Source organism: Malania oleifera, chromosome 2 (assembly GCF_029873635.1).
Source record: "Malania oleifera isolate guangnan ecotype guangnan chromosome 2, ASM2987363v1, whole genome shotgun sequence".
Taxonomy (NCBI): domain Eukaryota; kingdom Viridiplantae; phylum Streptophyta; class Magnoliopsida; order Santalales; family Ximeniaceae; genus Malania; species Malania oleifera.
Genome location: NC_080418.1, coordinates 147,894,445 through 148,038,623, shown reverse-complemented (window position 1 = coordinate 148,038,623; position 144,179 = coordinate 147,894,445). Strand labels below are relative to the sequence as shown.

The 144,179-nt window shown below is 36.5% G+C and overlaps 5 protein-coding genes across 5 annotated transcripts; 1 reads left to right on the top strand and 4 right to left on the bottom strand.

The window, feature by feature from the left end:
* Positions 1 to 6,957: 6,957 nt before the first annotated feature.
* LOC131149292 (peroxidase N-like) lies at positions 6,958 to 12,340 on the bottom strand. Its single transcript, XM_058099628.1, has 4 exons — positions 11,909 to 12,340; positions 11,210 to 11,392; positions 10,228 to 10,393; positions 6,958 to 8,153 (listed from the first exon to the last, which is right to left on the bottom strand). The coding sequence occupies exons 1-4, from the start codon at positions 12,125 to 12,127 to the stop codon at positions 7,711 to 7,713; spliced, it is 1,011 nt and encodes a 336-aa protein (XP_057955611.1). The 5' UTR covers positions 12,128 to 12,340; the 3' UTR covers positions 6,958 to 7,710.
* A 26,970-nt stretch (positions 12,341 to 39,310) lies between these two features.
* LOC131149291 (peroxidase 58-like) lies at positions 39,311 to 40,843 on the bottom strand. The gene is made up of 2 exons (XM_058099627.1): positions 40,541 to 40,843; positions 39,311 to 40,180 (listed from the first exon to the last, which is right to left on the bottom strand). The coding sequence occupies exon 2, from the start codon at positions 40,010 to 40,012 to the stop codon at positions 39,524 to 39,526; it is 489 nt and encodes a 162-aa protein (XP_057955610.1). The 5' UTR covers positions 40,013 to 40,180; positions 40,541 to 40,843; the 3' UTR covers positions 39,311 to 39,523.
* A 3,093-nt stretch (positions 40,844 to 43,936) lies between these two features.
* On the bottom strand, positions 43,937 to 45,213 carry LOC131148452 (sulfated surface glycoprotein 185-like). The gene is made up of 2 exons (XM_058098150.1): positions 44,794 to 45,213; positions 43,937 to 44,131 (listed from the first exon to the last, which is right to left on the bottom strand). The coding sequence occupies exons 1-2, from the start codon at positions 45,211 to 45,213 to the stop codon at positions 43,937 to 43,939; spliced, it is 615 nt and encodes a 204-aa protein (XP_057954133.1).
* Positions 45,214 to 68,628: 23,415 nt separating this feature from the next.
* On the top strand, positions 68,629 to 117,941 carry LOC131149290 (probable plastid-lipid-associated protein 12, chloroplastic). The gene is made up of 11 exons (XM_058099626.1): positions 68,629 to 69,058; positions 87,975 to 88,028; positions 90,289 to 90,363; positions 92,275 to 92,394; positions 110,228 to 110,419; positions 110,609 to 110,692; positions 110,884 to 110,976; positions 112,871 to 112,924; positions 113,056 to 113,135; positions 117,499 to 117,606; positions 117,729 to 117,941. Exons 1-11 carry the CDS (start codon positions 68,783 to 68,785, stop codon positions 117,799 to 117,801), a joined length of 1,209 nt encoding a protein of 402 aa, XP_057955609.1. The 5' UTR covers positions 68,629 to 68,782; the 3' UTR covers positions 117,802 to 117,941.
* An 11,158-nt stretch (positions 117,942 to 129,099) lies between these two features.
* Positions 129,100 to 134,970, bottom strand: LOC131149289 (uncharacterized). Its single transcript, XM_058099625.1, has 2 exons — positions 133,190 to 134,970; positions 129,100 to 129,721 (listed from the first exon to the last, which is right to left on the bottom strand). The coding sequence occupies exon 1, from the start codon at positions 134,602 to 134,604 to the stop codon at positions 133,213 to 133,215; it is 1,392 nt and encodes a 463-aa protein (XP_057955608.1). The 5' UTR covers positions 134,605 to 134,970; the 3' UTR covers positions 129,100 to 129,721; positions 133,190 to 133,212.
* Positions 134,971 to 144,179: the final 9,209 nt, after the last annotated feature.

Here is a 144,179-nt window from a genome sequence, read left to right as displayed (position 1 = left end):
TATTTATATATTTTTTTCCTTATCATACTATTCATTTTACTTGTTAATTTAATTAATTTATTTTATTTTATTATTTTATTATTATTATTATTATATTTTTAAAAAAATTTTATTTTTTCCCGGTTACTACATGTATACCAGATATTATATAAGATATGAATTTTTAAAGTATGTGTTGCCTGAGTACATGATATTGATATGAAGTTTTATGTAGTTTTTTAGTATTTCAAGTTATACAGATATAGTTAGATAATTGCAGATTATATACAGACAAAATATGTGTGTGTGTGTGTGTGTGTGTGTATATATAGTTTTATTCAGATGATTACACAGACAAATATATATAATAGTATACATATATTTATTCAGAACAGCATATGCAATGTATATAGAAAGCTATGTTTTCCTAAATGTCATAACACTCATATTATACAGAAAGAAAGTACAGACAGATTATACAGTTATAGCATCAAGATGCTACAGATATTACAATATTTCCAGTACAGAAATATAATGTTATGGTTATTTTGGAAATATAATGAAAACAGTATAAAGAGTATAGTATGTATATATATAGTATCATATCCCTGTGAAAAGATTACAGACAGATATAGTTTACAGAACACAGTACCGTTGCTATATACAGATAGAGTGCAACCACATATCTCAGATAGTGTGTGGGTACCGTCTAACCGTGCTCGAGGAGGATGCAGCTCTCCAGAATGTTGGGTTGAGGGGGCCGGTTAGACGAGATAACAGTCAGTCCCGAGCTTAGGAGTGGATGTAGTTTGACCGGGTTGAGGTAGTGTAGAGCATGATGACTTACCTGGAGGGCCGACTAGGTTAAGTACTACCTACGGGCTGCACAACCCTGTCATGAGGGGTTAAATCATGACATACAGAATCCTAGGGAAAGAGCACAGTTATCTATACGTATACAGTTTTACAGGTTTCGTTGTATATAGTATGATATAGCAGTGATATAGTAGCATGAATGATAGAAAGTTCAAATGATATAAATGTTTTAAACTACTATACATATGTTTTACAGATTTTTCAAATCATGCAGTTTTATATATACTAATGTTATAGTTTTATGACTCGGGCGCCACACACTAGTAATAGCATATTTCCACTTACTGATCGTCATCTTACCTCATTACTTTATCATTTTTCAGATGAGCTAGCTAAGCGAGCAGATCAGACTCGCGGATAGGGAGTTTACTTGATTACCCTGGTTGTAGGGTGAGTTTTTGACAGAGTTTTGTATTTTTTGGGTAGATGATACTAGAGGGATTTATTTTGTATGGCTATGGTCTGTAGGTACTGGATTCTGGTATTGTATAGTATATATATAATGTTATATGATTTGTGTTTCACTGCTTAGGTATAGATATATATATATATATGGAGAAATTTTGAGGATGTTGCGAGGCCGCCTTCGTGCCGATGGGTGTGACGACACTGGGATTGCTGATCATGTGTGCGTGTGCGTGTATGCACTGTTGTGAAATTAGTACTAGAACTGCATTTAACTGCGTGTATGTTGCATCATGATAACACTCAAATGTCATACACCGATATAACCTGTGTTCTTCCTTACTGAGAGGTGTCTCACCCCTACTGTACGTGCATTTTTATAGGTTCTTTGAGTAACTGGAACTAGCGTATTGGGTCGGGAGTGTAGTGGTCGGTGTACTGCGGGTAGCGCTTGGGTAAGTGCTAGGACTTGTGTTTTTGTGGGTTGCCATTTTGAGATGTGTTGGGCACCTAGTTGTACATTGTTTGATGGAACCTTGATTCTGTCCTTATATAGACTCTAGCATGGTACTGTATGTATATAGAATGATCGTATTTCCAATGCATATATTCTGTTATGTTTGGAAGTGTATAGGGTGCCTGGGAACCCCACGAGGTCAAACTCGCATCCATTAACTTGTATCTTTAGATGTTTTGTATGATATAGAGACAGGTTAGATTACATTTTCACCCCTGGGTTCCATTTCCGGGTTCAGGGCGTGACAGTTGACGTGGCAATAATCTAGTCATCTAGGGAAAGCACAAGTCGGATGGTCACAATTGCTCCACGTTGCCCCTCAATTGCATGTCTTTGGTTGAGTCATGTGTCACCATAGTACAGTGGCATGTGTCTCATTAAGCATGTGCAAAGGTTGTTGACATATGAGGATTAGGGAAAAAAGCAAAATATGTGAGCACACACACTTACACGAGCCCTCTACCCGAGATTCATGTTTCAAAATTAGACAGGGGTGTAGTCTCGTTTGCTCTTATGAGACAAGGTTTTTGGGGGCACTTGAACCACTCCAAGTCTATAGGGTGAGGAAATGAGACATACTGGGAACCTTTTGCCAATAATGAATATAACTTGAACTGCACATGTTTAATTATAGCTTCCCCCCCCCCCTCTCTCTCTCTCTCTCTCTCTCTCTCTCTTAAGATAAAGCCTTGGTGAAAATCTTAAGTAATAAATCCACTTATGGTTGGGACAAGAGCCCCATCCTTCTTCACATGGCTTGATTTAATCTTTGTTGTGTCTGGATGAATTCCTTGATATGTTGTCTCACATTTTTTACATTCACTCTAGGCATACATACTATCTTGCCAACATTCCGAAGTAGCCCAAAATTACCATATGGATAGCTCAGTGGCGGTGCATAAGGAGGATGAAGCCACTGTTCAATCATATTTCAAACTCCATAAGAGCCATTAGTGGGATAGTCTAAATAAAGAGGTTAACACAATGTTGCTAGCTCGAGTTAGGGTTGATACCAGATCGAACTCTTTGAAATAATTGAGGAATACCTTGGCCGGTTGGACAATTGAAAGACATCTGAAATTATCCTAGCTATACGGTCACATCGGAGTCTTGTTGCATGTGATAGTGAACTCAGAAGTGGTGAATGTATTGGTGGGGTTCTCGACCAAAACCCCTTTTACTAGTACTGCTTTACTTTTGAATGGGTAGACATGGCTCCCACCATCGAGGCATACTATACATCACTGTTACACTTGCTGAAGACTCGTTCACCTTATGGGAGGTATAGACACAATCCCACAGTAACTTTTACGAGGGAATTATGCAGATTGAACAAGGTCGGTGTTTAGAAGATAAATCGAAAAATCAAAAAAGAAGCTAAGAGCGTCACTTGGGAAAGCTTGAAGACCATAATGGAGGGAGAAGAGCAAGAGGAAACTCATATGAGTATACTAACCCTTGCCATCTATGGGTTGGTAATTTTTCCTAAGGAATTGAGTGTTATTGACCAAGAAATGACCTCATTTATGGCTCAAGTTCGAAATGGGGTTAACCTGATACCCGACATTCAGACAGAAGCATTCTGATCCCTCAACTATTGCAGGATCCTAGGATAAGGCCTAGTAAGATGTTGTATCCCGATGCTCAATGTCTGGTTTTTGAGTCATATGCCATTCAAAGGAAGTCATTTTCATCTCATACTCTCAAGCCTCTGGATTCCTATATCCATCTTTGGAAAGGCCAAATGGGAAGAACACCCGAACAAGCGGGAATGGGGTGAAGGAATGCGTAATTGGGTAACAAAGGGGTTTGTGTGGCAAGCTCCCTAGATGGGATACACCCACATGACATAAAGATGCTTAGAGTTTCCATGGGTCCTATTATTAGGCTCATAGGGCGGAATAGCCTACACTCCTCTCATGTTTAGGAGATAGGTAGGATATTGTCAATTCGTACCCATGACACATGTATTAAGTAATTCAGAGTTTCACTTATGAGTATCAAGGAGTTCAGAAACAGATTGGGAAGTTTGTGGCAACATGGAAGGCCGTCCACTTAATAGACATGGCAGGCGTATTACAAGGATTCAAGAAGACTCTTATAAGTGGAGTACCAGTTGGATTAACCCTCAGAATGCATACTTCCAGAAAAATTGAACTCAGAAAATTCCTACCTCTCCAAAAGAATCCTCGAGGATTGCCTAAACCGCAGATGAAATCAAAAATTGATAGAACCAAATGGCAGAGGAAGCTTTGATTTGCTAATAAGTGAACCATGGAAGCGGAACTGAGTGCTAAAATGGCAAAGCGAAGGGAACACAGAATAATCCTCCAATGCTAGAGAAATATGAAGAAAAAAGAGACACAAATGCATACAAACTGAAGAAAAAATAATGGCCTTGAGGAAAAAGGAAAAAAGGCTCCAAACATAGGTAGAGCTCAATAAAACCCTTTTAAAGAATGTTAAATATGATAATGAAAGAAAATTTAAAGCCTTACGAGAACTCAAATATCGAGTGCAAGAATAGGACAAATAGTTATGGGCCAGATGAAATGCATGACACAAAGGAGCGACATCCTAAACACTGAATTTTCAGACATTTGTTGTAATAGAGGCAATTTGACAATGATATTTTATATTGAAGCTTTGTGTAATAAAATTGGTTGGAATAATAAAAGTGATCTTGTTTCCCATGTTTGCTTTCCTTGGAGTAAGAGGGCTTTTCATGAATTTTGGCAAAGTAGTCATTTAAGTTGCATTGCATAAACATTCATGCATTTTGCACATATTCATGCATGCATAATCATATACTCACAAGAAAGGAGTTGGTTGCAAAAATAAATCCACCTAGCAGGCTCTAGAAGTCAACATTAAGCCTACTTTGCATCCCTACAATACTAGGTGGAAGACCAAAATCATGGGTGAATAGCTAGAAAAGCGCGTGATGGGCCTAATGCAAGGCCATGAAGAAGTGAGCCAAGATGACAAGGAAATCAAGGAACAGATGAACAAATTGGTGGAACTAATGATAGCAAGGGGAAGGCTGCACATGTTCTCAAGGCCATGATAGAGGAAAAACTTTTCTACCCACCCGAGGTTCACGCCCATTCATGGACACCCGTCATCTCAATCTGCTAACATGGTAAGCGGCCTATGTTCGAGTGCCTAGTCGTTCATGCCAACTATGCTAGTGCCAGGGCTCCCATCTCTTAGGACACCCCCAATTGTGATCTTGGATTCTGGAGAGAAGGGATTGGCCAAAGAACCGAATCTTAGCTCAGAAGTTGATCGCAAGTACGAAGTACCGGAAAAGTGCCTATGGGCCGTGGAAGGAACAAATTTGTTTGGGTCAGTGGAAGCTTTTGATTTATGCTTAGTCCCGAATGTGGTCTTATCACCGAATTTTAAGGTCCCTAACTTTGAAAATTTTAATGGGTCTAGATGCCCATTGAATCACCTAAGGATGATGTACTGTCAGAAAATGACAGCATATTCTAATAATGACAAGTTGTTGATTCACTGCTTCCAAGACAACTTAACTGGGGCAGTCGTAAGGTGTTACATTCAGCTAGATAGAACCAAGATCCGTACATGGAAAGACCTAAGTCATGCTTTCATTGCTTAGTATAGACACGTGATTGCAATGGCTCCGGATAGGCTGACCTTGCAAAATATGGAGAAGAAAACAAGCGAGACATTCAATGAATACACCTACTAATGATTGAGGGAGGCTGCAGCCCAGGTGCATCCCCCAATAGAAGATAGAGAAACTATTTCTTTGTTTGTCAACACACTCAGGGATCCAAACTTTGGTAACCTCATCAGAAGCACCCCTCAGAGCTTTGCAAATCTGGTAATTGCAAGTGAAAGAATTGAGAGCGCCTTTAGAATAGGAAGAATGAAGAATGCAGGTATTGAGCAGAACGCTACCAAGAAATGGGTCAGCAAGAAAAAAAAGGGTGTGACCCAAATGATTCATGGTCACCCGTATAAGGACACCCAAACCAAATGGATAGATAATAGTACAACCTTCGAGCTAATGGTCAGCAACATAGCATTGCTAGTTGCACAACCACATATAATTTGGTCGGGCCTTGACTAGCTCAGAGGTAGTAGAAGCTGCAAATCCTTTGTAGTTGGAAATTTAGGCACTAGATATGAATTTGTGTGAATTAAGATAAAATGTAAGATAAAATTATATTAATTGTATGTCTGGGGGCTTAGAATTCTTACTTTAAATTTAAATTTGTCATAATTTAGATATAGTACAACACAAAATGTGCTAATTCTTCCAAATACATAAATCCAGTTCTACTACATGAAATCCCTAATTCCCAAAAGACCCATTTGGATTAAGGATTTTGTTAAACGGAGAAAGGAAAGAAGAAAATAAGAAGCAAGTATATTTTCTATTTAGTTTTCTCAATGCGCCAAATAGTATTAAAAATAAAAGTTATATTAATATGATTAAAAATTAAGAAAAATCAAATGTTAATAAGGTGTAAAAACAATAGGACATCAACATAATAGCATTATCACGACACTATGCTTTAATGTTCACAAATGTTTGTTTCATAAATTAATCAAATAAGATCTTAAAATTAACAAAACTCCGTTGCAAGCTTGGATAAACAAGCATATTCAAACTCAATTTAAACTTGACTCGACCTTTATACTTTTGTTAAACTTTTACCGATAGGTTTGAATGCAATAGTTAGCTTAATTGGCTTGACTCGGCTTGGCTTGATTTGTGTTAATATTTCAATGAATAAACTTAAATAGATATATTGAACAAGTTTGGCATAACTTAACTCAAATTTAATTAAAAATTTAATGAATAAGATTGAATATAATGAAGTTTGACCTAAATTAACTTGTTTGAGTTACTATTCATAAATCTAACCTACATAGATCTTGAATCCTATCTAACTAAATGCTAGGCCAAGACCATGGAGAAACCACGAGGCCCATCCATATATAACATTTTGTCTCTTAGTTTCTTTTCGTATACTCATCATTGGTGAATATATTACATATATTAATCTTGAACCTTTCCAGATCTTGCGTTGTCTGTGAGTTATGAACTTTGACTATTTTTGCGTGGGAGGTGTCGTTGTAATGTGGTGGGAGGGGGCTATTTTGGGAAGTTAATACACAATGTTGAAAAAGTTAAAATATTCGGACAAATTTCTAAAGTTGCTTTATTTAATATACACAAAACAACTAGAACAACCTTAGAGAAGCTTACAAACATCCTTACATATCGATCATACCTACAAGCATATATATGATACACACACACACACACACCATTTATGTTGGAGTACAAAAAGAGATCTCATCATATTTGATAACTCATGTTTCACTTGTTTATTAAATGTGGATGTAGTGGATGAGAGATGGAGTCTAATCAAAATAGTCAAAGTTTTTATTCTTTTTTTTTTTTTTTTTTGTTAATTTTTGAAATTTAGATAAATTTCAAAAATGTTCCAACTTACTACGTCGATTAGACCCAATCGTTACCGAAAGATTCCAAATTCAATCAACAAGTAAAACGTAAGTCAACTTCAAATCTAATATAAAAGATCTCTTTTTAAAACTTACATAAATCTAAAAGATCTCTTTTTAAAACTTACATAAATCTTATGAATACTTATTTATATATAAAGACCTAACTCCACCACCCATATATGTTTTTATATATAAAAACTAAACAATTATTAAGACTTCAAAAACCCATTTCCAAAGTGTGGGACCCACTTGGGTGTGGGCCCATCCTCGTGTCTACTCTCGACACTATCCGAGATGAAATTTTTGAAATGAAAATAATTTTTTAGTTTTGATATATAAAATAATATATGAATGATACAGTAAATTCTTTTTATACGAGTGAAAAATCTATTTATAAGACGTACGACTACTGTGCTCGCATATTAACTACGAGCAACTTGGGAGTTAACACTCCTGCAGCTCTTACGAATCTCTCCAGCAGAGCCAGTGAGGGGATTTGAGTTTCCCATTTTGATCATGGAAGTGACGAAATCCGAAAAGAAGAGACCTGAATTACTGCTGTAGCTTTCTACTAGGGTTTTGGTGAACGCCGAGGAAGCGTCACTGTTGGTGGAGTGGAGAATTTGGTCAGAACTAAGAAGGCCCTTCGCGTTGAGCAAATTCTTGAAGTAATGGTTATCGAATAGATCGGTGGAGTTACGATCAAGCGCGGTGGTAGCATTTCCATCGCTGTTTTGTGGGCACAGTGCTTGTAGATCGGAGGCCATGTCGGTGTCCATGGTGGTGTCTGCAACTCCAGTGCCGGAAAAGTTGAACAACCGATTGCTGAAAGTGGCACACCTTGCTAATCCAATTGTGTGACCTCCTGTAAACGCAAATCATAGTTGATTAAGGCTCCATTTGAAATTCGAAAACACTTTTATGTAAGGAAAATGAAAAAAAGAAAAAATACAAATCTAAGATAATATTTTGACTATTCACTATTCAATAGTATTTCTTTAAGGTCCAAGATACTCCTAGCATGCAGATTTCTTTAAGTATTTCAGTAATTTTAATGGTGAGCTCTTTTCTACAAAGCCATCTGCTAATTGTATGTGGGTTATGGTAGGTTTAGCCCACAGCCCAACCTTATTTTGTACAAGATTTATATATATATATATATATATATATATATATATATATATATATATATAACAAGATGTAATTCAAATAATATGAGCATTTGACCATAGTCAATCAGATTTAAGCAAATGAGTGGATGCACTTTTTTTTTATTATTATTATTATTATCTAGGGACTCCAGTCATCATCGCACAACTTTGTACACTATAATGTAGCACCAAACCTAGGAGGGCAAAAGTCAGCCGCCCATTGATGCACCCTTGATAATTCATCGGGGTGAACTCTCGAGGGGGACACTACATTATCATTATTGTTTTACTGAAATGATTAAGTCACTTATGAAAAATTATTAGGTTAGTCTATTTAATTATGTTATAATTTTTAAAAACTAATCAAATCTCATTCAAAATAGATAATGTTGATATATATCCAAAATCTAAGTAATTATTTGGTTATTTAAAATGTAACATAGTTGGACAACCTAACTTAATAATTTCTTCTTCTTTTTTCCATGAAATTTGTAAAATCTTAATTATCAAGAGTTTATAATGGTCTTAGTAGTGCTACATTGTTTGTGCATTTTTTACTACTAATAAAAGAAGTTGAAAATAGTTGGCAATTTCTTTTTGAGAAATGCTAGCAAGGAAGTACTCTTCCTCATGGGATTTGGAGTGTGCCAATTATAAGATATATTAATTTTTAGACCCATTAAAATGTTAAGCAATCCCCATAATTGCTATCCACATCAAACTATATCTTTCATTCATGTAAGGTCCAAGTAGGGTGGGCAAGAAAAATCTGAAAATTCGAATTAAATAAAATCAAACAAAATCAAATTGAAAAATTGATCAACCATTCTTTCAGTTTGATTTCCATTCAAATTTTTTAGTTTTTTTCAATCATTAGGTTGGTTTCAAATCAAAATTTTTAATTTTTCAAATTATTAATTTTGTTTTGGTTCGGCCCACTCAGTAACTACAATTAACCAAACCAAATCAATATATTATAAATATTTGTATAAATGAAAACTATATACAATATTAATTATATAACATTTTAATGATTTAATTTTTTTAAAAAAAAAATTGTATAGCACTAAGATTGATGCTTAAATGTCAATGATGAATATTTTAAGTTTGCATGTTGATTATTATGAAGGAAAAGAAATATATTATTTATAGTGACTTTAAAATTTTAAATAATATATATTAGTTCGGTCTGGTTAACCATTAGATATTGGTCTGGAAACTAATTAATTGAATTTCGGTTAACTATTTTAAACGATTTGGGTTCAGTTTGCATATGATTTAGTTAACAAAACCATGTCCACCCCTAGATCCAAGTGCTAAAGTGACATAATACAATTGGTGAGTTATAAATCTTTCGTGAAAGAATTATTTCTTACAAGTCTTATTTTTTTCTTTAATATTATTCTTAAAAGACTTTTTGTTTCAAACTCTTCGTCATAACTAGTGGAACTCTAGTCCATAAGAATAAAAAATCATAGGGCATGTATTTTGCACATGACTGATGTTTCTCTGATCAATTTGTATAAATAAGAGAGTTTGTCAGAGAGGAAAAATTATACAAGAGATTTGTCCCTCCACATGTTCATGTACCTGTGTTTTAGATGTTAAACACATGATAAATCGATCTCACAGTCATTAATATTGGACATATAAGAAGAAGGATTCATTTTCAACATATTTAAAATTTATGATATAAGCACACAGTGATAGAATAGATCCCCTATATAATTTCTTACCTGAGACAGATAAATACAAAAAATTTAGCTTTACCATCAGACGACTGCGTACCTGATAAGGACACAACATCTGTGAGATTAAGGCCTACAGCAACAAACTTTGCAGTGATTACATCTAATGCCTCTAATGGGGAGGGAAGCCCTGTATTTGCTCCAGATTGGTTTGCTGCCATACCATCCCTTCTTCCTAATAAAACTTTCCACGTCGGTCCTCCACTCTGCATTTTGTTAAAACATCACTTATAAAAAAAGCAATGGGGAGGGCGAGTTTCAGTTTGATGGTAAGAGTGCTACACTGTAACAAGAAGATCACATGTTCAAATCATGGAAACAACCTCCCCAGTTGTGGAGATCAGACTGCTTTATGCACTGACTGTTCTGTGTGTTTGATTTTTACTACTAATAGGTATAATTATGGTCATTTGTTCACACAACATTTTTTATTCTTTGAAAAACAAGAAAGGCTGATGATCAACCTAATGCAGCAACTCTTGGCTATAAGTGTTTATGAAAATTTAAGTTTGCTATTGTTAAAAATTATCCTGGTGCTTTTGGGAATACAAATTTCAAATTTTTAGTTTGAATTTGGATGGATTTGGATAAATTCTATTACAATTTTGTATTTCATCTTATCCAAATCCAAGATCTCTCCAAACATAAGGTTAGAATACTTGAGCTAATAGCTTGCCCCAAACTTGATCTTACCGATTACCTTGGAAGGGCTTAACATGACTACTTAATTATGATTAATCAACATATGACTGGAGACTCCCATAAGTTTTAAATTATTGTCAACTAGTTTGAACTGATTGAAGCCATATATGTCTTGTCAAAATTTTCTATTAAACGCATATTGTTAATATATAGATTGGAAATGGTTCACTTACTCTCTAAATATCACCTTTTTATTTATTATACATGTATCTTTGTATGCATGCAGCTAGAATAGAAAAAGTATATGTATAATCATCATAAATAGAACAACATATTAGTATTGGATGCGAGGAGGAATACTAAAAAGAAAAAAGACTTACAAGGAGAACCGAATCTCGAGCAGCTATGGCTAATATATCAGCACATGACACTATGCCACTACATGCACTCTCTACAGAACTTTTTATCTGGTCTATCACTTCAAAACCTCTTGCAGAGTTTAGATTTGGGCCTGCAAGTTTCTCACTATCACTTCCATCCAACAGAATTGATGCATCACAACCCTGCAAATGCACATGAAGAATTAATATATACTTTCTATTTGATAAAAAATATATTGATTGACAGTGTGGGCGAGCTAAGATCTACATTTTTTCAGTGGGTGCAACACTTGTACTATTGCTTTTAAGTACAATTTCTAAAATGCTTATACCCTATACCTTTTAAGTATTATAGCTGTTTGTACAATTTATAAAGCACTATATACCCTACATATACCTTTTCTCAGTATTATAGCTCGAGCTTACATGCTCCATTTGAGTGGGTGCAAACTTTAACAATTACTATAAGGCTTCACACATAGCATTAAGTTGGTAGATTTTTAGATTCTAGTGGGTGCACTTTCATTAGGACATACGTAGACCCATCGATATGTTAATCAGTTACTTTGAGACACCTAACACGAGAATATCCACTTACATAAAGGTCTGACCTTATAAAAAAATCAAACCTAATTGATATTTAAATCGATGGCTGATTCCACGTAACTATCTTCCGAGGGAGTTTACATGTACACTCACATTGACAAAGCAGTCATGAAAGTGAAGTCGCAGCAAAGATGCAGCCATTCTCATCTCACTCTTTATAGCATTTTGAACCTGTTTTCTCACAATGCTAAGGAGATTTGGGCATGTGTTGGAGTAGAAATCAGAGGTTAGCTGCGACCTCACAACAGCACAAAACATCAAAAAGGCAAGAAACAAAGAATAACCCTTAAAGCTCTTTGACATCTTCATCATCAAAATATATTTTTTCTCAATTACAACTGCAAGCTAGCTACGGCAAATGGAGACGCATACAAAATCCTTGAGGCTATCTCTATTTATAACCAAGATGATCAATGGGTGAACGACAGACTTCGAAATAACATGGACACTGTATTATTTTTTTAAGCATATTGGTTAATGGTTTGGAGTTAAACTCTTAAAGTGGCACGCATGCTGTACTGAGGCATGGGCGGCTGCAGCTGGAGTTTTTCATATAACATGTTCAAAAAGCTACTTTACTTTGCATAAATTAAGTACACTAGAGAGATCATTGGTTAAATGGTGCCGACAAGGTGCATGATTAAGAGTGATGGTGCCTGGTGGGTGGGTTCATAGTTATCAAAAGATTGCTTATTGCAGAAGCATCCCGAGCAAGTTCATGAATCATGGCAGCACACTCATCGGAGCATTATGGCCAAATGCCAATAAAAAAAGCAAACAACTTAATTAATGCTTTGGCGCACAATAATAATTAAGCGTTGTGGTTAAGCATTGTGCATTTCAAGTTAGATAAATATTTCTCAACTTATGCATTTGGACAATTTAGCTGATGGGTTGATTTCAGTGTGCACGAAGATTGATTTGAATACTTCAAAAATGTATGTGCATGCGAACTGTGGAGGTCTAATGGTTTTGACTTGAATGACAAACTAGACAGTATATAAAAGGGTATGAGCTAATGGGTTGAATATAATCAATGTAATCACCTCTAATCTATTTTGTCCTAAATACCACTAGAAAATCTAATTACTACCAGTTGACTATACTTAGGCCTAAGAAAAACATAGATCATGGTCTAATTAGGCAACAAGATTTGAGTTGGGGAGTATGGTAAGTGAAGGAAAGGTATTTGTATGCACTTAATTTTGTCAAACCTAGTTGTTCTCGGATACACAGCGGAAGCTAGCACACTTTCACACACTCATGAATCAAGCAAACAATCAATGCAATCACTCGGTGAAGAATAATACTAAAGAAGCAAACACTCAGTAATGAGAAGAACAAAAATACAATCAGAAGACACAAAATTTACGTGGTTCGACAATTTGCCTACGTCCACAGGCGCAACAACTCTGATTTTTACTATGAACAATGTCAAACTTACATTAGGATTACAAAACATTGATTATATATGAACCCTAAGCATAGAGGAACCTTAAATCCTATCTAAATCATCTCTGCAGTGATCCCCAGAGGAAAAACCTTCGATTTACCTAATCTATACTGGCTTCTCAATTTGAATTACATGAAGTTCGCCGTCAGAAATCATTGACGGTTTTGGCTAAATCGTTGATGGTTTGAAGCCGAGAAGTAACACTCTGCATTCTGCTTGAAACCGTTGACAGTTGTAGCTCAAACTGTCGATGGTGTGCCTCTTCCTGCAGCCTTCTCTCTTGCTCTTGTATCTTGATTCATGTAGCTTTCCCGATGCATACGTTTCCGCAAAAAAATATGAGTCACATGTCCAACAATCTCCACCTTGGTGAATATTCACCACTTAGAAAATGTAAATGTAATAACCCGAGAAAAAGAATTAAAATAATACATATATATATATATAATTAATTAATTGGTTAAACACTATTAAATTAATGTATTAAATAAACAAATAAAAATAAATAGTATGAAAAAAAATTATTAATTAATTAATGAATTAATTAAATGTTATTAAATTAAATAAATAAATAAATAGTAAAAAAATGGAATAAAGATATATATATATATATATATATATATATATATATATATATAAGTTAAAGTATAAGTGTTATATATATATATGTTAAGTTATGTAAGTGAGTAAGTTTAAAAAAAAAAAAGATGAAACTCAGACGTCTCTCTCAATCTCTCTCTGAACTTTCTCCTTCTTTCTCTGTTTCACCCGTCGCCTCTCTCTCTCCCCTCATTTCTCGACGAATACTCAACCGATCAGGAAACGGAATGTGTTGTTGGGTTTCTAACTCCGCCACCGACATTTCTACTAGAGTAGATTTTTCATAGGAACGACTTAAGCACTGCTCCTGGGGAAAGGTAATTTTTCCCCAATTTCTCAATTTCTGGTTAAATCTGCTGTTGAATCGACGATCAGGCACCAGCATGGGGTCCTAATCATCGTTGTCGTCATTTTGACATAAGTAATTTTTCAATTGGGGTTTTCTAGGCCCTACTCCAAAGCGAAAGTGAGATTTGGGAAATTTGACAATTTGGCTAAATTTAAGGATATATTTATTTATTCAAGAATTATGGCCCTAGGAAATATTTAAATAATATTTTATTCATAAATAATTTATTGGAGTTAGGAATTTTTTATTCAGGGTTCGGGTGAGCGCCGCAGGTATTTTTCGGGATCCCTGTTGGTGTAGTTCAAGAAATCAGGTAAGAGAAAAAATATATATTAAATTAGAATTTTTATGAATTTAATGGAAAATTAAATTGTGTTATATGTACGTGTATATGTTTCAGTATAGGTAAAATGCCAACCATTTAAATTATATTTCCTTCAAGTTTATAACTGTTTATTAGATATGTATGTGTGAAAATGAACTGATAAAAGTGGAAAAATATTTTCAGAATATTTATGTAAGACATGAAAGGTATTTTTAGTATATAAACATTAAATGTTGGTTGACTTATTACAGGCAGTGTATAAATTTTATTACTAAATTGTGTGGCATGAGTAAATAGAATGTTGTATGCAAATATATGTTAAATGTATGAGATGCAGGTTAAGTAAGTAAAATAATGAGAATAAAATATGATATGGACAATGTTGCCTGTGTATGTTAAATGCAACCATATAAATGTAAGACAGCTGAAAGACAGTCATGTTAGCAGATCTAGCACACTTCTGTGTAGACTAACTGATGATAGCTAAAAGGAGCTGTGTTAACAGATCTAGCACGTTTCTACGTAGACTAATTGATGATGGCTAAAGACCAACTGTAGTACGAATTAATGAAATGAAATGTTATGCAATGAAATGACGATGAAATGATAATGAAATGAAATGACAAAGGTAAATTATGTAAATGAGAAAGAGTCACTTAAAGTGAAACGAATGCAAAGTTAAGTTATGAACAGGAATGAATGTGCATGAATGTATAACAACAGAAAAGAATGATGTATTATGATAATAGAAGTATGTATGTACGTAGAACATGTTACGATTGGGCGAGGCATACTCTTCGCCTAAGGGCTTGCTGAGTAAGGCGAGTGCACTAGTAGTTACAGATGTGGCAGTAGCCGCATAACGTACTAGGGCAGAGGGAACCAACTTGTATGGGCGGGTAGATTTCCTTATCCTTAGGGCCTTTGCCAGTAAGCTATTGTTGAACAGCGTGAGTACGAGATTAATTTATCACTTGAGGGCTTACTGAGTAAGGTGAGTGTCCTGGTATACTTTAGCTGCGACCTTTGGGTTGCCTAAATATCAGAGCAGAGGGGTGCTACTTATATGGCGGGTAATCACCTCTATCCTCAGGTAATCTCGTAGGTTAAATATTTGCATGTGTTTGATTAGGTTCAAGGAATGATTTCAGAAATTATGTTAACGATTTTCAAATGTCAAATAATATGTCATATATAAACTCATGTTGGCCACACACTGTTTTAATATATTGTTTCTTCCCTTACTGAGATGTGTCTCACCCGAATATGAATTCATCTTTTTCAGGATTTCTCAAGATCGAGCTTTAAGAGCTCGAGATTTTATAACATTTTTTTGGAAGATATAAGAAAAAAGGTATATTTTTATGTTAATTTTGATATGTATATTTTATGTTTTATAATTTATGTTTTAAGTTTTATAAGATATGGATGGTTGTGAAACATACTGGTATTAGTGGATAATGTTTTGGAAACATGCATATATTTGAATACTGGTGGATGATTAATTTATTATGGTTGGTAGTTAGAATTAGTAAACTCTGGTATTATGTTATATAAAGATTATGGTTATGTTTTCTGCTGCGTATATTATAGATTATGGATTATCAGGGATTTTATCAGGTATAACGCGCTAGACCCGGGTTTAAGGGTTCGAGGCGTTACAGTAAAAGCATAACCATTATTCCACCCGAGATAGTAGATTGGGTTCGTCTCCCATCTAGCACTTGGATACGTTGATCAAGTCCAAGCAATACTTGAACTTGTTAATTGTGACCGGCTTTGTCACCATATCAGCTGCATTATCAGACGTATGAACCTTCTCAAGTAGAAGTTCTTCTGAAGCGATTAGTTCATTGACCCTGTGATATCACACATCAATGTGCTTCGTCCTCGCATAGTACACTTGATTCTTCACCAAGTAGATGGAATTCAGACTATCACACTGCAACCAAACTCCACCTTGTTTGACACTTTGCTTTCTGAAAAATCTTGTAAGCCACAACATTTCCTTGGCAGCCTCAGCCACTGTCGTGTACTTCGACTCAGTAGTAGACAAAACTATTAGTGACTGCACCATAGAACTCCAAAAAAGTAGGTCCCCCCACAAGGGTAAATGTGTACCCTATGGTAGACCTCATGTTATCCTTGTCTCCTGCGTGCATAGTCAGCATCCATGTACCTTACCACCAACAGATCACTCTGTTGTGCATTGAAAATTGTTGAAGAGTAAACTTGACGGTGGGACGGTGGCAGCAAAACATGGTCGACAGCCCACCTCTGTTGAATTTTGGCAAAAGTCGGCCACCAACCTCACCAACCAGCCCACAATTGTTGATTTTAATCTTCACTTGTTCTGCTATAAATAGATGTGGGTGTGTAATGTAATGAGTGGAGTAGGGAGGGTGAATAACCAGTGAGAAGAAGAGAGTTTGTGTATCTTAAATTCATCTCTATTTGTTTCTTTTTCATATTGAAATTAATTTTTTTGTATTTGTGTGCAATCCTAACTGAGTTTCAATTACCACCAATGAAAGAGTGAGTCTCCTCCACCCATCAGTGGTACCAGAGCATCCAGGTTCGCTGAAATTCGCCAAACAGAGGTGAACAGAGCGATATTCGATTTTTTCCCAAATTTGAAGTTGCTCAAAATCCAAAATTGAGCATACCATTGTGAAATTCGCATCAAGACGATTTCAAAGGTGAAAATCATGCTTCAAAAGGAGTTCGGGAGCCCCCGCACGCACTCCCACGCGCCAACAAATGACACAACGTCATCCAGATGCGCTGCACGTGCTGGAGAGAGTGCTAACTGGCAAATTCACGCGCTACACATGCCTTGCACGCCCCTTCTTTGCCCGACTAGTGAGATCTGACCCAGAACCCAATCTGCGACCTGACCCAGCAACCCGGAACCAGCCCCGCAAACACGACTTGACCCGGCTGACTGACCCACGCCCAGTCGCTGATGCGCGACATGCGTAAATGTTAATGTTGTTATCTCCGTTAAGTCAAACCATTTTTTTTCAAACAAAAAACTGATTCAAAATTTTTCGCCGGTTCAGTGATTTTTAGACCAGTTCTTTACAACCCAAAATCAGTTCCTAAGGTTTTTCATCCTTCTGAACCCATTGGTGGCATCAAATTTGCTAAAATTAGTCTCTATCACTCTGTTTTTTTATATATATTAAACCCGATGGCAAACGGTGCTACCCAAGCAGTCAATCCAAAGTTGACACGGGAGAATTATGACAATTGGTCTATTCAAATGAGAGCCCTTCTAGGTGCTCAGGATGTCATGAACATCGTTGAAGATGGGTACAGAGAAAGCCCATCAAAAGAAGTCAAAGCAACTATGTCTGACGCTCAAAGAACGACCTTACGAGCCTATCGAAAGAAGGATTGTAAGGCGAAGTCCATAATCTACCAAGGCCTTGATAAGGCCACGTTCGAAATCATATGCCTCCAAAACTTCCAAAGAAGTTTGGGACTCTCTCCATCTCACACAAAGAGTTGCAGACAAAGTGAAAAACATTCGTCTTCAAACATTGCGAGGTGATTTCGAATCCTTAAGAATGAAATCTACTGAATCTATTGCAGATTACTATACGCAAGTTATGATATTATCAAATCAATTGAGAAGAAATGGAGAGACTCCAATTGATGAGACAATTTATGAGAAAATCTCGCGATCTTTGGATCCAAAATATGATTATATAGTTGTGACCATGGAAGAAACAAAAGATTTGGAAACCATGTCCATAGAAGAACTTGTGGGCTCACTCTAAGCCCATGAGCAGAAAGTCAACAAAAGGAGTGATGACAAAGCATTGGAGCAAGCCCTCTAAACGAAGTTGTTCCTCACTACAGATAGATACGATAAAGGGGGGATATCACAACGAGGAAGAGGACGAGGTCGAGGATCTCGTGGAAGAAATAATGGAAATTTTGACTCCAGAGAAGGTGGTAGAGGTGAAAAAGGTCCCATTAGAGAATAACACAATCAACAGAACTATGTTCCACGAGGCAGAGGACAAGGAAGAAGAGGGGGATACAATAATCGTCCGAACATAGACAAAAGAAACATTCAGTGCTACAACTGCCACAAGTACAGACACTGCAATAATGAATGCAGAGGTAATCCCCAAAATCACGAAGTAAATGAAATTACTAATTTTGCATAAAAGGAGAAAGATGAAGGAGAATCATTGATGCTGATGGCACACAATTCAACCCACCAGGACCAAAATATTTGGTACCTTGACTCTAGAGCCAGCAATCACATGACTGGAAGAAAGAACCTATTTAATGAACTTGATGAGAAATTTTAGGGAGATATATCATTTGATGATCTCTCTAAAGTCCCAGTTCAAGGAAGGGGAAATGTCCTAATCAAGAGGAAGGTTGGAGACCATGCTTTTATCTCCAATGTGTACTATGTGCCAGCCATGAAGATTAATATACTTAGTCTCGGATAGCTTGTGGAGAAAGGCCACTGAATTAGTCTTAAAGATAAGTATATGGTGATAACATACGCTCGAGGTAAGCTCGTTACTCGAGTACAAATGGTAAAGTATCAAATATTTCCATTCGCCATTCAACATGATACGCCAAGGTATTTGAGCGTTATCATCAAAGACAAAGGCTGGCTATGACATCTTAGGTACGAACATCTTAACTTTGAAAGTTTGAAACAATTAGGAAGCAAGAAGATGGTGAAAGGCTAACCCAACATCCACCACCAAAATGTGATATGTGAAAGATGTGTTCTAAGCAAGTAACACAGAAGCAACTTTGGAAAGAAAGCCAACTGGAGATCTACCATGCCGCTCCAACTAGTTCACATAAATGTGTGGGGTCCATTGAGACTGTTTTCAAATGGACAGAATTTATACTTCCTCACCTTCATTAATGATTACAGCAGGAAGACTTGGGTCTACTTCCTAAAAAGGAAGTCAGAGGTGTTTGACAAGTTCAAAGAATTCAAAGCCCTTGTGGAGAAACAGAGTGGCCATCGCATCAAGTCACTCCGATCAGACCAAGGAGGAGAGTACAAGGACGAAGCTTTCCTAAAATTTCTTAGGCAACAAGGAATTCAAAAACAATTCACACTGACCTACACTCCCCAATTGAACGATGTAGCTGAGAGGAAGAACCGCACGATCCTTAACATGGCCAGAAGCATGTTAAAGGATAAGAATGTGCCTAAGAGTTTTTGGGCAAAAGCAGTATCATATACAATCTATCTACTCAAACGGTGTCCTACGAAAATTCTTGATACAAAGACACCACATGAAGCCCAGTGTGAGTCATCTTAGAGTGTTTGGCTCCATAGCCTACGCCAAGATCCCAGAGGCAAAAAGGAAAAAGTTGGAAAATAAAGGAGAGAAATATATCCTTGTTGGATACGGTGATAGCACCTTGGGATATCAACTCTACAATCCCATCAACAAGAAATTCATTCACATCCGGGATGTCATTTTTGAAGAAAATGAATCCTAGAAGTGGGACCAAGCTAAATCTTCCAAAGATCCGGAATTGACGCTTAAAGGAGAAGAACCCACACAAACAAGAGAAGTGGCTATCGAGTCACAAGTTCCCGAGCTGTAAACACCTCCACATGGTTCACCATAGAGGAATGAATCTCCATCACCAATTGAGCGTGAAATCTCAGACACGAGGCCTAAAGGAGCTCAAAATCTAGTTGTCCTATATGAAACTACAAACCAATAGAAGAGTATGTTACTCTATACTTTCTATTGTTGATCGGCGACCCGATTAGCTTTGATGGAACTAATGAAGAAGACAAATGGAGAAAAGTGATGGATGAGGAGATTCAATCCATTGAGAAGAACAAGACTTGGGAGTTTACAAATCTCCCGAAGGGCCGTAAAACTATTGGTGTGAAATGGGTCTACAAGACCAAGAAGAACGCTCAAGGAGAAGTTTATAGATACAAAACAAGACTTGTCACCGAAGGCTACAAACAGAAAGAAGGGATTGATTATTGTAACGACTCGAAAAATAATGGTATTTAAATAATAAGAGAGAGGGAAATGGAAACACATACAGAAGGAGACAGTAGGCTTCATCGATGAACGCAACATTGCACTTTGGAGAAAATAACCCAGAATTCTTACATAGGGCCTCGTCAACAAACACAGGGAATTCATCGACGAGTGCATAAGGGGACCTCGTTGACGAAGCTATGACTCGTCGATGAGAAGATACCGGGAAGGGTTTATGGAACAAACTGAAATTCATCGACGAGAGAGGAAGTTCATCGACGAAATTATTGAAGAACTCGTCGACGAGGTGACGTGTCTTGTCGATGAATCCGGCTCTATAAATAGTGAAAACTTGAATTTTTTATGAAAAATCAGCGTAAGAAATTTCTTTTCTCTCTCTAAAACGTCTTCCACTCCTTCTCTCTTTGATTCCGGACCCGTTTTATGCTGAATCGATGATCTAAAGCCACCACGACGCTTTTGACGAAGTTTTGCAAGTCTGTTGGAGCTGATCATTGGTGGAGTTGGTTTGGATTTCGTCCCAATCTCAGGGTAAGGCATTTTATTCAGTATTTATGTTTCCCTCACTTATAAGAAATACAATACACGAAGAAATAATGATGTCTTTTTTTTGGGGATTTGATTTTCAGGGTGTTGAGTGGAGAACTCTGTGGGTACAGGGCCAAAATTTAGTTGGGGCTTTTCAGAGCTAAGGTAAGGGATATATGCTATGCTAGGAATTTTTATAATGTTATCAAAGATTTTTCACATATGTGCATACTAGTTTATTACCCAGTTTTACAGAATATGAGTTTTAAATACTTGTGTGGCCTGAGTAGATATTTATGTGATGAAGAGCTTATATAGTTTTTACAGTATATCATACTATACCGATTACACAAATATAGACAGTATATTACAGATATTTTATTCAGAGCAGTATATTATAGTTTTACTCAGATCAGTATGTTATAGCTTTATACAGATTAGTATATCATAGATATTTATCCAAGTCAGTATATTACAGCTTTACTCAGATCAGTATATATTACAGTTTTATACAGAACAGCATATATAGTGTTTACAGTATGTCATGTGTCCTATTACTATGACATACTGAGTATACAGACAGAGTATATAGACAAAGTATACAAACAGATATACAGAGATAGCATCATGATGCTACAGATGCAGTGTACAAAGATTACAGTAATTACAGTACAGAAAGATAGCGTTATGGTAATTTTGGAAATATGATGAAAACAGTAAAAGAGTATATATCTATATATATAGTATCAGATCCCTGAGGAAAGAATATAGACAAATACAGATAAAGAATACAGAGCACGGTACCATTGCTATATACAGATAGAGTGCAACCACATATCTCAGATAGTATGTGGGTAGCGTCGACCGTGCTCGGAGAGTATGCAGCTCCCCAGTTCACTGAGTGGAGGGGGCCGATTTGACGAGGTAGCATCCAGTCCCAAGCCTAGGAGTAACATATTTCCACTTACTGAGCGTCCACTCACCCTATGACTTTAACATTTTTCAGGTGAGCCAGCTGGGTGAGCAGATTAGGCTCGCAGATAGAGAGTATATTGATTACCCTGGTTTAGAGGGTAAGTTTGTGTAGGGTTTTGTATTTTGGGACAAGTATTTTGGAGAGAGAGATGTATTATATAGTTATGGTAGAGAAATACGGATTTCTGGTATTGTATGATGTGTATGGATGTATGGATTACATTTTCACTGCATAGGTATGATTTTATATTCAGATTCACCCCGATGCCTTCCGAGGCTCGAGCTCCATAGCAGGGGATATATATATATAAATAATTAAAGAGGTCGTTACAATTTGGTATCAGAGCCTAAGTTGCTAGGTTTTGTAGACTTTAGAGTGTAACAGGAAACAATACCAGAATATAGGAAAAAGATTTGAGGTTTTATTTTGTGATCTGGATACAGGATTTCGTGGTAGTTTCTTTTTTTTTCCTGGGGTGACGATTTCAGGAAAACCATAGTAAACTGTCGACGAGTCATATGTTTGGGTTGCAGGAGTGGATTTTGGGGTTAGGATCAGGAGGGATGATTAATAGAGAATTTGGAGTTTTAGTTGAATAAGGTGGGTCTGTAGGGAAATAGAATTCTGAAACGGTGTTCTATGTGTTTGCAGGATGGACCCAGGAGGCAATCGCGCTTATGCTAGTGGGAATGATAGTGCTGGTCCTTCTGGCATAGTAGGTGGGGATTCAAATGTTATGCTACGTAGTGTGGCTTAGCAAGTTATGGTCGAGATAGCGCGGAGCTCTAGAGAGCAGGGAGTTCCATATTCAACTCATAGATGTACCATAGAGAAACTTATGAAGATGAATCCGCCAGCTTTTTCTGGAGTGACTGATCCTGCAATTGTGGAGAACTGGGTGCAGGAGGTAGAGAAGATTCTGACAGTACTTCATTGCACCGACGAGCAGAGAGTTTTATATGCTACGTATAGGCTGGCGGGGGAGGCCAAGAGATGGTGGGCAGCCACTAGGTTGTTGGAGGAGCTGAGGGCTATACCAGTGCCGATGACCTGAACTCGTTTCAGGGACGTGTTCTTGGATAGATATTACCCTGCCTCAGTCAGAGAGGCTCGAGTACAGGAGTTTCTGAGCCTATCCCAAGGATCAATGACTGTCCAGCAGTATGCGGTGAGATTTATCGAGCTCTCTCATTTCTGCCCATATATTGTCCCCAATGAAGTGAAGAAGGCCAGAATGTTCGAGAGGAACTTGAGGCGAGACATTTACAGATAGGTGGTGGTACTGAGGATTCAGGATTTTGTAGAATTGGTTGACAGGGCCACTATAGCGGAGGAGAGTCTATCTAGAGAGACGGAGATATAGAGTTAGAGGAAGAGGACTGCACCCTCGATTTTTCAAGTGGGTCCCAGCCAAGGCCCTTGGTGAGGAGGTAGATCTGGCGGAGGCTAGAGGCAAATGATAGAGCATAGGGGATTTCAGGGCGGACAGTTTCCTGCCATTTGTCCTAGATGCAGACGGAGACATCCTAATGAGTGCCGACTAGAGGAAAATGTTTGTTATCGATGCGAGAGGCCCGGTCATATGGCTCGATCGTGTCAAATGCCATCGAATTATGCTCAGGCTCCCAAACCGTTTTGAGGTGGATATCAGGCGCCTTGCTGTGGTCAGCAGAGGAACACTACGCCGGCAAGGGTCTACGCATTAACACCGGGAGACGCTGAGACGGCTGGAGACGTGGTCACAGGTACTCTTACTGCTTTACCATATAAAATGATTGTTTTTTTTTATACAAGTGTCACCCACTCTTTTATATCGGCGGGATATGTCAAGATAGCTGGAATAGAGACACAATTATTAGATATAGAATTGTCTGTGGGTACGCCAATGGGATTTGTGGTTAAATGCAGGAGGGTACTTCGGAATTTTCCAAGTATTCAAGAGAGAGTGTTTTTAGCCGATCTTATGGTCCTAAATATGCAGGGATTTGATGTGATACTGGGTATGGATTGGTTAGCTATTTATCACACTAGTATTGATTGCCATCAGAAAGAAGTAATTTTCAGACCCCCGGGTGAGCCAGAATTTAGATTTATAGGTTCACACGTGTGTGCCTCGCCACAGCTAGTGTCAGCTATTCAGGTGAGGAGATTGTTACAGGGTGGTTGCCAGGGGTATGTCGCATACATAAAAGAATTGTCAAAATAAGAATTGGGACAAGCTGACGTACCAGTAGTAAGGGAATTCCCAGATGTATTTCCGGAAGAATTACCTAGTTTTCCATCTGATCATGAGATTGAGTTCACTATAGACTTGTTTCCGGGATCTGCACCAGTATCTAAAGCACCGTACCATATGGCTCCAGTCGAGTTGAAAGAACTGAAAGATCAACTACAGGAATTACTGGATAAGGGTTTTATCAGGCCCAGTGTGTCGCTCTGGGGAGCGCCAGTTCTGTTCATGAAAAAGAAAGATGGAACCATGAGGTTGTGCATCGATTATAGGGAGATAAACAAACTGATAGTCAAGAATAAATATCCTCTCCCTAGGATCGATGATTTATTTGATCATCTCCAGGGGACCTAGGTTCACTCTAAAATTGATCTGCTGTCAGGCTACCATCAGGTGAAAGTTAAAGCATAAGATATTTTGAAGACCGCATTTCGTACTAGGTATGGGCATCACGAGTTTTTAGTGATGTCATTTGGGTTGACTAATGCACCAGCAGTATTCATGGATTTGATGAATCGGGGTTCCACCAGTATTTGGACCAGTTTGTGGTTGTATTTATTGATTATATACTGCTCTATTCGAGGAGTTTTGAGGAGCACGAGCATCATTTGAGGCTGGTGTTGCAGATATTAAGGGAAAGAAAATTGTATACGAAATTCAAGAAATGTGAGTTCTGGTTAAGACAGGTTATTTTTCTCGGCCCTGTGATCTTAGAAGCAGGAGTATCAGTTGGTCCGAGTAAAATAAAGGCAGTGGTAAGTTGGGAAAGACAGAGAAATGTTCAGGAAGTTAGGAGTTTTCTTGGATTAGCAGGTTATTACCAGCGCTTTGTGGATGGTTTTTCTAGGCTATCTGGTCCATTGACATGACTTACGAGGAAAAATGTAAAATTTGAATGGACCGATGACTGTGAGCAGAGTTTTCAAGAGTTAAAACAGTGGTTAGTTTCAGCTCTAGTACTGGCTATTCCTTCGGGGGAGGATAGGTTCATAATATACAGTGATGCATCGTTGAAGGGTCTTGGATGCGTGTTGATGCAATACAGCAGGGTTATTACATATGCGTCCAGACAGCTTAAAGAATATGATAAGAATTATCCTATCCATGATTTAGAGCTTGCTGCAGTGGTGTATGCTCTTAAGATCTGGAGGCATTATTTATATAGTGGAAAGTGTGAGATTTTCACGGATCATAAAAGTTTGAAATATTTCTTTACCCGAAAAGAGTTGAATATGAGGCAAAGAAGGTGGCTAAAGTTTATTAAAGACTATGATTGCACAATTAGTTACCACCCAGGAAAAGCAAATGTAGTGGCACATGCTCTGAGCAGGAAATCAGGGGGACCCGTACTGGCAGCTATGGAGATTCAGCACTCAATTATGATGGATTTGGAGAGACTTGGTATAGAATTGGTAGAGAAGAGTCCCCAGGCAGTTATTGTCAGTCTAGTAGTTCAGCCTACACTATACGAGAGGATTAAAGTAGCTCAGGGCGATGATGCAGAGTTGGCAAAGGTGATGGATAGAGTACGGGATGGTCGGGGAGAGGAGTTTAGCATATCAGATGACGGAACTCTACGATTCCGTACTAGGCTATGTGTTCCTGCAGATACTGAGATCAGGAGAACTATACTGGAAGAGGCTCACAGATCCCTATACACGATCCATCCCGGTAGTACTAAAATGTACAAGGACCTCCGAGAGTATTTCTGGTGGAGTGGAATGAAGAGAGAGATAGCCGAATTCATTCAGCAATGCTTGACGTGTCAGCAGGTTAAAGCTGAGCACCAGAGACAGGCAGGACAGTTGCAACCACTGTTCATTCCAGAATGGAAATGGGACCACGTTTTGATGGACTTCATTACGAGGTTACCATCAGTACGACAGGGACTGAATGAGATTTGGGTGGTTGTTGATCATTGACGAAAACCTCTCATTTCATCCCTATTAAAATCGGCTATTCCATGGATAGATTGGCAAAGATATATGTTTAAGAGATAGTTCACGTCCATGGTGTGCCGCTATCCATAGTCTCCGACCGAGATCCTCGATTTACTTCACGATTCTGGAAAAGATTTCAAGAGGCTATGGGTACCCAGTTAGCTTTTAGAACTGCTTTTCATCCCCAGATAGATGGTCAGACTTAGAGGATGATTCAGACACTAAAGGATATGCTTCGTGCTTGTGTGCTTCATTTTGGAGGCAGTTGGATTCAGCTTATGCCATTAGTTGAATTTTCTTATAATAATAGCTACCAGGCTAGTATCGGCATAGCTCCATATGAGGCATTGTATGGTAGGAGATGTCGTTCTCCTCTCTTTTGGGACGAAGTAGGCGAAAAGCGAATTTTGGGTCCAGAGATAGTACAGTAGGCTTGTGACAAGATTCAACTAATTAAAGAAAGAATTAGTACAGCACAGAGTCGGCAGAAAAGCTACACAGATATTCGCCGCAAAGAGTTTGAATTTGACGTGGGAGATTAATAAAGTGACAATCAAGAACAAATATCCTCTACCCCATATCGACGATTATTTGACCAGCTCCAGGGTACAGGAGTGTATTCGAAGATTGACCTCAGATCCGGCTATCATCAACTGAAGGTGAAAGTAGAAGATATCTCAAAGACGACCTTCAGAACTAGGTATGGGCATTAAGAATTTCTTGTTATGCCATTTGGTTTGACGAATGCTCCTGCAGTATTTATGGACTTGATGAACAGATTCTTCCATTAATACCTAGACTAGTTCATTGTTGTTTTTATTGATGATGTACTGGTCTATTCGAGGAGCTATGGCGAGCATGAGACACACTTGAGGCAGGTTCTACAAACGCTTCGGGAAAAGAAGTTGTACGCCAAGTTCAGTAAATGTGAATTTTGGCTTGAGAAGATCATGTTTTTAGGGCATGTTGTGTTTGGAGATGGTATCTCTATGGATCCTAGTAAGGTTGAGGTCGTAGTGAATTAGGCTAAACCGAGGAATGTTCGGGAGATCAGGAGTTTCTTGGGGCTAGCTGGGTATTACCGTCATTTTGTTGAGGGATTCTTAGCTTTGTCAGGGCCTTTGACACGACTGACTAGGAAGAATGTCATATTTGAATGGGATGACAGCTGTGAGCAGATTTTTCAGGAATTGAAGCAGAGGCTAGTCACAGCGCTAGTACTAATCATCCCATCTAGGGGTGAGGGTTATACTATCTACAGTGATGTGTCCTTGAAGGGACTTGGCTGTGTATTGATGCAGTATGGCAGGGTGGTGACGTATGCATCCAGGCAGTTGAAAGAATATGAAAAGAACTACCCTACCCATGATTTTGAATTGGCTACAGTTGTACACGCATTGAAGATTTAGAGGCATTACTTGTATGGCGACCAGTGTGAGATCTTTTCCGACCATAAGAGTTTGAAGTACTTTTTCACGCAGAATGAATTGAATATAAGACAGAGAAGGTGGTTGGTGTTAATTAAAGATTTCGATTGTACTATCAGTTACCACCCAGGAAAGAAAATGTGATAACTGATGCACTGAGCAAAAAGTCCAGGGAATCAACGTTGGTGACTATGGAGATCCAGTATCCGATCATGATGGATCTAGAGAGACTCAGCATAGAGTTGGTAGAGAGTAATCCTCCAGTGTGTATTGCCAGCCTAGTAGTACAGCCTACTCTGCAAGAACGAATTAAAGTTGCTCAGAAGGAAGACCCAGAATTAGCAGAAGTGATAGATAGAGTGCAGAATGGTCAGGGGGAGGAATTCAGTATTGCAGACGACGAAGCTGTGCGGTTCCATTCCAGATTATGTGTTCCTGCCAATATTGAGATCAGGAAGACTATTCTAGAGGAGGCTCACAGATCTTTGTATACAGTTCATCTCGGAAGTATGAAAATGTACAGGGATCTATGAGAATCGTACTGGTGGAGTGGTATGAAGAGAGAGATCGCCGAGTATGTAGCCCAGTGTCTGACGTGCTAGTAGGTAAAAGCTGAGCACTAAAGGTCGGCAGGGCAGTTGCAGCCGTTATTTATCCCAGAGTGGAAGTGAGATCATATATCTATGGACTTCGTGTTAGGACTGCCGACGATGTTACATGGCCAAAATGCCATATGGGTGATTGTTGACCATTTGACCAAGACCGCCCACTTTTTACCTATCAAGTTCAGCTACTCCCTTAACCATTTAGCGGAGATCTACATCTAGGAGATAGTTCGTTGTCATGGGGTTCCAATATCGATTGTGTCAGATCGAGACCCGCGTTTCACATCACATTTTTGGAAGAGTCTGCAAGAAGCACTAGGGTCTCAATTGTCTTTTAGCACGGCATTCCATCCTCAGTCAAATGGGCATACTGAGAGGATGATACAGACATTATAGGATATGCTCCGAGCATGTGTATTGGATTTTGGGGGTAGTTGGACTCAGTTCATGCCATTGGTAGAATTTACGTATAATAACAATTATCAGACTAGTGTTGGCATGGCACCATTTGAGGCTTTATATGGTAGAAGATATCGTTCTCCTTTATTTTGGGATGAAGTGGGTGAGCGGCGAGTAGTGGGGCCAGAGCTTGTGTAGCAAGCACGTGATAAGGTTCGGATTATCAGATTCAAGATCAGTATAGCTCAGAGCCGACAGAAAAGTTATGCTGATAATCGCCGCAGGAATCTTGAATTTGATGTGGGTAATCGTGTGTTTTTCAAGATAGCTCTGTTGAAAGGGGTTATGCGATTTGGGAAGAAGGGTAAACTTAGTCCTAGGTTTATCGGTCCATTTGAGATTCTAGAGAAAGTGGGACCGGTAGCCTGCAGACTATCTTTGCCACCTGTGTTATCTAGGATCCACGAAGTATTCCATATTACTATGTTAAGAAAATACGTCCTAGATCCTTCTTATATCATCAGTTATGGTGAATTAGAGTTCAGTGATTCACTGGTGTATGAGGAGGTACCATTACAGATTCTAGATAGGAAAGTACAGGAGTTACGTAACAAGGAGATTCCTCAGGTAAAATTTTTGTGGAGGAATCATGCGATAGAAAAGGCTTCTTAGGAATCTGAGGAGCAGATGAAGCAGAAGTATCCGCACCTATTCCAAGAAGTCTAAACGGGTAAATGTTAATAGTTAGACAGTATTTCTTTTACAGGTACGTGTAATGGTTTAATTAGTGTAGCATTTTAGTTTTGGGAGAATTTTTCTTTTGTATATGTAATCTCCCAGGACTCGGAATGTAACCACAGTATTCCTCCGCCATAAGTGAGGGTAAGTAATAAAATAAGTAGACATTTTTCCTGTTAAGGGATGATGAGTTACGTGAACAGTAAATTTCGAGGACGAAATTTTATAAGGAAGGGAGAATATAACGACCTGAAAAATAATGGTATTTAAATAATAAAAGAATGGGAAATGGAAATAGGAACAGAAGGAGGCAGTCAACGACGTTGCATTTTGGATGGGATAATCCTGAGGAATTTTTCAGCTCCTCGTCAATGAACACAGGGGACTCGTCAACGAGGGTATAAGAGGAGCTCGTCGATGAGGACAGGATTCGTTGACGAGAAGATACCAAGAGAGGATTTGTGAAAACCTGAAATTCATTGACGAGCGTTGAAGTTCGTTGACGAACTTCCTACAGGACTCGTCAACGAATCCCACAGTATAAATAGGGTTAAACATGATTTTTTTAGCTCATTTCCTGCGCAGAACGTCCCTCTCTCTCATCCTTTGGTTCTTCCCCCTTCTCTCTTCGATTTTGGGTTGAATTTTCGTTGGTTCGAGGATCTGAAGCCACCACAACTCTCCTGAAAAAGTTATCTGCAAATCTACCGGAGCGGATCATCGGTGGGGCTGAGGTGGAAACCGTCCCAAATCCAGGGTAAGGCTTTCTACTCAATATTTGGCTTTTTGACAGTTGTAGAAAGCGTAGTACGCGTAGAAATATTGAACTTTAGATCTGGGGAATGTTGTTTTCAGGGTGTTGAAAGGGAAACGCTGCGGGTACAGGAGCGTTTGATTTAGGGGCTTTTCAGAACACAGGTAAGGGGATAAACTAAGCTAGTATTTTTATGGAAAGTATGTATAATATTATAGCAATTGATTTTAGGGAAATAAATATATTTATATATGATTTATATTTAGAAAAAAACTGTCGCAAATGATGGTATGTTAAATATATGAAAAACCTGTTTAGTGTGGCATGAGTAGAAATTGTTATGAAATACTATTTTCTGGGAATGTGATTATGATATGGATTTTTATAATAAAAATCAACATACGGGCCGAGATTTTTATATATGTTCACAGGCGTACGGGCCGAGCTATGTGTATGATTTGCCGGCGTACGGGCCGAGCTATGGAAATGATTTGTCAGTGTACGAGCTAAGCTATCTATATGATTTGCTGGCATACAGGCCAAGCTATGGATGTGATTTGCCAGCGTACGGGCTGAGCTATGGATATGATTTGCCAGCATACGGGCTGAGCTATGGTAAAATGTGAAATACTGGCATACGGGCTAATGATTTTCATGATATACGTATATATGCAAAATGATATGATTGATTTGATAATTAATGATATAAGATATCCATGTATCACAGTTTTAGTATATGTTATATGAAATCAGAACCTGGTTGGCTTGGTCTAGGCTAGCACTTGCAAGGTATCGTTGATATGTGTCAATGGTCATTATTATCATGATATTTGTGTTAACGCCGCTGTACGGAGTGGTGTGAGATTGGATTGTCAATGTGGTTTTAAGAAGTGTGTGAGCGCCCCTAGTGTACAGACTAGGTCTGACAGACCCATCAGACTTACAGACTGTACTTTTGACTTGATAGTGGTCGGCCAACCATTGTCAGGTCCCGCCTTCGGGCCACACAACTCAGTCATGTGGGGGTAATACATGACAACAGCCAGCTAACCTACCAAGATTGTTTTCGTATTATTATTTATATGAGATGAATTATGCTATGGAAACTATTTTGTTCTACCATGTTGATTATACATGTTTTCCTAGAAATAATGTATATACAGTTTTACTGGTTATGTTTATGATTATATGTATATCACAAAAATGCTCATGTTGTCACACACTAGTGTTAGTTTATTTCCTTTACTGAGGGGTGTCTCACCCCGAATTTTATAAACATTTTAGGAGCCCCTGATAGGAGAGCGGGTAAAGCCCCGTTGATCTAGTACGGTTGATCTGCCCTTCCAGAAGGGTAAGTGTTTTGATAGGGTCGGATATATTTTGTGGGATGGCCCTAGATATCTGTTGGGTTATGTATTGTGTGTGTGTGTGTATATATATATATATATACAGTGATTGCAGTAACTCTAGTATTATGATGTATGGTGTAATGAGGTGTTTATGATTATTGTTTCCTGTTGCATAGGCTTCCGCAATGTGTTTATGATGTATCCCTGGTACCCACGGGTCCAGGTGGATTATGATCTGCTGAGATTTGTGATATTGATTTTATTATATTATGAAAAAAAATGTGAAAATTAAGCAAGTCGTCACAATGAACTTGATTTCTCAATATGAAACACAATGTAAATTTCCAACACTTCCAAAAACTCAGATTTTAAATAAACTTTCAATTAATAAGTCTTTGGTGTTAACCAATCAACGTACTCCCTTGTGGTTTCCGTAATTTGTATTGATCAACCAACGTACTCCCTTTTTGGTTTTCACAATCCTAAAGTCAAATTAATCTTCAATTTATTTAATATCAAATCCACGTAGTTATTATAAACATAAAATTAAAATCCAACCACGCAGTTTATATAAACGGAAAATTAAATGAGTGTAGGGAAGAGAGTGAGACGTGAGTTTTACGAGATTTGGCTATACCCACCTACATCCTCGCCTTAGGCAAACACACTCAAGGATTCCATTATACCACTCCTTTACGAGTAGGAGCAATCTTACACACTCCTTTGCGGGCAGGAGCAGCCTATACAATCTTTCCTTCAATAGGCTAGAGTTCGCCTCTCCAAATGATACCCCACGTTGGTTCAATAACGATTCAAAGACCTGAACCGTCTACAAAACAAGAAACAAATTTGGTATACAAAAACACTCTCAACAAGAGCTGATTAGTACAACAATTAAGCACTACAATATACTTCAATTCAAAATAACAATTGAAAAAAATTGAAGCCTTAGAAGTATATCACCGTGAGCTTTCTTTCTAGATTGAAAGAATTCATAGTAGGCTTAGAAATTTTGTGAGAGATTCACAACAAAACTTAGTAAGGAATTTTAGAGAGTTTAAAAGCAAGAGAGCTTTGAGAATATTGAGAGCAAGAGAGTTTTGAATGCTGTGTATTTGCTTTGTGTCTTGAATCCTTAGCTTTGAGGAGTATTTATAGATGTTTAAACAACATTTTTTGTGTTCCCCAAGTGACTTGGAGTGTTTCCCACGTTTTCATAACTTTTAGAATTCAAAAAAACAAATTTGGAAACTTTCCGTTATATTTAAAATTTGAAATCTCAATAAGTTAGTCGACTAGAAAGAAAGAGTCTGTAACAACCTGCTAAAATTTTTCTAATAATAATAAATATTATGAAATTCCATTGCTCCGATATATTCTAATTAATATAAAATCATTAACCTAAGCAATGAGAAGCTGAAATCATATAATCATAACCATATATATACACACAATACCAGAGTGCCAGAATACTCCCAAATCAAACATACACAATTGTATCCAAAATATCCTCAACTGAAACTAGGGCTATACAGAAATAATCCTCTCAAAAATACTCACTCTACTGTCAGGGCAGTACTGTAGCCCCTTGACTTGCGAGTCTGATCTGCTTGCCTAGCAGGATCACCTGAAAATTTTGTCAATTAAATGGGGTGAGACGACGCTCAGTAAGACGAAATATGCTATTGCTAGTGTGTGGCAAGTGAGCTACGTGCTAGTAAAATCTAATTTAGAAAACACCATAAATAACAAAGCTGAGTCAAACCTGTATACCTGTTGCAATATAATACATACCTATGTGGCTTAACATAAACTGATTTTCCTGAATATTTATTCATAATACTGCTAATATCTATAGGTATGACTGTTTTTGGTAAATATGATCATACATATATATAATAACTGAAAAGATTCCCTGGATAGATAACTGAAAATCATGATTTAACCCCTTATGACAGGGTTGTGCAACCCGAAAGTGGGACCTAACCTGACTAGCCGACCAGCGTAAGTCAACTGAACTCCGATAGTCAGATTGGCCCCTTCAACCCATATCTAATGGGGAGCATGTCCACAACATAGGCATGATCGACTTCTGAATACCACATATTATCTGAGTAGTGGTTGCACTCTGAACTGAATATAGCTACGGTACCGTGCTTTGCTGGCTGAATATAGTCCATCAAGGTCTGATACTATATATATAAGTAACTAGTATTTCTAAAATACTGTTTTTACCATGATTTTGTAACAACTGAAGTAACCATAACATTATATAAATTGATTTGAATAAACTGTAAATACTGAATATCTGAGATATCTGCCTAACTGAATAACTGAAATATCTGATTAACTGTAGTAACTGAATGTTATGGTTATGAGGTTTGTATATCATAGTATTTTGAAAATACTGTAAAATACAAGTTTCTGTATGTATGTTGTAAATCATGGTATTCTGAAAATTATATAAACCTTATGTTGATCTACTATTAAACTTATGCCACACAACTAAATATCAATATTATCAGGCTCTGAAATCTGTATATATGATATGAATAATAATTTGCTAAAAACATACGATTTGTACTGAATCATAGTAGAACTGCCTAGCATAGCATATTTCCCTTACCTGATTTCGGCTAAAATTCCCTACTGTGACTGGTCCAACACCCGCAAGGTTCCCTACTAAACACCTAGAAAACAACATTTACCAGAACAAAACATCATTATTAGTTCTACTACTACATTTCCTACAACTACTAGAAAGCCAAATATTGCATAAAATACCTTACCCTGAATTTGGGATGAAATTCAATTTCGTCCCACCAACAATCTGCTCTAGCAGATTTGGAGAGAACTTTCCCAGGAGCGTCGTGGTGGCCTCAGATAGTCAATCCGGCGACTAACAAGGCTGAAATCGAAAAGAGAGGAGGGAGGAACTGTAGAGGAGAGAAAGAGAGAGAGAGAGAGAGAAAGAACTTTTGCTTAATTTTTTGCGTAAAAATTCGAGCTTAGGGCTATTTATACTATAGACTTCATCAAAGAGTCAGGTCATTTCGTCGACGAGGTCAAGAAGGAGGTTCGTCGACAAATGCTATCTCCTCATCGACGATATTCAGAACTTGAAAAAACAGTCTCTCGGTATCTTCTCGTCGACGAGACACATCTTCGTCGATGAGATCCTCTTGTACCTTTGTCGACGAATCCCTTGTGTTCATCGACGAGATCCTGATAAATTTTCTTGGTTTATTACAAAGTCAATTGTCTGGATTCTTTAAAATACTGAAAATTTCAAAGACAGCAAGGAGTTAGTCGACTGGGTCATTATGAGTCAATCGCTTAGGTCCTCTCAGGTTCTCTAAAAATCAGTCTATTTTCATGTCAGTAGCCTGGGTAAGCTTTGTCAGTCGCCTAGAAAGACCAAAAGGCTGTTTTTTTTTCTTTTTTTTTTTTTCCAACTTCTTTTTGCTCTTTTACTTTCCCCAAATTAATTTAATACTTTTGAAAAATATTTTTCAAGGTTTTTCAAAATATGGATTTAAGTCAATGAGTTTCCTAATGAGTTTCAAATTCAATCAAATTATCATTTGAATGAAATACTTACATTGAGACTCTCTTAAGATTTAATTCTATTCTAAGCTTGGAGTCTTCATGTTTGTTATTTCTGTAGTCCATCTTGCCTATGAACTTGAATTCTCTAAACTTCCATTGTAACGACCCGAAAAATATTGATATTTAAATATTAAAGAGAGAGGAAAATGGAAACAGGAACAGAAGGAAGCAGTAGATTTCGTCGACGACATCGCATTTTGGAGATAATAATAATAATAATAATTTCAAGGAATTGCTAGGACTCATCGACGAATATAGGGATTCGTCGATGAGTGCATAAGGAAATTCGTCGAAGAATATAGGGTTTCGTCAACGAAGGTCTTCAGGACCTCGTCGACAAAGGCAAGATTTCGTCGACGAGGGAGCAAGGTTCATCGACGAAATTACTGAAAGATTCGTCGACGAGATGACGTGTCTCGTTGATGAAGGCCGCAGTATAAATAGTGGAAAACCTGGATTTTCACTCATTTTCAACGCTCCTCTCTCACTCCTCTCTCTCTCTCTCTCTCTCTCTCTCTCTCTACGTCTCTCTCTCACTTCTCTCTTCGTTTCCGGGTCTGTTTCTCGCTGGATCGAAAATCTGAGGCTACCACGACGCTCCTGGCAAAGTTCTTTACAAGTCTGCCGGAACTGATCGTTGGAAAAGTTGGGTTGGATTTCGTCTCAATCTCAGGGTAAGACATTTTATTCAGTATTTGCCTTTCCCTCAGTTATAAGAAATGTTGTAGGTAAGAAAATACTAATATTTTGTTTTGAGGGATTGTGTTTTCAGGAAGTTAAGTTAGGAACCCTATGGGTATAGAGCCAGAATTTTATAGGGACTTTTCAAAATTGAAGTAAGGGAAATATGTTATGTTAGGAGTTTTCATAATGCTATCAGTGATTTCATAGACATATATTTATACCAGTTTATTATACAGTATTTACAAAATATGAGTTTAAATGCTTGTGTGGCCTGAGTAGATTTTCATGTGATGAAGAATTTATATAGATTTTATAATGTATCATACTATATTGAATACACAGATATAGATAGTATATACAGTTTACATAGTTTTTTCCCAATATATGGAGTTATATAGAATATACAGATATAGATATATATTCACAGAGATTATACAGAGAAATTTACATGCATATACAATTTTTATATGAATAGTTTCATGAAACAGATATATATATATATATATATATATATATATATATATATATACATATACATGTATACAAATTTTATTTAGATCAGTATATATATATCACAGCTTTATACAGAACAGTATATACAGAGTTATAGTATGTCATGTTTCCTATTCCCATAACATACAAAGTATTCTGACAGAGTATATAGACAGAGTATACAGACAGATATACAGAGGTAGCATCAAGATGCTACAGATACAGTATACAGAGATTACAGTATTTACAGTACAGAAAGATAGCGTTATGGTAATTTTGGAAACATGATGAAAATAGTAAAAGAGTATATATGTGTGTGTGTGTGTGTGTGTGTGTGTATATATATATAGTATCAGATCCCTGTGGAAAGATTACAGACAGATACAGTACAGATATAGATCACAGAGCACGGTACCATTGCTATATACAGATAGAGTGCAACCACATATCTCCAAAAGTGTGTGAGTACTGTCAGCCGTGCTCGGAGAGGATGCAGCTCCCCAGTTCACTGGGTGGAGGGGGCTGATTTTGACAAGGTAGTAGCTAGTCCCGAGCCTAGGAGTGGATGCAGTTTGGCCGGGTTGAGGTAGTGTAGAGTATATTGACTTATCTGGAGGACCAACCAGATGAAGTCCCGCCTACGGGCCGCACAACCCTGTCATAAGGGGTTAAATCATGACGTACAGAATCCCAGGGATAAAGCACAGTTATGTATATGTATACAATTTTACAGTATATGATGAGTATAGTATGATATTATTAGTATGAAAAGTAAAAAATATAGACGATACAGTATATTTTAAATTGAGAAAGAAAGATATGTTTTACAGATTATTTGTTGCATTACGGTTCAATTATTATTTAAAAGTATCCTTAACTTAGTTGCCACACACTAGTGATAGCATATTTTCACTTACTGAGCATCGACTCACCCCATTACTTTAACATTTTTCAGGTAAACCAATTAGGCGAGCAGATCAGACTCGCGGATAGAGAATAGTTTGATTACCCTGGTTATAAGGTAAGTTTTGACAGAGTTGTGTATATTTTTTGAGTAGATGATGCTGGAGGGGTATTTTTGTATGGTTATGGTCTGTATATACTGGATTCTGGTATTGTATAGTATATATGTGAATGGTTATATGATATGTGTTCCCGCTGCTTAGGTTTGGATATAGATATACAGATATATATATATATATATATATATATATATATATATATATATAAATGGTAAGAATTTTGAGGACATTACATCCATCAATTCTCTAAGCTTTCATCAATGTGTCTTGAACTTAAACACATGATTCCTGAAGTATCATCCCTTTCAACAAAACATATTAAATTACCTTTTATTTGTTATCATCAAAATAAAATTAGTAAGTCATGTTAAGCCAAAAAGACGAAAAATGCTTAGTGCCATGGGCCTGTGAAGACACAGGCCACCCTGTTGTACCTAGTGATGGCCTGTCATGTAAGCCCATACCACCACGGGCCCGTGACACATAGCATAACTCTTGTTTGGCCATTCAACAAGTCTGGCGCTCGACAAAGGCCTCCATAACTTTCGTCAAATTTCAACTCCTTCCATGACTTTCTAGTTTTGACGAGCTAGGCCTCTCGATTTCAATAAATATATATATATGGCAGACCTAGGTGGATGTTGCTTGATTTAGAGTAAATTCTTCAAGCAAGTAAGTTGACTGAAGGTCTTCAATTTTCTAATCATGACTAGTTTGTTGCAGGCAATTGATTCCAAAGTCAACAAATTAAAGCTCACTATCAAATAGTTCGTTTCGAGATTTTCAATTTTCTAACCATTGATTTGTGATAGGAATTGATAGGAAAGTACTCAATTGATCATGAGTACTTGGATCTCCCTGTTTTATTTTTCGCTAGATGGGATAGGCACGTGGCTTGTGAGATTATTTGCTTGGTTTGTGCTTGGACCTTTGGTTTTTATTTTATTTTTTTCTAAACTATTTTTTAGTTGAAATATTGGTACAATAAAATGTATAATTTATTTTTAAAAATTTTCATGTTATTTTTTCATATAAACTTTTATTTTTATATTTTTAAGATGAAAAATATTAAAATGTCGAGATGCTTACATTTTAATGACTCAAGATTTAATGACGCAGCCAAGGAATCACCTCTAAGAAGTATGTATCTGTTGTACCCTTTTCCTCTGGCAGTAATGGCTAGGAATTCAGACCGATTGTGCTCAAAGAGCTTCAGCTCAACTGACAAATTTCCAATCAGCAGCAATGAAATATTCCCAGCATTCATCGTTCACACCCTTGGATTGGCTGCAACGAAGCAAAGTTTCTCAAGAGTGGAAGTTTTAATAGAGTGGTTCAAGATATCACTGGATATTATGTTATATTAGAGGAATTCTTTATGGTGGAAAACGTGAGGAAAGCTATAAACATTGATGAGCATGTACTGGATACCCTAACAGTTTCTTCTTCTCTTTGCTGCAAGCAATATATGTATATATGGGTTATTCGCCCACAGTTTTAACTCTATTAATTAGGTGTCGGACATGCATGGGATTAAACGCTGCCTAGGACGAAATCACATGCATGAAATATTGTTTCCCTCAATTATTTTTTGGGAGGAGAGATGGAAGGAATTTAATTTCATTTCAAGCTCTACAGAGGCAGTATTATTCTTACAATACCTTGTTCGATTTCTAATTTTGTTTTTCTTTGCTTCCACAATATGTAAGTCTCTAATCTGTGTTATTTATAGACAGTATTTCTCCCTCCTGCACTTGTGTTTTCTCTGCTATTAGCCTTTTCCTGAAAACCTCACCTTCTATCCAATCTTCTCCATCTTCATAATAATTAACCAAGCCTGTTTACCTTTCAAAATTTTAAAAAGAAAACAAAATGAAATGTTTAAGCACAAACAATGTTTGGTCAACTCCAACCAAGGTGGATAAGAACCAAGAACAAAACATGACACCACTCAAAAACAAAGCCAACAGCAACACCCACAGCATCTAAACAAGCTAGAAATTAACCAACACAAACACCAAAACGAACACACACAAATCTCAAACCAAATAACGTATAGAACACGTACAGGAAGGCCACCCGAATCAAAGGAATCTCTTAAACATCTTCTTCGCAATATCCCCACCCCCATCTCTATATATCTCCTGTGACATTATTCTCAAATAACACAAAACTAAAAATTAACCATTAAGTTTCAGCTAGCTAGAAGCCCCTTCTCTCGAATTTCTGCGAGTTAGGCATCCTGCAGTTCTGGCGAACCTGTCCGTCCTTCCCGGTGAGCACACCTATGGTGGACATCTTCACCATGGAAGCCCCGAAGTCTATTTGGAAAATGGTTTTATTCTCACTGTACTTGTCAACCAGAACTTTGGTGGTGGCCACCAAGTCGGCCTCCGTGCTCGAAACCAGCAGCTGGTCCGACGCCAGAAGCCCCGTGTGGTTTAGCAAGCTCTGGTAGTAGGCGTTGTCGAAGTAGCTGGGCGTGGGATCCAGCGGAAACGTGCCTTTCTCGAAGCTGCCGCTGATGATCTGCGTATCGTTGCCATTGAGGAGGCCGCCGCCGCACACGCGCTGCAGTTCTGCCTTGAATTTGGGGTCCATGTTAGGGTCTCCGCCAGTTCCCGACGTTCGGTAGATGAAGGACTTGCAATTGGCGGCGCCCAACGTGTGCGCGCCCGACAGTGCCACCATGTCTGTGATAGTAAGGTTCACCTTTTGAAACTTGGCAGCGATATCGGTGAGGGAGTCGGACGGATTTGGAATTGAATTTTCTACTATAGATTTGGTTGCCGGATCGGTAGCATCCTTTCTTCCCAATGGAACCGCCCATACAGCAGGAGGCCATGGACAAAGTGCACTCTGCATGAAATTGCATCCGTCCTTTGCTTATATATATATTTATGTGTGTGTGTGTGTTTATATATATATGAAAGGTACAGTATGTTATATTATTTATTTACATTTTTCTTCCTTTCCAAATATTTATGTCTCCCAATTTGATATATGGGGAATCTCTCTCTTTTTTTAAAAAAAAAAGACTAAATGCGAAATGGATTTGCTTCGCTCCATCTCTCTCTCTCTCTCTCTATATATATATATATATATATATATATATGAAAAGGTAAAGATTGTATATTAAACAACTTGCAGCTCTAAAAACAGAAACAGAAAATAAAATAAAAGAGAGACAGTCAAAACAACAAACAAGTAAACCATCACCCTTCAGAGCAGGAGGAAACAGCAGGCCATGAAAGCCTGACGAGCCCTCCTTAACGGCATCTGAAATTACAAAAGTCCAGAAAAAAATCACCCGAGCCCTCTTGTACAGCAGCAATCTGGATTGCTGCAACAAACCACAAGAAATCCATCCCAGCCAGAAACACCACGAAACAACAGTCAAGACAGAGCTCCTAAGTAGAAAACAGCAGTGAGACCCCTCAACAGGCCTTCCAAACACAAAAATCTAACTGATGTTGGAAAACAACACACCATGGGCATGGCAGGGCTCACAATGATATATCCAACCAACTCCTACAATGTGAGCCATTATATATAGTCCGAGGTCGTGTTTACCATTTTACTCTTTTGATCTGGGATAGAACCCAGGAACTTAAGGCATGTGCTGCAGGGGGCTTGCCATGGGAGCCACCTTCATTTTTTGTTCTAATACATGCATGCATATATACATATACATGTTCATATAAAATTATATGTAAAAAAAATATAGAATTTGAAAAAATTCAAGAGATTAAGAAAAAAAAAATATAGAATTTGAAAAAATTCAAGAGATTAAGAATGTCAAATATAAAAAATCTAAATTTTTCATATTTGGTCATGAAAGTAAAACAAAAAAAAAAAACAAAATATGTAATAAATCAATTAAACACAATTTTGATTTTGCACATTATTAATATTTACTTTTTATTAATTTTAAATAAATATTTATTTTTCATCATATCTAAATAAAAATGATAAAAATGAATTTTCTACTTTATTTTCTTTCTTATAAATAAAGTTCTAGATCCAAACAAAATGATAATAATATATTAATATTAACATCATCATTAAAGTCTATTTATAATACACAATATATAATATTGTTGGCTCAACCACCATTTCAACCTACCAGTCCGACCGGTTGAACCGACCTGATGGCTTTATTATTCCGATCACTAGCCCAAATTTTAAAACCATGATCATTACCCTTGTTGTTGATGTAATGATTATATTCGTAAAGTTTGATGCAATAATAATATTCTAAGAGTCTGCAAAAATTTCTCCTTTACCATTCTCAGAGTCTATTAAAATTTCTCCTTTATCACAAGAAAAAAATTTTATTAGAGTTTAGAATCCCATGATTGTTGAAATTTCACTTGTTAAAAAAATGACAAAAAGAAAAAGGCTTTTGATAGATTTCTCAAAATTTCTAATTAATTGGCTAATTAGTAATTATAGGTGGTTATTTCAAGACTAACAAATCTTTAAAAGTAATACGTATCTTAAGATTTATATCCTATATCAATCTCCGGAAGACACAAAAGTCGACACTCACAAAAGAGACTCATGAATTCACTCTTATACTTTTACTCGAAATAAGCCCTCTAATTTTATGAAAGGAAGTGTGTGAATAACTATAAATAGTAGAGACATCAAAGTGTCACATGATGGTGTCGAGAAAAGGTGAACTAAATATTGAACTAATACATGCATGCTAAAAAAAAATTGATAAAAAAATAAACAAAAGAGGTTAAATTGCACGCCCTCATACCATTGTAAGCATAACATGTGGATGGTGATGGGCTTAGAATCTAGGTCTTTGGTCAATAAGAAAAACCATGTACAAGATCGTCAATGGCATTTAATTTTTTTAAAAAATAAGTATATTAAGATTTGTATTTTATCATCGCAGATGTGAACCCTACATTTAGAATCATGTGAATATAAGATAAGATTCACTAAATAAAATATGAATCTACGATATCTAAGACTCCTAATTTTCTATGATGGAAAGTGTATGATAATTTTATATTTACGAGAAATTCACTAATTAATTGAAATACCAAACATGTCAGCATGATGGTGTAGGGAAGAATCGAGAACTAAATATTGGGCCAATTTTATTCTCAATGGTAATTGATTAATGAAGGTTAATTAACTAGAGAGCATGCCCTCACAAATTGCATGCAAGCATGTGAGGATAGTGATAGAACTAGGTCCTTTGATTGATGTGAGATATCTTATGCATGTAGTTTGATCATTTTGGAAAATTATATAGTGGAATACCTTCTCGAGATTACGATATTGATTATTTTCATAAGAATTTAAATAGCAAAGAGTTAATTAAGAAGATGAAAATATTTTTCAATATAATACGCTTTCAAAAAGTTTTACAAGTCTATTTAAATTCAAAGATTTTATTTTGAAAAAAGAAAAAAAAATACTTTTAATTCTAACTTCCATCTCATGTTCAATTTTTCATATGAAATTCACATTTTTATATTTAATTGTGCAATACTTCTTCCTAATTCATGGTTTTGATGGGACACTATAGTCATAAAATAAGCATCTTGCGAATGTTTTTGTGAGCTCGTGCATGTATAACATACTTATTTTTTATAGCTTAGGTGGAAGCTATAGCCTATGTTGAATTGTATCAAAATTCATCCATACATGTTCGAAGTGGTAGAAATGGCTGCTAATTTGTTCAATACAGTAGCAATATTACCCCGGTTTTTCCTATAAGGGGTCTCTCTATAATCAAAGATAGTAACCTCCTTTATTTAAAGTTTCAGAAATTTTACAAACCTTTCTTAATTAAATTTTGGCAAGAAGATAATGGACCTCCTCTAAAGTTTCAAAAATTTTATGGACTTTACATTTGATTTCTTAGACACTTATACTTGCCCTTCCTAGGCTTCCTCTTCTTCTTTTTCCCTTTTTTCTAAAAAAAAAATAGTGATATGCTTCTTTTCATTAGAACTCAAGGAAGGTTTATGAAATTTTTGAAATCTTAGGAGATCTCTTCATTTCGCAAAATCTCCAGGGAGATTTATGGAAGGTCAATATATTTATCCCTAATGATAATAATTCCTAGTAGCTCATAGTAAGCCATGTAAATGCATGCCTCAAAATAAATCTTTACAAAATCGAACATTTCTTAAATTTTGGCAAAAAAGATTCAAGCTATTTTTCTAAAGTTTCAAAAATCCTACAAATCTCGTTTGACATTTGATTTTTTAGACGCTTATATTCCCCCTCCATGAGTCATTTTTCCCCTACAAAAGAGAGATCTACTTCTTTTATTTAAATCTTATGGGAGGTCCTTGAGATTTTTGAAGTGTTAGGAGATCTCATCATTTCACAAAATATAAAGGAAGATTAAAGAAATTTTCAAATCTTAGTGTAATTTCACATCTCTTTTGCCAAAATTCAAGGAATAATAAGATCAGTACACCTATCCCTAATGACAATAAATCCTAGTACTTCATGGTAAGTCATGTAAATATGCATGCTAGAAAATATATCTTTACAGATACCATTACGATGTGTTTGGAAGTTTGAATTTTGAGTTTTGAATTTTAGTTTGTATAGATTTAGACAAAGCGCAATCTAAAATTATGGACTTACTAAAGTAGCAGCATAATAGGCGGATAATACTATTATATCAGAACATGAAACAACTCCCGGACATTGAGCCTCCACTGCTTGTTTTATGGTGTCAATAAGTTCATACCCTCTTGTCGAATTCAAATTAGAACCCAATACTTTTTCACTATTTGGTCCATCCAACAAAATCGATGCATCGCAACCCTATTAAGGAAAAAAAATAATGAAAAAAATGTTAATTAACTTATTTTTCACTTAATTATAAAGTAGAACCTTAAGAAACAATAAAAAAGGAGCAGTTATCTTTATAATTTTGCAAGCACATGCAATATAAATATACTCATCCTTGTAAAAATACTACATCCTAAAAGAGTTTCTAGGAGTTATCTTTATATTTATATTTTATTATCAATATAAATATATCCATCCTTTTAAAAATACTAATTGAAAGATTACAAACACACATATATATTTCTTGTACGGCAAGGCGAGGCTCGATAATAAAAATGTTAGATCCAAACCTAAAGGCTACAAGTTCAAATTAGGATGAAATTAATCTCTAAGCATGGAGATAAGATTGTGTGGATCTTGCCCATTAATTAGGGCCCTGACCCCTCATGACATGACATTTTTATTTTATTTTTTCTTCATTAGAAGTCCTCTAGACCTTAGCTAGCCAAAGGAACCCAATCTCCTCACACATTTTGAATTTGAAACTTCTAACATCAAAGTTTTCAAGTTCTAAAAATCAGTATATTCCCCCAAAGATTCTGCACTTATATAAATACTCAAGGCAAATATAAATGATTCACACTACAAAAATTTTCTATATATATGTGCAAGTGATGTGTGATGTTACTACTCACATTGACGAAACAATCCTGAAATTGAAGCCGGACCAAGTAAGCAGCATTTCGCGCATTAACCATGAGAGCTTTCATAACCTGAAGCCCTACAATGGCTCCAAGCGTAGAACAAGATTGACTGTAGAAATTAGCGTCCAGCGGCGACTCAGGAGGCGGCAGCGGCGACCCAGGAGGCTGCAGCGGCGACTCAGGCGGCAGCGGCGACTGCTCAGGCGGCGGCATTGGTGACTCAGGCGGCGGCAGCGGAGACTCAGGCGGCGGCAGCGACGGCTCAGGCGGCAGCAGCTGCGCCTCAGGCGGCGGCGGCAGCGGCGGCTCAGACTCAACCTCATCTAACTCAGACCCTAAAACTACCAAACACAGCATGAAGAAAGCATGCAGGAGATGGTAGTAAGGCTTGAAATTCTTTAGCCTCTTCATGCTCACAAAATTAAACTAACGCTGCTTAACCGATGGATACTTAATTATAAATTACACAGAGATGCATAAATATAAGACCATTTAAATCATATTTATAACTGAGACCATGACGTTCATTAATCCTTGATTAAGGAGATGGATGTCGTGATTTTCTCCGCTAATTCATCAGCTCTAGCTAGTGGTAGTATTGTAATATAATTTACTTCATTAAATTTTGAGTGCCCAGATTCCAAGGCATTATGAATTTACGTGAAATTGTATTTGATTCGAGGGGCAAATAATCAAGTTTGACCGGGTCCTGTAACCTGTAACCTGTAACCTGACATGAGTCATATGCTCGGATTTGACAAACGTCTAATTAGCGCCCGAAAATCATGCCGCATCTAGATTAACATGGGGTGCATCATGGGGGAAGGTCGCCACCCCATGGGTTTGGTGCCGCACCGGGGGTCCGAAGGGCTCGCCGATGATAGAAGTTTCCATGAGAATCAAAAAATAAATAAATAAATAAATAATAGCATTGGATTTTTTTCATAATTTTTAATATTTACTAATCGGCACCTTTATTATTGTATTATTTTTTAATTTCACTATCCTAATTGTACATACATCATCTAGTTATACTAGACAACGAGCAAAATTATGTGCTTTTACACCCTCTAAACTATTTACTATATTCAGCAAGCACTTTCTTTAACTTTTAAAAGTAGTTGTACTAACTAAAATGAATTAGTGAAGTCTTTGGGAAGCTTTTAAAGGATTGACAGGAATAGAGCAACTACTTAGGGTTTTCCTTCCTTTGGACTAGCGAATAAATTAAAAAAAGTGGAAGCTGCTTTCTACAAATTTGAGGAAAATTTTCTTTAATTCTCTAAAAAGAAAAGATAGAGGACAGAGAGTCAACAAACGTCTCATTTTCTGTGGCAAAGAATATACCTTGGCATTTGCTTACGTATTGTATTATGTTAGTTTCATCACCTAGTTGTACAAATGATACTTCGTCATTTTCTTATAAATCAATAAGAATAGAATTGGAAAGGGAATTGAAATCTCTTTTGGACATGGAAGAAATAATATATTTGAAAGAAGAGGTCTCGAAAGCAATGGATGGTAGGGCAAAAACCCAACACAAATAGTTGAAACAGTGGACCGAAATCTGTGTAATTAGTCTAGGTGATTTTGTGCAATTAGTCTCGGTAATATGTACAATTAGTCTAGGTGATTATGTACAATTAGTCTAGGTGATTCTTTCCTATTCCAAAGAGGGTGCAGCTATAAATTAGCTATAGTCTAGATATGATTAGCTTTATTATAGGGTCTCTATATGTGTGTGTGTGTGTGCGCGCGCGCGCGCATCTGTATGAATAAAAGTATAGCATTTCACCATGGTATCAGAGTTAGGACAAATCATGTGTCGTTCCGATTTTCTTTCCCATCATTGATCCACCCCTCAAACACCTAACCCCATCATCGAACCAACCACACCATGAGCCCGCCAAACTCTAATGCGTCTAGTAGCAAATCTGCACCCATCATCATTTAATCTGAAGGTTCTTCTTTCAACATAGGAATTATCCTTAATGAGATAAATTATGATGTATGATCTCAAATTATTGAAATGCATATTGCTGAAAAGGAGAAGCTCTCTTATATTCGTGGCACCTCGGCAATCCTTGCAAAGGAGGATGCAGGGTATGAAAAGTGGTACGCGGATAATCAAAAAGTCAAGAGACGGCTATTGATGTCTATGACCCCATATATTAAGAAACGCTACGTACCTTTGCTTGCCTATAACTCATGATATTTGGAAAGCTCTATCTAAGGCTTTCTATGATGGATTGGATGAGTTGCAAGTATATGCCTTGAACTAGAAAGCTTTCTCTACCAAACAAAAGGGCAGAGCAATTATAGTGTATTATGGAGAATTGACCAAAATTTTCAATGAATTGGATTACTATGATAAAGTGATCATGGAGAATGAGAAATATGTTGAAGCTTATCGCAAATCAGTGCAACGTCAATGGGTGCACATTTTCCTTGTTGGATTAGATGGCGATTTCGAACAAATTCATGGTGAAATTCTGCGAAAGCACCCTATTCCTAAACTCAAGGAATGTTATGCCTTGATTCGTCGTGAAGCTGCCCGCCACACAATGATGAATGGCAACTCTAAAGATCTTGATGGCTCGGCAATGGTGGCACATAATCGGACCTCTCAAAACCCGCCGGATCGAACAAAGTTTAGTCATTAGAAAACTAGTGTAGAAAAAAGTTCTTACAAATGCACTCATTGTGATCAGACTAGCCATACCAAAGTCAGTGCTTTGAACTTGTCGGGTATTCAAAATAGTGGGATCACAACTGTGATTCCCGATGGAATAATTCTAAGAGGCCCAACAGGCTCAGAAGCTTGGGCTGAGTTTGATAAAACGCATCTGTGGTTCGCTAGTGATCCTCGCAACATCAGATTTGACCTTGCTTCAAATGATTTCAATCCTTTTAGTAACATGAACAACCTGTATAGCATGTGGCCAGTTATGATGATGTCATACAATTTGTTGTCATGGCAATGTATGAAAGAATTGTTCATTTACCGAGAGGCTATTTTTCAAGGTCTGAAATTCATCGACGAGGGTATCGTCTTCGTCGATGAACCGCCTTCATGGACTCGTCGACGAGGTGACGTGGCTGTTCGACGAGGCCACATGGACAACATTTTTATATATAGCCTAAATCATATTTTTCTACGAAATTTCATTTCTCCCCAGTTCTTTCTCTCTCTAAAATGCACTCTCTCACTTCTCTCTAGATTTTTGGCTCCGATTCTCCCCAATTCGATGATTAGAAGCTACTACGATGATTCTGGGGAGATTCTCTACAACTTAACTGGAGCAAAAATTCAATTTGAGTAGTTTGGGAATCATCCCAAAATTAGGGTAAGTAGATTTTTAGGTATTTTCAGTATTACCAATATTAGTTGAGGCCAGATTTTGTATACTATGAGAATATACTAGTGATTTGTCGAATAAATTTAGGGTGTCATATTTTCAAGAATAGGGTGTTTTGGGCCTTATAGTCTTGGGTTGAGGACCCAGCAAGTATCTGTTCAGGAACCTAGGTAAATTATGGTTTAAGAGATTTATGATAGGCAATTTTAGGAATTATGGGTGTATTGATTTACTAGATGATATGTGTATATAAATATAGGTTTTTGAGGTTGGTACACCAAGGGTATGAGAGTGGAGTGTTAAGTGGAGGCCAGCCTCACAATCAGATAGGTAAGGGAAATATGCTATGCAAGGGATTTTATAAAGTATATTAGAAGATTATGTATATATATATATCAGCTTATTATTCAGTTTTTCTAAATTATTATTATTATTATTACAGAGTTTAGAGCATGGTATTTTAATTACTCAATTATGTAGCATGAGTTCATTACAGTTTAGTATAATATTTATACAATTTTACAAATATCATGTTATACAGTATATTAGCAAAAAATATCAATATGCAGTATTCGGAAAATATGATTTATAGTATTTTTCAGAATGACATGATTTCCAAAACCATAACACTCAAACATTACAGATTATTCAATTAGAAATTTCAGTCACATATTACAGATATTTCAGTTAGGTATTACAGCATTTCAGATCAGATTTATAGTATTATGGTTATTTTGAAATCATGATAAAACAACGACATAAATATATACATATTAGTATTACACAGTATCAGATCCATGAGGAAATTTTCAGTCAGATTCAGACAGCAGAGCGTGGTACCGTAGCTATTTTAGATCAAAGTGCAACCACATATCTCAGATAGTGTGTGGATTCCGTCTAACCGTGCCAGGAGAGATTGCAGTCTCCCTAGAAAGCTGGGTTGAGGTGGCTGGTTTGACGAGGTAGAGTAGTAGCGTGCTCGGAGAGACTGTAGTAGGCCGGATGGTTGATTGATAGAGATTCAGATTGACTTACCTGGTAGGCCAACCAGAGTTAAGTCCTACCTACGGGCCGCACAACCATGTCATGAGGGGTTAAATCATGACATTCAAATCCCAGGGTGTTATCACAGATGTTTCTATATATATATATACAAATTTACAATGCAGCAACAGTTTTATATTATTAAAATTATGTGTAATTGGAAAACTCCGATATACAGTTGTATGTTAAACTATAATAGATGTAATCTGTATAGCATACTAGACTAACAATTTTATAGTTTCAGTATTATACAGTATATTAAATGTGTAACTCAGTTGCCACACACTAGTGATAGCATATTTTCTCTTACTGAGTGTCGTCTCATTCTAGTGACTTAACATTTTCAGGTGTTCCAGCTAGGCGAACAGATTAGGCTCGTAGGTAGAGAGATTCTTGCGCTGCCTTTTTCTGAAGGGTGAGTGTTTCCTGCATAGTAGTTGTTTGGGCAGATCCCAGGGTTTTTTATGATGTCATTGGGTACCTTGTGATGTATATTTTGGGACTTTTTAGATTTCTGGTATTGTATATATTGTTTACAGTTTTATGTTTCCGCTACTTAGGAATGTGATGTGGACAGAGTTTCCTCAGTGCTACCTTTGAGGCTTGAGATGTTTTCAGTAGTATTACAGAAAGATTTGTTATATATTTTATATATATTAAGGAAAAAAAATGGCGTGAAAAAGCAGGACGTTACATAGGTGTTGAGAAGTAGGTTTGGCGTAGGGAAGTATAGGATTTTGTTTTGTAGTTTAGAGGCGGAAATACGTCGACGATTTCCTGTGATTTTTCCAAACCAATCGACGGCCTCAAAAAAGCCATGGTAAACCTTAGATGATTTCGTTTCTGAGTTGTGAGACTGGTCCTTATATGGAGAACTAGGATGTATACTGGATTTAAATTATATAATTATGTTGTTAGGGTTATGATATGGAATTCTTATCTCTTTTCTGTCTTATTTTCAATATGAATCCTAGAGATGAGGACGTAGAGGTTGAAGGAAGGGAAGGTTCAAATACTTCCAGTGAAGAGGACATTGATACCTCCAAGGTGTTGCGGGGTATAGCCCACTAGGTTAAGGCAGAGATGAAAAAGGATCCTATAAAACAGAGTTGCTCGCCTGCAGGTCAGGGTTGCAGCATGAAGGAGTTTATGAGGATGAACCCTCCGGCCTTTGTAGAAGGACCTGATCCAAAAGCTGCAAAGAATTGGGTATAGGAAAGAGAGGAGATCATGATTGTACTCGACTGCATGAACGAGTAGAAGGTTCGTTATGCCGCATTTAACATGACTAGAGAGGCAAAACGCTGGTGGCTTTCTGCAAAGCTTCTAGAGGACCAAAGGCTAGTGAAGATAGCTCTTACCTGGGAGAGATTCAAAGAGCTGTTCTTTGACAGGTATTTTCCTTTATCTGTCAAAGAGGAAAAGATTAATGAGTTCCCTAATCTAACCTAGTGGGATATGACCATTGCGGAATATGCAGCAAAATTTGTGGAGCTTTCTCGCTTCACACCATTTCTGATTTCGAATGAGGCAAGGAAGGCCAAGAAATTTGAAAAAGGTCTGAGGCACAAAATATACGAGTTGGTGGTGGGGTTTCAGGTTCAAACTTTCTCAGAATTAGTTGATAAGGCTTCAGTGCTAGAAAAGAGTATCCAGAGCAGCACAGAGCCTTCAGAGCAGAAGAAGAGACCTGCACCATCTAGTTTTCAGTCTGAGGTTAGTCAGAGATTAGGAAAGAAAGGAAAGGATGTAGTGGACTCTGTATGCCAAAAATGTAATAAAAGTCATAGGGGCGAATGTTGGTTTGACACTTCTAATTATTTTAGGTGCGGTAAGCCAGGGCATATCAAGAAAAATTATCAGGAACCATTGCCTATGGTATTTGTTCAAAATCAGGATTGGGGAAAACAACAGGTACCACTTGGAAGAGGTGCTCTGGCCCGAGTGTATACACTTTAGGCTGAGGATGATGCCATCAGAGAAGCAGGTATGGATTTATGATTTAAAAAGTAATGATTTAGTTAAACTATGGATAGCTAGAAAAGTTATATGATGATCTTATGTTATGAACAGTATGGATATACGAAATAGAATGAGTTTATGAATGTTTGAAATGAGGAAAAAGGATGATTAGTAGGTAAAATTTTGAGGATGAGATTTCTTTAAGGAGGGGAGAATGTAACGACCCAAAGAATTTTTAATTATTTAAAATAATAAGAAAGATAATAAAAGGAAAAAGGGAAATAGAAGAAAAAAGGGAAAATAAATTTTAAAAAGGGTAATAAGCAGGTGCTCGTCTACGAGCAGGATTTTCTTGTTGACGAGAGATCTTGTGAGCCTCGTTGCCGAGTATGCATGTCTCGTCGATGAATATTAACCGAGAGGGTTTGAGATGTTTTGACACTCGTCGACGAGCTCACGACCTTGTTGACTAGTGTTCTTTGTGGTTCGTCGACGAGTCCACGTGGAAACAACGAGTATATAAGGACCTGAGGTAGCTTCTCTACGAAGGAAATTATTTTTCCTTTGTTTTTCTCTCTCTAAACTCGTCCCTCTCCCTTCTCTCTAAGAATCCAACCCGGATTCAGCCTGAATCGCTAAACAGAAGTCGCTATGGTGTTCTAGGGAAGATTCTCTACACATCTAGCGGATCAGTTTTCTAAACTGGGCTTTTTTGGGAAACGCTCCTAAGTTGAGGTAAGGGTTAGGATTCCTAGTTTTTGGGTTTTTAAAGGTTTAATTGAAGTTTATAAATTGAGAAATTGCTAAAATAGTAGGTTATTTGGAGTTTATCTCATTACACTAGGGTTTTTGAATCAAGGTTCGGGTGAGCATCACAAGCATTAGTTTGGGATACCTGTTGGTGTAGTTCAAGGATTCAAGTAAGGGGAAATTTATATATTAAATCAGGTTTTCATGAATTAAATGAAAATGGAATATGCTAGTTATATATATATATATATATATGTGTGTGTGTGTGTGTGTGTGTGTGTGTGTGTGTGTGTTTTCATGTGGGTCTAAAATGCCAACCATGTAAATTATGTTTTCCGAGCTTAAGACTACTTATTTAGCTCTGTATATGTGAAAATGAATTGATGAAAGTGGAAAATATTTTCAGGATAATTATATAAGAAATGAAGGTATATTTTCAGTATATAAACATTAAATGTTGGTTGGCTTATTGTACACGCAATGTATGAAATTTACTGCAAAATTGTGTGGCATGAGTAGATAGTAATGCAATGTAAACATATGTTATATGTATGAGATGCAGGCTATGTAAGAAATGCAATGATAATGAAATGTTATAAGGATTATGTTGCATGTGTTTGATAATGCAACCATGTATACAATGACAGCTAAAGGAGTTGTAGACTAATTGATGACAGCTAAAAGGAGCTATGTTAGCAGATTTTAGCACATTTCTATGTGGACTAACTGTTGTATAGTTAAAAGGAGTTGTAGTATGAATGTAATGAAATGAAATGGAAATGTGAATGAAACGGATATGAAATATGAAATGTGAACAATGTAAAATGTGAAAGGTTACGTAAAGTGAAATATTGTGAAATGTTAAAGCTATGAATATGAACAGTTATTTATGGTTGAATAACAATAGACAGAATAATGTGTTAGGATATTATGAGTATTTATACTAGTAGAACATGTTACTTTAGAGTGGGGTAAACTCTCGCTTGAGGACTTACTGAAAAAGGCAAGTGCACTAGTTGTATCAGATGTGGCACTAGGCTGCATAACGCGCTAGGGCAGAGGAAAACTATTTGTATGGGCGAGTATATTTCCTTATTCTTGGGGGCCTTCGCTGGTAAACTTTTGTATGAACTGTGTGAGTACGAGATTTATCTATCGCTTAAGGGCTTAATAAGTAAGGTGAGTGCCCTCGTATGCTTCAGTTATGACCTTTAAGTTACTTAATGTATCAGAGCAAAGGGGTGCTACTTGTATGGGCAGGTAATTACCCCTATCCTTGGGTAGTCTCGTGAATAAATATTTTGCATGTGTATGATCAGGTTCAGAAAATGATTTCAGAATTATGTTAATTGTTTGCAAATGATATTAATATGTTGATTATAACCTTATGTTGACCACACATTATTTTAATATATTGTTTCTCCCCTTATTGAGATGTGTCTCACCCGAATACAAATTTATCTTTTTTAGGACCATTACGAGACCAAGCTTAAAGAGCTCGAGTTGGATATAGCATTTTTGGGGTTATAGAAAGAGAAAAGGTATAAACATTTTGATGATATTTTTGGGATGTATATAAGTTATGTTTTATGTATTATGTATGAGTGGCTATGGAACATGCTAGTGTTTGTGAATACTGAATGCTTTTGGAGATAAATGTATATATGAGAATACATGTGATGAATGGTTATTATGGATTATGGGTAGAAATAGTAAACTCTGGTATTATTTTTATGATTGAGGATTATAGTTATGTTTTTCGCTGTGTACATGGTAATTATTAATGGTCAGGATTTAATCAGGTATAACGCACCAAACCAGGTTTAAGGGTTCAGAGCGTTACAATATCTCATTTCACGTATTTCAACATTTCTTAATGAAGCATATCGATATTTCTTATTTCCTCGTTTATCATAGAAAAAATTTTTATACGTACATACATACATACATACATACATATATATATATATATATATATATATAAATCTCCTATTCCATCATTTTCCAGTAAAATACACATTGGTATATCACAATTCATCGTTCTCAATAAAACATAATTGGTTTCCATTATCTTCATTTCTGCATAAAACATTTCAACACATATATCATAGTCTCTTTATTCTCAGTATAAATTACATAACCTAGTTTCAAACACATTTCCAATATAAATCATATGCCACACAATTTTATTTGATATTCGTATCATAATAATCTCAAGCAAAATATCATTCTCTTTTTCAAATATTTATTCAACCAGTAATTTCCAAAAATAACTATTATAATTTATTCCCCTTACCTACTTACTGAGAGGCCTGCTAAAATCCCTAAATCCACACACATAAGACAAAAGGGAAATGGAAGCCAAAAGACTTAAAGCTTAATTCAACTGGCGCATTCCATGGAGAGAAGAGCAATGAAGAAGAAGAAGAAGAAGAAGAAAACATTTAATTTTAATTTGTAAATGCATTTAATTTTTATTATTTTGGTATGTAATAATGTATGCATCTCCATGATATGTTCAAATGTTCAAAACGACCATAGATAGACCCTAGGGACCAGCACATTTCAACAAAAATCTATTTCTAAAAGACTAAAATCATGCAAAAGGTTTAGAAATAAATTAGGGTCAAAATTAGGGCTAAATCTGTGTTTTTGAATAGCCTCGATCGATCGAACCATCTTTGTAATATTCAGTTTGGTCAACTAAACCCTTTGTTGGCTATTAGTCAATGTTGACTATGCCACGGTGACCGAACCTGTGGTAGTATAAATGTCACGGTCGACCGAACGATCAAGAAGTCAACATGTTGACTTCACGGCCGACCATTCTGAAAATGAACGTATTGACCACGGTCGACCGAACCTAGAGGAATGGTCAACCGACCTTGTCTTGGTCGACCGAGCCCACGAAGGGGTTCAAAATCGCCCTGATACGGTCAACCAAATCCCTAGTTCAAAAATGCCACGGTCGACCGAACTCAATAAAGTGGTCAACCGAATCTTTAATATGGTTGACCTAACCTCTCAGGTTGGAAATTTTTTAAGGGCTAAAATGTTATTAATTTTTTTAATTAAACTTTTTCAAAATACCGAGCGTGTCCCCAACGGTCATATTTTCTTAAAAATCCATAAACACCCTCTCATTACTCCAGATTAGCAACTTTAATTAACTCCAAATTCTCTCTAAACCTTTTTTTTAATCAAAGTTCCCCTAAAACCAATTTTTATTGATAAAATCATTTCTTTGGGGCAAATTTTTTAAACAAAATCTCTCCAACTCTCTTTCATGCTTTTAGTTCAAAAATTCTTTTGAAGAAAGTATATTTGTTTTGAGCATTTATTTTTGTATCCAAATGCATTTACCCTCACATGTTATTTATTTTTGAAAATCATTCGTGAGAGTATTGCTTGAGTTTCCCCCGATTATTTTCATTATAAATATTCTTGGGAAAAATTATATATTGCACAAATATTGTGACGCCCCGATTTTCGTACAATTTTTTTTCTCAATAATAAATAAATAATCACTCTTCATGCACAATATCCACAAATCGGCCACGTCAACAATCCTACTATCATTCATACAACCCGACCCGCATTGGGTACCAGGTAAAAAGTCATTTTATTTATAAAACCTAACAGCGAAAGATAGTGTATTTATATCATTCAGAATCCAATACCCAGAGTATCTACATACACACATATACATCATTATCACAAACTCAAAAACTACTCAACACTAGAGGAATTACACCTCTCCTAGTCCAAAAACTCACCTTGTGTGTCAGGGTCTTAGTTCCCAATGGTCACAGAGCTCTATCACCTGGCCTATCTCTGTCCCCTGAAAAATTTAGATAATTTGGGTGAGACACATCTCAGTAAGAAGGAATAAATTATTTACAGTATGTGGCCATATGAGTTCAGTTATAACATACTTTACTTTTCAAAATAACATTTCATCTGAGAAAATATACTGGAAAATATATTCTCATAGTCATATAGATATACAACACAAGTTTTTATAAGCTTTGAAACCATTTCTTAAATTCAATTATTTCCAACAAAATTTACCCACGAAGTTCCTGAGAATAGGGAAGATTATCCGCCTATACAGGTAACTTCCCTCTGCCCTAACACGTTATGCAGCCAGATATGACCACATCTGATACCTATCAGGGCACTCACCTTACTTAGTAAGCCCTCAGGTGGAGAGTTTCACTTTGCTTCAATTATTTATATTATTAACTCACACGTTTCCATTTCTCAATTTTATCATTCTTTATTTCTCAATTTTCATTCTTTCTTTCATTTCTCATTTTAGCCAATTTTATCATTTTTTCACTTTTCGTTTCCATTTTACTTTCCGTCTCATGAGTATTCTCGGTATCAAATACCAACATCGCGTCTGTAACTCATGGCTACCCTGAAAATCTTTCTATCCACGCCATGCTTCCCCACATGGTCAAGGTTGTGCAGCCCGAAGGCTGGATCTAACCGCGGTTGGCCGATCCAGTTAGATCAAAGTATCATATCACATAACACGTCTGTAGTACAACTGGTCGACCTATAACCCTAATCCGGACTCAAGGGGCCCAATAACCCTACAAAATGGTTCAGTCGACTGTCACGCCACACACTCCAAGAGTCCGTGTGGTTGCACTAACACTACTAGCAACAGTACCGTGCTCAATATCATAACCATCAATTAGGGTTCACTACCACATACCTGCAATCATTATGCGATATTGACATTTCATCAATCATATTCCAGTATATCACAATTCAGTTCAATATAAATAATCTCATCATTTTCTATGCACATTTCATCATCTCGTAATAACATATATCATATTTCATGTATTTTTCACATTTTTCCAAAATACTCATATCAATAATTTGTACAAACTCATTTCTCATGCAAATAATTTTCACTCACAAATAAATGTCATATTTCATTATTTTCCACTAATCATATCAATCATTCTCATTTCAATATTTTTTCAGAAAATACTCATCGTTATATTTCACATTTTTCAATACATGTCATGTGCCACACAGTTTTCATCTAATATTCATAACATATTATTTTCACACTCCAAAATATCACAATTTAAAATCACTCAAATACCACACAATTTATCTGATATTTATATCGTAATAATTTCCAAACAAAATACCATAAGCACATTTTCACATATTAATTTAAATAGTAATTCTAAAAATACTGCTATAATTTATTCCCCTTACCTGGCTTACTGAGAGACTCGTTAACACCCAAATTCTACGCTCTTAGCGCCCGAAATTCAACTCTTGCAATTTACATTTTTCCCAGATTAATTAACCTATTTCTCCAAAATAATACCCATCTAACCTTCCCTAGGCTCCATATACCTCAAATTAATATTTAAACTAACATTTAACAGCTCCACTTAATTTTTTGAATTTTTCCTACGGATCCCAAAATTATACCTGCGGCGCTCACCCGGGCCCTAAATTTCAAAAATCCTACTTCAACCCCAAATGCTCAACATTTTAGCATTTCTAATTAATACTAATTAATTAAAAATAAGCCCCTTAATAACCCCCGTACCCCAAATTTGGGGTTTTGCCCACGACAACCCCACGAGAATTCCGTCCCGCTAAACTTTTAGAGAATCATCCCTAGATTCTTGTGCTGGTGTCCATTTGTCGATTAGGCTTATAATTTGCAAGAAATTAAAGGAAAATGGAAAATTAGCTGACCCTAGGAGATATGTCTACGCTGCTCCTATCACCAGTCCACTCCGATAGAAATGACGGCAACGGAGAATGGAGTCCATTGGTATCTTCCGATTTTCGATAGGGCGAAAATCTGCCACGAAATTAAGGAGAGAGGGAGAGAGAATGAGAAGAGAGAGAGTGTGTCTGTGTGCAGGAAAAAAAGAAAAAAAAAAAAAGAGAAGAAGAAGAAGAAGCATGGGGGGGGGCGTGAATTCTAAGAAGTTTCAGGTCACATAATATATATATATATATATATATATAAAATAATAATAATAATAATAATATTTAATTAATATTAATAATAATATATTTTATTAATAAAAATAAACATAAATTTTAATTATTATTATTTTTTCTTTTTTTCTTTTTTTTTCTGATTAATTAATTATTTTTTTTTTTGGGAATCACTCCATTAATCTTCTATATTCCTTTTTTAGGTTATTACAAATATTTTCCTAAGCCTAAAATTCTAGATTCTCCAAATATTTTTTATTAGCAAAAATATTTGTCGTAGAACATATTTCTCATTTATATATATATATATATATATATATATATTCATATATATATTATTTGTGCAAAAATTATTTGAAGAGCAAAACCCTAGGTTCTGCTATAATTTTATTGGAATATATTTTTGGAAAAAATTTCTTATTAGGGTTTAAATCTATTTAAGCACCCTTTCTCTGCTAAACACGTTTCATATCATATAAGAGTGTATGTTTTAGAGCTTTATCGTTGTACATCTCTACTTGTATTCAGAAGCATATTTTTTTACGAAAAATATTTTTATTGTAGATCGGTTGGGTTCAGCCCGGAATTGAACTGGGGAATCTCAGTCCCGTAAGTGAGACTGATTCGATTTAGCCTAATAAATTGAACTGGGGAATCCCCGCCCCATAAGGGAGACAAGTTGAGCTCAACCTTGTAATTGAGCTGGGGTTTACCTTGCCCCATAAGAAAAGGTTAGAACGGCTTCTGCTCCGCCCGTTTAAGTGAGCAGGGATAGTGTAATCCTTAGGGGGTATGCCCAAGACGGGGACATAGGCTAGTTTGGCCGAACCTCGATAACAAATCTGTATGTCACTCTCTCTCTATCATATTTAAATTCTTGCACTTTAATTTCAGCATGTTTATGAATGTTTATTTAATGTCATAATTACTTGCACACACACATTTGATTTAAATAAGATATATTGAATACGTGTATCTTTACTTTCATTGTTAAAATTATTTTACGTACACGCGTGTACATTGAATGAGATATAATATATGGTGAATCAGCGTAAATGTTTAATTTAGCCGAAATATTTTTAAAATCCAATTCACCCCCCTCTTGGGATCACACCAATTTGAACAGGCTTAACAAGGCTAGCAAGGAATTTCTTCTTTGATTTTCTTTTGGGTAGCAAAAAGATGGTCTGTCATCCTCTTAGAAGTAACCATTACCTCAAATGAATTGTTAGACATTGGGGGGGGGGGGGGGGGCAAACCTAGGTTGAATTTTTGGTAGCTGGATTTTAGAAAATTTTGGTTTAAATGTAGGCTTAAATGGACTATCAAGTGGTAAGTCAACGCCTTGTTTGGTTCTTTTAGGTATACTGGTCGACCAAAAATGGTCACCCATCATTTGATCATAAAACAATTATTTCACCCATAATACATTAACCATAATTTAGAATAAAATTTCAAGGAACCTTACTCATTGATCTCAAGAAAAAGGCACACATGTCACCAAGTGAAATATGATAAAGTGTGATAGGTCGTCTCCATCTATATAAGCTAACAACAATGCTTCTTTTGATAAGACCCTTTATAATCACTACAAAAAATAAGATTGTTAGTGAATGATCAAAACGGTCACTAATACTTATAAATTCGTCACTAATACTATTAGTGACGAATTTATAAGTATTAGTGACAGTTTTAAATTAGTTGCTATATCTGCCGTTACTACTAATTATTAGTGACGAATTTTGAAATTGTCACTAATAACGTAGTATTAGTGACGGATTATAATCGTCACTAAAATTCCAATACCGTTACTATAAATTCTATATTGGCTCGGTACAAATTCGTCACTAATAATTTAAAATTAATATTTTTTTAAATCGTTAATTCCTGTGAAAATCTGTAATTACATTTTTGCATAGATAACATGAAACCATAATTATTAAAAAGATTCATAAATTATTAAAAATTTTAATTCAAAATCAAATACAAATACATTATACAAATTCCGAATGTTTTATACATGAATCTCATATGTTCAGATAACAAAAAAAAAATACAAAAAAAATCAAAAGCAACATCCTTTTGTAGTGCAGGGCATCGTGTTGATGGTGTGACAATCACAAACCCTATAAATTAAGAATTATAAAAAAAAAAAAAATAGTATACGATTTTTGACCATATACGTACTATAAGTATCAATGATTTGATAGAAAAATAATCGGACATTCAGACAAAGTTAAAAAAATGATACTATTTTAAATAGCTAAGTTTTATCAGCTTTGAGAAATTTTGGCACCATTTCCCCTATAAATAGGACATTTTCCATAGAGATATGTTCGAAACCTGAGTGTTTACACTAAACAGTTCACAATAATTCAACCAGTAATTAATGAATTTTATGAGTGCACAAGATCTTCATAATATCAGCATTAAATAATGTAATGTGTTTATGCATCCCACAAACAATCTATATCAGACTATAGTTTTATGAAAAAATAAAATGTGATGTTGATAATGGTTTACATAACTTCTTTAGGATTCAAAAACAACTATAATAATCAAATAATGCAAATAAGTCCATTATTTATAGAATTTTCACTTAGCATATGCAAAAGTAAATTTAGAGATGAAATTTAAAATTCATTTGAAATTCATAGTGGATTGTGGAATCCTTGGCTTGGTGCTAAGGCATGGACGTAAGTTTGGTGCCGAACCACGTAAAAATACCGGTGTTGATCTTTCTCTACCCTTCTCTTAATTTTATTATCTTGTGCTTGATTTATTTTATATATATTGTGATATAATTGCTTGCAATCTTGTCAAGGGATTTTATTTTGTAAAGAAAGTTGAAATACGCAAAAAGAGTCCATTCACCCCCCCCTCTAACTCTATATACGCCCGACTAGGATTCTTAACATAAGGAATAGCCGATCTTACCTACGGTTTTAACTCCTCCAATCTTCTTTTCCTCTCTTCTAAGTCTGTTTGGGGTATCCTTTTGGGCTAGGAGATCTACTTCTGAATGTCTAATGGAGGCACTGATGGGTGTGCTTTCTGAATGTTGATGGTAGGCACTGGTGGGTGTGCCTTCTGAGTGAGGTAAGGACTCTAAGGAGTCCTCAGGGTTTTGCTCCTTTGAAACTTTCTTTCAGAATCCTCTCATATTGCTCTCTGAGCCTTCTCTCTAAATTATCTATGTATTGAACTCTCTCCTTCTATATGTCTTAGTATGTGCGAGACTCCTCTATTTATAAGGTTAGTCCTGGGTCTGTTTAGACAAGGTCTGGTCTTTACTTCTTCATCATTCTCTCATAAGCAGGAACCCTAATTCGTGTTTTCCTTCCTATAGCAAAGTAATCCCCCTATTTTGCGGTATGGTCGATTCTCCTTTCAATGGAGAGTCTGGCCAAGAATATGGGGGATACACTCCAATTTTCAAAAAAAAAAAAAAAAACTTTTAATCATTTTGTGTGATCTTTTTCAAGGATTGTTTCCAAATTGACTCACGAAATCGAGGTATCTTTTATGAATGCTGCGAATGCTCTCAATTTCTGCAGATTTTCTCATTAAACTCTTTGATTCATTCGCATTTCCCTCATATTGCCTTTATTTTGTTTCTGAATTGGTGAACAAGTACCTTTGGAGATGGTGTGGAATATCCTAGAGCACATGGGCATCACTTGGCCTCTCTGAGGATGTTCTTTTGTATATTTCCTATATTTTGCAATATATTTCCCCCACTGTATTTTACATTCTCATATGTATCCCATTGGGCACATATCCTTGTATGTTCCAAAAAAATTATAATAAAAAGAAATGAAGACTCCTTTTTTATAGCCACATAGGACCCTCAATTTCAGGAAATTAATACTGGCCTCAAAATGGGACTCAATGGTAATTAAGAAAAAGAACAAGGACTGATCTTCAAAAAAGGTTTACAGGTCTTATAAACGTAAGTAAACAAGCTTTAATTAACCAGGACTCTATTTCAAAACTTAAGAAAAATAAAAACTCGAAAAAAATAAAGAAAACAACATGGACGCCTTAATAAGGACTAAATTTCAAAAATATGGTCTTGATTATAAGAAAATGAACAAGACTTGATTAAGGATTTGACAATACGGGCCTGACTATATATAAAAAAAAAAAGAACCTATGGACTCAACTCCAAAAATAGGAAAGATAATTATGTACTCGACTATGGATACGACAGGGACTTTCATAACAAGGGCTTGTTCTCTGGGATTTATTGATAGGATCTTGATTTCAAATCAGGACTCAAATGAATGTTCAAAATTGGGTCCTCAAAATTTTATTGATCTTATGCACATCATCTCATGGGGAGTCCTGATAAAAATTAGGGTGTCTACACAACTCTTCTTTACTCTCTCAAACTCTCAGTTTTTTATGTGTCTGTCTATATGACTCTCTGTATGTTTGTGTCACCCTCTCACCCTCAGAAGCCCTCTATTTGTAGGTATTTTTCGGAATCATGACTTAAATTTGATTGACTAATCAAATTTAAATTAATCAATCAAACTTAAAACTAATTTGTTAATTAAGTTGATTAATCACTTTAAATTGTTCAATCAATCTTAAGTAACTAATCAGTTTTCAATTCTGATTTCCTAACTGAAATTTTTATTGTGTGTGTGTGTGTGTGTGTGTGTGTGTGTGTAGGTGCAAGGATAGAGAATCCGACCTTTTTATTTCATTTTTTCTTTTTCTTTTTTATAAAAAAAATCAATGTAAAAATTCAATTTTCACTGTAATTTTATTTTCCTTTATTTTCTCTTTTTATGAAATAAAAAATTTTCCGAGCCTTTGTTATATAAGTCCGGATAAAATGAGGTGTCTACACCTTCTAAATCTTCCAAGAATATAAATTCTTTGCAGATAAGTTACCTTATCCCCCAATAGGACATGTGCAAAATAAGTCTTGCAAAGTGGAGGGAAATGGGGTTTGAGAATTCAAAATTTTGAATTCAAAATTCTAACCACCATAATTACCAACTACCAACTAACAATTTAGTTTATCGCCTAACACATGACAACAATTAGCACACTTGGCACTATCAATATAATTAGTCAATCAAATCTCAAGAATTCAAAATTTAAAAATTAGCAGAATCATTCGACGACCTTATGGAACTAGTTGACCACTATCTGGTAGTGCCAAAAACTCTTTGCACATGCACAAAAAAACAAGAAGGAAAGGACTGTTTGACCACCATTAAGTGGCCAATCAATCGCCTTGTACAATTTTTATTTTCTCCTTGTTTTAACTTAATTTTGAATTATATAGTAAGGTTATGAAACGTTTGGTCAAAAAAAGACTTTTGAAAACTAGGTTGTTGACCCTATGAGTCATATCTCGATTTTGATAATGACAAATACTTAAGTATTTAATGGCTATCTAGTTCATGTGCAGGTTTATATTAGCAGATACATTGATGGCACGCGAAAGCTTGAAGCCTGAAGACCCTGAATATTAGTTGATGTTGTAATTTATATCTTCATTCAATTCGGGTATGTAATAGTAAATAGGAAAAAGGTATGTAATATTTAATGCATATCATACATGTAGGAACTACAAAACTCAAAGGCCTTAGAACGACTCTAGGTCCCTACACATCACTTGAAAATCAAATGACCTTAGAGATCATCCTTCGGTCGACCGATGGTCGACCAACGCCGAATTTTTTCGATGTCCTAAAGAAGACCTAAATTGATCTTAGGACTCCCTATAATTTATAAAAATATGTCCTATAATCTTAAACATTAATCATTGTATGAATAAGGTGAATGTATAAGGGAGTTTGAACCGAAATGAATTAAAGATGCATGTTCAGTCGATCGAACTTTCACAGTGTAAATCATTCGGTCGACCGAACCAGTCAAGCTGTCAACATTTTGACCATAGCTCGGTCGACCATACTGTACCAAGTTCATATGACTTGGTCGACCGAACTCCCACCGAGTCAACCTTTGACTCTTCGGTCAACCGACCAAATTTAAATGGGCAACGCCCCGGTCGACTGAACCCCCATGTGGGAGAATCCAACGCCCTAGTCAACCGAACTACCTAGTTTAAAATCACCTGGTCGATTGAACTGCACGGAAATTAAAAATCGCCTTTGGGAGCCCTAGTCTGGTCGACCGAACATGTAGTTCAAATTTTACCCAATCGACCGAACTTGGACACTTGGTCAACCAAACCTCACCTTCGGTCAACCGATGCTCTCGGGTTGCCATATTATTTTTACCGCGGTTAAATTATTTAAATGGAGTTAGTTGTGTTAAAATGGTTTAAAATAATCCTAATAATACCCTATATGTCCCCAACGACTATAATTCTTCCCATTTTTATATATAGCCTTTCATTTGCAAAATTAAGGGGTGATTAGGGTTTTAGATTAACAAAAAATTCTCTGAAAATTTTATCGCCCAAAATCTTCCCTACTTCCATATTCTTCATACTCAAAGCCATATACTCTTCCATTGATCATTCTATTGCAAAACCCTTTTGAGAGAGAGAGTACTTTGAGTTGTTACATATAGTTCCTAAGTGCTTATACTCTCATATAAGTGCATTGATTTTGATTTTAGTGAGAGTGAGCCTAGAGGCGTTCCTAGTGATTAAATTCATAAATTCATTTGTGGGAAACCTTCTTAAGCTAGTGAGTCTTTGCATTCTCATTGCAAGACTCAAAAGTTTGTCTTGTGTTGTGAAGAAAAATATTTTTGACAAAGCTTGTTTTTCAAAACTATCTCTTGTGCTTGAACTTTGACAATCTTGTTTGAGATATTTGATTTTCATATTGAAGATTAAGCAAGGATTTTTCCAACGATTTAATTTGATAAATCTTGTGTGGGAAAAATCTTATAGCTAAGTGGGTCTTTGCATTGTTATTGCAAGACTCATTTGGGCTTATATTTTTGTGTGCAAAAATATTTTACAAACTTATTTTTGAATATCTCCTTGTACTTGAATATTGAGAAAATATTGTTTTGAGATATTTAGAATACTCTTGGTAGAAATCTTTGAAACCCTAGACTTATGATTGAGATATATTGATATAAAGTTTCAAAGATAGTTCTAGTATACACTTTTGTGCTTATTTGAGAACACACATTATAGTGAGTGTAGATTACACACATTCACATCACTGAGCTTATAGTTCCTATCGTGTTGATGTGCTTTGTTTAGTGACTGTGCATAATGGTACAAATCTGCTTGTTGGAGAAGCACTAAAATTGTACACGGAATTTATATTGTAAATCTGTTGTATTCTAGGCACGGGCCTGAAGAGGAAGACTAACCTTGTTGAATAATCTCGGATTAACTTATACTCGGTTAGGAAAGTTAGGTGTGCCACTCTGGTAAGACGTGTTGGTTGAGGTCAGTCCCTTGAATTGACCTGGTTGTAACCAGTGCTGTTCTACTCGTGAAGTGAGCCTTTTGTGGAATCCTCGGGCTTGGAGCTAGAGGCGGGGACGTAGGCAGTATTGGCCAAATCCTGACAACATATCGTGTGTGCATTTAATTTTTCCGCAATTTATTTATCGCACGTGTATGTTATATTGTGAATGCCGCTCATGATTTAATTTCTGCACGTTATATTTATATGCGCATTTGAAACTGTATAGACATAACCTAGGTTGCGAATATACTGCTGTTAGATTAGCTAAACCTAGGAATAAATTTTAAAATTCCAATTCACCCTCCTCTTGGAAATACACTAAAGCTAAGATAGGTAAATGAATAAAAGGTATGTGCATGGTCCTTTAGTGCGTGGTCTTTTCTTCCTTTTGACAAAGTTAATTGTGGGTTATTGGGTTGATATTGGGCTAGGTTATGTTTTGGTCATGGGCTGGGTTTTGGTTTGGTCTTGAGCATATAACACCTTAGTAGGTGGGCTTGGGGGTGGGGCCTTGTGTTAGGGGGCCTAGGGAGACTAGCGAGGGGAAGTAGAAGGGTGCATATAAGGCCACCTAAGGAGAGAGAGAGTATAAAACTGACTCCGAGATGACATTGTTCCTAGGCTTACATTTCCCAAATAACTAATTGTTCATGCATGGAAGTTTAGAGTGAATTTTAAGACAAAGGTTGAAAAGTTGAAGTTTTGTATTTTTATCTTTATTTATATTTTTTTTAGTTTGTAATTTTTTGGTATTTTCTATGAGTTAATAGACTGTTAAATACAATAAATTTTTTTTTTTTGCACTCTCAATTCTTGTTTTCCTTTAAGTTTATGCCTATGCACGTAAATCGAGAGAAATGGGAGGAGAGAGAGAGGGCCCACAATTTTAGAGCGAAACATGACATTGGTATTACGAGCTTTTCACATGGCTAGATTTAACACTAATAAGCAACGCACATTCTTTTAGTCATAATTAAAACAAGGTAAAAACAAAAAAAGTGAAACACTCTGTATTTTAATAATTTGAGCCAAAATATATTGTGTCGAGAGAGAAGTTTGTAACTTTAAAACAAATATGATGTGAGCTCAGCACATTTTGCCTAATATTAAAAAGTCCTAAAAAAATTGATGAAAATACAAAAAAGCTAAAAAGTATTCATTTAATGACTAGAAAATTAAGTGATAATTGGCCATATCAAGAAATAGTAAATATTGGAAATAAGATGGTTGTCTTGCAACTTTTTAGCTATGTTAGCAATTAAGATTTTGGCTAGGTGCAATGTGCATATTTGAAATCTATGTTTAGAAAGGTGTGCTTAACAAAGGTATGAACGCAACTATCTTGCTATAATTTTTATTGAAACTTGCACGTACTTTACATAATAGTACATTACTTAATTGTTCTTTCAAGAAGAATCATATTAGCACTTCAAAATATATTCCTCATATTCTACATTTATTTTTTTAATATATTAAATTATAATTTTACTCTTTATGTTTTTCACTTTGTAAGTGAAAAAAAAAAAAAAAACCAAAGGAAGGGAGAAGAATTTGCCATTTCAATGTGAGAAAAAAATAGATGGTGCAACATTAGCATTTTATAGAGTGCCATTTGTATTTTTTTTTTCTCCAATTTGTGAAATACAATAACAAGAGTAATGTTGTGCTATCTATTTATTAATATAAATAAATAAATTAATAAATATATATATATATATATACACACACACACACAACAATATTAAAATAGATCATTCTACCCTCACGGACATCCCATGCCAAATTCAATTTTCTTAAATTTTTTTATTTTTAAATTATATAACAAAATTCTAATTGGTTTGTTTTTATCTCTTGAAATGCTATTGGTCGATTCAATTATTTATTACACTTTAATAAAAAATAGTACTTGATCACCTATCATGGGTTCTTTGATTTAACTTTATGAATAATTGTCATATTCTCCATCAACACTTTCTTTAATTTTTTTTTCATTTAGTTGTATTAGGAATGTTCTACACGAGAGTCTTTTGGATGAGAATTGTGTTATAAAATATTTCCAAAATAAAGAGGAGTTAGGTTAAGAGCTACTTTTGAAATGGAGTCGATTTAGTGTGCATATAAAAGACAGGTCATAAGAGCTTCATTTGTTCCGAGAATTCTAATTGGAGGTTGTAAGATTTTTAGCAAGGAGACATATGTGCGTTCTAATATTCAATAAGGACGTTGATAAGATGGAGTGAGAGAAAATTTCCCGATAACATGTTGTAACATATGTTAAATGGTTTACAAAGCAACCTTTGAAAGATACAGTGTTCATGTCAAATGGGTTGTAGTAGGAACACTAGATATCATAAACTTGATTATATAGATGTCATGAGACACATTTTGAATTATGAGATTTTTAACAAGAAGACATGTGCATTCTAATATTCAATAAGGATGTTAATAAGATGGAGCAGGAGAAAATGTCACGATATTACGTTCTTGGAAAGATATAGTGTCAACTGGGTTGTAGTAGGAACACTAGTTATCATAAATTTGATTACATAGATGTTATGGGACACATTCTGAATGTCCTTATGACATTGTAGTGGGTTTAGACAATTATCATGTTGGCGTTCTCGAGTTTCAATGTATGATCATTAGACCCCACAAATTGTTACTCGTATGTGAACGAAAAAGTACTTGAAAGACTTTATAGTCCTTACTTTAGGGGTATACCAAGTGAGTGACCTATCTCCCCCAATCTCCTCTTGGGCACTAGATGAGTATTTGAGAAACGCTCAGGGATGGGCTTTTGATATTTTTGATAGGTATCTTTAGATTTTGTGTGGGTTTGGAAGTTCTATGAATGACTTATAAGAGAATGAACTCGCGTGTTACTCTCGACCTAGAGGTTGTTGCATTCACCCTTATTGACTTGTGAGTATGTTTTTGAATGGGAACATCTTTTGTTAAACTTTTGAGAGATTTTAATTTTCTGTATGTTTGATTAGAGTAGTGTAAGGTGTCATTTTTTTAATTACGATTAGTGGGTATAACTTAGCAGATATTTTTATTTGAGGATTAGAGTTATCTTCGGCCTTTGTAAAATGTGAATTCAAAACTATTCCTTTTCTATTGATGATTTTTTTTTTTTGTGTGTGACAATCTCAATCAGAATATAGTTGTGTTACCATATGCTTTGAGCATTAGATTAGAGACTTTAATGCTTTATTTAGAATTTAAATAAAATATAATATAAAATTATATTAAAATTAATTTAAATCCACACAAATCCAACCACATTAGGTGACTGGGATTCTCTTATCCGGAACAAAAATACACCCACGTAGCAAACGACCATAATATCATCTCCCTCACTGTGAGGCCAGAAATAAGGTTCTTCGCACAGCGCCAGTGCCTCTAAAGCCGCAGAGCGTACACAAACTCAAACACTCTGCTTCCATGGCTCTCGAGCTCACAGTTATAGGGCTTCGATCCAAACTATCCCCTTCTTTCTTTCAATTCAAGTCAACAACTCGTCTCAGATCATCGAAACTCTTCGTTGCCACTCGCAATCCCGGGAACTATAGGCATCGACCTGTGTCGGCTTCGCTGCTGGACCAACAGCAACCACGTCAGCGAGAAAATGCTTCTTTTACTGAACAAGAGAATCTGCTCCTCGAAGCGCTGATTGGAATTCAAGGTCGGGGCCGGTCCGCTTCTCCTCAGCAGCTGCAAGTACGTACGATTCTTGTGAAGTAATTTTTCTGCTTTTGGAGCAGAATTTTTGCTTTGATTTTGGGTCTAAAACCCCAATAGAGATGCTTTTGAAATGCGATTTGAATAATGCAGCGATGTATCTGTGCATAAGTTTGTGAGACAGTGAATTTGATGCATACGAAGTTGTTAAAAGAGTAAAGTAGAGGAAATAAAGCTATTGAATCCCTAGCTTTGAGGAGGAAAGCACAAGTCAAAGGAAGTTCTCGAAAAGTAATAGAGACAGTCTTAAAAGTCTTGCACTTTGTATTCTATCATATTAAAAATTTTAAAGGGAAAATTCTTGAAATTGTAGTTTCGGCTGACAAATCAGAATGAGATAGTAAGGAATTAATAGCCTGAATTTGTTGGAGAAAATTGCTTATGATTGTGTAAATTGTTAGAAGGGATTCATGTTGCTGTCACCACCTAGTGGGACTTAAGGCTTGATTTATTGTTGTTGTAATGCTTTTGTATTTTTTAAAATTGTATAAAATCACAACCTCGTCAATTTTAGCTTGCCAAACTTTAGAAAAATCAAATTAGGATATTAGTTGATTTGACGATATTCATACAAAGCTTGAGGCTTACTCCCTTCTTGTCCACTACAAACACATCAAACCAACATGTTAAATAGCTATTTGTGGGCTCATCACCGGTGACACTGTTAATGGCACTAGGCAAATTCATGAAGCAACTAAATACTTGCTGATTGAGTGTCGGAAATTAGGAAGCCATTAGTGGTCTGACTTGGGGTGATGAGAAAGCACTCGAAGCTGATAGAGTAAGGGTTAAGCCTTGAAGCTTGTGTGGATATTAATCCAATTAATTAATATTTTACTTTAATTTGGCACTAGTCATGAATCATAAGATACCTATTTGATTTTGAGTTAAACCATAAAAGAATTTTCTTTAGTTTTTCTGAATAACTTTAGAAGTTTAATAAATTTTGAACATGAAAAATTTCCCATTCATTTTCAAAGTCTTAATGTTAACCCTTTTACATCTTGGATATGTTTTTTATACTTCTTTTTTTGGTTGTTGGTATGAAAAATGGTCCAAATGCACCAACCGCAATTCCTGTAATGGTTGTCTCTATACGATAGGTTGAGCGTATTCTTGTTAACCGTAGCCCTCTAAAAGATGGAACACGGGTGACTTGAGATGAGCTCTGGGATATCCTTAGATGTTTAAGTCAAGGAGCTTGTTGAGTAGGTGAAAAGAGATCATATGTGCTAGGGTTTCAGATTGCCCCTCCCCTCTATTTATATGTGCAGAGGGTCCATTTGTTCATTTAGTGGGACACATGAGATCCCTCCTCACATATCATTGTTTAACTACCCTAGTCAAGTGATGAGTGCATATTATATTGTCTTCCTTGGTTCACACTATCCACATTGGCAATCGAGGGTGGAAGTTACTTGGATGGGGCATTGACTTTTCCTTCGATAGGGGACATGTGGAGGCTTGGAGGTTCATTCTTCATGTGGGACATGTGCGCCCACCCATTTCCATCCTCATCAATTGCGCCCCCCCCCCCCCTCCCCTCCCCCCAGCCCCTAGGGTGGAAGTCACTCAATCTTTGGGGTGCTCGAGGTTGGCATTGCTTTAGGCCAATGTGGATTGGTATGGTTTGGGATGTAGGGTGCTTGGTTTTGAAACCCGGACTAGTAACCAACTTGGTGAAGCCACCAGGTTAGTTTGACAAGTTGAACCAATGGGTCAAACTAGTGGTTGAATCTGTGATGTCAACATTTTATATATATTACAATGAATATATATTGCAATAATAAAAGATAACGCTACAAATATGCGGTCATAGATTAATAATCCCTTATTAGCTGATTATAATAAAAAAAATTGCTAGCTATAATTGAGATAAAATTTATAATTTTTTATTTATAAAATATTTTTGAAGTTTATTGATTTAAAAATACAAAGGCTGAGAGAAAAGAGTTTCATTTTGTTAGAAATCTGTATTATTTGAGTTGTTGTATGTATAAATGTAAGTATACATGCATGTAAAGTAATTTGATTATATATATTATTTGTTGAGAAGAATATCGCAAACAAAATGTTGGCTCGTTTGCAACACATCTCTCTCCCTAGAATGAAGCATTGGGTTCTAAACCTAGTGTGTCCAAAATGTGTCTATAAGTGGTTTGGTCTGGGTTTTTAAACTATGGTAGGATGTTCTATTGTAAACATAGTTTAAAGACCTAGATTGGATTGGCTGGCCCAACTGGGTTGGACTGGAACCAATCACTTGGCTAGTTCGGGTTATGTCACCAAACAGAAATAGAATGAACTGAGGCCAACTCGGATGGACCTGATTGACTTAGTACAACTCGGTCAAAACTAGTGAATCGTCAAAACTAGTAAATTGGCTGCATTGACCTAACTCTTAATATGAATCATATGATATAATAATGAATAAACTTCAAGAATATTTTATAAAATAAAAAATGAATTTATTTAAATTATTGTTAGTAAATTTGTTTATTATTATAACTATATATATATGTATTTAAAATTAGTTAAAGAAAGTACATATTAAAAGGGCATCAAGGGGATGCCAATATGAAGTACAAGAAATCAACCACCCTGAAGGCTGTCAAAAAAATAAAAAATACATTAAACTCATTTGCGACAAGTCCACTATGCTGACTATAACCACAGTAAAACCACTGTTTTTTGATGAATTGAAGCGTCGAGATTTAATTTTTGAAAACTCTTCTGTTCCTCTCTTTCCAAACATCTCAGAAAATTGCGAGAGGAATGAGAGACAAAGTCTTCCTCTTTTCCTTTGTTGCCTGAATCCTTCTCCAAGCCCAGAGCTCCCCTCCAATTGATTTAGTGGTGACCCATCGTCATCTATAAGAGCCAAAGCCACATTCCAAATATTTATAGTCCACGGGCAATGGAGAAGTATATGGTCCACTGATCTGCCTCAACCATGCAAAGGGCGCATCTATTGGCAATGGAGAACCCCCTTTTTTGCCAGTTGTCTTTGGTTAAGATCTTACCGGAAGCTGCTTCCCAAGTAAAGAAGGCAACCATAATAGGGGTAGTTGTCTTCCATAATTGGGACCAAAGGGAATGAATTTTGTTTGACTATTGGATAAAAAGTTTCTTGTAAAAGGATCTGACAGTGAAGACCTCCTTCTTGCCCAAGGACCAAATAGGAAAGTCATGAGTGTTTTGAGGTTGGTGAGCTAGTGAAGTTCCCAATCTTCCACATTTCTTTGACAGGTCATATTTCAGAAAAACCCTTGAATTGATGCTTGAAGGTGTTGACTTAGGCAAGCATCTTTATCACAAGCTATGTTGTAAATGGCTAGAAATGAGACATTGGAAGCCTCTGGATAACTCCAAACATCATGAAAAAAATAAATGTTGTCTCCACCCCACCTGAAATCTAATAAAAAGAGAAAATTTATTCCAACCTTTCCTAATGTATTTGCACACCACTGCACTGTGTGGTCCTTTGCCAGCCTAGGTTATCCACCAATTGTGCTCAAGCCCATATTTGATTGCAGCAATTTTCCGCCAAAGGTGATCTTTCTTAAGCATGAATCTCCAAAACCATTTTCTAAGAAGGCTTTATTGAAGATGTGAAGGAACTTTAAACCCAAACCTCCTGAGCTTATTGGTTGTTTCACCAAGCCCCATTTGATGTAGTGCAACTTGAATTTTGCCCCCAAGTCCCCCCAAATGAGCCTCCTTTGAATCCCTTCCAATCTTTTGGCAACAAAAATCAGAAGTGGGAAGAGTGACATGAAGTAAATTGGAAGGTTTGTCAAGATGTTTTTAATAAGAGTGAGTCTCCCTCCACTTGTTAAAAAATTCTTTTTCCATCCTGCTAGCCTTTTTTCCAAACTTCTCAATGATGGGGTCCAAGATGTTTTTATCTTTAAATTTGGCTCTAAGAGGTAAACTCGAGGTAGCTGATCGTGAAGGATCCTAATTTGCACCCTATGGGACCCACAAGGAGTGATCCCCCTAAATCGTTGCCAATCAGAATAATTTTGCTTTTTTTGATATTAACTTTCAACCTAAAACAACCTTGAACACTGCTAAAATGCTACGCAGATTTATAGTGTGTAGAGGATCATTCTCATAGAAAATGATGGGGTCATCCACGAATTAAAGGTGAGAGACCTCCAAAAATCTTGCTTTTTTGCCAACTTTGAGGCCTTTAAGAAGTCCTCTTTCCAACATGAGGCTTAGTACTTCCATCACCATAATAAATAAAAAGGAAGACAAAGGATCAACTTGTCTCAGACCTTTGGAGGAGCCAAAGAAGTTAGAGGGGCACCCATTTATGAGCATTGAGAAGCTTGGAGTACTTGTGCAATGTCCGATCCAACTGCACTAATTGCACCATTGCTCCTCAAAACCCATTTTCTAAGAAGATAAAGTAGAAAGTTTCAATTGATGTGCTCAAAAGCTTTCTCCATATCTAGCTTCAACACCACACTGCTTCTCCTTTCTCTTTGATATGTATCCACTTCCTCATCAGTGATGAGGGTTGCATCTATGATCTGTCTTCCGACCACAAAGGCATGTTGGTGATGCTTGAGAACTTTTGGAAACTCTTTTGATCCTTTTAGCAAGGACTTTGGCAAGAATCTTATTCATGCTCCCCACCAAGCTTATTGGACAAAAGTATTTGATATTAAAAGCCCCAAATTTCTTTGGTAAGAAACATGGTGTTAATGTTGCACACGAATCTACCTGATATAAAGAAGTCCTCAAAACTGCTGTAAGGGTCCTATTTGAGAGTGTCCCAATTAGACTAGAAAAAAAGATAAGGAGAAACCATTTGGGCTAGTGGCTAGGTGCTTTGTCACTATTGCAATCTCTGGTAGCTTGGTGGATTTTAGCTTCTTTTGAAGGGTCTCTCTAGCCACCCCATTGGGGTGAGTGATTTTAAAATTAATTCTGTCCACGATAGGTCTCCAATTTTTGATTTTGGAATAAACAACTTTGTGAAAATTACAAATGCCCCTTTTGATTTCCCCTTCTCCATCCATGATGTTCTCCAATTTCAATGCTCAAAAAATGGTGTTCGGCCTGTAGTGACCATTTGTAATGGTATTGGCCCAACTCTGGTGAGGTAATGTCTGCTTTGGCCCATTGGCATCACGAGTTTTGTCTTATAAAAGGTGTCTCTCTTAATTGGAACCCAAACCCTCCTTATAAGCCCAAAATCTCCCCAGTACACATTCGATGTGGGATCGTGATACCATTCGTAGTTTAGTGGAAAATTTTAGTGTTCTGATCACCCTCCTTAAGCCATGAGGCTCTAGATTTTTGCCTCCAGATGATCTCTTCAAGGCTAATGATCTTTGACAATTCCTTCTTCAACGATACCCTTTTTGCCCTCCCTTCAGTATTGAGCCCTTGATCCATTTCCTTTTTTTTTTTTAAGAGGTGATTATTAATCTACAATCACATATTTGTATCATTAATTTTTATTATGGTAATATTAAATGTTGACCTCACCAGTTTGACCACTAGTTTGATTCATCGGTTCAATCGGTCTGACCGATCCAATGGCTTCATCGGGGTGGTTACTAGTCCAGTTTTTAAAACTGTGATTGTAAGCTTTGGATCTCCAATGCTACTATGTGTGCATCACATAGCCAAATCTGTACCTAGCCTTTCGATGGGTTATCCTTGGGGAGGCCGTGCCATCGTAGGGCAGATGGCTGTGCCCATGTTCAGCATGTCTTGTGTTGTTTGAAATATCCATGTAATGGGTGTTGTATGCATGAAGGGGTACATGCAACCACCCTTTTCAAGGGTTTTTAACCCTGAATCCTGCTTTATCCTCCTCCTCTATCCTTTGATTCTAGTCTTAGATCAATAGTAGAATTTGAAAGGGTACATGCAGCCACCCTTTTCAAGGGTTTTTAACCCTGAAGCTTGCTTCATCCTCCTCTTTTGTCCTTTGATTCTAGTCTTAGAGTTCAAATCTTATCTCTTTGCTCCTCACTTTGTAACAAGGTATGCCCTTGATTCTTGTTACTAGTTATTTTGGTCAGTTTGCAACTAGTGTGTGCTAATGTTATGTAAGTATGAATTAGTAAGAGTATCAAGAATTAGTGAGGGTATCATGGTCAATTGGTAAGTACTTGACATATATTATAAATAGAGGGAGAGGCTTATTGTCATGATTAGGTCTTTTGCTTTACTCAATACTTCAACATGTATCAAAGCAAGACTTGACCTAAATACTATTGCCAAACTAAAACCCTAAACCTCATCATCCTATGCAAATCTACCATTATAGGAGGATCATTCGTACCTCTAGAGTTCAAAAACAAGTCTAGGGGTCAATGGAAAACAAGCAATCATTGAAAACTTCTTGGACAATGCTTCCCTTTCTATAATCCTATGAATCGTTCCATATTTCAGGAAACCAACACCATAGTTACAAAACCCTCCAATCTATAAGTGTGTGAAATTTCATTGCCAAAAGATGCCCTACGCGCACCTGCACACTAGTCAATTGCTAGTAGGTCCGTCCTTACATGGTGGTGCATGGGACGTCTTACTAGCTTGATTTTTCTCTAATTTCCTCCATAATGACTTGAATCCTTCCACAAGCCATAGTATCAAGTTATTGGTCATGTTTTTTGTTCAAAGATTCAACCTTTTGTGATACTTCTCTTGTGGCAATTCATTAGTTGTTGTTCGTTACTATTATGGTCATTGATTTGTCCCTTGAGGCAGTGATAGTGTTTCTGTGTTAATTTTTGGGGGCTGTGGCAGTGTTATGTATGGTTTTTGATAACCCGTTTGTGGTTGTTTCAGTGGTTCACCTTGTTTGTGGTTGTCTTGGCCATTTGTCTTGTTTGTCCTTGGTCTCATTTAGGAGTGTTGGGATGGAGTCCGTGAATCCCAAAAATATGTTTCCTTTATCACTGCAATAGATAAAAACTGAATAGTTGAATGGAAAGAATTATGTCAATGACCTAGGATTGTTAAGGTCCATTTGTCACGATTAGGTAAATTTGAACACTTGTTCCAATCCAAGTCCTCTAAGAATAAAAGGAAAGAAATGTGGATTCAAAAAGATGCATTGATTGTCTCCCTTTTGTGGAACTCGATGGAACTCCATATTGCTTAGATGAGTGCACATTTGGATGTCTACAAGGAGATTTGGGATTATGTCAAGCTCTTATATTCTAGTAATATTACACATTTGTATGATCTGTCGGAGTACTTTCAGTTACAATAGGGAGACATAAGTTTCATAGAATACTTTGTAGGGATGAAGCATATCCATGAGGACCATAACATACATAAGTGTCATTGAGTAATTTGCAGTGATGAAGCATATCCATGAGGAGCATAACATCGTGCAACCACTGATGTTCACTAGATGCAAAAGTAGAGGGAGCAAGTGACACTTTCGGGTTCTAGCGGGTTTGAAAACTGAGTTTGAGGCAGTATGGTCCTATATTATTGGTAGAGCAGAGTTGCTTGTTGATGTTTATTCTTGCACTCTTCATGCTTCCTCCAATACACATTCCCCAACCCTTGCATCTAGTGTTTCAAGCCCTGGCTCTAAAAGGAGTGCTTTTGTTACACAAGGAGATTTTGGTTTTTCAACCAAGCAGTTGAGGAAGTTCTCTGGGTGGTTCAAATGGATGTGGTGGAAGCAATGGACGACGTGGAGGCCCTCCTTGCAAGTGCACTTATTGTTGACAAGGAGGTTATATGATTTAACGTTGAGATCTTCATGGTAAACTGCCTTGCATTGTCAATGCAGCCACTATAGATTCCATACTTTTGGCCTCAAGTGGGGAGTAGTGTACTATATCTATGTTAAAGGAAGAGTATTCCAAATTCTAGCAATATCAAGCATCCTATTATGCTTCCTTTCTCTTTGCATCTCTTGTTTAGACAGGTAACCCTATAGGCTACAACTTGCTTGTCGTCTAGTATTTCTTGCCCTAGTCCTTCGGTTATAGATCCAACATCCATAGACTCATATACTAGGTATACCTGTTTCCTTTTCTACTCTTCAGATAAGCCTACCTTGTGTTACCTTTGCTGGAATGTCCACTACTGCCCTTTGTTTCTCTTTTTCTCGTTTTGTATACTCCAAATTTTGGTCCTTTGTGATTGGTTGGTCACGGATTCAAGTCCAAGGAAACAACCTCTTTGCATAAAAGAAGGGGTAAGACTGCATACACTCTGAGGACCCTCCCCCTACCCTCTCAAAGCTAGGAATCTTCTAGCCCTAAGGATGCCCTTTTTTCCCCTAGTTTTGTTTCAATCTTATATTTGTTAGCAAGATTATCAAATCCCTGTATTGTTTAGTAACATTCTCTCTTGATTTCATGGTCATTTGGGATTTGAAAATGAGGAAAACTATTGGCAGTGGATGTGAAGCTGATGGAATTTACTACCTTGAGTCACTATCTCCCTCTCTCATGTGCACTGCTAGTGCTACACCACTCTAAATCCATTATCACCTTGGTCATTCTTCATTGGAAAATTTAAAACAACTACTGCCTACTTTAAGTACCACGTTTGGTCTTGAATATGAGACTTGTTAGTTGGGAAACAATCAATGTGTTCCATTTGCTTTTGGAGTCAAGTGAACAAGAAGCAAGCGCTTTTGTGTTAGTCTATTTTGATGTTTAGGGTCTTAGTTGGGGTTTTTCCAAGTTGGGTTTCCGATACTTTGTAACTTTTGTTAATGATTATTTAAGGATAACTTGGCTTGGTTTAGTAAAAGATTGTTCTAAGTTTATTTACTAAAAGAGTGATGATTATTCAAGGATAACAAACATATTGTTAAGGCTTGATATAAAAGCTTAAGTGCCTGTTTGATTTCGTTGCTATTTTCTATTTTCTGTTTCTATTTCTCCACAATGAAAAAACAAATTATAACAATGCGTTTGTTTCTATTGTCAACTTTTTGTTTCTGTTGTTGATTTTCAGTTGTTTGCAAAAAAAAAGTTGAAAATTAGATTCTATGGTTTTCAGTTGTTTTGACAACCTATTGCCAGAAATTTTAATATCTAGAAATAGTTTTTTTGGATTAAATTGTTCATTTTATACACTTTTACATTAAAATCAAAATTAAATGGTCATATGAATTTAAATATAATTAAAATAAAAATACACATAAAAATTTCAAAAATAATGATAAAGCGAATTACAAAGTACTTTTACTATTTTTCAATTGTCATATCCAATAAAATTTTTATTGTAAAATAAAATTGGAAAGTAGAACAATTAAGTAAAATAATTATTAGTGTTTTAAAAGGTGAAGGTGTAAGCGAGGTGTAAGCCCCAAGGCGTTAAGGTCTAAGCTTTTTGAGAATTTATTTTTTTATTAAAAATATATAAATAAATTATAAATATATTAATAAAATTTATTATATAGTTTTAAACCCTTAATAACTTAAAAGTGGGGCTAAAGTTAGTACTTCAAGTCTAGATCTCAGTAGATCCAAGTGTTCCTAACATATATATTATACATAAACTCCACAGCAGATCCCAGTCCCACATCTCTCCAATCCGTTAGGTCCTTGACATGGAGAGAGATCACCCAAGAAGATAAAGTTGCTAGAGTAGGAAGATTTGGAATCGATTGATCATTTGAAACATTGCCAAAGGTCGTGAGAGAGGATCGTTCACCAATGGTAGCTTCGTTGGAGAGAGACGAAAGGTTGGAGGGAGTTGTTGAAGACAGACAAAAGGCTAGAAGAGAGAAGTCCTCTATGCAAGCCAAGGTGTCATAGCCCGTAGGGGGTTGCAAAAGAGAGACGAGAGATTGGAAGGGGTTATCGGAGAGAGACAAAAGTCTGGAGGGAGTCACCGGAGAGAGACGAAAAGCTGGAGGGAGTTGTCAAAGATAGACGAAAGGCTAGAAGAGAGAAGACCTCTGCACAAGAGCTTCAGTCGTCAAGGAGGGGGGGGGGGGGGGTTGACGCTCGTCAAGCCATAACATATTGTTTTATTTGTTTATTTTTGAATATTTTAAACATTATTATGTCTGCTCCCAAAATACGTATATATTCCCATCTGAGGGGTAAAAATCGCGCCTTTTGGCCAGAGGCGTATGCCCCAACCCCAGAGGCGAATGCATTTTAAGTTAACCCCTTAGGGTGTTTTATGCCCAAAACGCATCAAGGTGCGCCTTAGGAGTGCCTTTTAAAACACTTATAATTATAATAAATTTTATTTTTATTATAATAATTTTTTAAATGTGTATTATTTGTAATTTTATTATTTTATTCATATTTTAATAATATTTTGATTTAAAGATGAAAATGAATTTTTTTTTTAATTAGGTTTTTAATTTGTATTAGTGTTATAGATGTTAACCAAATAGGTTGCTGGTTTCTAGTTTTTAGTTTTTGTTTTTGGTTTTTGGTTTTCATTTCTCTAATTTTTGATAGTAATACCATACGACCCCTAAGCTTTTAGGTATAGTGGCATTCTAACATGGTACCAAATCTAGTTACCAGGAGGTCCTAGGTTCTAGTCTCGTTGCTTGTGCTTATTGTGTGGTGTTTAAAAAATTATTAAATTGCCCGTGATGGGTGTTACTTATCATGTGTTTATCTCCCTACGTGTTGTTGGGTTGCATGTGTAGGGAAATGTTAAGGCTTGATATACATTGTTGGCCCACATCCTAACAATTTAAGTTTTTAGGTAATGTGGTATTCCAACAAATGTAGTTTGTGCCTTTTGTTACAAAATAAAGACTCAATTTCAAAGTGATAGTGCTAAAGATTTTCAATCATCTCGTGCTCACACTCCCCAACAAAATGGAGTTGCGGAGAGAAAAATGTGGCACACCCTTGAAGTCACTTGTACCTTATTTTATTATATGTGTGTTCCTAAAGTGTTTTGGAGTGATGTTGTGACCATTGCCTTCTATCTTATCAATAGAATGTCGTCTTCTGTTCTTGGTGGTAAAATTCCCTACTTTGTTCTCTTTTGGAATGCTCCTTTTCTCTCTTTACCTTATATATTTAGCATTCGAGTGTGCCCTTAACCCTCGAGGTGGATAAGTTGTACCTTGTGCTATAAAATATGTCTTTTTGGGCTACTCGTGTACTTAAAAATGGATATCATTCTTATAGTTCTACTGTGCATTTCTTGCCTTCTTTGAGTCATCTACACCATACTATTCGTAGTCTCTAAATGCTTCTGACCTCAAGGAGTCTCTTCCTTTGCTTAACCTTTCACATCTCTAGTTTATTATCTTTGCCTAGTCATTTTCCATGTAGTTAAGTCCTTGTTGCCTTAATCATCTTGATTTGTAGGTGTATTCATGATGGCAGCTTAAGGGAGGAGAGTCCCTTCCAGCTTCTATTGCTATGTCTTTGGTTTCCTTGTTTGAAGATCCCATTTCCCAAGATGTTCATCCTCCCGTTGTTGTTCGGAGGTATGGGTGTGTCTGCTTGAGTTAGAGATGTTGGAGTCATCCAACTTGACAAAGAGAAGGACTAGGGTCGCCCATAGGCCCCAAGAGGACAAAGGAGGCATCAATCCTTTAGCATGTCTAACTAGATTTGACACTGTTTCACTAGGCTTCAAGCCTTTGGGAGGATGTAGCACTTGACTTTTGTTTGCCAAGCTCAGGGCCCTAGGGAGAATTTATCCCAATCTGATTCCCAATACCAAGCTCATTACCTTTGGAAAATAATATTCCCATTTGACTCCCTCCATTTGGCTCATAACTTTGGGAGGATTCTTTGATACGATTCCCTTTATTTATAGGGCTCACAACCCTTGACCCAACTCCCTTTGTTGAGCTTATGACCCTTTGAAGGACTTATGTCAATATGATTCCTAATACAAGACTCTTGGAGGATTTTGTCTCAATCCCTTCAATACTAAGCTCATGCCTTGGGAGGATTTTCTCAAACTAACTTCCTTGTACCTGGCTAATGATCCTAAGGAGGATCTGTCCCATCAAGTTGGCATGCGGTATCTCAATTTGACATATCACTAAGAACTAACCTTTAGAAGGCTCGCATGCCTTAGCCAAGATGCAAGCTTGGGCCCTCTGCCTCCACCAGTGGGTAAAGTAGTATAGCGCCACGATGAGGAACGAACTTCCTTTGCTAGGAGACCTCTTGAAATGCGTAGTATGTTGAATCCCACTAAGTGAAAGGCCATAGGCTCCCAAGGGGAGTTAGTTGGATTGTCAAAACTTGAGTTATGGTGGCACTGGATGGGGTCACACCTTTGAAAGTACTCTTAAGGCGTCCTTCTATATGGTGGGCCAAAAGTACCTTGCCTTAAGAGCTTGGAAGCTAGGGTTTTGCAGTTGGGATGGGTGTTGCAGATCCCCTCATGGACTTCCATGATCACATAGCCTCATTTTGGGGCAGGCGGCGCAGTATGGTAGGATGTATGATTTTTGGTACAACTTGTTACCCCGAAGAGTGTCTTAGGCTGCCTTGCTCAGAACCCAAAGTGCCTTTGCCGTGTTGGTGCGCAAGCCTCCAAGCCTTAGTTAACGATGCATAGGTTTGTTCAGCTTGGAGTTTGTTGGACCTATGCAACTTTCAATACCTCAGGTTCCATAGTGTTTCTACGTGGCAGATTTCTTTATGATAACTATCTAATTGACCTTGGAACTTGTCATGGTAGCTTGTTCCAAAGTAGATCTACCCTGTCATTTTGTTTATGGAGGAAGGTCATGATCTAAAAGGATGTGAATTGAGGCAAATCTTTTAGGTGAGCCGCAACATATTGCTTCATCATGGGATTTTTCGCCTCGAGACCCTTGAAGTTGGTCCAACACCAGGTAGGAGTCCTTGAAAGCTTCTACATTCTTGGCTTCCGTCATCCATCCAAGTGTACTCCTAAGATTAGAACTTTGTCGTCAACCTTATTGTTGGTCACCTTGAATCTAAAGCGGGGTGCCAGCTCACTAGTCCCTTGGTTAAGTGCAATGAGATCACTCCTACCCCAAGAGGTGGTTGTCGAGACTCCATCCACATAAAGCTTTTAGGGTAGGTGGACGCTGCCATGATCACCTTTAGGGTGGTGTATTCAGTAACTAAGTTTGCTAGGAGGTAGGCCTTTATAGCAGGTTGTGGCTAGTAGCAGATGCCAAAGTGGCTTCACTCATGCTCATTTCATTAGCATTCGTGATAGTTGTGGCTTTTGTAGAAATTGTATTAGAGGTTGGTATATTAACAAAACCAATGGATGAGCTTGAAACTAGGGCTTCAATTTTGGAGGTGCTTACCATCCTAGGGTTGTTCATCTCGCTCCCCTTTAGGAAAAGACTGATGTAATAATTAGGTCATTATATCCAAGCCTACATCTCAGACTATGACCATGCTGATGGCTTGAGAAGAAACCGCCAAACACAATGAGAGAATATTGCTATCCTTCGATCTCAACTACACCAAGGGTGAGCCTAAGAACCTTTTTAGCTTGTCGAAGGCCTGTTGCACTCCTTCGATCATTGAACTTGGAACCTTCTATAATATTGAGAAAAGGGATGCCACTTGTGAATTGCTCGAGAGATGAACCTCCTTAGCATTGCTACCCTGTTGGTTAGCTTTTACACCTTTCGCAATTGCAGGTACCTGAGGGTCCTCATGTTAATCAAGGCATGTATCATCTTGGGGTTCACTTCAATACCTTGATCACTAACCTACCCTAAAGGGGCACTTGGCGGGGTTTAGCTTCATCGATATTTTCTTAAGGTTCTAAAGGTCTTGCTCATGTTGGTGACATGATTTTCTAAGTTGCGACTTGTTAGTAGGTCCTCCAAATAGGCTTCCACCTTTTGGCCCAATTGCTTAAAAATCAAACTTACCAACCTCTGGAAAGTTGTCCCAACATTCTTCCACTAGAATGGCATCATTTGTCGTCATCAAACGGAATCATCTCCTTGTCCTTAGGTCCCATTAGGATTTGATTGTACCTTGAATATGCATTATGAAGCTTAGGAGGTCATGCCCCTAGGTTGCTTCTACAAGTTGGTCGATCATTGGTAGTGGAAGCAATTCTTGAGGCACGCTATATTTAGGTCAGTGGCACAACCTCCACTTCCTTGAGACCTTGACTAACACAAGGTTGGAAAGCCACTCTAGGTAATTGACTTCTTTGATGAACTTAGTGGTTGAAGTTTGTGCACCGTTTTGGCTATAGCTTGGTTTGTCTCCAAGGAGAAGGTGTGCTTCTTTTGCTACGCAAGCTTGTAGGTGGGGTTTACCCAAGGCGTGAGTAATGATCACTAGGTCAATCCTTGGTCATCTAAATGAAGGAGTCCAAATTACTCGCAGCAACTTGACCATTTGGTCTCTTACCTTGAGTCTTGAGGTCCTTACTCGCACTATTCTTTGAGACTCCCTTGTCGAGGGGAACCTCTTCCAACTGCAGCCTAGAGTTCGAGCTCCTAAGGTGAGGGTTAGAGTTCCTCCAAAACCATCGTTTTGTCAGGGTTCCCTCCTTTTTAGAGTCGTCAAGTAGCACCAGCTAGCCATAGCATGATCTCCTTGAAGTTCTTCACCGGGTGAAATTGGGGTTACAACTCTTACATGGTTCATGGATGACCCACCCATGATGACATTGTATGTTGAGTGGGATCTTCACCCACTAGCAAGTAGGAAGCCCATGATGGCTATGGCTTTGTGAGGGTTGGTCCCTAGGGTAATCAATAGGGTGATGATTCCCTAGTTTTGCATAGTCTTAGCCCACCAAAGGCGTCCTTGCTTCAAATGATCCGGGGCTATCTTAATTTGTAGGGGATGTTCCCTTGACACTAAAGGGTGTCCTAGGACCCTTTTCATGTCATAATTCACAATGGTGCCCAGGGCCACTAGGGCATCATCGTTTGGCTATTGTAGGTCTTGAGGTCCTTGCTTGAGAAGGATATAATGGCTTTGGGGGTCAAACTAACCCATTTTTGCCCTTTTGGTGTTTGGGTTGATGGGCTTGGCCGCTTGGGTTGAGGTGGAGTCTTCGTTGGCTGCCTTGAGATCAAGTAGGTGACCTTGGCTAGTCGGTCCCCCTTGCCTTCATTCTTTAGTGGGTGTTTCATGATCTGCGGGTACTATGCTAAGGACTCATCTTGGACGAAGGCCTCAATCACATCTCTAAGGTGTAAGCAATCTTTAGTGTCATGCGTAGTCACCATGGAATTGGCAATGGCGGTTTGGGTGCTTTCTTTAGGCTTTAGGCTCTAGGAGGTTGGCCAATCTTGGATCATTTCAAAGTTATATTAGGGTTTGATATAGGAAGTTGTTTGGAGTACCTTTTTGAAGTCCACCATGAGAATGCTTCCCCTTTTATCTTCTTTGGATGGCTGCTTATAGACGTCTTTGGCTTACTCTTTCCTCTTCTTCTCCCTTCCTTGATTGAATCCTCTTCAGGCTTGCTCCTCCTTTTCGCCATTGCAGTAGCCTTATGCTTGTCTTAGGAGCTTGGAGAGGGTTTCTAGTAGCATTTTTTGACAAGATCAAGTTGAACTTGGAAGGAGGTCAAGTCGTACATCAATGTGGCAACTGCCATGCCTTTTTCAAAATTCAGTACCTCAAGTGCCTTGAAATTGTAGCGTGGTACTGTCGAAGGGACTGTTGGGCTTTTGCTAGATTTCCATAAGGTTAAGAGTCTTCCTTTTGCATCTGCTACTCACAGAATGCTCTATGAATTGGGCATTGAAGTCTTTGAAATTGGCTATGGATCTTGACCTGAGGCATTATAGTGTTGGAGACTCCATGAACGATCTTGATGGCCTGAATCTCCAAATGATCTATGGTATCCGTGTTCCCGTCATAGTAGTTGATGACTAACATCTGGAATCTCGTGGATAGGGATTCCTCCATCATCTCCCTTTTGAAAGGAGTTTCTCTCGCTTTCTTTGGCTCATCAGGGAAGTGCTTGGGCTCCACCGTGCCTGCTGTAGTAATCATGTCCATCCTTCTTAGTGGATGCTTAGGATATGCAGTTGGCCTTCTGCGTTGTGGCTGAATTGGGGCTTATTGAGCTACCTTAGGCCTTTGGGGCTTTGCCCCTTCAATGGGGAGGGAACTCTTGAGGATTGCAAGATGCTCATTTTCTTGTTTGGGGGGTCACGTTCAAGCAGGGCTTAGATGTTCTCTGATAATGTCAAGTATTGCATGGCTTGGAATTGCTGCTATGTAAGGAGCATGTGCCCTGGTGGAGCTTTTGGCATGGGCTCCTCTTGTTGGGAAGGATCATTTAGATGGGAGAACACAAAATGTGTTCTCAATTGTCTTCAAGGATGGTCTTCCCACCCCCCCCCCCCTTTTTTTTCCTTTGCAGGTTTGTAAGTGTGCCATGAGTCCATGGCTTTTTGTTATTTCCCATAGCGCCAAACTTTAGGTACAAAAAATGGTTTAAACACAGCAATAGCCAGTTCATGTATTGGTGATCTTGGTGCAATAGGCTGAATATTTCTACGTAGCCTAAGCTCTATAGTGGATAGAACACAGGGTAATTGGAGATGGCTTCAAGAAAGCCCTCTGATGATCACTAGGGAATTCGATAAGGACGTAGAGAGATCATGTGTGCTCCTAGAGAGTTGGTTTGCTCTCTCAGCGGGATGCCTGGGATGCCCTCATGTATTGTGGGTAACTACCCCAGCGAGGCCTTGGAAGCATATCCTACCATTTTCCTTGATTCACTCAGCCCACCTCAGTAATGAAGGCTGTAGTTACTGGGGCATTGACTTTACCTCATTGGTAGGGGGCATGTGGTGGCTCTTTGGGATGTTCTCACTTCATGTAGGGCACACGTGCTGAGTAATATTTTTCTTATAAAGGTTTCTCTATTTTTATATTGCTACATTTTTATGCTCTCACTTGGCATGATTATTTTTCAAAAATTTAGGTGGTAGATTGTAAATCTAAAATTATGCATGGCTCTTTCTTTTTCAAAAGAAAATATGAAAACAAAAATAACTCGTTGAAAACAATACATGGATTGTATTTTTTTAACAAATTGATATAAAATAAATGGTTGGTAAAAAATTGAGCTTCCTTTTGAAAAATATCATGAATATGTATAATCCACTTTCAGAAAAAATAAAAGCCTGAAAAAATAAAATAAAAAATAAATGATTGGTGAATTTGAAATAATCTTTATTTTCAAAAAAATAAAAAATATAAGAAGTGAAAATGAGCTTTTTTTTTTTTTTTTTGGGAGAAGTTTTCATTTGGCAGTACAGCAATAACACAATCTATTACTGTTAGAGGTTATATATGTCTTTTAGTTTTATTATTGAGTGTGTTAGTATGTTAATTAGTGAGAGTTAAGTAAGGGTATTATTGTCGCTAGAATGTATTTAAATTTGTATTATAAATAGAGGGAGAGACCTATCTTCAAGTTAGGTTATTCATTTTTAATCAATTCTTAACATGCTATCAGAGCATGATCCTATCTAAACCCTATTTCCCTCAGTTGTCGCCAGAAAACACCATTCCTACAGCTGTTCTTCCCTAATCCACCTCCATCCCATACTAAATCACAAAACCAACGATATACCCATAATCAGACTCCCACGATGACCCACCCCACAAAACCCCATCCCTGGAAGGCACTCCACGAGCCCCCACTCGTCGGTGTGTGAGAGCAGTTCTGGCCACTTTTTTTTTTTTCTTTTGCCATGCTCCGATTCCTTCCTTAGACTGTATTATCAAGCTGTTAGGCCAGTTTTTTGCTAAAAAATTCAACCTTTTTCGACTATGCACTCGTGGTATTCCGTTAATTTCTGTTCAGAGGGTTTGTGAAGGCTTCCTTATGAGTGTTTTTGGATCTGTGGCAGTGTTCGTATGTTCAGTTGTGAGGCTGTGGCAGTGCTATATCCGTCGATGAATTGTTCACCTTGTCCGTGGTTGCGTCAGTGCTTCGCATGGTTTGTGATTGTTTTGATTATTGATTGTTCTTCTTGTTTTGGTGTGTTTGCTGATTTGTGAGTGCCATGGCGGCGCTATATCCATCGGTGAGTTGTTCACCTCGTCCGACGTTGTGTCGGTGCTTCACATGGCTTGTGATTGTCCTGATTAGTTTTGATTGTTCTTCTAGTTTTTGGTGTGATTGCTGATTTGTGAGTGTTGGGATGGAATCTAAATACCATATAATGAAGTTTTCTTCAATGAAACATGAACGATATGGCAACATAATTGCATGTAATAATTTCTCTCTCTATTTTTTTTTCTATAAAAAAAATTCTAAATCAAAATAATGATATTACCAAAAAATTTCAAAATGACTTAATGAGTTTTTTACTTATCAGGAAACAGGTTCACTCATAAACTCTCACTGCATGAAAGTGCTCATAGTGTTTTGTAATTGTTAGGCCACATTAATGCGTAGTTCCAATGGCATGTTACAAGTTTGTTTTCTCTTCAAAAAAAAAAAAAAAAAAACCTCTAAATCATTGTCTAATGACAATTTGTGGGCTTTTCATAAATGTGCATCCATTCCATCTGTTTTCAAAAATAATGATCGATGAATTTAAAATGAAATCAACAAATTGGTGGAAATTTGTGGGTCTGCTTATTTTCAAAATTGTAATGTTTATCTTTCCTTTTCTTTCCAAAAGAATCACATGTAATCCAAATGAGAAGGAGTGATAAATACGTGGCCATTTAAAAGAACAAATTTTAAAATCAAAGTTAAATATTTGATTGGTCAACGTCAAGTTATTAATTTTTTTAATTCAATACACCAAAAGTGAAAAATGTGGATGGAAACTTAATTTGGCCTGGGCAAATAGATGTTGAATGATGATTTTGTTTTTATTTTGGTACAATTGAGGAAACATTTAGGATTCCAAATTTTTATCACTAAGTTTTCCTTACCAGCCAAGCATGACATTTGGGATTTAAAGACTTTTTTCATTTCCTTGTTTGTGAGAAATATGCAGGATGTTGACTGTGCAGTGGAAGCTCTAGAGGGCTTAGGAGGCGTGCCAGATCCGGTGCGTCAATCTCTTTACAACTTTGCTAGTTCTCATGGAATTGTTCAGTGCTATTACTGAACATTGGCATTTACTTGAGTTGATGCTTTCTGTTTTTGAAATGTTAGAAAGATGTTTTGTTAAAAAACTGTATAAAAATGGCACAAATAAAAAGAAATTGAAAAAGTTTAACAATATTTCTTATGCAAATGAAGCCGTGTTTGTAATAAACTCAGTCATGAGGAGATGCTGAAAATTTCTGTGAACATGGCTCCAATTGTAGATGTTCTTGAGCACTAAAACAAACTTGAGTTGTTAAGGTTCTTTCTCTTGATTCTTTAAAGCTCTTTGAGTGCTGAAAAATTCTGTGAACATGGCTCCAATTGTAGAGGGTATTGAGCACTTAAAATCATTTGTTGTAAAGGTTCTTCTCTTTATTTTCAAAAGCTCTTTGATTTTGTTCCCTCCATATTATCCAACAAGCAGAGCCAGGCAAGCATATTGCAATTGCAGCCATCTTTGCTCCCTTTCTGGCAGGCTTCCCGCAACAGATTTAGATTTTTTAAAGAGGCTGGCATTACTCAATTTAAGTCACGCAAACCCATCATTCTGGACCAAATTTGCTGTGTATAACTGCAGTGGTTGAACAAATGCAGATGGTTTTTGCATCCCTTTTACAAACATAGCAGCTTGGAAACTGTTACCCTTGTAGTGGTAAATTATCCAATACTAGAATTTTTCAAAGGTGAAAGCAATCCTTGGAAGGGACTAGCAAGCACTAAACGACTTTGTGAGGGAAGCTTTGCATCACCTGAATTGTGTGTCATCTTGGAGGAGAAAAAAACTGTAAAAAATTGCATTAGCTAATTATCAGATTTTATCTTCCCTATTGGAGCTGAGCTTGATAGAGTTTATCAGTTCTTGCATTGGTTGCATTATTGCTGTACATAACCCCTTGGATTCCTGTCAAAATCAATTTTTCTGATTACATTTGAGACCACTGCTTCTTTGTTTAACGAGATACAGAATAGCTGTTGGAAGAGGATCCTAAGAGAGGTAGCATGAGCCTGTATATCATCCCAAAATGATACTGAGTTTCCTGCTTCAATGCTTACATCAGTGACCTTCCAAAAACTTTCTGAATCAAGCGGATTCCTTTCCACAACCCATCATGAGGAGTCTCAGGGATCTAAGCAATATGTGTTTTGCAAATGAGAGGGGGAGGGTGCCCTTTTATAGGGCAATAAGGATAGCAAAACATTTATTGAGGTGGAAAAAAAAAAACAAAAGGGTGGAACATGAAGATAAGGGGCGACATTTATATTGTTCATAACATAATAGTAATAATGATAATAATTTGAACATTAAATTGCCTAAAATAAAATTTGTACTCTTCTTATTTTTAGACTTTTTTTTAATGTAATAAAAGAAAGCGTATTAGATTGAGAAGGAGAATTAGAGAAGTTTCAATGAAAGGGGATAACAAATCTGCCTAGAAAAAAAAAAATAAAAGAAAAAAAAAAAAAATAAAAAAAAATAAAATAAAAATAAAGGAAAAACCAAAAAAGAGCAATTAACCAAGAAAACCCTTTCTCAATCCCTTTCCATTGTAATTCACCAAACACTTGAGATTTGCTAGCTCCCTTTGACACTTCTTCACTTTGTACTTACCCCCAATAAGTTGTAGCATGGTTCTAATCTAATTAATTTAGTCTCAACAGACCCTCTTTTACAATACTGATTGAAATAATTATAAGATTTGAAGATTTACCTCCTCTTGTTGGAGAAGAACTAAAATTTGATGGAGGTTGGAGACTTCCGACTTCCGAGATTCCTCCTTTGCATTCTTTGAGCAATGGTATTTGCTCTTCTCTTTCCTATACTCTATCTCTAGTCTCTCCAATCTATTCTGTCAGTGCTCTACTTGATGGATCCCTCCTCTCTAGTTCTTGGTTTGATTCCTGTAAACACCCCTTAGAATCTAGTTTAATTGCCAAAGAGATACTCTTTTAATTTTGAGGCCTAAAATTTGAATAAATAGAATCCAAAGTGTTTGAACTTACAATATTCTTGAACATTATGGGATTATTTTATGAAAAGAATTTGGTTGTTCATTGGGGTCAATGTATATTTATCTCTTGCATTGATAAAAGGATTAAAAACTATGTTACTCTAATACTCTTTGTTTGATGGTTCTTGGTTAAGGAAACTGTTTCCTGGTTTCCTTTGTCGTTTGGAACATTAAGGCCTCTGATATCAATGTATGTCTGAACATCTGCAGACAGAATCAAGCTTAATTGAAGGTTGCTGGCAATTAATGTTCACAACAAGACCTGGAACAGCATCTCCAATTCAGGTTGGATTTTGGATTATTATTTTATTGTTTATGCTTCAGAGCACTTTTAAACTTTCTTCTATCTATTCATGTACTAAAAATGCTATAGAACTTTCTTTGTGTAACATACAAGTATTAGAAGTAGCACAACATTTAAATACTTGCACTGTTGTAAATCCTCAACTTATATAAATACTACGCTATTTGCATTGCATCATCAATAAATGTATGCACCCATCACAATAGAAGGAAGACTATTGGTCAAAATCATACTTGTAATTTTCCAAAAAATAAAATAAAATAAAATAAAATAAAATATTTTTCCCTTTTTGTTTGGCTAGGCCAAAGCCCATATAATCTACCTGTGTAACATAATATTTGTTCAATTATGCATGCAAAACAGGAAAAACTAGACCTTAATCTGTATTATTTCATTTAAACTATTGTTAAGTGCCTAATGTTGGTCCCAATTTAGATATCTATTCAAGAAAAGGTTGAGGTTGTTGAATTACTAATAGCTATCTGAATTTGTAACTTTCATTAGATTTATATGTTTCTGTTAGATTACCACTTTACCTAACAGCCTAAGCTGTTAGGTTGCGGGCTAACAATGTATATCAAGCTTTAACACTGCCCCGCACGGGCAGCCTGAGAGCAAGTGGAGAGATAAACACATGATAGTAACTCCCATTACAGCGAATACACTAATTTTTTATACACCACGTGATAAATGCAGGCAACAAGACTAGAACCTTGGACCTCCTAATAACCATATCTAATACCATATTAGATTACGACTTTACCTAAAGCTTAAGCTATTAGAATGTGGGCCAACAAATATCTTAAATAATGCTTTGGCAAACTTGAAATGTCAGATGGCCCAACTTACCCAATCATTCCGATTCATAACTTGTGGAGTCTCATCGTGAGAACCTAGCCCCAACCAAAAAAATACTTTTGGATTGAATTTGGAAGCATGGCATTCAGACATTTGATTTACATTTGCGTTGAGTTCACTCAATACAATTTTATATTGCATTTTTTCCCAAATCCACACAATTCCAAAATCCAAGGCTTGAAATTCCAGCTCTCGAATGTAGGGTTAGGATACTTCCTAGCTATCCATAATTTTGGACATGGCCTAGTTCTTGTGAGTCTCAACCACCACCTTCCTAGCGTATAATGCTGGATGACTGACCAAATTAGACAACTGAGGCATGCATTGATAATGAGGTGATGCCTTGAAACATGAAATATACTAACCTGGCAGCAGCTAGAAGCATAGGCAGGCATGAAAACAGCAGTTAAAGCATCATAAGAGTATCATTGCTGGACCAACAGTCAGAGAAAACATCAGAACAGCAACAACAGTCTGCAAGAAACAGTAGGGTGCTGTCTTTAAATGAGCAAACTACCATGAGCCACACAACACCCACAAGAGTGGCTCATGAGTGAGAGGCGAAGGATAAAAAACCCTAAATGACTCTCAAACCAGAAAAAAAATATCTACTTTAAGGGTTAGGGAGAAAAAAAGGAGGAGAAGGGAGGACTGTATGATTTCAGATTAATCATGTTCACAAAACTCCTGGTACCATGTTGTAAATCTGAAATATATTGAAGAATCAAAGAAGAAAATACAGAACTTGCGGTTAGAGATTAAAAGAAGAGAAGAAAAAGAAAAGAAACAATTGGCGGTTTTTCCTGGAGCCCTGGCATGCAGTTCCAATTCTGCCTCTTATATATTAAAAAGAATAAAAATATAAAGGAAAAACATATGGCCACTCACACAACCTAATTACTAAAATGACATATTCCCTTCTGATTATGTCTGAGTTAGCATATTATTACACTAGTCAATAGTTGTGCTTCCTCCCATATTTTTGACTCATCTGCAGTTTGTGATGCTGCTGTCATGCTTTGTATTTTTTGTAGAGAACATTTGTGGGGGTTGACTTATTTAGCGTATTTCAAGAGGTATATTTACGGACAAATGATCCACGTGTGTCCAATATTGTAAAATTCTCTGATGCAATAGGTGAGCTAAAAGTTGAGGTATGACTCCTTTAACTTACCACTTTGTATTGACTTAGTAATATTTGTGCAATGATTATAAACCATCAAGAAAATGTGGCAGTTGGAACCATGAAACAGAGTTGCTATCACTCCATCTATTCTAAATTTCAATATTAACCTATAAAATCATCATCATGCCAAAAATTCTCAGCTTGATGAATTAAAAGAATAATATGAATATTTCTATTATGTGCAATTTGTTTATTGAAGTAACTGCAAGTGTATGTAGTTTTCTGTGGCCTCACTTATTCTGAGCTGTATGAAGCTTGCAAGAAAGCCCGCTATGGCTAAACAAGCTTCTCTAGCTAAATTGCTTAAGTAATGACAACTCAAGTTCTGTTACGTTGGGTGCAGCCTCCTTCATTCTATGCTGTAAAGCTCTACTACGGCAAAACATGCTTCTTTGCCCATGCTGCAAGGAGCAATAATATTAACCATTCCAACTTTTGAGAACAGCTTCAAACCATTCAGAACTTTCAACATAATTTTTGCCTTCACTAGATTTTGTTATGTTCTGACCACTTGTTTAAGGAATTATAGAGGAGAGGTGTACCTTCTGTAATAGTGAATCGTTACAGATGCTTTGAAACAAAATCTTTGGCCTTCTGCAGTTTTATTTTTAATTTTATGAAGGTATTTGAAATGGGGTAAATAAGGTGGAAAGAAATTGGTCAGTTGAGGGAAATAATTTGGTTTTATATTGGCAGTGAGTACAAAATGGGTGAGCAGGTGGTCACTGGCAGCCTCTCCGTGGTTTCTTGTCCGATGATGGACTCAGAGGGTATTGCAGACTTGCATTGTTCTGATGTCAATATCAGATAAAACAATCCAATCCTTGAAGGCAGACTATGGGTTGTAGATCTTATGGCATGAGTGCTCATCCAGTTCTATCTGTCTCTCAAAAATGCTTTTATTTGCACTTTCTATACTGATTATATCTTATTTACCACACTACTTCTGGTTATAGGCAGACAAGTTGGCAGCATAGTTTTTCACAAGCCATGTGGTTTCCGTGGGTTTACTTATTGGTGTATTTATGTGCCAAGAGCAATTGAAATCTAGCCTATGAGAGAATAAAATATGAAGAAGATTTAAGGTCTCAAGTCAATCTTCTTGCATACAAGTGGTTATTTCTGACTATAACTTTGGATATAGTGGAGAACTTATTGGCAATTCCCTTTTTGGGTTTTGGTAGGAAAAAGAATTTAGTAGCATTATGGAGATGCACTTATTTTGCATTGCTGTGGGGTTTAGAGTTGGAACCTAATGCTTGTATTTTTTTTTATGGGAAGAAGCTGAATATCTTGCTGTTATGGGAAAAGATTTGTTTCTTGGCTTTGTTATGATGTGTTGGTTCTGGGTGCTTTAAAGGGGTGAGCTTCTAAGATATCCAGGGATTGGTATTCTTTGGTGATTTGATTGGTGTTTGCCTTCTTTTTTCCTTCATTGTTTTCTACTTTTTATTTTTATTTTTTTTCTTTGTTTTGTTTAGGAGGATTTCTCATTCTCTTTTTTGTACATTACTAATCTTTTGATGAAATCTTCTTATTATGCTAATTTAAAAAAAAAAAAAAAAACAGATCATTACTTATATGACCTGTTAAATTATTGAGTAAAGATCAAAATGTTAGGTCTCTCCCTCTATTTATAATATTAATATATTTCAAGTACCTGCATATGACTAAAATACCCTTACTAACATAACACTAACACATACTAATAATGCTATATGACCAAAATGATCATTAACACTCCCTCTCAAAATGATATCTTATGCCCCTAGCTTGTTACAAATGAATTTAACATGAACACCCCCAAGACTAGAGAATAAATCAGCCAACTGCAAATCAGACTTCTTATGAGTTGTTGTAAAGAGCTTCTGCATAGTTTCTCCCAAACAAAGTAGCAATCAACTTGAATGTATTTTGTTTACTCATGGAAGACCGGGTTGGAGGCAATATGAATAGCAGCTTGTTATCACACATCAACTCCATAGGTTGAGAATGTGGAAAACCAGATTCTTCCAACATGTTCTTCAACCAAACAAGTTCACATGTAGTGTGCACTGCAGTTTGTTTCTTACTTTTAAAGAAACGAAATTGCCTCAGTTAGATGTGTGAGCCATGATCCTACAGTCTGATTCTACACTTGACCTAGCCACCAGAATTTGTTTCTTACTTTTCCAAGAAACCAAATTACCCCTATTAGATTACCACTTTACTTAAAAGTTTAAGTTGTTAGGTTGTGGGCCAACATTGTATATTAAGCTTTAACACTCCCTTGCATGTGCAGCCCAACAACACATGGAGAGATAAACAAACGAGAAGCAACACTTGTTATAGGGAATATAATAATTTTTAAGCACGACACAATAAGATTGCACAAGAAGACTACAACACTAGACCTCCTAGTAACCAGCTTTGAGACCATGTTAAATTACCACTTGACCTAAAAGGTTATGCTTTTAGGTTGTAGGACAACAATGTATATTAAGCTTTAACAACCCTCAACAAAGATACGATATCTAGTTTTAGATCTTCTATCGAAAGGTGACCTAGCCCAATTTGCGCTCGTATATCCCTTAACATGAGTCTTACCCCAATCTTGATATATGAGACCTCTTTTGTGTGCACCTTTGAGATATTTTAAGATGCAAATTAGTGCATCCCATTAACTTGATCTCAGAGAATCAAAAAATTGACTCACAACACTTTTTGCAAAAGATATATATGGTCGAGTGACTGAGGTAATCAACTTTCAAACAAGTCTCTGGTATAGTCCTAGGTTAAGCAACAAATCATCCATATTTCGCACTAACTAACTGTTACAATCCATGGTTGTATCAACAGGCTTGGATCCTAATAGTCTATCTCATCTAGGAGATCAAGAACATAATTTCTCTGTGACAAAACAGTTCTCATATGGGATCTTAATACGTCTATACTCAAGAAGTATTTTAATGGCCCCAAATCTTTGGTCTAAAACTTAGTCTGTAGGAAATGCTTTAGGCCCTAGATACCTTGATCATCATCACCGGTAATAATGATATCATCTACATACACAATATAGAGAATCTTGCCTAATGGAGTATGACGATAAAATACAAAGTAATCTAATGCACACTATTGGGGTCCAAGCTCAAGTACTAAGCAATAAAGCAACCAAATCATGTGTTGGGAGATTGTTTTAAACCATATAATGTCTGGAGTAGACATAGCAACAAACCTAAGTGGTTGCTCCATGTAGACCTCCTCTTGAAGATCACCATGTAGAAAAGCATTCTTCACTTCTAATTGATGTAGAGGCTAGTGAAGTGGTGGCTAAGGAGATGAATAAACACATTGAGGTAAGTTTGACGATCGGAGAGAAAGTGTCTGAATAATCTAAATAGTACACTTGAGTATATCCTTTAGCAACAAGGCGGACCTTCAAATGAGCCACAAAAGATAGAACCATCTAGATTGAATTTGACATTGTATCCCAATGACAACCAATTGTAGACTTATCAAGAAGAATAGGTACCAAATCCCAAGTATCATTATCATATAGCGTATGTATCTCTTTAATCATTGCAACCCTCCACTCATAACGGGATATGGATTTAGAAATAGATTTTGGAAGAGTAAAAGACGATAGAGTATTAATGAAATAGTAATTCGAGGGTGACAAGAAATCATAGCAAACAAAATTGGAGATTGGATGTTGGGTACAGGTGCCTTTACCTTTTCAAATAGCTATAGGAGGATGAGCATTTTGGGTAGTATGATCATCTAATCAGGGGACTTGAGGCGTAGAAGTAGAAGTTGGAGGAGGCTCTCCTTCGCTGAGTCGACATGTGTATACTTGCAAAATTGGGATGATCCAAGCGACGAGAAGGACTCAAACTAGACAAAGATGTAGGAGGACTAGGTATAGTTAATAGGTTAGGATCTAGAAGGCTGAGCAGAGGAAGAGACTCATCAAACTCAATGGAACTCAAGGAATTTTAAGGTGTAGACTAAAAAAGGTGACGTCAATAGAAACAAAGAATCGATGTAAAGGGCTACAACATTGATATCCTTTCTGATTTTATGAATAGCCGAGGAAAATACATTTGATAGCCCTAGGATTTTTTTTTATTCCATTCTTGGACTTAAGTAGATGGATAAAGGACATATAGCTGAATTTACAAGGAGGAAGTGGGAAAAAAGGAGCATTAGGGAGAATAACTAATTATGGGATTTTACCAACTAAAATAGAGGATGACATTTTATCAATGAGAGCAAGTAGTGAGCATGACATCACTCAAAAAATTTTATGAACATTCATTTGATACAAAAGGGTGCAAGTGACTTAAAAAATATGTCATTTCTTTTTGCTTTGCAGCTCCATTTTGTTGTTCAGTCTTGGCACAAGATGATTGATGGATCATACCATAATTAGTCAAGTAGATATTGAATTGGGTACTGAAATACTTGTTAGCATTATCACCACAAAGTATCCTAATTGGCATAGCAAATTGAGTCCTAATTTGAGAATAAAAGACACAAAAGATATTAAACAATTCGGAATGATCTTTCATTCAATACAACCAAGTCATACTTAAGTAGTTATCAACAAATGTAAGGAAATATCAAAACCCTAAATTTGAGATGGCATGAGTAGAACCCTAGACATCTGAAATAGCATTAAAGGGCTGGTAGTCAGTTTATTGAATCGAGAAGTGAAGGGAACACGAAGATGTTTTCCCTATTAACAAGACTCGCACTCAAGGTTAGAGACATAACTCAAAGTAGGAACTACCTCTTTCAAATTGTCCAAGGATGGATAACCAAGACAACAATGGATTTGAAGTGGTGTAGCAGTTTTTGTTAGGAGGAGAGAGCAACTCAAAATAATAATGTCCATGAGCTTCATGTCCTATGCCAATTGTGTTCCTTTATGCCAATTGTGTTCCTTATCTTCAAATCCTAAATAACCATAGAATCAGGAAAGAATGTTACAAAATAATTTAGTAACTTTATAAGCTTACTAACAAACTTAAGATTGAAAGAAGATTTAGAAATATATAAAACAGAAGAAAGAGAGATGCTGGGAGTAGGATTCATTGATCCTATCCCTTTAACTAGAGTAGTGGACCCATCAGCAAGGGTAATTTGAGGTAGATTTTAGAATATTGGAAGGCAAAAAAGAATTTGGATACACCTTTCATATGGTTAGTGGCGGCAAAGTCAATGACCCGATGACACAAGGACTCGCAATCCAATGATGTGACTCGCACTGGCTCCCTTTTGGACTTACTGTGCAATGTTTCCATCCCAAGGCTTGTTTTGCAAGACCCTTCAGGCACGATCCTATCCAGTTATGCGACCAACAACTCATTTTAGACTTACGAACTTTCCATGTGATGCTCCCATTGTAAGGCTTATCTCATGAATAACAGTTTATTGTTTATATCTATTCTTTTATTTTAACATTGATTTTTTCTTCTCTTCCTCTGATAAGAGAACAACTATTTTCAAGACAACAAATATTTCAAGGAGACCCTACTTGGTAGTAGTAGATCATAATGATGACAATATAAATGGAGGAACGAGGTTCCCTATGCGTTAGCCCATTCTAGGGAACTTCTTCGATGGTTTTGCACACGATAAATAGGTTCAATAACTTATTTCTACCAATGAACTTCAGTTTACTGAGCATCAAAAGCATATAACTACTTTGGAGGCAGAAATTTAGGCTACTAAGGAGATTACCCCTTTGAGTCAACAAGAAATAAATAACTTGAAAACCATGCTTGGATTTTTGGAAGAGACTCGGGAAGAATTAAAAAATCTCCAATGGTTGTCTTGATCTTCTTCTTATTTAAGGACATGGAAAAAAGTTTTTTTGCATAATTTAACATCTAATTTCAATGAAAGCAACAATTATTTTAGCCAAAAGTTGTTGAGCTCTCAAATTGCATAGTCTCGTCATGACATAGACACACACACACGCACAGATATATATATATATATATATATATATATATATATATATATAATTGTTATTATTGCCATTCACTGTTTACACTCATGTGGCTAAGAGCATTCATTTTTTAACCACCTTGAACTTGGTAGTGTTTTAGCAGTTTATCCACGTGCAACCCCGTTGTATTTATTTATTTATTTTTTCAACTCATAGCAATTTCACCTCACTTGGATTTGAAGTTGACAACTCTAGGCATAATAAGAATTTGCGATTGATGGGCCAATTCTTAAGCCATTACTGTCAACTATTTAATATGCATTATTTGTATAAATCTCTTGTATCACATATGGTCCACCCATTTAGAAGTGAATTTGTCACCAGGGCGAAACTTCATGTTGATTGGTCTAATGCACGGCCAGTCCTATATCTCGAACTTGAAAGAACTGTGACCGAATTTTTTATTAAAAGCTTTAGAGAGACGAATTTGGTAGCATTGAAGGTTTTGTTTTTTATCTAAGATCTCTAACTCTTGAAGCCATAATTGACCCATTTCATCTTGAGTCAAATCCTTCAAAACAATTGTTTTTAATGGCCAATTCATAAGCCATTACTGTCAACTATTTAATATGTATTATTTGTATAAATCTCTTGTATCACATATGGTCCACCCATTTAGAAGTGAATTTGTCACTAGAGCGAAACTTCATGTTGATTGGTCTAATGCATGGCCAGCACTATATCTCCAACTTGAAAGAACTGTGACCGAATTTTTTATTAAAAGCTTTAGAGAGACGAGTTTGGTAGCATTGAAGGTGTTGTTGAGTCTGGAGCCGCTTTTTATCTAAGATCTCTAACTCTTGAAGCCATAATTGACCCATTTCTTCTGGAGTCAAATCCTTCAAAACAACTGTTTTTAATAACGAGATTTGACACTCAAGTGGAAGTACCATCTCGACCTTGTAAACAAGTGCATGAAGCTGAATTGTATGGGTGTTCTATAAGTTGTATGGTATGTCAATAATGCTTCTCCAATCTTTTCATGCCAATCTCTTTTTTCTTTTGAAATTACCTTTCTTAAAAAATTACAAAGCATTTTGTTGAATGCTTCCTCAGGTCCATTTGCTAGGGCATTGTACAATGAGGAATTATGCTATTTGAAGTTGAACTTTTCACGAAGCTTATCCATCAAACTATTGAAGAATTGTTTTCCATTATCACTTATGATGAATTGAGGAACACCATGCCTATAAATGGTTTGTGTGCAAATGAATTCAGCTACATCTTTTTCTTCACTTATCTAAGTGGAATAGCTTCTGCCTACTTAGAGAAATAATTTGTTGCGTATAAATGGCATGTAATGAATCTGGCAAAGGTCTAACCACATTAAGCACCCAAGCTTCGAAAGGCCAAGAAGCCACTGTAGGATGCAAGGGCTTCGATAGTTGGTGTATATAGTTAGCATAAAATTGGCAAGGCTGACATGTCTTTGCATAGTCCATGGAGTTGTGTAGCATTATGGGCCAATAATAACACATCCTTTTAATCCTATAATGCAATTTCAGTCCGGATTGATGAGCGCCACAAACCCCTGAATGTGCCTCTTCTAATGTTTGCTTAGCTTCCTCTTCTCCCAAACATCAAAGAAATACCCCATCAAAGGAATTGCAATAAAGGGTATCTTTGTAAAAATGAATTTTGCTACTTATCGATGGATTTCGGTTCAATGCCGTTGACCATTTGGAAGCTTTCCATGTTGGAGGTAATCAATTATTAGTTGCCACCAATCTTCCTTGTCAACAAAACAAATAGATATCATGTTTTATTCTTCTTGCTGATCATGAATTATTGGTAACACCCATCTCTGGAAAATTCAAACTGAGTTTCTTCTTTAGAGACAGCAACAGTAGTGGCAAGATTTTCCAGGGCATTAGCTTGCGTATTTTCCTTTCTTGAAACATGTTCTATTATTATGTAATCAAATTTCTCTATAAGTTTTTTAGCATACCTACAATAAGGAATCAAATCATCCTTCTTGATATCATCTTGTGACAAAAGTTGATTAGTTATCAGTTTAGAATCCCATAGACTTCTATATGTGAAATTCCCATCTCAGTAGCCATCAATAATTCAATAATTAAGGCCTATTACTCAGCAACATTATTTGAAGAATACTCATTAAGCGTAAAAGAGTGTGGTAATATTTGTTGTTGTGGTGTGACAAACACTACACCAGCCCTGACCCTATCTTTACGAGCTGCCTCGTCGAAAAACATCTTCCAAGGAGGGAGTACTTTTATGTAGAACACATCCTCATCTGCGAGATCATCTAAAGTGGGATTGGATGACTTTCCAAGAAATCTACCAGTGATTGTCCTTTGATAGCTTTTTGTGGGACATATACGATGTCATATTGCTATAGAATGACTCCCCACTTTGCTAAACGTCTCGACAAGACAGGTCTTGAAAGAACATTCTTAATAGGATCGACTTTAGCAAATAGATGAACTGTATGTGCTTGTATGTAATGCCTCAACTTATTGACAAAAAAGAAAAGTGCCAAACACATTTTCTTAATTGGCAAATAGTTCAACTCAGCTCCCTAAGAGTTCTACTTAATAGTACAAGACTCTTTCCCTTTCTTCTTCATTTTCTTATGCACACAATGCCCCTAGAGACTTCTCTTGGGTGGCAATGTATAATAGCAATGGCTTCTCAAAAATAGGAGCACCCTACACAGTAGGTTTAAGCAAATATTTTTTTCATACCTTTATAGGCATTTTTGCATGCTTCATCCCATTCAAATGGTATATCCTTCTTCACTTGGGTGGCATCAATAAGCGAAATTTGAAATAAAATGACTAATATAAGCAAGGCATCCTTGCAAACTTTTAACCTCATGTAGATTCCTTGGTCGAGGCATATTTTGGATAGCATTGACCTTTTTGATTGATCTATTTCAAATTTTCAATACCTCAATGGCGAATAATAAACCCCAAAAAATTTCCTGATGTGACACCAAAGGTGCATTTTAAAGGGTTCATCTTGAGTTGATATTTTCCAAGATGATCAAATATCGCCCTAAAATCCTGTAAATGGTCTCTTCTAAATTTAGTCTTTACTACCAAGCCATCAAACATAACATTTAACATTGTTATGTAGAATATCATCAAAAATTTTTCTCATAGTGCATTGATAAGTGGCATCCGCGTCCTTTAATCCAAAAGCCATTACATTGTAACAATATATTCCTCTTGGAGTTCAAAAAGCAGTTCAGTCTCTTCATCTTCTAGTGCTATCCTTATTTGGTCGTAATAAGAGGAACCATCCATCCTTAACTGAGAGTACCTTATGGCCTGTTGTTGCGTCCACCATAATTTCAGTAATTGGTAATGCAAAATCATCCTTTGGACAAGCATTATTAAGATTACGAAAGTTAACACAAACACGAGTTGTCCATTCTTTTTGCTAATCAGGACAATATTAACGATTCGTGATGGATATGTAAACTCTCTTATAAAACCAGCTTCTAAAAGTTTATTAACTTCACTTTCGATTTGTGAGATAAGTTTAGGACGAAACCTTCTTTGTGTTTGCTTGACAAGTTGGACTCCTTGTTTCATGGTCAAGTGATGCACTGCAATTTTTTGGATCAAGACATGGTATCCCTTTATATGTCCATGCAAACACATCTTTGTATTCAAATAGAAGTTTAAAATACTACTCCTCCTCATCTAAAGTGAGTAACTAGCTGGTAAACATTGGACGAGGTTCATCTATTGTTTGGAGATTGATTTCCTTTAACCCAGCAACTGTATATTGACCTCCATCTTCTAATGTTGGTGGAGCATCCTGTACTTTTTCATCAGAATTATTTGAGCTTTCATCCTCTGCTATCATAACATGATGATTAGGGAAAATGGTCTCAGTGTGAGGCTGCCCAGTATGCACAATGATATGTTTCCTCACTCTGAGTGATCCATTTGTGTTAACCTCCAACAAAGATGAACGCCTCATACGAGATAAAACAAGGCTACAAGCCTCTTGATCATCCTTTTCCATTATCTTTGATGCTCCTACTTTTAATTTGCTTTTAGACACCCATGATGAGTTCCTTTTAACTCCCAAGCATTCCAAGGCAGATTTGCGAGCCTTCAAAATACTTCCTTTACTTGGGACAACAACACTGAGTCTTCCAAATACAGAAGATCTTGATGAGCTTGATCCAATACAGTCAAACCCCGAAGTGCGAGGAATTGATTGGGTATGTTCTTCCTTAGGCTCATTCACGATCTTTACTATTATATGTAGTGAATTTGCCTCCTTAACTTTCCCTTTAATTGATATTTTATGTCATTTTTTTGTCTGAATATATCTTCCATAGGGTTTGCTTTCAATATATAGAAGAAATTTACATAGTGGGTGCCATATTTTCAGGCAGATTTCCAGCACCTAAATGCTGTCAGAATTTCAGACACATGCTGCCAGAATTTCAGGAACATGCTGCCAGAATTTCAGGCACATGTTCAGTGCCAGCATGCTGCCTGATTGGCAGCATTATTTACATAATTACAGAAATTTCTCCTATAATCAAGAAGAGTAGATTTACATAATTACAAAAATTTCTCCTATAATAAAGGAAAGTTGACTGGATAAATTTTGAAACTTTCCAAGAGTCCCCCTCAAGCTGGTTTGAAGATGTCTTCCATAGCTAGCTTGCCAATCAAATTTTCAAATTGCTTCTTTGGTAGTCCTTTTGTAAGTATTTCTGCTACTTGTTCAGTAGTAGAGATATAGGGTAAACAAATCAGTTCACTGTCCAGCTTCTCCTTTATGAAATGCTTGTTGACCTCAACATGTTTTGTTCTATTATGAAGCACTGGATTGTGAGCAATGGCTATGGCAGATTTGTTATCGCAATACAGTCTCATAGGTGGCGGATTAGTGACTTTTAATTCTTCCAATAATTTTTTAATCCACAACACTTCACAAATTCCATGAATTCAACCTCTGCACTACTCCTAGCTACCACATATTGTTTTTTACTTCACCATGTAACCAAATTTCCACCAACAAAGGCACAATAACCAGAAATTGATCTTCGATCGGTTATACTCCCAGCCCAATCTGCATCAGTGTATACCTTAACTTGTAGATGCCTATGGTCTTCAAACAATAGACCTTTTTCCTAGAGTTCCGTTTAAATATCTCAGGATTCTATAAACTGCATCAAAGTGGTCAGGCTCTGGTGAGTGCATGAATTGGCTAACCATACTGACATCAAAGGCTATGTCAGGACGTGTATGTGATAGATAAAGTAGCTTTCCAACCAATCTTTGGTACTGGTCTTTCCTGGTTACTTCCTCTGGCTTGGCAAGTTGTAGTTTAAGATTAGGCTTTATAGGTGTCTCAGCTGCTTTACACCCTAGTAAACCTGTTTCTCCAAGCAAGTCAAGCACATATTTTCTTTGTGAAACAAAAATACCTTTTCTTGACCTTGCAAATTCCATACCGAGAAAATACTTCAAGTCACCCAAGTCTTTAATCTCAAATTCGTTAGCAAGCGTTTGTTTTAATTTATAGAGTTCCTTGCTGTCATTACCTGTCAAAATAATATCGTCAACATAGACAATTAGAATAACAACCTTCCCTTCACTTGAGTGCTTATAGAACATGGTGTGATCAGGACCTTGGCTGTAACCATGACCCTTTACAGCCTTGCCAAAGCATTCAAACCAAGCTCTCGGAGATTGCTTGAGCCCATACAATGATTTTTTTCAATTTACACGCCTTACCTCTGCCAAGATTACCTTCAAAACTTGGTGATAATTCCATAAACACTTCATCCTCTAAATCTCCATTTAAAAATGCATTCTTTACATTCAACTGGTGTAAGAGCTAGTTGAAATGTACAGCTAAGGAGAGTAACACTCGGATTGAGTTTATCTTGGCCACTGGAGCAAAAGTTTCTTGATAGTCAATTCCGTATGTTTGTGTAAGTCCTTTTGGAACAAGTCTTGCCTTATATCTCTCTATATTGCCGCCAGCCTTGCATTTAACTGTAAACACTCACTTGCAACCTACAATTTTCTTTTCCTTTGGCAAATCAACAATTTCCCAAGTAGTATTGTTCCGTAGTGCATTCATCTATTCAAGAACTGCTAACTTCCAATCCGGATGATCCATAGCTTCCTGAATGGTCCTTGGAACAAATAGGTGAGAAATATTGGATGTAAAGGCCTTATGATTATGATTGAATCTATGGTATGATAAATATTTGGCAATGGGGTGTGTGGTACAAGTTCTGACTACTTTCCTAATGACTATAGGTACATCAAGGTCAGTAGATTGATCAACTGGAAGTGTAGGAGAAGTATTACTTGGGATTTCCAAATGACTAGTTTTTGGAGGTGATGATTGATTATGCTATGAAATTGTGGGATAATCCTTAGTATTAGAACGATACCTGCCTCTAGTATAAACACGAACCTCAGAAGAGGGATTATTCTATAGCAATTCTCCCCTTGTTTGTGATTCCCTTATGCTTTGTACAGGCAGATTGGGATTTCCATTTTTTTCACTATTTAAAATTTCAGTTCCTTGAATGTTTTGTATAGGGATGTCAATGACAAGGAAAACATTAGGCATTGGTATAGAAGTTTGCCAAAACTGATCTTCACTACTCTCTTTCTCCCCCTGAAGATAAGTTTGGTTAAAGTAAGACTGATTTTCAACAAAAACGACATCCATACTAATGTGATTTTTTTTTTTTTTGGATTCAAACATTTATACCCTATCTTATTGGGAGCATATCCAAGAAACACATTTTTCAGCCCTAGGATCAAGTTTAGATCTAAGGTGAGTTAAAATATGAAAAAAAAATCCAAATACTTTTAGAGGTATATCAGAAAATTATCCTATTATTAGGAAATGATTTTTTTAGGCATGCCAAAGGAGTGATATACTGCAGCACACGGGTAGGCATTCTATTAATAAGGTAACACAGTTAGAATAGCATCTTCCCACAAATATTTTGGAATATGCATTGAAAACATTATAGCCCATGCAACCTGAAGTAAATGACAATTTTTTCTTTCAACGATACCATTTTGTTGTGGGGTTTCACGAGAAGTGGATTGATGTTGAATCCCTCTATCTTTCAAAAAATTTCCCAAAACTTGGTTGAAATATTTTGTACCATTATCTGTACGAAGTATGCTTATTTTTGTGTGAAATTGGTTTTCGATCATACTATAAAAATTCTTGAATAATATTTCAACTTCAGATTTCCATTCATCAAATATACCGAACAAATCCAAGTATGATCATCTATAAAGGTCACAAACCATTTTTTTCTAGATAAGGTAGTAACCTTAGAGGGACCCCAAACATCACTATGAATCAAATAAAAAGGTTTTGATGCACGGTAGCCTTTTTGAAATATAAGGAACTCGATGAATTTTTGATAAATGACATATGTCACAATGAAGAGAAGTACAATTCAAATTTTTAAATAGGTTAGGCAACAAATATTTTAAATAAGAAAATCTAGGATGCCCTAATCTAAGATGCCAAAGCATTATTTGATCATGCACGGGGATTGAACTAGTACTACCACTCAAGCCCTGAGCTTGTTTATTGCTGAATGGGGTATGATAAAAATAATAAAGGCCATCGATCATCCTAGCAATGTCAATCATTGCCCCCAAGTTCTAGTTCTGAAATTCACAGTGAGAATCAAAGAATATGATACGATAGTTGAAATCACGGGATAATCTACTAACAGACAGAAGATTGCAAGTAAGTTTAGGAACATGAAGGACATACTTAAATTCTATTTTCCTGGAAATTCTAATTTGAACTTGCTCCTGCGATGGATGAAAGACTCCCATTTGCAATCCTAACCTTTTTATCACCCGGACAAGGATAATAAGATTGAAACAATTGAGATATATTAGTCATATGGTCAGATGCAACTGAATCAATAATCCATGGCGCAAAGGCTAAAGAGTTGGAATAAGCACTCGACATATTACTTGTTTGGGCCAAGGAACCAATAGAAGTACCGGATGTTAGATTGGATTTCAGCAGTTGAAGAAGCTGATCCATCTGCTCTGAACTTAGAACATTGGTCTGGGCTTCATTTGCTCTAGGAATCACTTGGTTGTTTCCAGGTCCAGGTTTGCTGCTCTTCCAATTTGTTGGTTTGCCATGTAGTTTCCAGCAGGTTTCTCGGGTATGGCGTGGCTTATTACAATAGTCACACCATACTCGAGATTTTTGATTGGGACATGACCACTGTACAGAGGCATTAGCAGCAGCCAAAACAGTAGGATTAGCAGTAACCAAAGCCGTGGTTTCAGTTTTGGTGTTGACCACAGGTTCAGGTCTGGCCATGGTGGAAGTTTCAGAAATTTCAGACATAATGGAGTCTGGACAGAGTTAAGGCAGTGAGGCCTAGGTTTTAGAGGCTATGACTTCCGAAAGGAAAAGAAAATTCAGCAATGAAGGCTGAACAGAAAAGTAATGGAAACCACTAGCAATGAAGGCAGGCAACGGTAGAAATAAGAACGGAAACTGCTCTAAGAAATATCAGCAATGAAGGCTGAACAAAACCACCAGCAATGAAGGCTGGCAATGGTAGAAATAAGAACTGAAACTGCTAATAAGAAATTTCAGCAGTGAAGGCTGAACAGAAAAAGTGCAAAAATACTCTGTTTTTTTAACTAAAAACCAGGGTAAAGCAGCAAAGAAGCAGCAGTAGGCTCTGATATCATGTCAGTTTTTTGTCTGAATATACCTTCCATAGGATTTGCTTTCATCATATAGAAGAAATTTACATAGTGGGTGCCATATTTTCAGGCAGATTTCCAGCTTGCTGTCAGAATTTCAGGCACATGCTCCCAGAATTTCAGGCACACGTTCAGTGCCAGCATGCTGCCTGATTTGCAGCATTATTTACATAATTACAGAAATTTCTCCTATAATCAAGGAGAGTAGATTTACATAATTAAAGAATTTTCTCCTATAATCAAGGAGAGTTGACTGGATAAATTTTGAAACTTTCCAACATTTTAACTAGTGCCTTTGGACTATAACCAAGTCCCATTCTTGAGGAAGGAATGTCCAACCCTTGTTGCTGTAATTTCTATTATGTTCCACTAAGACCATGGATATTCTCAACGGTGAGCTCTGGATTCAACTTTCCCATTGAATTGGGCCTTACAAAGTTAAATCTTGATTTTTTCATTAGTTTATAGGCTTTGGGTCAAAACCTTCTTTTGTTTGCTGCTTCAAAAGATTTTCACATTCCAAAGAAGTTTGAGATGAAGGAATAAACCTATATAAAGGTTTACTGACAATAGAGTTACACAACTTTGTTAAAGCCGTGACATATGCTTCCTTGAGTTTTTTAACATCCTCTTTCTTTAGTAGTTGATGGGAGGTTTCCTTACTTGCTGCAAACTTAGAACACTCAACAAATGGGGATTCCTCTTTCTTACGTCAAGGCAATGGGACGTAGCGTAGAACTATAGAAAAATTGAAAGACTGTAAAGATTTATCGTCTTCATCTTGTAATGAATGAGTAGGTAGTTTAGTAGTGTTTGTTGTCAGTGGGACACTCTTAATCTCATTACAATTGGTTTAGAGGACTCAACCTGCTTTCCCCCCCCCCCCCCCCCCCTTGCTTCACACCACTAGTAGAAGGAATATCTTAAGGGAGTGCTTCATTTATTTCCTCGCCTTCTTGATAAAACTTGGCATCATCAAAATGAGTCTCTTCCTTTGAAAAGGGTTTGACATCAGTCTCTACTTTTCTCAACTCTCGTTGAAAATATTTGAAACATTGATGCAGAGTTGAAGGTGCAATGCCATTTTTATGAATCCATGGTCTTCCTAACAACAACTTTTAAGTTGTTGTGACATCAATGACATGAAACATAACACTAGTTTGCAAGTCACTTGTAATAAGTTCCAAGCAAACCATACCAATTGCACACTGACTGCCTTGATGAAGTCTTTGAATTACTATGCGACTTTGAGATAACTCATCTATAGTGATTCCAAGTTCCTTCATTGTTACGTTTGGCATGATGTTGACTGCAGATCCACCATCAATAAGAATTTGATTAACCTTCTCTTCTTGAATGTAATCAGAAACAAAAAGTGGTTGATTATGTGGTTTTGAATCCAATAAAAGACCTTCATCTATAAAGGAGATTATGGACCGACAATTGGCACGAAGGGTATCATCTGCCTTCACTTGAAGGTTTGAAGGCATTCGATAGTCAATGTCCTCCATACCTTTAAGGACATGTACTAGCTTTTCTCACACAACTTTAAGAAGTTTGATGAGATCATCAACGCTAATGTGAAATGGTAAACCCTCGAGTTGTTCAAAATTTGATAATCATAAGTGGAATTCGTAGCATCTTCTCTTCCATTTGAGCCATCTTCATCATGGATCACATAACAGGTCATTACATTTATTATAACTTCATTATCTTGGAAGAACCCTCGTGGAAAATACTGTCCAAATGTAACAGGCTCTCAAGGTTTTTGTTGCAGAACATCAACATTCTTGACTATAACTTTCTTAGCTATTGATTTCTTTCCTCTTTTGCTCTTTGAGTGTGTGTGAACTTCTTCTCTCTTTTTGCCTTTTTGGTGGAATAGGCCTTGGTTGGGCAAGTCATGGTTCGCTTGTATTGCGTCATGATACTAGCGTCCATTCCTTCTCATCCTTTGATATCGACCCAATGTCATTATCAGATTTAATCTCTAATACTTTTAGCGGGCATTCCAATATAATGGGTTCAAGAATACCAAATTAGATGAGCTTGAGTTTTTTTATTGATATGATTTTTTGTTTAGCTCACCAGCTAAAGGGCATGAATGTGATGTATTCGTTGCCCCCAGAGCAGTGGTGGCATGATTGGATTCAGCTATGTCCTCAAGTTCAATATCTATCTTTTTGTCTCTTGTGGGCTTCATGACAAGATCGTTGAATACAAAACATTTTTGAAGAGGATGACCTAGAATTTGGTGATAGTGATACTTACAATAATTTGGATCATTGGTCTTCCCCGTTTCTTCAGGTCTTTTACATTCCGAAAACTCAAATCAATTTATTTTTTAGCAGCTGGTCAAACATTTCTAAAACATCTGAATTAGCGAATGGATACCATTTCTCCCCCCATTCCTTTAAACTGGGGCATCTTCTTTCACCATTTGGTCGATAATTAGTTTGCTTTTCTTCCTTATTTTTTCCAATAATCTTGATGAGGGTAGTATTCACAGACATCGAGCCTTTGGTTGATCTTTTTGAAGGCTTGGTATCTTTCTTTACCTCCTTTTCCTTCCTATGATCAACCACAGGGAGATTTTGGTTACCCTGACTTACAATATTTATCTCCAAGTCATGTGCACGTATAGCTAATTCTTCAAATGTGTGTGGTTTGATCCCTTTGAGGATGTATAGCAATTCCTAGAGCATGCCTTGGATGCACATTTCTATTGCAGAAATTTTTGAAATTCACTCCCTGCCCAGACCTTTCTGTGTAATAATAATGATAATATTAATGTTCTTGTTGAAGGCTTTTATAAATGAACTGCACTGAATTAAGTGTAGAATAAAATAATCTGTCAATCATATGCATCTTGAATGAATGTCTATGTTACTGAGCATTAGTTGTTCTTTTCAATCATTATTTTGAAGTTTGAACAAAACTTAAATGAGTTATGATTTTGATTTCATTGTAATTAGAAAAAGAAAACCTTATCCATTTTAAACCGACATGTTAACCAACTTATGCATTGATATTTCTTTTTCCTGCATTACGAATCTTTTTTCCCCCTTTCTCAGGCAACAGCATCAATTAAAGATGGGAAACGAATCCTTTTCCAGTTTGATAGAGCAGCTTTTTCTTTTAAATTTTTACCATTTAAGGTTCCATATCCTGTGCCATTTAGGCTTCTTGGAGATGAAGCAAAGGGTTGGTTAGACACTACATATTTGTCGCATTCAGGAAATGTTCGTATCTCAAGAGGAAATAAGGTAAATCAGCACTTAATTGCTTCAGAATCTAATAATCAACACCTTATCCGTTACCTTCATGTCGGTATGGTAGCATAGGAATCTTATCATAAATGAACTTGTTAGTTGCTACAAAACTGCTCAAAATTCTCCCTTTTAATATGTATTTTGCTAAGGATTAAGGATCTTTGGCCACATTCTGTAGTGCAGGGCACCACATTTGTGCTCCAAAAGAGGACTGAACCAAGGCAAAGATTGCTGAATGCCATATCCACTGGTACAGGAGTCGAGGAGGTAAAATTGTGTTTTCGAACCTTTTATTTAGGGAAATGTCATGTTGCTATAGCATCTCTGTAATGATAAATCACATGGCTTAACATTTGCAGGCAACTGATGAGCTAATCTTTGAAGTTTTATGTTTAAGAAATGTAATATTGTTGCTTAGCATCCGTACAATGACATCTTGCGTGGCATAATCTCTGCAGGCAATTGATGAGCTAATCTCTTCAAACAAGGATGCAGCAGAAGGTGACTCAGAACTCATAGAAGGAGAGTGGAAATTGATATGGAGCTCCCAGGTATTTTGGTGAAATAGAGTCTGATTTTTGTTTTTATTGGAAAGTCTACAATTAAAGATGAATATTGTTAAATGTGGATAATTTGAAGACGTCAATATACACCAAAAGATGGCTGTGCCAAACCAGGTATGCTTAATGGTGTATAATGTTGGGACAACGTGACTCCATGCAATCATCATTTGTGTGAGTATTTTTGAGATTGATATAGGCTGTATAGAAATAGTTTATTTAATAACCTGGAAGGAGCACCGGCAGTTGACAAGATGAGGGAACTCAAAAGGGAGATGGTTTGGGCCACTTGGCCAAGTAGAAGATAGCTGTTTCTATTTATTAGGATCAATGTGGTGCAGTTGTAATGCTCTACAAATGCATAGGAATAGGTTAGAAGGATGTCATTGAGGTAGTAGCAAGAAAAGGATGAGTTATGATAAGATATTGTTGTAAATGGAGTGAAATGGGATCAAGATGAAGACTCATTGATATCACCGGGGTTTCCTTAAATATATTTTCTCTGATTATATATGTTTGGAGGGCAAGCCTTGACCCAAAGGAATGGTATTACATTCAAACCTAACCAATTCATAAAACACCTATTCAAATATGGAGGTAATGTTGCATACTTCATGCAGTCCCTAACCGCAAATATGGTGAGGGAGTCTTGTGCAGTTGATGTTGCATTTTTCATGTTCTTGCTCTCATTTACCATTTGGATTCATTTACCATTTGGATTCGATTATATGGTTGCAATTAGTGTGGTAGAAGATCAAAATGGAAACTTAAGTAGATTACAACGAATGGATAGTTATCCTTTTAAATCCTTCACTGTTATTCTAATGTCTTCTATCATCCAAAAGGTATCTTACTTTGTTTTAGTTGTTTTATCTGCATGGTCAATCATCTTGACTCCTTTGTGTAGACTTTCATGTTACTTTGGTCCATGGAATCTCTATTCCTAGGAACAGAGTGGAAAAATGAGGGAACAATTATCTAATGCAAAAGTTCATATTATTCCATCTAACATGGAATAGGGTGCAATACAAAATCTCATGGTAAAATTTGGAAAAAATTATTCCTTGTCTATCCCATGTTGTAAATTTTTGCAATATGATAACACATTTTCTTTTGTAGGCTATCAAATCCATGTGCTATCCTAGAAGTAGATGTTCTGTCAAAACTTTCACATTACTGACTTTTATGTCTGAAAGGAATCTATCTTGACTGAGGTGCACATAACAATTTGTTGACTGTTAATTGATGATAGAGTCAATTTATTTTAAGATGCCACCTTTTGAACTGCCATGTCAGCATGTAAAATTAGTCAAAATTTGTTCTAAGGTGGCATGACATTAGTTATTGCTTTCACAATTCCTATTGGTAAACTAGTTAGGCTACCAAACAATGCCTTCATTGATATGAAAAAGGAAAGTCCGCATTGATAACCATTTTTGTTAGTGGTAAAAATATGTTCAACAACCATTTTTAACAGGCATAAACTAGGAGAAATAATGGAACATAGCCAATAGAGATCCGTCTCTCTGACACAAATTCTGTGCATGTATGTGTTTATGTGTAAGCCTACATTATATAGTGACTCCTCAATACATAAAAAATTGACAATCCTACAGCTGGAAAAAGGCATCACGAACTCTTTTCTGCTATTATTTTTATCATATGCCAGGTACTAACTCATCAAAAGTAAATATTAGATTGCAAATTCAAGTACTTAGTTCTTCAATTGAAGTCACTGCATTCTGCATAGATTTTCATGGTAAAAAGAATTGGGAAAATTTCTCTCCAAGTATTGGCGATTCTTAATTAAATAATGTAGAACGGAAGATGTTTTGGATTCCCATTGCCCACTTCTTTGAAATAAGTCTTATTGTTCTTGTTGCAGACAGTGACAGATAGTTGGATAGAGAATGCTGCTAATGGCCTTATGGGCATGCAGGTGAATTTTTATCACGACGCTCGATGCTGTAGAAGTTGTGGTGTTCTTTTGCATTTGCATTTGCATTTTATGTCTACTGTATTACAAAAATACAAGGTAGCTTCCTCAGTCTTCTAACATTATTGTTTCAGATTGTCAAGGAGAATGGAAAATTGAAGTTTCTTGTTGACATTTTTCTTGGGCTTAGGTTCTCTATGAGTGGCACATTTGTGTAAGTCTCTTAATTCTGTAATCTGATATTCAATTAGATAGCAGAAAAAAGAAATGGTAGCTTTGGTGCCAAGGAAACCACATTAAAATTAATGGAAATTGCATCATTATTTCTCTCAATGGTTTTACGGTCAAATGTTTGGCTAAGATAGCTTCTTATTAATATGTTGACCTAAAGAGCGTGAGTTTCAAATGGTTTTCATGTATATTAGAATGCCAGCTGGCTGTCTCATCTGCATGAGAAATTCATTTGCATTATAAGACTCCTGTATTTTGATCATGTTTTTTTGGTTAAATTGGTTATGATTGGGAATAAATATTTGACTGTAGCATTCTTTTAGATACGTACGATAGAATAATGATTAGCTTTAATACTGTAGTAGGAAAGTCTAGTGAATTTTCAATTCTTATTGGTGTATGCATGGTCTTAAATTTCCACGAAATTGTCGAAATTTCCAATTTCCGTCACCCTCGAAATCGAAATGGCAATCGATTTCCGTCTTGCATAATTTCCATCGAAATCTCAACGAATCATCCAAAATATATCAAAACCTTGAAATTTTAGCAAAATTTGTCGAAATTTTAACTATGCAATAAAATTTTGTCGAAATTCAAATGAGAGATTCAAGAGTGAAGTGAAATTTCTCTTTTAATTTATTTTATTGAAACAAAAGGTTATCACAAGTGCTTTTGAAATTATATGAAAAAATAAACTTATAGTAATATTTTATTTAACCATTCATGTCTAAATTATCAATATTTGTATAATAAATAATTTTTAAATGATTTATGAATTTCATTTGCATTAACTGAATATGTTTAATGTACATTATCTTACAAGCATGTTTGATGCACATACTATTTTACTACTTTTCTACTTCATACAAAACATAAATGTATTTAATTTGTAATATATTAGTCTTAAAACTTATATTATTATGTTTGTTAACCATTTCTAGAGTTTCACAAATAATTTCATGCTTTACTATTAGTTTCCGTTATTTTTTCAAATCGAAATCGAAAATGACATCGAAATCGAAATTTTCGTCGAAATTTCCATACTTTTGGAGTTTCGAAATTTGAGTCGAAATCGAAATTTAAGACCTTGGATGTAGGTCAAGGGTCTATTTTGAGTCCTTATCTTTTTGCATTAGTGATGGATAAACTTACTAGGAGCATCTAAAATGAGGTTCTATGGTGTATGTTATTTGCCAAAATATAGTCTTGAATTGATTGATCAAACCAGAGGTGGAGTAGAATCTTTGTTAGAATTATGAATAAAAATTTTTGAATCTAGAGGATTTAAGATGAGAAGAAATAAGACAAAATATATGAAATGTAGAAGTCATGGTAGGAGGAATATGATGGTCAATAAGTTAATAGCACTACTAGATTTGATACCTTGGATCTATTATGCAAATTGAAGGAGAAATTGTAGAAGATAGGGTTAAAGCAGATTGAGTAAGATGGAGAAGTGTTTCGGGGCATGTTGTGTGATTGTAGAATACCCTGAAGAAAAGTTTTAGAGAATGCTATAAGGCCCTGTGCTAGATAAATCAAAATGTTGGGCAGCTATGAAACAATGTACCAAAAGTAGAAGTTGCTGAAGTAAGAATGCTAAGGCGGACAAATAGTATAACATTAAAAAGATAGATTAGGGAATGAAACGTTAGTGGTAAGTCAAGTAGAGGGGTGGTTGAGATGGTTTGGAGTTTGGACACCTGCAACCAGTGAAGAGCGAGTGAGTTAATGCTATTATATTAATGGGAAGGGGTAGGAGTAGATCCACAATAACTTGGAATGAGATGGTAGAATTTAACAGCCCTAAAATTGTTAGAGGATATTGCTGAAGATTGTGTAAATTGGTGGAAAAGGATTTCATGTAACTGAACCCACCTGATGGGACTAAGGCTGGTTGTTGTCATTTTTTTTTTTTTTAAAACATTTTTCTAGATAAAAATGAAGAATTTTATGAAGCAAGATGAAAAGCATATAAGAAAGAGAATAAGATATCCTGTTCGAAAAAAAATAATAATAAAAAGCAACAACATGAAGACAAAAATGAAGTAAATCCCTCTTCAAAGCAGTTGAAGGTACTCTAAAAGCTCAAAAATCTGCACATCAAATAGAAGCAAGAAAAGTGATATGCTTCGGAGAAGATCAGTCTACAATGCATGATCATTAAAAAAAAAATCCATGCATTTTTCTTAAACCAAATACACCAGAGAAAATGGTACCACAGCAAGTTTATGCTCTTTACTACCTCCAAAACCCCTACAGGTCTGAAGGAAAATCCCCTCCAAAGAATTGGACAAACCCATGTATCCCAATTGTGTTAAATAAATAATTCCAAAAGCACCAAGAAGCAGTGTGAAAATAGATTAGAAATGCAATATTACAGGGACACAGAACAAACAAATCTGGGGATAATGAAGATGGAACTACACTTGCTACTACAACGACAAGAATGAGCATATTCAGTGTTGATTCAATTAAGAACAGGAGTCCAAATAAGATCCTTAACTTAAGAGGGTACCCTAGCCTTCCAAAAAACTGCATTTAAATGAAAATGATCAGAACTAGGGTCATGGACCAAATTTGAGTTGAGTGAACATAGAAATGTCATTAGGTCCAAAACCAAACATTCTTCCTGGTAGAAAACTGAAAAGAATCCAGCACCTTCAAAAGCACACTATAATCATAAATGAACAGAGAGAGAACCTTCAAAGGCACACTAAGATCATTATTACAATTCCTTGTGCTCTAGAATATAAGAAGATGAATGAACAGAGAGAGAGAGAGAGAGAGAGTAGGCAATAGGGGCTGGTTCTAGGTCTCCAGCTAACTCAATTCCTTGTGCTCTAAGAAGATGAATGAACACGAAGAGAGAGAGAGAGAGAGTAGGCAATTAGGGCTGGTTCTAGGTCTCCATCTAACTCAATGTTGGGTTATAAATAAAACTTTGTTGAAGGGACCTCTTTAGCACATACCACTATTTAAACTCCTGGTCAAGGTTGAGCATTTATATCTCCATGCTCATCTAGCAATAGAAATCAACAAATGTACTCTTGAACAAAATTTTTGGCAAAAGTATCTCCTAATTGACTGGAAAAACTAGCAAGAGGGTTTGCTGTAATGTTTCTCCATGACAAAGTGACGGTTAACTTCAATCAATGCGTAGTCCTCTCAGGAAAGCTGGGTTTCTAGCAATATGAATTGCACACTATTTGTCACAAAACATCTCCATAGCTCTATTAACTGGAAACACAAGCTTTGTCAATAGAGTTTTCAGCCACATTAACTGACAAGCAGTGTGAGCTATGGCTCCATATTCAACTGGCAATGGTGCAATAGCCTGTTGTAGACCTTTTATCGCCAATTGAACCAGCCAATATGCATTGGAATATCCTGAGCCCTTTACCAGGAGCCCCTTTATGACAAAAGTATCCTGCAAACAACCTCCCTGTGTACTTGTGTCGGATAATCCATAAACTGAATAATAGTGACAGCAGAAGATATGTCAGGTATGGTCACAATTAAGATTACCATCCTGTCACCTATACCTTCTCTTATCACCAAAATCCTTCCTACGATGTGATGGAAGTTTTAAGAAGTGGTTCCGTAGGGGGTTCTCGTCTTGGCACCAAGCATGGCTGTGACTAAAAGAACAAGAACATACTTTCTTTGAGAGAATTTTTGCTTCGAACCACCTCTAACAAAAAAGTAACTGATATTTGCGAAATCTTTCATTTGAAACTGTTTATGCAAGTGCAACCTCTTCAATACCAACCAGATCATTACCATGCATTATGTCAAGCAAAATGCATGGATTTGTTACCAACTTGTTGAAGAGTTTTACCAACTTCCCTCCAGCCATAGAATGACATTATTAACAAGGAGTTGCAGAGGGACAACATGCAGAACTTGAAACATTCTTGTCTTTTAGGACTTTTTATTTCCAGACCATGTGTGTGGCTGCTTCTAAGACGCATTTGTAAGCCTCACAAAGACTGGTTCCAATCTGCTTCACATAGAATTTGAACATATCAGTCGGCCGTTTTATAGATTATTGACCAATGTGAATCCATCTTTTTGGCCTGAACTTCACCAAATTGCTGTTTCATTCAAGTTACTTATATGATGATGCAAGCTGCCATATTTCTGTAGGCTTCACATTGTAGATTGCCATCTTACCAATGACGAATTCAAATGCCATGTATAACATCTTTTCTTTGTTGTAAGTGCGAGGCTTTGCCTTGTTTTATGAGACTCAAATTTTCCACTTAGCAATGTGGCTAAGTTCCTTGTGTTTAGTAGGGGTTGAGCCCTCTTGAGAACACGAGTTCCATGTTTTGTTTGACCAGGAAATCTGACAAAAACGTCTACGATGTAACGATGGATGATGCAGCCATCTTGGTTGGCCAGTTTGGACTTCCGTTGGAGATGGAAAACAAGTTCACCCTGGAGTTGCTGTAAAATTACCATTTCTCAAGTTATTTTATTGACAACATTTTGAGTTGATTTTTACAGTAGCTTTAATATTTTAGCTGGAGACGGCTCCTTACATTGTTAAACGTGTCATCTTGTATTGCAGGTATGCTGATGAGAAGATACGAATTACCCGAGGTTACAGTAAAATCATATTTGTCCATCTACACTCACAGTGATTTGGACAGAGTTAGAACATCTTCCCGGCCAAACCCAAATTCTATAATTCATTCTTTAACCATTAATGCTGTACATAGATGGATACTCTATTGTTTACCGTCTGAGCAAATAATTGCAGCAATAGATGGTGTTTTAAAAACGAGTATTATCTCCTGAGAGAAAAAAATCATGTCCAGGTTGCTTATACCACCATACTGCTGGCCTAGAAGATGGGCTGTGACCTAAAACGCATACAAGTTCGCTGGACTTGAATTTGAAATAATTATAACAAAATAAATAAATAAATATCTTTGATCTTTTTTTTTTTTTTACTTCGAACCTTTTACAAAATTAAAAAAAAAAACTTTTAATGTAATAGTCTGAGTCTATTTGAGAGCATGAAATTGAAATCTTAAATTTAAATTTGTATAAATTTAAAAGAAAGTCTATATAGAAGTGTACTGTGCTTTTTTTAAATTCACACATTTAAGTTTTGAAATCCACTTCCAAATATTATATGGGGCAGTACTTGATATCTTAGAAATTTAGAAAGGTTATAGTTGGAATGAGAAAATGGGTGGTGAAAATACAAGAAGCAACCTTAACTCCCACTTGGTGGGTTGGTTACATGAATTATTTGCTTCCAATTCATCCAAAGGATTATTAAATCCATCATTACTACTTCATTTCAAGTTATATTAAGTCTATTTTTATCTTTTTTTAACGCAAGAAATAATAAATAACTTACATGTGCTCTGTTTGGTCTATGTTTCAAATGTCCAATATATGTTCAAATTATTAAAGTCGTCCTTTTCTTGTCTTCAATCAATATTATGGTTAAATCATTGCGTATATACTCATTTCTTAATTTATCTTTTAATGTTATATCATTTATCCACTTTAACATTTGTATTTAGCAACTTTTATTTTTTGTACATGTTTTTTAGTCCAAAATTTTGAATCATAAAGCATAATCAATCTTATAGATGTCTTATAAAACTTTTCTTTTTATTGTTAAAGGATATTCTACTAACATGTTTGACACAATCTTTCATTTTGTCTAACTTGTTTTTAGTCTATATATTACATTTTCATTTTCCCCTTCTGTTTGAATAATAGATCCAAGACATCAAAATCTATTAGTGCTAGTCTTCTCTTTACTACTCCTTAATAGAGGTGTGCAAACGGTCAGTTCGATCAAATTCGGTTAATTAATCAAATTAATTTTTGGTTAATAATAATCTCTAATCGAACCAATCGAATTAGGTGTTATAATCGAACCAAACCTGACCGAACCAACTTTTCGGGTAATTTGGTTAATCAAATTTGACCAAAATAATTTAAAATTAATTATAAAAATAAAATGTGATTGCAAATTTTAAAATTAATTATAAAGTTAATGTTTACCCTTTCTTTTAATTGTAAGAGCTGAATTAGGAGAATGTCTTTGATTTAATAAATAAATTAAGAAAATTGAACAATTATATAATATATATATATATATATATATAATATATCAGTTATATTTAATATTACTAATTTATATTTAATTTTTAATTAATTAGTAATTCGGGTAATTCGGTTAGTCGAATTAAAATTCCCCATACCTGAACTGAAAATCGAATACTCAAAATTATCTAAATCTGAAACGGTATTTTTCTGCCAAAAGTGAGAGTATATCAATAAATAATTGGAGGTGCCGCCTTCCTTTAGTTTAAAAAAATCAAATATTTTTGTTATCCCCTAAACATTTCCAAGCTCCAATCAATATGTTACTTGGTCCTAAAAAATTTTCACTTATTGTATTTTTTAAAAAAAGATTTTATCTTAACTTTAAGTACTCTAATTTTATGAATAAATCTCTTATTTTTAGTTTTCTACTCATCTGTCACTTCCAAAGTTTAATATTTCATTTTTTGTTTTCTTTAAATAATTTATCAAAATATTTTCGTCACCTCTCTTTTATATCTTCTTTCCTAATTAAGACATTATCATTCTTGTTCTTTATACATTTTACATCATCCGAATCTTTGTATTTTGGGTTTCTTGATCTTGCCACCAAATTGCTTTGCTACCCAAATATCTTCTTCTAGACCCGTATAAGAGCTCTTTTATTATCCTTACAATTGAGCTAGTCATTTTATTTCAAATAGTAATTGTATCCAATCTACCTCCTACTGTTCAAGGATTAACTTTAGTAGTAGAAATCTCTTTCACGATTATGTCTGACCTTTCTATCAATAGCCAAATTCCTAATCACCATGACGGAACACCACCAAATGAAAGAACACAGGCTGTTTCAACGCCATGCTATTGGATGCACTTGAAATCATAGGGACAATGAGTGAATTAGTTCACCAATAAGAGTAGGTGGCAACCGATTGAAATGAAACAAGATGCCAATCATGCGTCAATATTTTAAGGCACTACAGAGGCTGCTTTGCAGCAAATAATTGGCAAGTATAATAAAGATAAACTTCTAAGCCAAAGCAGTACATGTGGAGAGATCAAGCTCTTGAGTAAGTGGCTATTGGAATATACCATTTCCAAAAAAAAAAAAAAAAAAAAATCTTCATCGTAGTTTCAAGTTTTGCCCCCCATTCAAACAACCCATTTGATATCTTATTCTTCCTAAGAAATTTCGTCAAAAATGTTGACAATTTCATGAAAATTAAAAATCATAATTCTCACCACACATCATCACCCTTTATCACATAATAGTCCTTTAGACTTTTGAGGATCATGTTGTTGTGATCCATTGCCCAAGAATTGAGTCATATACTAATATAGTCATACTTAAAACTGCTCAACTTTGATCAACCTGCCACCTCTACTTCAAGTACAGGGCTAACCAACTACTCAAGCGCAAGAAGCTTTTCCGCAGGAACTTTATTTTGGGGATTTTGATCTCTCTCTCTCTCTCTCTCTCTCTCTCTCTCTCTCTCTCTCTCTCTCTCTCCTCAATTATCATGGCCGCCACCTCAACCTCCTCATCTGCCAAATCCTTTTGGAAAACCCTGAGATGCTTCTTAAAGAATCCATGGGATATCACTAGCCCATATCTCTACCCTAAGTAAAAATCTACTCTACCCACCGTGTTGGAGTATCTAACGGCTATAGACTAAGACGAGTTGTTCTCAAAGGTGGCCAATGTGGTAAACTCAAGACTTTTAGTTAAATGACTAAGATTCGAATCATAGAAGTTATGATTTTTAATTTGAAATAATACTCTAATATTTAAGTGGAGAATGGTAGAGGGATGGACCAACTATTCCCATGAATTAATTGAGTGTTCAAAAAGGGTCGACACCATCGATTCAAAAAAAAAAAAAAAGATTTAGGGAGAGTTTAGGAGCGATGAAGGGTGGCTGAGAGAGAGCGAGAGTGGAGAAGGAGAGGAAGGGCTGAAGGGATTAAGACTATTGAGCAAGAAATTCTATTGACAAAAAGTTAATTAGAGTTTAGAGGACACGTTTGAGGCTTGTAAAAAGTGGAAAAGCACATATTTTTCCTATTCCTTTGTTTTTTTCCTAGTAAAAAATTACATGCAAACGGTGGCATCCAATGTCATTTCATTAATATACACCTATTGAGAAAATCCATATCCTTTGATTGTTTGATTTATTTTAATTTTTTAATTTTAAAAGTCAAAAATTAAAAAAGCATCTCAATATAAAAATATACACCTTTTCTTTGTCTAATTCAAAAAAAAAAAAAAAACTCAATGTGAAAACGCACATCTTTTTTTTTTTTTCTCTTTTTATTAGTATAGATTAACATTGTCTAAAACTAGTCTTCCTTTGATTCGCTAAATGAAGCTTGGAATGAAATTAACATTTAAAAATGAAATTGTATTTCCTACTATTCAGTTGCGAAATCAAGGATGGAAGTGTAATTCAACCATAATATGATTTTTATGAGGAGAATTGTGGTTCAGATTCAAATGGGTCAAAGTCATTTATAATGAAAAATATTATAAAAACAAGAAGAAATAGAAATAATATGAATTATTATAATAAAAAATAACAACTGATAATAGCTACAATAACATTAATATTTATTATTATAAAAAAAATAATAACAAGAACAATAATAAAAAAATATAATAATAATTATTATTTTAAGGATAATAGTTATTATAAAAAATAATAAAAATACAACCAATAATGACTACAATAATAATAATAATAATAATAATAATAAGGCAAAACTAATAATAATTATTTAAGGATACTTATTATTATATAATAATAAAAATAATTTCAATAATTATAAAAATAATAAATAATAATAAAATAAATAATTATGTATTGGGAGCATTTATTAAATATGGCTTATTTTTCATTTCATTATAGCATCCATCAAAGAATATCAAATGTTAAAAAGAAATTGAAGATGTGATTCATATAGTCATCCCATACTACTAATCGAACACAACAACTGCTTTCCAAAAGTAATTTCATTCCTAACTTAATTTCATTCATTTCTTGATCCCCCCCTCCCACCAATAAAATCCCCCCCCCCCCCCCCCCCTTCAAATACTATTCTACAAACCAAATGAGAGATAAATATTAATACAAAAAGTATATATACTTGAAATTTTTCAGATAAAATTGAAATTGGAAAACCACTAAAATATAATGGAAAGGGGAGAACTAAAACTTGCCATCAATTTGCTATTAAACATGAAGATTTCAAGGATATTAGATTTTGAACAATTATTTACCTACCCCTATTATAAGAATGATCATATAACAAGAATAAATGACCATGCATGTGCTCAATATTAGAGATGGGAGAGTTTACTACCTTCAAAACTAAGAGGAAAGTGATTTTTGTAATTTGGCTGGATTTAGTGACTATCACATTTCGAAATATGTCGGTAAACATGTCTCATACATTGTTTTGGAGGAGGAATTTGTTTGGGTCCTTAAGATGCTTAGAGTGATATACAAGGCCAATGAAGGGAATGCAACAAGTCGCCATGGAGCCAAATTCAAAAAAGCATATAAACAATATAGGTATGAAGATTCCTGAAAAATATCAAAGACAGATTTATATTCTTGGAGAAAGACCACAATAAGTTTCTTCCCCATGTTCGCATCCCTAAGGGTGATAAAAAAAAATGGGTGGAAGGCCCTTCTCGCTACCCTATTGGAATTTTCGTCAACCGCAGATTGAGACTTCTAAATCTAACAATGGCAACTAGAGGTGCTCAAACTATGAATCATCGAATTTTAGGCTATAGGAAAAGAGTGAGAGGAAAAGTCCGTTCCAAAGACTTCAGCCAAAAATATCTTATGTCAATGTTATCAGAGGAGGTTCAATGTTGAGAACAAATTTTCGAATGGCGTCAATTCACGACCATAACTATTTGGGGGGGGGGGGGGGAGAGAGCTTCTTACTAGATGTCCTAACTTATTGCAAGAAAGTCAGGGCCCAAGCCACTTGATCAAAAGAAGATTAAAAAAAAATGTTTAAGTCATTAAAAATAAGGACCCAAATGTTAAGAGATTAAACTTAAAAATGCAGCAAACCAAGGCTTGCGTTTAAGATAGAGGAGGGATCGATCACAGCAAGAGAAACTGGTGTTGGTTGGGAAAAGATCAAAGAATAGTTTGATATGTTGTGCAAAGCGGTAATATACCAATGCACAATGGAAAAACACAAACTGAATCCGAAACAAGCAATGCAAGCAACCAATGATAAATATACAGAAACACAATCTCAAAAAGAATAAAAAGAAAGTAATAAAAACACACGACATAAGAATTTACATCATTCGGCAATGTGCCTATGTCCACGGGAGCAAGCAGTTGATTTTTCACTATCAAAGGTAAAAACTTACATCAAGGGTTACAAAATATTTTTTATATTCTAACCCTATGTGTACAGAAGATTTGGTATGCATCTAAAACACTTCTGTAGCAAATCTCGGAGGAAAATCCTCCAAATCTCTCAATTTACTGATTTCCCGATTCAAAATCCGTCTTTAGCGCCGAACAATACGGTCGACAATTTCAACACAACTGTCGACCAAACCCTCGATCCAATTGTCAACGATTTCATCCTGCAGCCTACTTACTTGTTCTTTACTTCACTATGCTTTCCTCATGCATGCATTCCACTCAATATGAGTCATATATCCAACAACCTCCACCTTGGCGAATATCCACCACTTAGGAGAAATATGAAAGCATAACCCACTGCTCCACTTAGGACAGTAGATTGGGACCGCCTCTCGTCTAGCACCTAGAAACGTTAATCAAGTCCAAGCAATGCTTGACTTGTTCGTTGTGACAAGCTTTGTCAACATACTTGCTACATTATCAGATGTGTGAACCTTCTCAAGCAGAAGTTCACCTGAAGCAACTAGTTCCCTAATCTTGTAAAACCACCACATCAATGTGCTTTGTCCTCGCATGATACACTTAGTTATTCACCAAATAGATGGCACTCTGACTATCACACTGTAGCCGAACTCCACCTTGCTGGATACCTAACTCCTTGACCAATCCTATAAGTCGTAACGTTTCTTTGGTATCCTCAACCACTGCCATGTACTCTGATTTAGTAATAGATAAAGAAACGAGCGACTACACCATAGACCTCCAACAAATAAGTCCTCCCACAAAGGTCAACACATTCCCTCTGGTAAACCTCCTGTCATCCAAGTCCCCTACGTAGTCAGCATCTACATAGCCTGCCACTAATGGATCCCTCTGATGTCTATTAAACATAATGTCACATCCAGTTGTACCCTTCAAGTATATGAGAATCCACTTGACTGCATCCTAATGTTTTCGACCCGGATTTGAAAATAACTTACTCACCACGCTGACATCGTGTGCTAGGTCCGACCTTATACATACCATGACATACATTAGACACCCCACTGCACTGGCATAGGGGATCTTCGACATGTCACGAACCTCATCATCCGTCTTTGGGCACTGGGCGGTAGACCGCCTAAAATGACTCACTAGCAGTGTACCCATCGGTTTAGCATTAGCCATGCTAAGTCTCTCCAACACCTTCTCCACATAGCTGCCCCGAGATAATTACAATCGCCCTACAGCTATGTCCTTGCGAATCTCCATCCCAAGTATTCTTTTGGCCGCACCCAAGTCCTTTATGTTGAACTCTTTACTCAACAGAATCTTCAACTAATTCATCCTTAGTCATATCCATCGTAGCAATTAGTATGTGATCAACATAAAGTAATAGAAATATGAGAGAACTGTCCTCAAGACTCCTCACATAGACGCAACAATCATACTCACACCTCATGTATCGAATACGGATCATATAGGCGTCAAACCATTTGTACCACTGCCTCAGAGACTGTTTCAACTCGTAAAGTGACTTCTTTAGTTTACAAACCAAGTGCTCCTGTTCAGGTTGACAAAACCCTTCTGGTTGTGTCATGTATATTAGCTCCTTCAAATCACCATGCAGGAACGATGTCTTTATGTCCATTTGCTCCAGATGCATGTCATATTACGCCACCAATCCCAACAGTACCCTAATGAAAGTGTTTGACCACAAGGAAGAATATTTTATCATAATCAATTCCTTTCCTATACAAGTATCCCTTTGCTACCAACCGAGCCTTGAACTTCTCTCTTTCTTTTTCTGAAACTGCTTCTTTCTTCCTGTACACCTACTTGCATCCTATTGTCCTTTTCCCAACTAAAAGGTCCACCAAATCCCACATTTGGTTCTTATGCAGTGATTCCATCTCCTCCACCATAGCACCCATCCAACTATTTTTCTCTTGATTGTGCATCACCTCCTGAAATGTAGTAGGATCCCCGCTACTAGTGATCAGTGCATAAGACACTAGATCATCAAAATCGTACTTGGGCGGTGGCCTGACAATGCGTTTAGGTCTGTCTACAGTTGTACTACAATGTTGCTGGTCTCCCGAGCTAAACTCCAACAAACATCATCATCTCTGCTCTGAGTCTCCGACTCCACCTGCATCGCCTACTGATCTCTCAAGCTAGAACCCAATACATTTCTGCCCCGAGTCTCCAACTCCACCTGCACAACATGCTCATTGTTATTGCAGTTTTCTAGCACCTATTTCTTTTGTTCTTCCTAAGTACACCGAAACATGGCTTTCTCATTGAAAACCACGTCTCTACTAGTACCCACTTTGTTTGTTACCAGATCCTACAGCTTGAACCCTTTCACCTATTTCTGATATCTCAGAAAGATACACTGTCTAGACTTCGCCTTATGCTTTTATCTCTCCTCACTAAGAATGTGCACATAGGCTAGACACCCAAATACTCTCAAGTTAGAGTAGACTACTTCGTTACATGTCCACACCTCCTCAACAACTTTTCCATCTTATGACCCCATTGGTGATATGTTAACTAAGAAACAAGTCACACTCACAGCCTCGACCTAGAAATTCTTAGCGAGCCCAGCATTCAACTTGAGACACCGAACCCTTTCAGTTAGGGTTCGATTCATCATTTCTGCCACACCATTTTGTTGTGGTGTCCAGCTACTCTGAAATGTCTACTTATGCCATATTGCTCGCAAAACTCCCTAAAGCTCAAATTTGTGTACTCAGTTCCATTGTCTGTCCTGAGTCACTTAATCTTTCTCCCGATCTGGTTTTCTACCTCAATTTTCCACGATTTAAACTTGACAAATGTCTCTGGCTTGTAACGCATGAAGTACACCTAGACCTTCCGTGAATGATTATCAATGAAACTCACGTAGTACATATGTCCACCTCGTGATGCTACCCTCACTGATCCCTAAACATCTAAATGAACATAATCTAGGATTTTCTCTGTATTGTGTGTGGTTGCCATGAACTAGACCCTATTCTATTTCCCAGGCACAGAGTACCTACAAAAATCCAGTTTGCATGATTTGACCCCTTTTAACAAAGTTCTCTTGTGAAGCTCCTTCATTTCATGCTCGCCTATATGCCCTAACCACATATGCCACAAGACCGTATCATTCGAATTAAACTCTACAACTACAGCTCCACCTATAGTTGTAGCAGTGTGTATATATTCCCTAGTACTCTCTACACCCCACTTTCAGACTTGTAACTAAATCAGTTATAATCTAAAGTGTCTAATGAAATCAAATTATTTCTCAATTCTGGTATGTGCCTTACCTCAAATAACATCCTCACCACACCATCATACATCTTGATTCTAATGTTCCCCATTCCGATAACTTTGCATTCAACATCATTTTCCATCAGAACAGAACCAAAATTCACCAATTTGTAAGTGGTGAACCAGTCTTTGTTAGAGGTCATATGATTAGAGCATGCCGAGTCTAAGATCCAAGAATTCATGAGACCGTTTGAACCGAATGAAATCGAGAGCATATCACCATCACCACTCCTAGAGTCTCCTTCTTTCGCTACATTCACCATGTTTGATGAACCTTATTTATTTTCAGCATTCCCCTTTTTCCTTTGTGGACAATCAAGCTTTATGTGCTCTTTTTTTCCCACACTTAAAACACCGCACGTCCTTCCTCTTCTTAGAATTGGATCAAGCCCTATTGTTACTCGATCCACCCCGAAACTTGCTCCTTCCACGATCCTAGTTCCCCTTCACCACGAGCCCTTCACCTTGTGAACTCTTATCGTTGGCCTTCTTCCTCTGATGGAAACTCAAAAATGCACTCATGATATTTTCCAATTCCAGGGTTTCTTTCCTTCTTGTCAGAGTTGTAACTAGATTCTCATACGTAGGAGAAGTAGATAAGAAATTTAGTAGCATCAATGCTTTGTCTTCATCCTCGAACTTCACATCAACCTACTTCAAATCGCTAATGATCTGATTGAATATGTTTATGTGTTGATTCATATTCAAACACTATGTTAACTTAAGCCCGTAAAGTTTCTGCATAAAATGCAACTTGTTCTTCAAAGACTTGGACATATACCGGCTCTATAGTTTCATCCAAATTGTTGCTAGCGATTCCTCATCCATGACATGATACATCACATCATCAGCCAAACAAAGTCTAATAGTGGTCATAACCTTTGTTTCCTACCCCTTCCAACTCGTGATCTGTCTTCCGACTTCCTTCCATATAATGCCTTCACCATACCTTACTGCACCAACATGTCCTTAACCCTTCTCTACCAAAGTCCGAAATTTCTCGTTGTATCGAACTTACCAATATCGAACTATGCAAAAGAAATTCCACAAGTCATTATAACTTATTGCTCTTATACCAATTTGTTGTGTAGAGCGATAACATACCAATGTGTAGTGAAAAAACACAAATTGAATCCAGAACAAGCAATACAAGCAACCAATGATGAATACACAGAAACAGAATCTCAAAAAGAATAAAGGAAAGCAATAAAAATACAAGACTTAAGAATTTACGTAATTCAGCAATGTGCCTACATCCACGGAGCAAGTGACTGATTTTTCTCTATCAATCATAAAAGCTTATATCAAGGGTTACAAAATCTCGTTTACAGTCTAACTTTATGCGTACAGAAGACTTAAAATGCATTTAAAACACTTCTTTCTTAATGATCATAACCCTTTGTTTAGGAAAATTTTGGATATTATTCAAGTTTTCAAAAGTGTTCTTGGGCTCAAAATTAATATGGGAAAGAATCAATTAGTAACTTAAAAAATACCCATTGAGAGAACTAGATTGGGTTGCAAACATGGGGTGTGGTTTATTGGTTGACCCCTTACTTATATATAACATCCTCACCACATACATCTTGATTCCAACCGTCTAATATATTCTTTACCCTTTACACTTCCATCCTTTCCATCAGGGTGTTTTATTACAAATCATTTTTTGAATTTTTAGCCTACACAAACTCTCCCTTTCCTATTTTTTCTATTATTTGCAAAGTTGAAGTTTTTCCAAAAATAAAAATGTATTTACTTTGATTAATTGTGTTCAATAAAATTAGTATCGATAACTTACTACAAATTAGTAGACATTTCAAAGGCTCTCTCAAGATGTTTGTGCGCTTTATTAGAGGAATTCCATAAAGTTGCATTTTGGCTTTGCATAGAGAATTTGAAATAAATTGTTCAATGTTATGAAACATAGTGTTTGTCCCTATTTAGTGGGAAGACCTGTTAGTCATCTGTTTTGGCTAGCTTTGGGGAAAGATTCAATTTTTGGCTTCTATTTTATGTGTCAGGTTTGGATTGTTCAGCGAAGCTAATTTTTAAGGAACTAGTGACTTGATTTTTATTGTTTTAGATTTGTTTAGTTTGAACCAAATATATTTCAAGAAATTTCTTATTCTCCCCTCTTGTAAATTTTTTCCCTATTAATGAAGCATCTTTTGCCATCAGGGGAAATATTTTATTAAAAAAAAAACAGAACAAAAAGAGAGAGCATGCGACCACACATTCCAAGGATGTCACGGTACACAAGTGCAGTGGACAAGACCATGCGAGAATGGGATATGAAGAAAACTAACCAAATCCTCATTTATGAAAATTCTTCAAACTAACCCCCTGGGTAATATCAAGGAGTAGATGCCTGCAGCTTGCTGCTCTATGTTGAAGCAAGTTGGCTACCCAATAGAGCCCTTGACAGTGATCCATCTCTATGCCAGTTCAAAGTTCAAAAACAACTTTTAACCTTGGGCGGCATCTAAAACTTCCAAACTGCAGTGATCAAGAGTAATATCATCTGCTAGAAGAGTATGATCGGCCGCGGTGAATGAAATGGAACCATTGTACCATAGCCAAAAAGTACCATGCACAACCACCCTTTGGATGGATTTGGCAGCTTTACCACACTGATCTCACTCCAGGATCATTCTTGGAAGGCAAGACTAAACTCATGACGATACACGACTAGAGTTATTGCCTTGTAAAGCCTTCCCAGGTTTTGTACATTTGCTTGATTTTCTGTTTGTGGAGGCTTGGTCTCCTTCTCTTGGGTATGCCAGAGCAACTGTACATATCCATTTTGGTCAATACATTTACATTTAATGATAAAAATAAAATAAAATAAAATTGAGCACTCATTTAAAAGGGTACGAAAACATTACATTTAAGCTATCCAACCAACAGAAAAAGAAATCGCAACAGCAAGACTATTAGGTCCTTGTAAAAGTCATCGTTTTCACATTTCACCATCGCTCAATATATACTTAAATCCAATGCAGTTATAAAAGAATATTACTTCCTCAAAGTCAGCATTTGAATCACAATGCTAAGACTGCAATGTCTCATAAAGACAGTCATGCACATTTATTGCCTGGGTACAAGTGACCCAACAGAATTAGCTCCACCAGCCTAATGAGGTAACCTTTAGAGGATATCAGCTTCTCACATGCAATTAGTGATATACTGCAACAACAGCACAGTTCAAAACCTCAATTCAAGGAACTTACAGAAGAGGAGATGAAATGTCGTATTCCAGTAGAAAGAAATCCACAATCTCATCTCATGAACTTTGCAGGAAACAGCATAAAATGATATTTAAGAGAACCACGGAGAAGTCCTACATTTTTTCCCGTGTGTTTGTATTTGGGCTGGCAGGTGTTGATGACGTACCTAAAAGTCCTCCATCTCCTTTGCTAGCAAGTTATTTTGCAAAATTCCACAAGGGATGGCTCATACCAAACCCAGAATAATCCACCTCTACCAAATCAAAGCTTCTCCACCAAGGGAATACAAAAGAACAAGCTTAACCACCTCTGAGATGAAACAATTTTCTTTCAGGCAGAGCTCACCACCCTCCAGGAGACTTCACACATGCCGCATGTAATACACAACAACTCTCTCTGCTGTGTGAGAAGCACAAAACAACCATGACCATGTGCAGATTTGATCCGGCAGTTTTCCTCGTCCTGAAAGTTCTAAAACTTCAGTGATAGACTAGCATCTACTGGAGGAATTGGAAATTCTCTTAGTGGCTGGTGAGTGAGATGAAAGTACTTCAAGGAGTTACAAGCAAACTTGCCAAAAACTTGTCTCAGCTTATGGATGCAAATGTTACCAAGAACAATAATTGGGATGATGAGAGATCAATAGCTTTACCACTCGGCACTATCCCCTAATTATAATGTTAGTTTCTATATCTAGAGAGGAAGCAAAATATTACCAATGAAACTTACAGATCTATGAGGGTCCCAACCTACTTGTAACTTACCTCCCACTAAGTGATTGGAAGTCAAAGATATATATGGTTCCACCGAAAATGCCTGCAAAAAGGTAAGGGCCCTTCAAATCCTATCGTACAAACACCCAGCTCTAAAAAGCCATCAGAAGAGATTTAAACCATTCAATCAAAAGAAAACCAATCAACAAAACCTGACTACAAATCCTAGTAACCACCATTTTTCACAATGCTACGACAAACTCAAATTAGGCATTTTATCTTCAATGCTAGGGCTGGCAACAGATCTCAAACAGACCAGCCATGCACATTTATTAAAACCAAGCAGTTACTGAGGACATTTTTCTGGACAGATTCAACTTGACAACCTAGTCAAGTGGGGTAATCTTACAAGGTATCTGCTTCTCACATTTGGTTCCAGCAATACTGTAAAAGAAACTTCAACACAATTACATAAGCACAGACCAAGTTTCAAGATAGATTATAATTGTTCTGCAGTAAGCCTCACAGGGAGATTTTATTAGGTTACAAGCAAGATCATGACTAATGTGGGGCAGAAATTCCATCTCTAGCCTCAACATTATATTCATAGTTAAATCCCACCAGCAGCCCCCAACTGTAATTCTTCGTACCATAGAGAGAATATTTAAGCTCCACAACTCTATTTTTTCAGTCATTATATTCAGTCATAATTAAATCCAATCACTCCTAGCCCCCAACTGTTATTCTTCCTACTGTAGAGAGAATCTATAAGCTCCACAGCTCTATATTTTCAGTCATAATAAACCCCCTCCCCATAAACCCCCACACAGAAGACATCCCTACACTAAACTCCTCTCCACCTTCAATGCTAAATGCTACCTAGCCAGTCCAGCCAAGGTTAGTGATTTTAAGGAGAATAAATAAGCTAACCAACCTATTTCCTTTTCATATGTTTATACCACATTACACCAGAAAAGCACCTCCCACCAGATTCATACTTGTTTCAAAGTTGGCATTTGCTAACCAAAGCCCATTTCTTTACATAAGGACCCTCAGTAGCCGCATCACTCGACAGAATACAAAACATCCGTGCAGCATAGACACTTCTGCAAAGGAGTTCGATTTGCCTAGTAAGTAGTATCAATGCCACTTGTCAAAAACAGTTGAAATATGGGTCTTTGAGACTCCTTGGTGTACCACAATTTTCTATATACTTTTGATTCAGAGACTTCACAGAGGGTTGGACTCACCACTTGAAGGAGTTAAGCTATTCATAGGCATGCATGCATCTTTATGTCTGCACATTAAAGCATACATGTCCAAGCCTAACCAACGCAGATGCGGCCAGCACAATTCAAAGATTAATATTAACAAACTAATGCTTCCTCTGATTAGTTTAGTAGAAATGCAATTGCAAACCATCACCACGAAATTCCAATGTTCCTATAAAACATGAAATATGTAGTTAAGGGCAATAAAGAAGCTCATCAATCACATAGCATTATATCCCACATAAACTTTGCCTTTAGAGTTGTTCATCCACTGCCTAATCACAATCAAACAACATATATATTCCAACTTCATATAGGTATAAAAAGAACTCAAAATCATATCTCATAATCCACTATCAAAAAATGGTGGTTTATCCTCTAGTGGAATAAGAAGCACTGACTAAACCAGACCTCACAACCTGAATTCTCCACCAAAACAAAATTTATTGAAGCACAACCAATATATTATAGATAATTTAATGCATAGTTACATTAAAGTACAATAAAAACAAACAGTGAAATCCATAATGTGAATTATATCCATAATTTAACAAAACAACATTTAGAGAGCGCATAACTCACCATGGTGCAACAAGTAACATCTATGATGAAAATTTTATCATGAGATTTTAACCAAAATACTTAATAGTACTTCAGTATTAGCAGTCAAATTCAAGGTTCCATTCAAACTTAAAAGCATAAATACGCAACATTCAAATTTATGCTTTTAGCAGTATGAACCCTGATCACCAACACAAACCCCTGCAAATCTTAAATCTAAACCCAACCACCCCAGCCCCCTTTCAGAAACACAAAAAATGGAAAACAAAGAAATGAAAGACATCTAGAAACTATTTGTGAATGAGCAAATCCAAATGAGGTTAGAGTACAGAGAACAAAGCCGGTTCTACCTCTCGTTCCTCCTTAGACCAACAGAACATACTCACAAAAACCTAAACCAGATTCTACTTAAACACATACTGTCCAGAACTGCACAAACTGGTGAATTACGATATGAACTATCTGACCCAATAAAGAGTCTTACGTTTGTTACAAAGGAAAATGAGATCAGTCCCTGTCACTAATGTTCTTCTCTGAGCACCCATTTCCTGCACCTCTATCCTTTGATTCATCCTCTGCGATCAATTTTTCTGGAGCTTGTGTAAAATCCTCCTTACAAGCATCCCCTATCCTCTCATTGTCAGACGCACCATCATTATTCTCCTTCACATCCACACCAACGCCACCTCCATTTTCAGGCACGAACTCTGCAACTTCCTCATTATTCTCTGCAGTGGCATTAAAATCCCCTCTTCCATCACTATCATTTTCTGAGCCATTCTCCACCACCTCCTCATTAATATCTTCCAGTACTTGGTTCTGCCTCTCAAGGCACTGCAACCTCCTCCTCAAGTCCCCCAGCTCCCTCTCCATCAAGAAAAGCCTCTCCTTCAAGGTCAGATTCTCCTCCTCCAACTGAGCAATATGAGTGTCCTGATCATCCACCCTATTCTCCAATATATTATTATACTCAACGCCACAATTTGGGTAAATCATCTCGAACCTACTCAAATCGTGATCCAGTCTCCTCTCAACTTCCACATGCTCCTCCACATCACTCTCGCTAGACCCACCTCCTTCCTCATCCTCATCATCCTCATGCCCATCTGCTTCATGACCTGGAGACCGTAGCCGGATCAAACCCTTCATTGACCCATAACCATCAACACCCCATTCTTCCTTTGCCATATCCACCAAAACTTCCCTTGAAGGAGAGAAAATCGGTGTTGGAAGCACCGCGGGGGTTACCGGACATGGGGAAACTAAAGATGCAATTCCCCCTGATTTCTTTGCCCGAATTATAAAGGATGTCGTGTTCCTAGGGGCGAATGGGGCAAATCTGTTGTTAAACTTCTTTTTTGGGTAAAATTTCCGAGCTTTCAGTCGATTCTGAGACTGCAATTCGTGAAGTGTAGGGGGTCTGTACCCTCCCCCACCACCACCACTGCCTCCGGTGACACCGCTCATGGTGGGGTTGACGCCCGTTTTTTCCATCCTTCGCATATCCTTTTGCTTATTGGCAGCTTTCTTGCCTTTCCAATTGCTCCGTCCTGGCTTCGAAGCAGCAAAACCTGGCTTAATAGGGTTTGGGAAAGCGAGAGCGTCCATTCCAGGCTGCGGTGGCCACATACCATAACTTCGATTCAACATCTGTGGTGGCTGATTCATCATCTGAGGCTGATTCAGTACCTGAGGCTGGTTCATCATTTGCGATTGGTTCATCGCCTGTGACTGACTCATCATCTGAGACTGCGACTGAGGCATGATCTGCGGCTGACTCATTACCTGAGGCTGATTCATCACCTGAGGTTGAGGAGGTTGGTTCATCACGTGAGGCTGGCTCATCGCCTGCGACTGATTCAACTGACTCATCACTTGAGGCAGATTCATATCGTTCATTATACCAGCAGAGTAAACTAATTTTTACAAGACTAGAACAATAAAAACCCTAGCTCCTAAAAAATCCTTGCTATACTCCGGTTCCGATTAAAATCGTCGATAAATCAAGAACGCAAGGATTAATTTCATCCAAGAAAAGAAAACAAGTAGGGCAATAGATCGATCGAACCCTAGAAACGAATCAATAAATCGCCGCGATGTCTGCAGGACAGGTATCGATTCTCGATGTTTTATATACGCAATCGAATAAAGAAAAAGAGAAAACAACACGACGTTCGATCCTCTCTCCCTCTATAGTTGCTCTCTCTAGAATTACCGATGGTGATGGGCCACAAGCGCAATATCTTGATTTTTTCAAAGGCTTCGTTTGAGGATTGCAGTTGGGGCAATAGGAGCCTTTTATAGAAGAGTTTTTGCCCTTTTTATCCTTTTTTTTTAATATATTAAGTAATACATTTTCTAGAAAAATATTTTCTGGCATAACTTTGACGTAATATCGCTACTTGAAATAGCGAAATTTAAATAAATCTCGTTACTTCAAATCTCGCTATTTGAAGTAGCGAGATTTGTCACGTGTCATTTCCATAAAAAAAAAAATATTTAATATATTTTTAAAAAAAATCATAAATCAAGAAATAAATTATTCTGCGTAATAAATCGGGAAATAATTTATTACACAGAATAATTTATTTCCCAATTTATCATTTTAAAAAATATATATATTCAAAGAATTTATTGTATAATAAATTAAAATTTTGAACTTTATTTTAAATTACCAATTTTAATTGTACCTAAAATTTATATGTATACATATATATATATATATATATATATATATATGTGTGTGCACTGACAGTTTGTTAAAGGGATAGAAAATATAACGTTCAAAAATATTATTCATTTTTAAAAAATGTTTAAAAATAATAATATATATTTAGAGTTTGAAATTTAAATTATGAATATGATTTTTATGTATTTGTACAAAAAATAAATATTTTTTTATAATTTTATCCAAATTTAAATTTGACTCTCGAATTCAAATTCCCAAATATAATTTTTTATTTTAATTATTAACTGATTTTTTATGATCGATGAATAGAAAAAATCAAAGTAAAAAGTTGATTCTTTTTAAGAGACAAAAAAAAAAAGTGTGTTAGCTTTTTTGAGGTTAAATATTCTTAAGTCAAAGATTTGTGTAATTAATGTATTTATTTGTAGATTCTAATTATGTGGGATACTCTTTTTAAGACTACTTTTTAGGTGTTTCCGCTTATTGTTTTGTTCAATTAATTAAAAAAAAAAGATTAAGATATGATAATTATGTATACATTTATTATTCAAAGTAAAGATGGATTATCTTTTTTATAAGAGATGAGAAAAAAATGTTAAAGACTCACTTAGTTGTGGAAGATATTTTTTATTTTCTAATATTTCAAATTTTAAAAAGTTATAAAATTTAGCTTTTTTTAAAAAAATATTTTGAATATACATATAAAAAAGTTATAAAATTGGGTGTAAATACCCAAAAAATATAATAAATAAAAGAAATTGGAAAAAATAGATTTTCGGCTGAGAAAGGAGAAAAATTAGCTATGATTTTTTGGAGAGGAGAGAAAACTAGTGACGGTTTTGGGGATTTGTCGCGGGACGGTAAATAAAAACCATTTCAAACTCTAAATAATTATCTTTACATTTTGTTAATTTATTATTTATTAAATATAATTTCGCCTAATTATCAACAAGACATTCAAACTAGGATCATTTGTTAACAACTTTTAAAATTAAATTGTGGTATCCAAAATAATATGTGAATCGCTTTAATTTAAAATTTTAAACAGAAGATAGTATTTTTGAGATTTAGTGAAAAATATAAAAATATATATTTTAAAAAAAATTATTCTGCGTAATAAATCAAGAAATAATTTATTACGTAAAATAATTTATTTCCCAATTTATCATATTTTAAAAAAAATATATTAAATAATATATTTTTTATGAAAATGACATGTGGCAAATCTCGCTACTTTGAGTAGTGAGATTTGTTTTAAATCTCGCTACTCCAAGTAGTGAGATTACGTCAGGGTTATTCAGGGAAATATTTTTCTAGAAAATGTATTATTTAATATATTTTTTAAAAAAAAAAAGGATAAAATGAGAAAAAAACTCTTTTATAGAAGGGCGAGACTAAAATGGACGAATGGATTTCGAGCTGATCCTTGAACGGGCGATAAAAGATCCACGTGTACACAGTTCGGATCCTTATAGGATTTGGATAAGTAGAATAACCCACATTCAGAATAAAATTACCACAATCGCCATCTGACCTTTTCATTTTCTTTTTTTTTTTTTCTATTTTTTTTAGCGTACATGTAAATTTTGTGAAAAGAAGTGAAGGCGTGAACGGAGTTTTTTCCCGTTTTGTTATTAAAATAAAATAAAATATTAATAATACTCTATTTGGGAAAATATTTTTCAAACTGATGCTCACATAATCTTACAGTTTGGTGCTACGAGATTTAAAGCTCAGGGAGTGGGAAGGTGACGCGTGGCACGGGGCCCAGGAAATCTCATAGCACCAAGCTACGAGATTTAAAGTTCTAGCCTTTCATCTGAGATTTAAAGTTCCAGCCTTTCATCTGGTGACGCGTGGCAGAAATCTCGCAGCTTGGATTTGTCTCTAAAATTGCTCGGCGTGTGACACGTGGAAAATTTTGCAAGTCCATCCTGCGAGATTTGCTTCTTCTGCCCATTTCACTCCCGAACCCTAAGAAGACCGTTTGCAAAGGAAGAGATGGCAGGAGATTGTAGAAGAGGACGACAGGAGATTGCAGGTGACCGTTCAGGTGCAGGTGACCGTTCGAAGGCAAGAAAAGTTATTTAAAGGAGAAAATGGGGTAGATATTTTTTTATTTAACAAAAACGTGAATCATTGAGTTTCATTGGTTTTACTTACTGTGTTTGAATTTGTTGCATTGAGTTCGATTTGTTTCATAGCTTGGTTTTGATTTTTTTTTTTTATTCATAACTGCATCTGGACGAAATTTAGTTTTAATTTATTTGTTTTTTTATATATTTTTTTTCATGTTCTGCCTGTTCAATTTACTGCTCACATACATGAGACTAAGAAAATATTTTCTAATAATTAGTGGGTGTAAATGTATATCTAATATTTGTAAAGTTAAAATTATTGTATATGTGCATGACATGCATTTCCAAATAAAACAAATAAGATACATAATATTGAAGAGAAAATGTGAGATAGACAATCACTCAAATAATAATTTATTTTTACTATAATATATTTGTTTGAATGTTTAAAATAATATATATTATCAATAACATCATAGTAATGACACATATTAATGTGTTGATATTATCAATTTGACCATAGGATTGATTACTAATGACTTTTAAAATCATGTCACTTAAAATTGTTCAACATATGTATCTTTTTCTAAGAAAATTTGTGGCAATTATTGAGAGATTGTGATCAAACTGAGGATAGCCAAAAGTAATAGATACATTCTAAAACTAATTTTTAAATTATCTTTTAACAAGTAAGCACAAAATAATTTAAACAGTAAATTTGACTTAAAAAGAAAATTAGAACTAAACTTGATTGAGGTTAATATTGTCAAAATTTAACACATATAGTCCAAGGCAACATAGATAATGACTGTCACAATCTAACATATATAGAAGGCTTCATCTCATCTCATGCACATATAAGGCCAATCTAGTTTGAAAGAATATTCAAGACCTTAATTTCCAAATTAGTAGTATAACTTTAAAATATCAATTAAAAGGAATATCTACAAATAGCAATCCTAATACCAGTGCAAGAGAAATAAAGTTGAAAATCATTATGGATATTAGAGTAATAAATGTAAGAATATAAAAATAAATAAATAAATGGTAGTAGTTTGGGAGTCGTCACACGTCATGTAATTCTTGAACTAGATTTTTTTTTTAAAAGTCTTCAACTTGTGAACACATGCTACTCTCATATACATCCTTTATAGCATCTTATTGCATATGTCAAACATTTTAAATATTCAAATTTGGGTCCACTATGTCAAAATACTTTGCTTGAAGTCAATTAGTGTCAAATTTGTGCATCCTTCTAATATTTGGTAATGGTATAACTTTTGGTGTTTGTAATGACAAAATTTTCAACTTTTTATCTTTTTTCAATTACAATCTCTAACCACAATGGCATCTAGATAAGCATTTATCTTAACCTCAGTATCAAAAGAACGACTCATATGATCAATTTGTTAGGAATTTCCTTTGATTCGTTATTGTCCGTCTTCTATATAAAATTGCAACTAATTAATATAAACCCACAATTCAATTTGTTACTAGTCCCTCTAGTTTCTTTACTATGCTTGCTCAAAGATTGGTCAAAGATTAACCATATGAAAATTTTGAACTCTCTATATTTTCGACTAAGTTGTTTGAAGGTTTGAAAATTTCTCCAAAGTTGCATTCAATATTAAAGCAAGTTACACATTTAATAATATTTAATTAGCCGTTAGAAATTTTTACATTATGTTTTTTATTTAGAGTTGGTAATGATCCAATGGTTGGCAATGGGAAAGCCGCAAAAGCTCAATTTTTTCAACTACAACCTCCAACCAAAACGACGATTTTTTATTATTTGTTTAAAACTTTTTAAACAGTAATAAAAAGATATTTTTTATTTTGAGCAAAAAACACTCACTAACCTACTCTGAGATTTGACACAGATAAAAAATCAATCCTAAGATTTCCTAAAGTTTCAAAAATGTTACAGATTTCTCTTGAAATTTATTAAAAAGACACAAACGTCCCCTTAAAATACTTGTCTTTTTGTAAAACAAAAAGGAAGATATATGTTTTTATGGCAAACCTCAAGAGAGATTCCTAAATTTCTTGAAACATTATGGAGGTCCCTAAGGAAAGGTTAATGTCTTTTGTCATTTTATTATAAGTATTAAAAATACGTTGTTATCAAGTGAATAGGTCTTTTTTCTTTCCCGAGCGCGAATTTAAATGTCTCCTACATGACTGATGCAGTGATGTGAATTGCATGCTAGTAGATATTATAGGTTCTTGCATGCTCAAACTATGTTATTACATTGCTTGCAAACGTTTCAAGGTCACGGTAAAAATGGGTAAATGTTCAAATTACAGACGGCATGCTACCGAAATTTGGGTAGGACTTTTCCCAGAAAAGTCATAAATGCATGCAAAAATATTTTTGAAGTGACGAGTGAAACATTTAGGGAAGATTGCATGCGCATGAACGTAGTGAAATTAATTCTTGATTACTATTGACTTAGCATATCACTTATACATGCAATTGTTGTTTTGCGTTGGTCTTTTATCTTTCCCTAGCGTCAATCTAAATGGTAGGAAGTTCAAGCAGTACTCTGGTGACGGTATTGTTGTACATAAGGGGTGACATTATAACCGGATCAACCAGTGTTAGTTATAGTATTCTGCCAGTTCGACCTATTCAAATTGGACATAGGTGTAAATTAACTAAATTGTATACGAAGATATACAAGTATTTACATATTGATCCAAATCAATATGCATTGCGGGTAACCGCAAGATACCCTATGCAAGGGCATCATGATACAGTCCTCTATAAGACTGTTCCCATAACTGACGATTATGATGTGCGCATTGTGTTGAATGCACACTGCGTAGGGATGACATATTTAACTGTGCAATTATATGTGAAAACCATTCCTTACATGGGTGTCACCACGGATGGGTAGACGGGAACGTCTGTTGAGCATGTGATTGAAGTGGAGGAAGAAGATGCAGATCCATACACGAGTACGGATGTTGGTGGGATCCCTGTTATGGATATGAACGAATGTCCGAGATCGTCGTTCAAGCCGCACATTTACGAAAGACCTATTCTTGGCACAGATGATCATGGTGTTTGCGAAGAAGTTCTAGCAGAACGTCCAGGATTGTTGTTCGTCATTGCGAACAACGCATTAGACGAGAGGATGAACATCACAAATGATGTTCATTTACAAGATGACACATACGAGCATGAAATTGGTGAAGGGATGAACGAGTTCCTCGATGATGTCAACTCACCCCCCCGGTGAAACGAATGATGCCATGTACAATGTTGACTTCATGGACGAACCTCCTATGTATGGTGTAATTGACGTAGATGCTGCAAATTTGTCATGTGATGAGGAGCTTCCTATACGGGCAACTCATTGGGATGAATCGTTAGAGCTGAGTAAGGGGATGCTATTCGGGTCGAAAGATCAGTTGATAGCGGCTGTGTGAATATACCACGCTCGAACGCACCATGACTTCCACGTAGTGCAGTCAACCCCACTGTTATGGGTTGTTAGGTGTAAGAACTCTAATTGCTGTTGGAGAGTGCGTGCAATGTATCGTCAGAAACACCGATTTTTTGAAATCACTCAATATGGTGGTCTGCACATGTGTTTGAACGAACTACTCTCGCAAGACCATAACCAAATCACGCCGTCCCTTATTGCTAGGGAGATCGTGAATATGATAAGGGGTGATGCGTCAACATCAATCGCTACATTGAAAGAGTTTATAGATCGTCGTTTCGGTTATTCCATCTCGCATAAGAAGGTTTGGTTGGGCAAACAGAAGGCAATTGCCCAAGTATTCGGCGATTGGAAGATGTCTTATCAGACTTTGCCTAGGTGGATGGAAGCAATGTGCGCGTATAATCCTGGTACTGTTGTCAAGTGGAGGTGGACTCCTATACCAGGTAGCGATCACACCGCAACATTTGTATCAGTATTTTGGGCATTCGCAACATCTATTTAGGGTTTTCCCCATTGTTCTCCTATTATATGTGTAGATGGGACACACTTGTACGATAAGTACAGGGGCAAAGTCTTTATTGCGACGTGCCTGGATGCAAATAGGCAAATATTTCCCCTTGCATTCACTATTGTGCAAGAGGAAAACTTGAACACATGGAATTGATTTCTGTGTTGTCTTCATTCCATTATCGACAGAGACGACATTTGGCTTATATCAGATAGGCATCTTGGGATTCTCGTTGTAGTGCATCGCAATCTCAATTGGCAACCACCACGTGCCCACCACCGATTTTGCCTTCGACACATGGTCAGCAACTTTAGCACAAAAGTGCACAGTATCAATCTTAAGCGTATAGCTGAGCGAGCGGGGAGGGAGCATTAGGTAAGAAAGTTTAACATGTGTATGTAGAGTATATTCAATGAGGGTGGGGAACCCGTAAAGAGCTTTTTTGATCAGATCCCTCCTCATATGTGGACTCAGTGCCACGACGGTGGCAAAAGGTATGGGAACATGATGATTAATCTGGTCAAATGTTTCAACGCCGTCCTAAAGGGCGCTCGTAGCCTCCCAATCACGACCCTTGTCCAACTGAATTTCATCGTGTTGCACATTATTTCAACAGCTGACAGGAGGCTGCTCATAATGTAATATTGGGAGGAAATGCATTCACTCCTTATATATTGCTAACGATTGAAAGAATGAAGTTGAAGGCAACCAGACATTGCGTGACGACGTTCAACTAGTCTAGGGGTACTTTTAGCATCATGACCGTGCAGTTGGGACCTCATAAAGGAAACAACGTGCAAACTTTGAGCATTCAGGATAGGGGAGAATGCTTGTGTGGGAAGTGGCAAGCGTTATACTTTCCATGCTCCCACCTTCTCGCTGCATGTGCGGAGACACGATTGAATGCTATGCAGTACGTTGAGTCATGTTAGAGCACTGCCGAGCACTATGCGACATATGCGGCGAATTTTCATCCGATTATGCACGAGGTGTACTGGCCAGTATCCTCGTTGCCGACTATACAGGCAAATCTAGCATATGCTCGACATAAAGGTCGTCCTAGGAGGTCCCGTATACACAATGAGATGGACGCAAGGGAAGGTAGGAAGAGGAGCACGTGCAGTATATGTCATCAAGAAGGACATAATCGCACAAGGTGTCCAAGAAGGACCCAACCCAGGGATGCAGCTGGACCGTCGCATTGATATTGTAGGTAGTTTGGGACTCATTCAGACCCTTCTTCTTTTGTATATACTTATTCTAATGTGATGATGCATTTTGCAGGATTGATCCAGGGCCATCTGATCCGAGTGTATTGACGATAAGCGATGATCACAGGGCTAGCCGAGCGTGGGCTGATGGGCACGCCAACCCCTTGTTCTGTCGAGGGGGCATGTAGTTTGCGGAGTGCTGGTTGGAGGCAGACCCCCACATTGTCCGCTTGATACGCGATGCAGGGTTTTATGGCATTTATCGGATTGTCCATATCCAGCTGGATTGACATCTCATCACAGCTTTGGTGGAGCGATGGAGACCCAAGACGCACACGTTCCACCTACCTCATGGGGAGGCGACCGTCACACTCCAGGACGTCACCGTTTTGTTTAGGCTACCGATTGATGGGCGAGCCGTCACTGGTCATACTGCTGAACCAGTGGAGGGACCTACGAACAGTCAGGGACAACTCGCCTTGCATACTATGTGCGAGTGTTTGTTAGGGGTTGTTCCACCTGACAGCGAGTTGGTTGGTGCACACATCCATATGTGATTCCTTGAGGGGGATGCGTTTCGTCAGCTCCTGGCAGATGCAGATGCACAGACGATAGCATGCCACGCACGAGCCCACTTGTTGCGTTTGATCTATAGGGTGATATTTTCTGATGTTTCAGGCAACTATGCCCATATGATCTTCCTTCCACTCCTTGCGGACTTCAGAGCATGGCCATATAGGGAGATGTTTCATGCTGCTCACCACTTGAAGACACAAATTTCTGGCCCCCTTCGCCTACTCCAGGTTTGGGCGTAGGAGAGATTTCTTTCGTTCGTTTCTATGCAGCGAGGTTTCCTGCAGATTCAGAGGGGTCAGGATGGTCGTCCAGTTGACCCACTCCCACTCGCATACCGATTAGTACCAATATCATCTATCCCTCCTCATTTACTCTATAAGTATTACGAATACTAATTCGTAGTACGCACTAGTCGTTACATTCGAAAACTTACGTTTCATCTTATACAGACGGAGCAATGACTTGAGGGCACCGATGGTTACGCTTCACACATTGCCCTGGTATAGGTTCGAGTTGGACATGCATCGGGAGCATGAGGTATAAACCAATTAAAGTATAGCACATGGTATTCTCTTTATTTCTTTCAATTATTTATAGTTCGCTTAACTTTTTTTTATGTCTAAGTGCAGTTCCTATGGATGCCCTACACGGCTGAGATTCTAGCCAACCTTCCTCTTGACTATGCAGTCAGGAGTGACCTGTGGGTAGCCCAAGTGCCACTCATATACTTTCATATTATCAAGTGATATCTCTCCGACCGAGTCATGAGATAGTTTGGGTATCGATAGGGCATTCTTGATCGATTTCTAACGTCGTGGGTAGATATAGTTAGGGATGACCTCCACGACATGGGTGGGCGCAGTTGAGGGGTCATAGACTGGTTGACTACGCACGCGATATTCGTCACTGCATGGGAGCATCGGCGAGACTACATCGTACCAGGAGTGGCGGAGGACA

Coding starts and splice junctions, on each gene's coding strand:
- LOC131149292 (XM_058099628.1), bottom strand. CDS start 12,127: ATGATGAAGATGTCAAAGAGCTTTAAGGGTTATTCTTTGTTTCTTGCC. Junction 11,393..11,908: donor TTCATGACTGCTTTGTCAAT/GTGAGTGTACAT, acceptor GTGCATTTGCAG/GGTTGTGATGCATCAATTCT. Junction 8,154..10,227: donor AGATGTTGTGTCCTTATCAG/GTACGCAGTCGT, acceptor TTGCGTTTACAG/GAGGTCACACAATTGGATTA.
- LOC131149291 (XM_058099627.1), bottom strand. CDS start 40,012: ATGGTGGCACTGTCGGGCGCGCACACGTTGGGCGCCGCCAATTGCAAG.
- LOC131148452 (XM_058098150.1), bottom strand. CDS start 45,213: ATGAAGAGGCTAAAGAATTTCAAGCCTTACTACCATCTCCTGCATGCT. Junction 44,132..44,793: donor TTCAGGATTGTTTCGTCAAT/GTGAGTAGTAAC, acceptor TTTCCTTAATAG/GGTTGCGATGCATCGATTTT.
- LOC131149290 (XM_058099626.1), top strand. CDS start 68,783: ATGGCTCTCGAGCTCACAGTTATAGGGCTTCGATCCAAACTATCCCCT. Junction 69,059..87,974: donor CTTCTCCTCAGCAGCTGCAA/GTACGTACGATT, acceptor AGAAATATGCAG/GATGTTGACTGTGCAGTGGA. Junction 110,420..110,608: donor GTATCTCAAGAGGAAATAAG/GTAAATCAGCAC, acceptor TCTGTAGTGCAG/GGCACCACATTTGTGCTCCA.
- LOC131149289 (XM_058099625.1), bottom strand. CDS start 134,604: ATGAACGATATGAATCTGCCTCAAGTGATGAGTCAGTTGAATCAGTCG.